The sequence below is a fragment of the Aotus nancymaae genome, unplaced genomic scaffold (genome assembly GCF_030222135.1).
Source record: "Aotus nancymaae isolate 86718 unplaced genomic scaffold, 86718_ANA_hifiasm-v0.15.2.pri h1tg000028l, whole genome shotgun sequence".
Lineage (NCBI taxonomy): Eukaryota > Metazoa > Chordata > Mammalia > Primates > Aotidae > Aotus > Aotus nancymaae.
In genome coordinates this window covers 11,122,679-11,234,952 of record NW_026988441.1, presented here as the reverse complement: position 1 = coordinate 11,234,952, position 112,274 = coordinate 11,122,679, and the positions used below count along the sequence as shown (strand labels likewise).

Here is a 112,274-nt window from a genome sequence, read left to right as displayed (position 1 = left end):
GCATGCGCGTCCTCCGAGATTGCCAGGAATTGACATCTCTGGGGCCAATGAGGTGCCTCGTTCCTCCAGGCTCATCCAATGAACTTACCCAATGCTTTTGCATCCACCAATGGAGTTTCGAGTGCTGTGTGGCCAGGCTGGCCCCGCCTTCCGTGGTAAGAGAAGGCCAGGCCCGGGGAGAAGGCGTTCCAGGCCGCACCTTCGGCGTCGTGAGACTCTTGTGAGGCGTCGTTTGGAAGCCGGTGGGAATTTTGCTTCTTTAAAAAGAAAAAGAAGGCTGGGAACTCAGATTCGTGGATTCTGAGGAAAGAGAAGGCTGGGGACCGAGATTCTGGCTCTGAGGGGAAAGAGGGTTAGGGGCCTGGGCTCCAGGGACTGAGAGGGGAGCGGCCCAGAATGGCGTGTCCCGCGGGAAGAGGTGGTTGGAACCCAAACTCCTTGATCCCTACCTAGGACGGGGCTGGGCTCTGAGAATCCTGGGTTCTGACGGGGCTGGAGCTGGGGGCTGAGATCCTGGGTCCCTGAGAGAGCGTGAGGGTGAACCTGGACCCCCGAGGCTGAGGGAGAAGCGGCCTTCGGGCCGCACTCCTGACCTTGAAGTTGGAGGGCACTGGGTGGCCGGGCCTGAGAATTAAAACCATGAAAACGTGATAAACCTGTGAACTCACTCCAGCTCACAAGCTGGTTAGGGACAGATCGACTTCAGAAGTCATGGTCATGTACACCATAAACCCCACTGGGAGGCCGGGCACAGTGACTCAGGCCTGGAATCCCAGCACTTTGGGGGGGGGCCGAGGCAGGCGGATGACCTAAGGTCAAGAGTTCAAGACCAGCCTGGCCAACATGGTGAAACCCCGTCTCTACTAAAAATACAAAAGATAAGCCTGGTGTGATGGTGGGCACCTGTTATCCTGGGTACTCGGGAAGCTGAGGCAGGAGAATCTCTTGAACCTGGGAGGCAGAGGCAGTGAGCCAAGATTGAGCTACTACACTCCAGCCTGGGCAACAGAATGAGACTCCGTCTAAAAAAAAAAAAAAAAATGTAGATGAAAACACACCACCCTGAATTCAGTACTTGCCAGGACCTAGATTTATTTGCTCTCACACGCTTTGGCTGTTAAATTGCCTTCTCTCCATCAAATTCACAGATCCCGACCAGCTCCTCCCAAACCTCTCCAGAAGTAGCCATGGGAACCCCTCGTATCCAGCATTTGCTGATCTTCCTGGTCCTAGGAACCTCCTTCCTGACCTGTGAGTATGGGGGACATAGGGGAGAGCAGTCATGTCACAGAAGGTGGATTGATGATGAAAAAGGAGCTGCCTTGGCCCATGGAGAAGTGCTTATCTTCTCGTTTTCTCCCCAGCGGACCTAGAGCTGCGTTGTCAAAAGGGTCTGTCTATGACTCTGGAAGCGGATCCAAGCAATATGTTTAACTGGACCAGAGAGGAAGTTGAGACTTGTGACAGAGAGACACTTTGCCAGGAAACCGTACTAATGATTAAAGCAGGTGAAATGAGATAGGACAGCTGGGCGAGGTCAGAGGGAGGGTGATTATGTCCATGCCAATACTTGTCCCCTTTCCCCAGGCCAATGGTGAGGGCCACCATCCAGTTCCTGTCCCTCCTGTCTCCTAACAGGGACTGAGACGGCCATTTTGGCCACGAAGGGCTGCATCCTGGAAGGGGCGGAGGCCAAAACAGTTGTCCAGCACTCTCCACCTCCCGGCCTGACCGTGATCTCCTACAGTAACTACTGTGAGGATTCCTTCTGTAATGACGAAGATAGCCTGTCTCAGTTTTGGGACTTCAATGGGACCACAGGTACCCTGGAAGTGAGGGAGATAGGTGCTAAGAGAAACTCCATAAGGAGCTTGTGTATGGCCTCTCTTTAAATTCTGACTTGGCTTAGTCTAAGTGGCCCCTATCCCAAAGTACCTCACAGTTCAAGTAATTTTCTTTTTTTTGAATTGTTTTTTGGGATCTAAACACTTCTCAGAACAGAGAGACACCAGCGAAGGCTGGAGTATAAATTGGGTTTTGTGTTTATTAAGCAATAAGACAGTCTGGGTGCGGTGGCTTAGACCTGTAATACTAGCACTTCGGGAGGCCGAGGTGGGTGGATTATTTGAGAGCAGGAGTTCCAAACCAGCCTGGCCAACATGGTGAAACCCCATCTCTACTGAAAGTACAAAAATTAGCATAGTGGCGCACGCCTGTAATCCCAGCTACCGGGGAGGCTGAGGCAGGAGAATTGCTTGAACCCAGGAGGTGGAGGTTGCAGTGAGCCGATATCACACCACTGCACTTGAGCTTGGGAGACAGAACAAGACTCTGTCTTAAATAAATAAATAAAATAAAAAAGCAGTAAGACGTCAGTGTAGGTTTCTGAGTAGGGTGGTATTATCAGTCTAATAAGTATTGATTTCCCATTGCTGCATGAGAACAGCCCAGTTCCCCAAATTTACAAGGCCTGTAGTAACTTGGCCCTGCCTGTCTTTTCAGCTTCATTTCCCTCTCTTCCCTCTCTCATTTACTGTGTGCTAACTGGGGCTGATACTCAAATGCTTAACAATGTAGATGGCAGTAGCCAATCAAAATGGATGCCGGCCCTAAAAAACAAACAAATAAAAACAGCACAAGGAAACAGCTGTCCCTATAAGCTGAATATCAGCCCTGCAACTTCTCACATTTCCCCAGATCCACCAAACTGGCTCACACCACCTGACCTTTGTCCTTGCTGTCTCCTTTACTACTCCTCCAGACCCCATTTTCACATAGCTAACCCCTGTTCATCCTCCATGTCAACTCAGGTATCAGCTCTTTGAAAATATTTACCAAATTCTTTTAGGTAGTTCAGTATTCCTCATTCCTTTGTCATTATACCTTGAACACTGCAGCTACTGAGTTAATTACTTACATGTCTTTCTCTTAGAGATGCTAGATGACAGGAACTATGTTGTTTTCATCTCTGTATCTTCACACCTCAGCACAGAGTTTGGAAGTCCGATTGATGGAGATTTCACAGCAGAGAACACCAGCTGGGGAAGGATGGGGAGGCTGCAGTAATGGGCCTTGATTAGAGTGGCATCTGCAGGAAAAACCTGGGGAAGAGAAGGCAGCAAGGAACGACATCTCTGGATACAGGACCTGCCCTTAACCATCTCTCTTGTTTCCCTCCAGCTTCCACTGTGTCAGCAACACTCCATTGCCCAACCTGTGTGGCTTTGGGGACTTGTTTCAGTGCTCCTTCTCTTCCCTGTCCCAATGGTACAACTCGATGCTATCAAGGAAAACTTGAGATCACTGGAGGTAAACTGAAATGAACATCTGATAGTTTCAGAGGCTGGAAAACCAGACATTTGAGTAGCTCCCAAGAGATTCTGACACTGAGCTTTCCAGGGATGAGGGAGGACTGGATTCTCCTCTGATTTCCTAAAACATCTCTGTCTCTCCCCATCCTTCCTTGTTCCATAGGTGGCATCGAGTCATCTGTGGAGGTCAGAGGCTGTACCGCCGTGATTGGCTGTAGGCTGATGTCCGGAATCTTAGCATTAGGGCCCATGTTTGTGAGGGAAGTGTGCCCACCTCAACTTCTTACTCAATCTCGAAAGACTGAAAATGGAGCCACCTGTCTTCCCATTCCTGTTTGGGGGTTACAGCTACTGCTGCCATTGCTGCTGCCATCATTTATTCACTTTTCCTAAGAAGGCACTTTGGACCTGGCTCTGAGGACATCTTTTTTGACTGGGAGCCTTCTTACTGTTGGGGTTCAACAAGTTGACATGTAGGTGGGAATTTAAGGGAGAACAGAGATACTATGAATGTATTTGACATTTTTAATATAATTTCTGCTGTGATTTTTGTATGCAGTAGGCATTACTAATAAACATTTCTGCTGTGATTTTGTGTGTTTCAACAACAGAAGTGGAATTTTAGTGCTGAAAGAGCCTTTACAATTCATCTTCTCCAAACCACCCATTCTCCAGAAAATCTGAAATCTGGAAAACTTCAGTGAGTTTCCTACATTTAGCTATGGCCAGGGCCAAGGCAAGAACTTAGATATTTTGACCTGAAGTCTGATTTTCCTTTCACTCTAATATGCTAACTCCTCCTGCTAGCTGGAGAAGTAACTAGCATTAGCCTCCTCCAGAGCACTCCCAGCCCAATCTTAAGGCTGCTGTTTTGGGGTCCTAGGATGTAGGGAACCAGCCCTACATCATCCATGAGTGCCTCGAGTTCAGTGGTGACAAAAGAATGAGAAAAAGATTAAGAGAGAAAGTGGGACAAAGGGGCCATCACTCATTACTGGAGGAGACAGTGAAGGCCCCAAGCTCTGATCATCCACAGTATTTATTGATTACAATTACTTTGATCTATAGGGTAGGGGTGGAGTGATGGTGGATGAATCAGTGAGTCGAAACTGGTATGTCATCCTCAGGACTGATAACAGTGGTAGTTAGGAGTTTCACAAAACAAGAACATGTGGTTATCTTTAGCTTATTATCTATGTACAGCTGATGGGACATGGACCTTACAAGGAGCCTACGAGTCTGGCTATGTCATAGTGCTACAGAGGGGTTTTATGTCCTTGAGCACAGTGTTTATGGTAACAGAGCCTACGTCACCCTGCACCGGAACATGCGGCATGGAGAGGCCTTCCTCAGAGGCCTCCTGCGGCCTTCCAGTTTGTTGTGCCTTATGTGTTACTCATAACCAATTTACGTAGGCACTCTGTAAGTCCTTTCTCCTTTGCTGCTTTTCTCAACACTAGGAGGTATGGCCAAATGAGAAAAATCAGACTCCAAATTCTCCAATTATGGGCCTGCTGCAGTGGCTCATACCTGTAATCCCAGGACTTTGAAAAGCAGAGGCGAGAGAATTCCATGGGCCCAGGAGTTTGAGACCAGCCTGAAAATATGTGCCTAACATGGTCAGGGCACAATCTAGTTTTAGACATTTTAGGAAGACATGATGCAATCAAATACATGTAAGATGTACATTGTTTCAGTCCAGAAAGCAAGACAATTTAAAATAGAGGAAACTTCCAGGTTATAGGTAGATTCAAAGATTTTCTGATCAGCAATTGGTTAAAAGAGTTATCATCTAAAGACCTGGAATCAATAGAAAGAAATGTCTGGGTTAGGATGATAAGGGATTGTGGAAACAAAAGTTTTATCACACAAATGAAGCCATCAAGTAGCAGACTTCAGAGAGAATACATTGTAAATGTTTCTCAGACTTATGATCTGTGTTGATGTTAATGCTGGTCAGCTTTTCCCAAAATCCAAAAGGGAGGAGGGTATAATGAGGCATGGTCAACCCTTCCTTCCTGGCATGGTCTCTACCAGTTTTTCATGTTAACTTTCAAAAGCCCTGACTGAGGGGAGGGGTCTATTCAGATGGTTGGTGGGAGGGGGCCGTGGCTTAGAATTGTATTTTTTGTTTAAAACAAGGCGCTCAGGAGGCTGAGGCTGCAGTGAGCCATGATCATGCTTCTGCACTTCAGACTGGATGTGAGTCTGCATCAAAAAAAGACAGATTCTCTCATTACAGTGGGCCCCATTACTCTGTGTCCTGTCTGTCCCTTTCCCGCTCTACATCATTCCTTCCCTTCCCTGGGGCTGACTTAATGACTCTGCAGTGGACTTGGGAGGGAGGGAGAGAGGGAGGAAGGACTCATTAGGGTATGGTGAATGGAGACCTGTGACTACTGGGGGGGAAATATTTTTTGGAAAATTCGTATGCTTATTTACTTATTACTCAAAAACACATAAGCTCTATCTTATCTTATTGTAAAAGACTCGAATGATACAGAGGTGTATAGAGCAAAGTAAAAGATGGTGAGGGTAAGGGGGAGACAGATATTTTCTTCTTTTAAAAAAAAAGAACTTTACTAAGGCTTGATTGACACACAGTAAATGGCACCGGAGGTGGGAGGAGAGATTTTATTGCAAACCTTTGTTCCCCTCCCAAAAGACTGGGGAGTTTGGCCACAGTATATATATGCCAACCAAGTTCTTTCTAGAAAGTTCTCTAGTTCTACCCACTGAGAAAGGAAAAAAAAAATCTTGGGACACCAAACTCACTATGCTAAAGGGAAAAGCCAGGGTTGAGCATGGATTTACACCAAACTGCCTCCGATTTTGTTCCTAAATACATAGCTGCAAAGAGAGAAGGCTACACACCTCCCCAGCAGGCCTTGCTCATAACTTGGCCACAGGGAAATTCCTTGTGGGCCCCAAGATCTTTACCCTAAAACAGTTCTGTTGAGTGTCACCCTGACAATGTAATTAACAGCTTGTCCTCACAGGTACTGGACGAAGACAGGACCAGAAGTCATCTCTCTGCTCACCTGAGATAAATGGCTATTTGACTGCTTCCTCTACCAGATGTCTAGTTTATTTTATGTAAAAATGCAAATCTGGCCTGGCACAGTGGTGCACACCTGTAATCCCAGCACTTTGGGAGGCCAAGGCAGGTGCATCACCTGAGGTCAGGAATTTGAGACCAGCCTGGCCAACATGGTGAAACCCCATCTCTACTAAAAATACAAAAATTACCTGGGCATGGTGACAGGTCCCTGTAATCCCAGCTATTCAGGAGGCTGAGGCAGAGAATCACTTGAACCTGGGAGGCAGAGGTTGCAGTGAGCCAAGATCATGCCATTGCATTCCAACCTGGGCAACCACAGCGAAACTCCGCCTCAAAAAACAAAAAAAATGCAAATTCACTGAGGGCAAGATGACTGCACAATTGACTGTTCCTCTACCCTCTCCTTTCACATGTAAAATGTGGATTCGGTGAAGGCTGATCAAAGCCTCAAAAGAATGCAACTGCTTCTCCTTCTTTTTATCTACTCACCTTTTTTTCTTTCCTCTTTCCCCTATTGCCCACTCCTTTCCCCTCTTTAAATACCGAAGTCCCCAAATCCTCTTTGGAAAAAGCACAGATCACAGATGTTCCTGTGGTTTTGTGTTTCTTTTTCCTCGACATGTCCTAAACCTTGGCAAAAATAAAAAATAAAAATAATTAAGACTCACCTTAGTCATTTTCTTTGATTTATACCACTCTCTTGCAGTTTAAGTGCTACTCTAGCTAATTCCCTGTCTTTGTCCTTAGGCAGCCAGTCCCCATTGTGTCAGTTTGCTAAATCTCCCTAAAGAGGAAGAAGCAGCACACCAAAATCAAATTTTAACTTACGTCTGGGTGCAATGGCTCACACCTGTAGTCCCAGCACTTTGGGAGGCCAAGGCAGGTAGATTACTTGAGCTCAGGAGTTTGAGACCAGCCTGGGCAACATAGTGAACATAGTGTAACCCTGTCTTTACAAAAAATACAAAAATTAACTGGGCGTGGTGGCATGTGCCTGTAGTCCCAGCTACTTGGGAGGCTGAGACAGGAGGATGCTTTGAACTGGGGAGGCAGACAGTTTGCTGAGGTCACACCACTGCACTCCTCCCTAGATGATAGAGCATAAGCCTGTCGAGAGAGAGAGAGAGAGAGAGAGAGAGAAGAAGAAGAAGAAGGAGGAGGAGGAGGAGGAGGAGGAGGAGGAGGAGGGAGGGGAGAGGGGGGAGGGAGAAATAGAAAAAGAAAAAGTTTATGTCAGGGCATGATAACAAGATGTTTTGACTTCTCTTGCCCACGGGAGCCCCCTAGCTGCTACGTGGAGAACAGGCTGGAGGAAGACAAAACTGGCAGTGGGAGACGCTCTAAATTGTCGTTTGCCAGGTATTTAAAAGCTGAATAGCTTAGATCACTAATTCTAAGGTAGGCAATTGACAAGACTTGTTCTCTGGTCACAGCCCCGCTGACTAAAACAGGATCTAGTCCAGACAGAATAAAGTGAAGAAACCGAACAAAAACAGAAAACGGCAGCAAAAGGGATCCTAGCTGCCCTTATTGCTCGTTAGCTCAAGACACTCCCACGGGCACCATGACAGCTTACAAATGCCATGGCAATGACCCAGAAGTTACCACGCCTTTCCATGGCAAGGATCTGGAAGTTTTTACTGAGTGAGGTGGAGAGTCATTGTAGGGTTTTGATAGAGGAAGTGTCCATTTTATTTTTTTTTTTTTCATTTCTTCATTATTTTGTTTTTGAGACGGGGTTTTGCTGTGTTGCCCAGGCTGGAGTGCAGTGGTGCAGTCATAGTAATGCAGGAAAGGGGAGAAGAAATTAAATTTTTCTTCCTTTCTATAAGCAAATTTCCCTGAGTCCTTCTCCTGCCCGTGGGATTGTATGCTGCTTTGCAAGTTTTGTAAGTGTATAAATTCTTGTATTCTTGTTCTCGATAGCTGATAACTAAGTTTCTGTAACACAGTGAAGGTCATGAGCAATGCCTAAGCAGGCTGAACTCCGGCCATCTAGGCGCTGTAGCAAAAGGCAACAGATAAGGCCCGTGCTAGAATCCTCGAGCTCTACAGATATCAAGCATCTGTGCTGCATAGCAAGAGTCATTTGTAAGCCCGAGTTGGGTGCTGGTCATTGCTTAACAAATTGCCATTGTTCTACAGCTGCAAACTTGTTTTTGTGCCACTGTGTACTTCATGTATAAAAAGTCAAGCCCGGCCGGGCGTGGTGGCTCACATCTGTAATCACAATACTTTGGGAGGCCGAGGTGGGCAGATAACCTGAGGTTGGGAGTTCGAGACCAGCCTGACCAACATGGAGAAACCCTGTCTCTACTAAGATTACAGGCATGCATGACCATGCCCAGCTAATTTTGTATTTTTAGTCAAGACGGGGTTTCTCAATGTTGGCCAAGCTGGTCTCAAAGTCCCAACCTCAGGTGATCCGCCCACCTCGGCTTCTCACAGTGCTAGGATTACAGGCATGAGCCACTGTGCCCAGCCAACATGTTTATTTTTTAAAGAAGTGGCTCAGCCAGGTTCAGCGGCTCATGCCTGTAATCCCAGCACTTTGGGAGGCCGAGGCGGGTGGATCACTTGAGGTCAGGAGTTCAAGACCACCCTGGCCAACATGGAGAATCGCTTGAACCTGGGAGGTGGAGGTTGTGGTGAGCCAAGATCAAGCCACTGCACTCCAGCCTGGGCAACAGGAGTGAAACTCTGTCTTAAAAAAAAAAAAAGGAAGTGGACACCAAAAGAAAAGAAAGAAGCTAGACATAATTGTATAATTACTTTTATATAAGCATTAGGAACAGGCAAACCTAACTTATGGTGGCAGAAATGAGAAGTGGTTACCTCTGGGTGCTATTGAGTGGGACAATGGACAAAGGAACCTTCTAATATGACAGGAATGTTCTATATCCTGACCTTGATGGTGGTTACAAAGATGTGTACATAAATTCATTGAGCTTTACTCTTCAATTTTGTGCTGTAAGTTACTCCCATTTTAAATGTTAAATTTTTAAGTTGTGAAATAAAACAGAATAAACAACTAGTGTAATCAGTACTAAGATGCACAAAGGATCAGAATGCAGGACTCGCCTGGTGGAGAATACACTGGGAGGGGAGAACGGGGCCCAGGTGCTCACATTCCCTCTCCAGCCACAAGGGGGCTCTCCCCACCTCCGCTTGCTACAGCCGAGTCCTCTGGGAAATGGGAGAGGTGGCTCACCCCTCTAATCCCAGCACTTTGGGAGGCCGAGGTGGGAGGCTCACTTGGGTCCAGGAGTTCAAGACAGCCTGGGTAACAGTGAAACCCCCATCTCTACAAAAATAAAAAGAGAAATACAATCTCATGGTTCAAAACTCAGTGAATACATACAACCATCGTGGGAAACAGTCAGTATTTAGCATAAACAGATGCTTACTTTATGACCTTGTCCTTCAGGTCCTGGCCTACATACCCAACAGAAATGCACATATAAGTTCTCTACATGACCTGTACAGGAATGTTCCCAGTAGCACTACTTGTAATTGCCAAAGATTGGCAGCAACCCAAATACCCTCAACAGTTAGAATGAATAAATAAATCACAGTGGAATACTATACGTCAATGAGAATGAATGGCAGGCGACAACATGGATAACTCTCTTAAGGCCAGGCACAGTGACTAGAACCTATAGTCCCAGCACTTTGGGAGGCCAAGGTGGGAGAACCACCACTTGATCCCAGGAGTTCAAAACCAGGCTGGGCAACAAAGTGGCAACCTCATCTCTATAAAAAATAAAACAATTAGCCAGGTGTGGTGGTGCGTGCCTGCAGTCCCAGCTACTTGGAAGGCTGAGGTAGGGGAATCACTTGAGCGTGGGAGGTTGAGGCTGCAGTGAGCTACGACTGCCACTGCACTCCAGGCTGGGAAACAGAGCGACACCCTAAAAAAACAAAAAAATAAGATCGCATAAAAGAAGTCAGACACACAGAGAGCGTAATTCCATTCACATGAAGCTGAACATGTACAAAATTGTCTCGGCGTGCTGGCTCACCCCTGTAATCCCAACACTTTGCGAGACTGAGGCAGGCAGATCACTTGAGACCAGGAGTTCGAGACCAGCCTGGCCAACATGGTGAAACCTCATCTCTACTAAAAACACAAAATTTAGCCAGATGTGGTGGCAGGCACCTGTAATCCCAGCTACTCAGGAGGCTGAGGTGGGAGAATCACTTGAACCTGGGAGGTGGAGGTTGCCGTGATCCGAGATCACACCACTGCACTCCAGCCTGGGTGAGAGCGCGAGACTTCAACTCAAAAAAAAAGTACAAAATTAACTTCTGCTGTTAAGAGTCAGGACAGTCCCCCTTGCGGGGAGGGAAGGGGGCACAGGGAGGATTTGGGGATATTGTAGATTATGATCTCCTTATGAATGTGGGTACTAGGTACCTAGATGCACTCAGTTTGTGAAAATTCATCCAGCTATAGATTTATGATACATACCCCTTTTTATACATATGTTTCACTTAAAAGTTTTTAAAAGTCTGCCAACAGATAGGCCATGAAAACTCTCCTCCCCTACCCTTTGGAAATTCCCTTTCCAAGAGGCAACCAGGCTACCAATGGCTTTTAGAATCCATTCAGAAATAGTTGGTGCCTATACAAATACACATATACCTAACACACAGACATACACAAATATACAACCACACACAAGAAATATACATATGCACACATACACATCACACACTACAAATACACATGCACACAACACACACATACACATAAACAGACCTATGTTGGCCAGGCTGGTCTCAAACTCCTGACCACAGGTGATTCACCTGCCTCAGCCTCCCAAACTGCTGGGATTACAGGCATGAGCCACTGCGCACAGCAAATAAAGCTAATTAAAAAAAAATTATTACGGTCTCCCTTTTGAGAAACACTTCATGGGGGAGCATGAGAAATGATTCAACTGGGGTGCAGCCAGCAAAATCCCAGATGTTGGAAACTCTTTGAGACAAAGGATCCTATTTATTCACCAAATGTGCTGTAAGAGAAGGGAGAGAGAGGGAGAATCCAAAAATTAAGAGAGGATTAAGAAACTGATCCATGAATACAACGTGTACATCTTTGTTTTTCTCATCAGTTGAATAAACCAACTGTGCAAGAAACGTTTTATGGCTGGGTGCGGTGGCTCACACCTGTAATCCTAACACTTTGGGAGGTCGAGGAGGGAGCATCACTTGGGAGGGAGTTTGAGACCAGCCTGGGCAGCACATCAAGACTCCTGTCTGTAAAAAGAGAAAGAAAGAAAGAAAAATAAATAAGCCAGGCATGGTGGTGTACCTGTAGTCCCAGCTACTTGTCAGGCTGAGGCAAGAGGATTGCTTGAGCCCAGGACAAGAGGCTGCAGTGAGCCAGGATCACGCCACTGCATTCCAGCCTGGATAAGAGTGAGACGCTGTCTCAGAAAAATAAAAAAAGTACTTATGCGAGCCCAGTCAAATTTAAGACGCTGACCGGATAGTTGATTATATTAACAAGGTATTGATTACTTTTAGATCTGGTAATGATATTACGGTTATTTCTTTTAAGAGTTCTTATGAATACTAAAGTTTTGTCTCTTCAGAATTTATCAGTGAAATGGTATGCTTAGGGTTGATTTCAAATTAATTGGAAACATAGATGAAATAAGAACAGCTTCGTGGTTAGTACATTGGGGGTTGTACTTTTTATATCTGTGAAGTTTGAAATTTTTCATAATAAAAAGAGAAGCAGCACTTTGGGAGGCTGAGGAGGGAGGATCACTTGAGCTCAGGAGTTCAAGGCTGTAGTGAGCTATGATTGCACCACTGCACACTAGCATGGGCAACAGAGCAAGATGAAGGGAAGGAAGCGGAGGGGAGGGGAGGGAGGGGAGGGGAGAGGAGGGGAAAAAGGGAAGGAAGAAAGGAAGGGAGGGGAGGGAGGGGAAGAAAGAGGCTGGGCTTGGTGGCTCATGCCTATAATCCCAGCACTTTGGGAGGCCCAGGCAGACAAATCACAAGGTCAAGAGATCAGACCAGCCTGGCCAGCATGGTGAAACCCCACCTCTACTAAAAATACAAAAATTAGCTGGACGTGGTGTCACATGCCTGTAGTCCCAGCTACTTGGGAGGCTGAGGCAGGAAAATTGCTTGAACATGGGAGGTGGAGGTTGTAGTGAGCCAAGATCACGCCACTGCACTCCAGCCTGGCAATAGAATGAGACGAGAGAGAGAGAGAGAGAGAGAAAGAGAGAGACAAGAGAGAGATGAGAGAGAGAGAGAGATGAGAGAGAGAGAGACGAGAGAGAGATGAATGATGAGAGAGAAAGAGAGAGAGAGAGAGAGATGGGGGAGGGGAAGGAGGAGGACAATGAAGGGAGGGAGGGAGGGAGGGCAGGCGGGTTGAGTGCTGTGGCTCACTTGGGAGACTGAGACAGGTGGATCACTTGCAGTCAGGAGTTCAAGATCAGCCAAGCCAACATGAGAAACCCAGTCTCTCCTAAAAATGCAAAAATTAGCCGCGTGCGGTGGACACACCTGTAATCCCAGCTACTCAGAGGCTGAGGCACGAGAATCACTTGAACCCAGGACAAGGAGGTTGCAGTAAGCCGAGATCCTGCCACTGCACTCCAGCCTAGGTGACAGAGTGAGACTCTGTCTCATAAATAAATAAATCTAAAAAAGAAGAAGAGAGAAGAAACAAACACTGCTCTGACTCTCCTCCCTCTCTTCTCCCTCCACACACACCCCTGCCTCGAGGTTGGTGGGGCTCTGTACGGTCTCTTTCTAGGGGTGAGCAGGGGGCAATTTGAGAACCGAGATGCTTCAAGTTACTTCCCAAGCAGGGTTCGGGTTCCCCCAGAAGGATGTTGACCTGAAAATTTAAACAGACATGGCACCAGTCAGGGATTCCCGGGGTTTTGACCCCAATGGGGACACACGACGCCCTGGGAGGGCCCCATCTCCCCCCTTCACAGAGTCCTGGAAACATATCTTAGCTTTCTGGAACATTCTTTAGATACTCTGGAAAGTCCCTCCAGGAAATCTGGGGAGATTTGTCCTCATCGAGGCCGTGCTTTTGTCGTGTGTAGGTGTCAGCCACTTTGGTGGGTCTGGACTCTCTTGAGTCAACTAAACAGGAAGTTTTCCCAGATTTCCCTTCCCTGCGTGATTCTCAGTTAGTGTGAGCCACGAGGCACTTGGTGTGAGAGTTGGAAGGTGGAAGTGAAAGAGCACGCAACTTTTAAATTTTTTTTAGATGGAGTTTCACTCTTGTCGCCCAGGCTGGAGTGCAACGGCGCAATCTTGACTCAATGCAACCTCCATCTCCCAGGTTCAAGCAATTCTCCTGCCTCAGCCTCCCAAGTAGCTGGCACCCACCACCATGCCCAGCTAATTTTTGTATTTTTAGTACAGATAGAGTTTCACCATGTCGGCCAAGCTGGTCTTGAACTCCTGACCTCAGGTGATCCACCTGCCTCAGCCTCCCAAAGTGCTGAGATTACAGGCCTGAGCCCCATGCCCGGCCAAGCATGCATCTTCTTTATGCAGCCAGGAGATTCCAGCAGTTTTGCAGCTCACACGCATGAGCACTCATCTGCTGGCCACTTTGTTGGTATGGGGCCAGGGCCTGGACCATAGTCACCCCAGCTTTATTCGGATCTTCTGCTTCAATTTCTCTGACTCCTGGGCAACATGCCTGTTTCACTCTGTGACTAACAGTAGCTTCTCCTTCAAGACCTCCTGCCTGTGAAGTTGGAGAATGCAGGTGATGAGAGACCGTGCAGGTTCCCATCCACCCTCTGGGCTCCACTCATCCTCACAGGTCCAGCGTGTCCTTGCGTCTCACCTCACATCCACCTTTCCTTCCTGAATGCCTGCCCTTCTGACTTCAGTTTCCAGCACCAAACCAGAAACGACAGCCTGGCAGACAGTGGAACCAGCTCTCACAACTGCATCAGGTCAAATTCCCATAATGAATCCCTTCTTTTTTTTTTTTTTTTTTAGATGGAGTTTTGCTCTTGTTGCCCAGGCTAGAGTGCAACAGCATGATCTCGGCTTACTGCAACCTCTGCCTCCTGGGTTCAAGAGATTCTCCTGCCTCAGCCTCCCAAGTAGCTGGAATTGCAGGTATCCACCACCACATCCAGCTAATTTTTTTAATTTTTAGTAGAGATGGGGTTTCACCATGTTGGCCAGGCTGGTCTCCTGATCTCAAGGGATCCACCCGCCTAGGCCTCCCAGAGTGCTGGGATTACAGGCGTGAGCCACCACGCCTGGCCGAATCCCTTCCTTTATATTGTGGCAGCTAGCTCCAAGATGGCACCAGTGAATCTCACCTCCTAGTGGTGCCCTCCCATAGTGAATAAGGGCTGACCTATACAACCAGTTTTGTACTGCAGAAGTGACTCTGTGTGACTTCATGAGGGACATTGCCGCTGCCCCCTTGGTCTCCTGCATTGATTGCTGCAGGGGAAGCCAGCTCGTGTGTCAGCAGGATATTCAGGCAGCCTTCAGAAAGGCCAATGGGGCTGAGGAACTGAAGCCTCCTGCCAACAGCAGGCAGTTTGCCAGTCATGCGAAGGAGCCTATCATGTCAGGGTTACCACCTGCCGGGGTCTGACCCACGGGCTTGCGTGATGGATGAATAATGTGCACTGACATAAATCTCTTGCCTGTCAGTCTGATGAGGAGGCTCTGCTGCCTCGGTCTGCACTGTCATCAGCCTGCCAAGATCGCATTTATTTAGTAGATTAAATGACAAAGGTTGCGAGTAAACACCACCAGAAGGTAAGTAACATTGCCGACCCCCGAGAGAGCCATCCTGGCTGTGAGTGATTAAAGGTTACTTTTAGGACCACAGGAGTAAAATTTAGATAAACTCTCTACATTCCCTTGTTACTTACGTTTCTGCTATTAACCCAAAGTAAGGAGGAATTGGCTGCCTTCAACCAGAACTCTTACTGAAACTATGTAACCCCCACCCCTTGACATCAATAAATAAATCAACAAATGCTTATTAGGGCTGGGCATGGTGGCTCATGCCTGTAATCCCAGCACTTTGGGAGGCTGAGGCAGGAGGATTGCTTGAGCCCAAGATTTCAAGACCAACCAGGGCAACATAGTGAGACCCCCAACTCTAGAAAAATTTTAAAAATTAACTAGGCATGGTGGCTCACACCTGTAATCCCAACACTTTGGGAGGCCAAGACAGGAGGACTGCTTGAGCCTAGGAGTTTGAGACCAGCCTGGGCAACACAGTGAGACCCCATTCTATTTTTTTTTTTTTTTTTTTTTTTTTTTTTGAGACGGAGTTTCGCTCTTGTTACCCAGGCTGGAGTACAATGGCGCGATCTCGGCTCACCGCAACCTCCGCCTCCTGGGTTCAGGCAATTCTCCTGCCTCAGCCTCCTGAGTAGCTGGGATTACAGGCACGCGCCACCATGCCCAGCTAATTTTTTTGTATTTTAGTAGAGACGGGGTTTCACCATGTTGACCAGGATGGTCTTGATCTCTCGACCTCGTGATCCACCCGCCTCGGCCTCCCAAAGTGCTGGGATTACAGGCTTGAGCCACCGCGCCCGGCCTATTTTTTTTTAATAAGATAAAAATTTTTAAAATTAGCCAGGCATGGTGGTACACGCCTGTAGTCCCAGCTACTTAGTAGGCTAAGGCAGGGGGATCATTTGAGCCCAGCGGTTAAACACTGCATTGAGGTGAGATCATACCAGTGCACTCCAGCCTGGGCAATAAAGTTCGACCCTGTCTCAATCAATCAATGGTTATTTAACACTTAAATAATAAATAATTATTAAAAAGTCAATAATCAATAAAGATTGCTTCAAGCCACTAAGTTTTGGGGTGATTAGTTATGCAACATTAGATAACTGATGCATACTCATATCTCGTATTGGTTTTTCTCTGATCAAACTCGAACTGATAAGCTCATCGTTTCATTTCATATGCAGCCACCTCAGACCCTGAGTTTCAGTGCTCACCATGGGGAGGAGTGAGCAGCAGTGTGCTTGGATTAAGATGACCTCTTTTGTAAACAATTATAACAGTTGGCTGGGTGTGGTGGCTCACACCTGTAATCTCAACACTTTGGAAGGCTGAGGCAGGTGGATCACTTGAGGTCAGAAGTTCGAGACCAGCCTGGCCAACATGGTGAAACCCCATCTCTACTAAAAATACAAAAAAGTAGCTGGGATGGTGGCACATGCCTGTCATCCCAGCTACTCAGGAGGCTGAGGCAGGAGAATCGCTGAATCTGGAAAGTGGAGGTTGCAGTGAGCCAAGGTCACACCACTGCACTCCAGCCTAGGCAACAGAGTGAGACTTCATCTCAAAAAAAAAAAAATAGTGATAGCCAGTATTTACTGAGTGCTTACACATGTCAACTCATCTCATCCTCACAATAACACTGTGAGGTCAAAGCTTTTATAGCCTTCATTTTAAAGATGGGGAAACTGAGGCACAGAAAGTTTGCATGATACACCAAGGCATGCTACTGGTGCAGAGAGAGTATTTGCACCCAAGCAGTCTGGCTCCACTCCAAGAGTGGGAGATCATCACTGCAGAAAACTAGGCATGGAGCTGGGTGCAGTAGCTCAGGCCTGTAATCATAGCACTTGGAAAGGCTGAGATGGGAGGATGGCTTGAGGCCAGGAGTTTGAGACCAGCCTAGTTAACATAGTGAGACCTCCGTGTCTACTTTTTTTTTTTGAGATGGAGCTTCACTCTTGTTGCCCAGGCTGGGGTGCAGTGGAACGATCTTGGCTCACAACAACCTCCACCTCCTGGGTTCAAGCGATTCTCCTGCCTCAGCCTCCTGAGTAGCTGGGATGACAGGCATGTGCCACCACACCTGGCTAATTTTGTATTTTTAGTAGAGATAGGGTTTCTCCATGTTGGTCAGGCTGGTCTCGAACTCCTGACCTCAGGTGAGCCAACTGCCTTGGCCTCCCAAAGTGCTGGGATTACAGGCATGAGCCACTATGTCTGGCCTTCTATTTTTTTTTTTTTAATGAATAAAAAAAAGAAAACCAGACATGGGGTATAGCCTGAGAGAGCTCCCCTCTGGGCTGGGAAATATGTGACCCTCAGGACCCAAGCTTCAAGAGGCCAGGTGCCCCAACGCTCTTTCTGAAAGACAGGGGAATTGCAATAGAGAAAGAGTAATTCACACATAGCCAGCCCTGGGGAAGACTGGAGTTTTATTATTACTCAAATCAGTGTCCCCAGGCATTCAGGAAGCAGAGTTTTTATGAATAACTTGGTGGGGAGATGGGGGACAGAGCCAGTGAGCCAGGAATGCTGATTGGTCAGGGGTGAAATGGAGGGGGAGTTGAAGTTGTCTTCTTGTGCTCAGTGGTCAGTTCCTGACAGGGGCACAGGCACAAGATCAGATGAGCCAGTTTATTGATCTGAGTGGTGCCAGCTGATCCATCAAGTACAGGGTCTGCAAAATATCTCCAGCACTGATATCTCGGGAGCTGTTTGGGAAGGGCCAGAATCTTGTAGCCTCCAGCTGCATGACTCCTAAACCATAATTTCTACTCTTGTGGCTACTGTTGGTCTAGTCCCCAGACAAGGAGAAGGTCTGCTTTGGAAAGGGCTGTTACCATCTCTGCTTAAACTACAAGCTATAAACTAAGTTTCTCCCAAAGTTAGTTCAGCATACACCCAGGAATGAACAATTCAGTTAGATCTCTTTCACTGTCTCAGTCATAATTTTGTAAAGGTAGTTTCAAGACCAAGGACCAGAAAAATTGAGCACTGAGAAGCAAAAGCTAAGGCGTTAGGAATTAATTTGGAATCAACATTCCAAATCCATCATCAGGGACAATAAATCTCTCAAATGTTGCCTCTACGCGGGGAAAACCCCAAAGGTCCTTAATGACTCAGAGGGAAGGTTGAAAGATACTTGTCAGACAGCTGGAGTTATTTTATTTATTTATCTATTTATTTGAGACAGAGTCTCACTCTGTCACCAGGCGCTAGGCTGGAGTGCAATGGCACAATGTCGGCTCACCGCAACCTCCGCCTCCTGGGTTCAAGCAATTCTCCTGCCTCAGCCTCCCAAGTAGCTGGGACTACAGGCGCGCGCCACTACGCACAGCTAATTTTTGTATTTTTGGTAGAGACAGGGTTTCACCATGTTGGCCAGGATGGTCTCGATCTCTTGACCTCGTGATCCACCCGCCTCGGCCTCCCAAGGTGCTGGGATTACAGGCTTGAGCAACCGCGCCCAGTGACAGCTTGAGTTATATATCCATCTGTCTATATATTGGGATTCACCAACTGTAAAAGCATCATTGCTATTACAGATATGAGGCACTCCAAGCCTGAGAGCCCTGAGGGTAGGGAGGTTACTCCAGGAGACCAGGAACCAGGAAAAACCCACACTCACAGTTACGGTAAAAATGACAGCTGCAGACCAGCCCAGCCCTCTGCTGTACATCCTGTGATGCTGGAGAGAGGAGACGCTGCCAGGATCCCTGGCTCAGGTCCCCATCCCAAGACAGCTGTCTCTAATCTGCTGATGACAGCCCAGCCAGCCCATTCTACTCAGGGAAATTCTGGAATCATCTGGCTCTGATTATTCTTACAAGCAGCCAAAGTCCTGGGAAACTGACTCGTGAAAACCACTAAATTTCCCTGGCTTATAAAATGGCGATAATCACAGTCCTGCTTCACAAGGCTGTCGTGACAATTAAGTGGCTTCTGCAAATCAGATACATGGAACCAGGAGGGAATCCAGGTCTATGAGGCATGCAGCCTACATAAGAATGATGAGAAAAGAGTTTGAAATGAGCTCAAAGGTCTTGGGATGCATGAAACCCTCATCGTCTGCACCTTTTTTTTTTTTTTTTAACAAACCAATGCTTAACTGAGTTAAAGGCAAATCTTAAGATTAAAATTTAAAAAAACAGATAAAGATACATACACATATACAAAAAACACAAAACTGATAATGCAGTGACTAACAGCAAATAATGCAACGACTAACAGCAAACAGCGTCAAAACATTCCCTCTTCATCAATCAGCAAATGTGAATGCCTTCAAAGCTTCCTGCCAGCTTCCTCTAGACAACCACACCCAGATGACAAATGCAGACACAACAGCTTCTTTGCTCGGCTACTCTCTCCTACTTCATTTCCGTTCCCTTTTTCTCCCGACGTCCGCCCCGCCACCGCCACCACCCTGTGCATCCTGAACCTAGGAGTGTCTTTTAAAGAAGCCATACAAACCCGGGAGGCAGAAGTTGCAGTAAGCCGAGATTACGCCACTGCACTCCAGCCTGGGCAAGAGTGAGACTCCTCAAACAAAAAAACGAAAAAAAAAAAAAAAAAAAGAAGCCATGCAAGGGAACTCCTTGAGGTCCTCCCCTAAACGGCCTCTGACTCTCCTACCTGGAAGCAGAGCCCAAGAACACTGAGGTGATGAGACGACTCTGGGTTTCGCCGTGTATGGGAAAGCAGCCTGTTGCATGGCAAGAGTGATGCCATCTTAAAGCAAAACCACCATGATGATCAGTATTTGACCCCCACATACCAAGATGCTCTTTCTTTTTTCTTTCTTTCTTCCTTTCTTTCTCTCCCTCCCTCCCTTCCTTTATTCTTTCTCTTTTGTTTTTGTTTTGCATGCAAAGTGTAAGCAAAGGGGCAGACTTGACCCCAAGGTGGACAGTCAGGGGTGCACAAAGCCATTGCAGAACACACACAGAAAACAGGAGTATGAACGGTGCAGGTTTTTGGAAAAGAGACAATTTTAATTGAAGACAAGAAAAGTAGAGGAAACCCCAGACACCGTATTCCTCTTAATCGGAGGAATGCCTAGAGCGGACACAGTGCAGAGCATGATTTAAGGGAAAAACAGTTATACCAGGACAAGAATCCACAGCCCAGGTGGCAGCGTTCAGTATCGTAAAGATACCCGCTGTATGGCAGGCTTGGGGCAAGAGCCACTCCTCCTGATAAAGGAGTTGTAGGACCTTGCTCCAGTTCTTGTGGAAGGCTGCCCTCAGACCGGCAATCCACCTTGGTGACTGTGAACTTTATCAGCTCTTGCTCCTGTGCTGCTTGAAAAGCGTCTTCCCATAGAACCCATTGGAAGCTGCCAGAAGGTGGCGGTAACCTTGACAGCTCTGTCACTGCTATGTGACTTAAAGCATCCTCCTATAAATCTTCTTAGAAGTAGTCTGCCCATAGATAGAAGTATTGCACACTGCACCCTCTCCACTGCACACGGCCCACCTTCAAGCCTCGGTGACCTAATGGGGGTGGACCCCTTACTGCACACGGCCCTTGCCTTCATGGGAACGGGCCCCTTGCTGCGCACTGTCCACCTCCTGGCCTAGGTGACCTAATGGGGGTGGACCTCATGTTTTATTGCTCACGACCCTATCACTATCCTTAAAGATGATTTCACTCACTGCCCTGCCCCCTAACCTATACACAATAAATACTCATGCTTCTGGACATTCGGGCCTCACCCGACTCTGCTTATAGGTGGCGTGGCCCCCCGAGCCCAGCTGCGATTTATTTATACTTCTGTGTCCTGTCTCTATTTCTCGGATCCTGCGCCTCAGCACAGCATAAGGCTCACCACGACCCTGTGGGGCCCTCAGCCCTACATCGGGCTCCCAGCGTGCCCTACAATATTTTTCTGTGTAAGGTTGCAATGGTCTTTGTGTGATGTTGTGTTTTTTGCAGGTGTTTTTTGTGATTAAGCATACAAGAATGAGAACCCTCTCTCCATGGCTTTCCCTCCGTTAGTCAGAGCTTTTTTTTCTTTTTAGAAGAAGTCTTATTCCCCAGGCTGGAGTGCAATGGTGCGATCTCGGCTCACTGCAACCTCCACCTCCCGGGTTCAAGCAATTCTCCTGCCTCAGCCTCCCGAGTAGCTGGGACTACAGGTGCCTGCCACCACACGCAGCTAATTTTTGTATTTTTAGTAAAGATAGGGTTTCACCATGTTGGCCAGGCTGGTCTCAAACTCCTGACCTCAAGTGATCCTCCTGCCTCGGCCCCCCTCGGCCTCCCAAAGTGCTGGGATTATAGGCGTGAGCCACCTCACCCAGGCTTTTTCTTTTTTTAACATTAGTGACTCCATTTTGATTCTGTTAACCTTCACGTAGTTCATGTGTGCCAGGGTCATGGGGACTGCTCAGTAAATGCTAGCTTTCACTTTACTCTTGGAATTTTTACCTACAAAATGCAGTGTCTCCCCATTCCAGGGTCCTAAGAGGAAAAATCCCCATAGAATGGAAGAGGAGGCCCCGGGGAATCTTGACAAGGGAAATTTTCATGGTTGACTCTACATTTGAATTTCTACATCAGGATTGAGTCTCTGTATTATTATTATTTTGAGACGGAGTCTCACACTGTTGCCCAGGCTGTAGTGCAGTGGTGCGATTCGGCTTACTGAAATCTCCGCCTCCTGGGTTTAATCAATTCTCCTGCCTCAGCCTCCCGAGTAGCAGAGACTACAGGCGTGTGCCACCATGCCCAGCTAATTTTTTTTTTTTTTAGAAGGAGTCTTGCTCTGTAGCCCAGGCAAGAGTACAGTGGCGCGATCTTGGCTCACTGCAACCTCCACCTCCTGGGTTCCTGTTTAAGCAATTCTCTTACCTCAGCCTCCCAAGTAGCTGGGGATTACAGGCACAAGCCATCATGTCTGGCTAATTTTTGTATTTTGTTTTTTTAGCAGAGATGGGGTTTCACCACGTTGGACAGTCTGGTCTTGAACTCCTGACCTCGTGATCCGCCCGCCTTGGCCTCCCAAAGTGCTGGGATTACAGGCGTGAGCCACCGCGCCTGGCCGTTTTTGTATTTTTAGTAGAGATGGGGTTTCACCATGTTGGCCACGCTGGTTTCGAACTCCTGACCTCAGCAATCTGCTCTCCCAAAGTGCTTGGATTACAGGCATGAGCCACCACACCTGGCCTTTTAAAATCACATAAATAATACGCCTGTAATTCCAGCACTTTGGGAGGCCGAGGGGGGCGGATCACCTGAGGTCAGGAGTTTGAGACCAGCCTGGCCAACATATAGTGAAACCCGTCACTACCAAAAATACAAAAATTAGCCGGGCATGGTGGTGCACACCTGTAATCCCAGCTACTTGGGAGGCTGAGGCAAGAGAATTGCTTGAACCTGGGTGTTGAGGTTGCGGTGAGCCAAGATTGCACCATTGCACTCCAGCCTGGGCAACAAGAGTGAAACTCCATCTCAAAAAAAAAAAAAAAGGGGGGGGCCAGGTATAGTGGCTCACACCTGTAATCCCAGCACTTTGGGAGGCCAAGGCAAGCGTATCACAAGGTCAGGAGTTTGAGACCAGCCTGGCCAATATGGTGAAACCCCGTCTCTACTAAAAATACAACGAAAAAAAGCCAGGTGTGGTGGTACATGCCTGTAATCCCAGCTACTCAGGGAGGCTGAGGCAGGAGAATTGTTTGAACCCAGGAGGCAGAGGTTGCAGTGAGTCAAGATCGTACCACTGCACTCTAGCCTGGGCGACAGAACGAGATACGGTCTCAAAAAAAAAAAACCACACACATGCAACCCATTCCAAATACGCATCACTAATTAATGGATAAACAGAACGTGGTATATATCCATGGAGTGAAATATAACAATAAAAAGATAATAAAGAAAACAATTATAATGTTTTTAAAAGATAATAAACAAGGTAAAGTTAATTGGGAGGCCAAGGAGGGAGGACCATTTGAGCCTGGGAGTTTGAGACCAGCCTGGGCAATATAGTGAGACTCCTGTCTCTACAAAAAATCTAAAAATTAGCCAGGCATGGTGTACACACCTGTGGTCCCAGCTACTTGGGAAGCTGAGTCAGGAAGATTGCTTAAGCCTGAGAGGTCAAGGCTGCCGCGAGCTGTGATCACACCACTGCAGCTGTGTGAGAGTGAGATCTTGTCTCACAAAAACAAAGAAAAAAAGATAATGTTAAATCTATGTTAGCAGATAAATGTTCACAAAAATCAAGTGAGGGGTCATCATTAGTGTTGAAGGAAGTGAGGAAGCGGTTAATGGGTGTATCAGTCTATTCTCACACTGCTATAAAGATACTACCTGGCAGGGCACGGTGGCTCACACCTGTAATCACTGCACTTTGGGAGGCCGAGGCAAGTGGATCACCTGAGGTCAGGAGTTCAAGAGCAGCCTGGCCAACATGATGAAACCCCATTTCTACTAAAAATACAAAAAAGTAGCCGGGCGTGGTGGCAGGCGCCTGTAATCCCAGCTACTCAGAAGGCTGAGGCAGGAGAATCGCTTGAACCAGGGAGGCAGAGGGAGGAAGAGGTTGCAGTGAGCCGAGATTGTGCCACTGTACTCCAGCCTGGGCAACAAGAGCAAAACTCCACCTCAAAAAAAAGAAAGATACTACCTGAGACTGGGTAATTTATAGGTAATTTATAAACAAAAGAAGTTTAATTGACTCACAGTTCCACATTGCTAGGGAAGCCTCGGGAAACTTCAATTTACAACCACGGCAGGAGACTGAAGGGGAAGCAAGCACCTACTTCACAAGGTGGCGAGAGAGCGCGCCGGGGAGGGCGCGCCGGGGAGGGCGTGCCGGGGAGACAGCCACTTATAAACCAGCAGACCTCGTGAGACCGCCCTCACAATCACAAGAACCACCCCCATGATCTAATCACCTCCACCGGGTCCCTCCATCCGCACGTGGGGATTATAAGTCATGAGGTTTGGGGAAACACAGGCAAACACAGCAGTGGGGTTAATATTACTAAATTGCTCTGTAAACCAAAATGGAGTCACTCGTGCTAACTTCCACATCACCAAGCCAAAACTGAGTTGTTTATCTGACCTGCCAAGAAATCAGGAGAGGGAAAGATACCAGCCAAGTCTCCAAGCCGGCCAGTTTTAGCCTGCGTGGCAAGGAGATCCCCTGCGCTTTAACCTTTACAAGGAAAGTAATTTTGAAATGGCCAATCCACTTTTACTTCTCTGTCTATAAAACCAACCTTCTCTGCTTGACTCATCAGAACATTCATTCTATCTTTTGTAAAATTGGTGTTGCCCAATTTTAACATCACAAAAACCAGTTAAGATCTTTAAGCAGGCTGGGCTCAGTGGCTCACACCTGTAATCCCAGCATTTCAGGAGACTGAGACAGGTGGATCACTTGAGGTCAGGAGTTTGAGACCAGCCTGGCCAACATGGTGAAACCCCATCTCTACTAAAAATACAAAAACTAGCCGAGCATGATGGTGCATGCTTGTAATCCCAGCTACTTGGGAGGCTGAGGCAGGAGGAAATCTATACGAAAATTAGTTGTGATTTTGTCTTTTGACAGTTCAAGGACTGAACACTTTCTTTTTTTCTTTTCTTTTTTTTTTTCCAAGACAGAATCTTGCTCTTTTTTCACCCAGGCTGGAATGCAGTGGGATGATGTCAGCTACTACAACCTTCACCTCCTGGGTTCAAGGAATTCTGAACCCTGCCTCAGCCTCCCGACTAGCTGGAATTACAGGCGCCTACCACTGCACCTGGCTAATTTTTGTATTTTTAGTAGAGACAGGTTTTCACCACGTTGGCCAGGCTGGTCTCGAAATCCTGACCTCGTGATCCGCTGCCTCAGCCTCCCAAAGTGCTGGGATTACAGACGTGAGCCACCGCGCATGGCCGGACTGAACACTTTCACCTTCATTTGTTTCTGTCTCCAAATTCACCCACAATCTCACCCACCTCGAACTCTCCCCCAGCAGCTCATCCCTGCCCTGACCCTGCTTTAGCAATGATCTTTCCTTTCACTCATCCCTTCTTTTGGAGGCTTTCCATGACTCTGGACCCAGAAGGTAAGACAGTGAGCAAGGAAGACTCAGATCCTGCCCAGAACATCCCCTAACACACAGTAGGTATTCATTAAAAGCTTTCGGGCTGGGCATGGTGGCTCATGCCTATAATCCCAGCACTTTGGGAGGCTGAGGCAGGTGGATCACCTGAGGTCGGGAGTTTGAGACCAGGGTGACCAACATGGAGAAACCCTGTCTCTACTAATAATACAAAAATTAGCCGGGCGTGGCGGTGCATGCCTGTAATCCCAGCTACTTGGGAGGCTGAGGAACGAGAATCACTTGAACCTGGGAGGCAGAGGTTGCGGTAAGCCAAGATGGCGCCACTGCACTCCAGCCTGGGCAACAAGAGTGAAACTCGGTCTCAAAAAAAAAAAAAAATCTTTTAGAATGAAGAAGAATAGTTGGTTTTTCAGTGCCTACTAACAAAAGAAAAAGTTGACATCCTTAATGCTTGACCCTCCAGTTTTGTCTTTGAAACTTGCTGGTTCACAGTCTCCAAACTGGCTGACAGGACAAAGTCCCAATACCAAGGTTCTTTTCTAAATAGGCCTGACCTGATTCCCCAACCTCTTCTTCCTACTCCTCCCCGGGAAGCTGCACCTCGTCCCTACACACGGCATGTTCGCTCAGGCCTCTGCACGTGCTCCTTGTTATTGAAGACCCTGCTCCTGGTCTTATCCGTCACAACCTCTGAGAAGATGTCCTGCCAGACAGAGCTTTGTTACTGTCTCTGCTGCAGATTTAGCTGAACGTTGGTGCAAGTGCATTCGCCCAATAGCAGTAGTACTTTCCGAGGGTCCAGACAGGGCTGGAGGCTGATGTTTAGCTGACAATGCTGGCCCAAACCGCCAGAGGGCGCATGGAAAACACCAATCTGACTTCTAGGGTGAAAACCCTATGGGAGCTCCCAGATGCTCTTACAATTAAGTTAAGGTGCCACTGTTTTTGTGTTTGTTTTGAGGTAGGGTATCGCTTTGTCACCCAGGCTGGAATGCAGTGACGCAATCTCAGCTCTCTGCAGCCTCGTCATCCTGGGCTCAAGTGATCTTCTCACCTCAGCCTCCCCAGTAGCTGAGACCACAGGTACGCACCACTCAGCTAATTTTTGTATTTTTAGCAGATGGGGTGTCGCTATGTTGCCCAGGCTGGGCAAACCCATGAGCTCAAGTGATCCTCCCACCTTGGCCTCTCAAAGTGCTGGGATTACAGGCATGAGCCACTGCGCCCCACCAAGATGCAACTGTTTTTCATTTGTTCATTTTTACGGGGTTTGGGGGTTTTGTTTTTGTTTTTGAGACAGAGTGTCACTCTTGCCCAGGGAGGAGTGCAGCAGTGCAATCTCGGCTCACTACAACCTCTGCCTCCCAGGTTCAAGCAATTTTCCCGCCTCAGCCTCCCGAGTAGCTGGGATTACAGGCACCTGCCATCAAGCCCAGCTAATTTTTGTATTTTTAGTAAAGACAGAGTTTCACCATGTTAGCCAGGCTGGTCTCGAACTCCTGACCTCAAGTGATCTGCCTGCCTTGGCCTCCCAAAGTACTGGGATTGCAGGCATGAGCCACTGCACCTGGCCAGTGCCACTGTTTTTGAGGTAGGAGGCCAGACTCAACTCCAAAGGCAGGACTCGGATATGGAACCAAACTGTGGACTAGCTAAGCAGTTTCCTATAATGTACACCCACCAGTGTGCTGTGTCAGTTTACTGTTGCCATGGCAACACCTGGGCGTTACTTCCCCTTTCCATGCCAATAATCCCACAACCCAAAAGTCATTACTCCTTCCCTAGAAATTTCTGCAGAAACCGCCCCTTAATCTACATGGAATTAAAAGTAAGCATCAGGCTGGGCATGCTGGCTCATGCCTGTAATCCCAGCACTTTGGGAGGCCGAAACAGGTGAATCACCTGAGGTTAGGAGTTTGAGACTAGCCTGGCCAGCATAGTGAAACCCCCTCTCTACTAATAATCCAAAAATTAGCCAAGCTTGGCGGCACATGCCTGTAATCCCAGCTACTCAGGAGGCTGAATAGGTGAATTACTTGAACACAGGAGGTGGAAGTTGCAGTGAGCCAGGATTGTGCCACTGCACTCCAGCCTGGGTAACAGAGCAAGACTCCATCTCCAAAAAAAAAAAAAAAAAGCAGGGCCGGGTGTGGTGGCTCATGCCTGTAATCCCAGCACTTTGGGAGGCTGAGGCAGGCAATCACAAAGTCAGGAGATCGAGACCATCCTGGCTAACGTGGTGAAACCTCATCTCTACTAAAAATACAAAAAATTAGCCGGGCATGGTGGCGGGTGTCTGTAGTCTCAGCTACTCAGGAGGCTGAGGCAGGAGAATCACTTGAACCCAGGAGGCAGAGGTTGCAGTGAGCTGAAATCATGCCACTGCACGCCAGCCTGGACACAGCGAGACTCCACCTCAAAAAAAAATAAGTGAGTATAGTGAATATATAGATGACCGTAGAACTGCCCTGAGCTGCTGCTCTCAGCACACCGCCTGTGGGGTAGCCCTGCTCTGCAGGAGCAGTCACCAAGATGTAACACCTCTTCAATAAAGCTGCTTTCTTCTACCATTGGCTTGCCCTTGAATTCTTTCCTGGGCAAAGCCAAGAACCCTCATGGGCTAAGCCCCACTTTGGGGCTTGCCTATCCTCCATCAGTTTCAAATCCTGGGTCAGCCACTTGTTCATTCTGAAATGTTGAGCTAGTGCCACAAACTCTCCAGGCCTCTGTATCTACATAGGGTTGTCAGGTCAATTAAACAGATTGTTCCTACAAAGTGTTTGGAACACCAGTCAGACACAGGAAGTTCTCAGTACCTGTTAGCTGCTACAACACTCAGGATCCAAGCAGGAAGCAAACAGCAAATTCAAACTGAGTAATCGGAGAGGGTTTAATAAAGAGTCCAGCTGGGCGTGGTGGCTCATTCCTGTAATTCCAACACTTTGGGAGGCCAAGATGGGTGGATCACCTGAGGTCAGGAGTTTGAGACCAGTCTGATCAACAGAGTGAAACCCTGTCTCTACTATAATACAAAAATTAGCCAGGCATGGTGACACATGCATGCCTGTAATCCCAGCTACTCAAGAGACTAAGGCAGGAGAATAACTTGAACTCAGGAGGCGGATGTTGCAGTGAGCCAAAATTGTGCCATTGCACTACAGTCTGGGCAAAACTCCATCTAAAATAAAATAAAAAGGAATCTATTTAGGCCAGGCATGGTGGCTCACACCTGTAATCCCAGCACTTTGGGAGGCTGAGATGGGCAGATCATTTGAGGTCAGGAGTTCGAGACCAGCCTGACCAACATGATGAAACCCTGTCTCTACGAAATATACAAAGACGTTAGCCAGGCATGGTGGTGCATGCCTGTAGTCCCAGTTACTCAGGAGGCTGAGGCAAGAGGATTGCTTAAACTCGGGAGGCAAAGGTTGCAGTGAGCCAAGATGGCGCCACTGCACTCCAGCCTGGACAACAGAGCAAGACTCTGTCTCAAAAAAAAAAAAAAAAAAAAAAAACAGAGCCAGGAGTGGTGGTACATGCTTGTAATCCCAGCTACTCAGGAGGCTGAGGCATGAGAATTGCTTGAACCTGGGAGGCAGAGTGCAGTGAGCTGAGATTGTGCCATTGCACTCCAGCCTGGGTGACAGAGCAAGACTCTTGTCTTAAAAAAAAAAAAAAAAAAAAAAAACCTATTTACAAAGGTGGAGGTAGTGGGTGGGGAGACCACAAAGGGTGGTGCAGCACTTCAGGGGAGCTTTTACCACCTACAGGCCTGAGGTCAGTCATTGCCAGAACCTGGATGTGAGTGGAGAAGACCCCTGCAGGGAGCAGTGGCTTTGGGTAGAAAGATACAGGAGCCCCAGGCAACCCCACATCAGGAAGGGAGCTGGGGAAATAAATACCCATCCTCCAGTTTCTTGCCAGTGTCTCCCACTGGGCAAACTGATGTAGAAAACTAGAGGTTCGGGAAGCCCACTGTGGTCCGTGCTGATCCCAAGGTATGGTCAAACTCCCAGGAGTATGGTGGGGAGAGGCGGAGAGTGGACCTGAAGAGGCAAACAAAAACTGTCCAGCATAGACAGGGCACAGCAGCTCATGCCTGTAATTCCAGCACTTTGGGAGGCTGAGGCGTGAAGATTGCTTGAGGCCGGGAGTTCGAGAACAGCCTGGACAACATAAGATCCATCTCTACCAAAAAAAAATTTTTTTTTTTTTTTAGATGGAGTCTCACTTTGTCACCCAGGCTGGAGTGCAGTGGAGTGATCTTGGCTCACTGCAGCCTCCACCTCCTGGGTTCAAGCAATTCTGCTGTCTCAGCCTCCTGAGTAGCTGGACCACACATGGCTAATTTTTGTATTTTTAGTAGAGATGGGGTTTTACCATGTTGGCCAGAGTGGTCTTGATCTCCTGACCTCATGATCCACCTGCCTCAGCCTCCAAAACTGCTGGGATTATAGGCGTGAGCCACCCCGCCCAGCCAAAAAAGTTTTTTTAAATTTATTTATTTATTTTTTTTTCTGTAGCCTTCTCTGCACTAAAAAGTTTTTTTTTAAGTTAGCCTGGTATGGTGGCATGCAACTGTAATTCCAGTTATTCCTGAGGCTGAGATGGGAGGATCGCTTGAGTCTGGGAGTTCGAGGCTGCAGTGAGCTACAATTGTACCACTGCACTACAGCCTGGGCAACACAGTAAGATCTGTCTCTAAACAAGAAAAAAAGAAAAAAAGGAAGAAAAAGAAAGAAAAAAGAAAAATATCCAGAATAATGTTATATTTGTATTGTTATTGTATTTCTTTTCTTTTCTTTTCTTTTCTTTCTTTCTTTCTTTCTTTTTTTGAGACAGAGTTTCACCCTTGTTGCTCAGGCTGGAGTGCAATGGCATGATCTCGGCTCACTGCAACTTCGCCTCCCGGATTCAAGCGATTCTCCTACCTCAGCCTCCTGAGTAGCTGGATTTGCAGGCATGTGCCACCATGCCTGGCTAATTTTTGTATTTTTAGTAGAGACGGGGCTTCACCATGTTGGTCAGGCTGGTCTCGAACTCCTGACCTCATGATCCACCCGCCTCAGCCTCCCAAAATGCTGCGATTACAGAAGTGAGCCACCGCACCCGGTCTCTTATTGCATTTCTTACTGTGGTCTATGAGGCCCTTCAAGGTCTAGGCCTAACCTCTGCCCTCTCTTCTCACCCCACCCACTACACTCCTCTCTGAAACCCAGGGATTGACTGGAAAGGGATGGGAGAGAAACTTCTGGAGTGATGGTGATGCTCTGATTCAAGATGAGGATTTGGGCGGCTCAGGTCTGCACATTTGTCAGAACCCCTCTAACAATGTGCTTAAGTTTAGGGCATTTCACCATATGCAAATTTTACCCGAAAAGGAAAAACTAAATAAATACGAGCTATAAGAAAATTTTGAACTCTTGTTAATTTTATGCACCTGGAAATGTTAAGGAGGAAGTGTGCCGATAACAGCAACTTACTTTGAGATGCATCCGAAAGGTAAGAAGGAGTGATGCATAGATGGATGGAAAGGTGGGTAAATACCTGATAAAGCAACTTGAGCAAGATGTTAATTTAGAATCTAGGTGATGGGCCCAGGTGCGGTGGCTCATGCCTATAATTTCAGCATTTTGGGAGGCCAAGGCAGGCAGATGACTTGAGTACAGGAGTTGAGACCAGCCTGGGCAACAGGACGAAACCCCATCTCTACAAATATATATATATATATATAGTATTTTTATATATATTGTGTGTATATATATAGTATATGTATATAGTATTTGTATATATACATATGTATATATATATTTGCACAAAAAAAAATTAGCCAGGAATGGTGGCACATGCCCCTAGTCCCAGATACTCAGTAGGCTGAGGTGGGAGGATCACCTAAGCCAGAGAAGCCGAGGCTGAAGTGAGCCAAGATCTCACCACTGCACTCCAGCCTGGGCGATGGAAATGAGACCCTGTGTCAAGGGATAAAATAAAAATAGAGCTGGTTGGCTTGCCTCTGTAATCCCAGCACTTTGGGAGGCCAAGGCAGGTGGATCACTTGAGGCCAGGAGTTCAAAACCAGCCTGGCCAACATGGTGAAACCCCATCTCTACTAAAAATACAAAAATTAGCTGGGCGTGGTGGTGGGCACCTGTAATCCCAGCTACCCAGGAAGCTGAGGCAGGAGAATCGCTTGAACCCAGGAGGTGAAGGTTGCAGTGAGCCCAGATCTCATCACTATACTCCAGCCTGGGTAACAGAATGAGACTGTGTCTCAAAAAAAAAAAAATAGAATCTAGGTGATGGGTCTATATGAGTGCTCACTGTAAAATTATTTTAACTTCTCTATGCTTTAAATTATTCATTTAAAATGTTTGTGCAAAAGTAAAAATAAAAATGTGGGAAAGTGTTGAGTCAGCAAAGGAATTTGGATTGGATTGATTGGTTGCAGGAATCAAGAAGAGATGAATTGCTCTGGGACTTTCCACAGAAACCACAACCACTTCCCTGCAGCATAGAGCTGACCTCCAGGAACGAACTGTGCCAGCTGTGAAGTCTCAGTTCCCCAGAAAGCCTGTCAGGAGGGAAGCACAGAGAAGAGAAAGAGACAGCACCCTCACTTCCCAGAAATCCCGTGCGGAACAGATCTGCCTAACATCTGAAGTCATGCATCATTCATTCAACAAACTGTAATTGAAACCCTCCTCTGTGCCCAGCCCTGAGCTGTGTGTGCAGCAGACAACACAGCCCCAGCCGTGCCCTCGGGAGACTCAAAGTGCAGGGCGGAGACAGACGCGTCCTCCAGTGTTATGGCTGGCTGTATCCTCACCCGAATCTCATCTCTGATTGTAACCCCCACCTGTGAGGGAATGACCTGCTGGGAGGTGATTGGATCATGGGGGCAGTTTCCCCCATGCTGCTCTTGTGATAATGAGGGAATTTTCACTAGATCTAGTGGTCTAAAGGTGGCAATTTCCCCTGCTCTCTCTCTCTCACACACACACTCACTCTCTCTGCTGTCACCATGTAAGAAATACTTCCCCTTGACCTTCTGCCATGACTGTAAGTTTCCTGAGGCCTCCCCAGCCATGCGGAATTGTGAGTCAATTAAACCTCTTTTCTGTCCAGGCATGGTGGCTCACACCTAGAATCCCAGCACGTCGGGAGGCCAAGGTGGGTGGATCAACTGAAGTCAGGAGTTCAAGATCAGCCTGGCCAACATGGTGAACTCCCATCTCTACTCAGAATGCAAAAATTAGCCAGGCATGGTGGCAGACACCTGTAACCCCAGCTACTCAGGAGGCTGAGGCAGGAGAATTGCCTGAACCCAGGAGGTGAAGGTTGCGGTGAGCCGAGATCGTGCCACTGCACTCCAGCCTGGGTAACGAGCGAAACTCTGTCTCAAAAAAAAAAAAAGAAGAATAAGAAGTAAGAAAAGGGAAGGGAGGGGTTAAAGACAAGCATGCAGCAGTCCCAGGTCCGGTGTGGCCTTGTAAGCCATGGTGGGACATTGGAATCTAACTCTGAGAGTACTGGGGAGTCACGACCGGGTTATAGTCAGTGGGAGGACTTCACCAGTTTGCAAATGATTCCAAATGCAGAACAAGGGAAGGAGATGAGGGAATGTATTGGTCAGGATTGGCTAAGCTACGCTGCAGTGACAAACAGCTCCAGAATTCGGTGACGCAAAACAACAAAATTGGCTGGGTGCAGTGGCTCACACCTGCAATCCCAGCACTTTCAGAGGCCAAGGAGGGAGAACTGCTTGAGGTCAGTTCAAGATCAGCCTGGGCAACACAGTGAGATTCCATCTCTACAAAAACAATTTTTTAAATTACCTGGGCATGGTGGTACATACCTGTAGTCCCCTCAGGAGCCTGAAACAGGAGGATCTCTTGAGCCCAGGAGTTCAAGGTTACCATGAGCCATGATCGCACCACTGCACTCCAGCCTGGGTGACAGAGCAAGACCCCATCTCCAAAGAAGAATAAATAAATTTTAAAAATATATTTTCTGGCCAGGCATAGTGGTGCATGTTTGTAATCCCAGCACTGAGAGGCTGAGGTTGGGACAATCACTTGAACTCAGAAGTTTGAGACCTGCCTGGGCACTTAGTAAAACCCCATCTGTACAAAAAAAAAAAAAAAAAATAGCCAGGTGTCATGAAACATGCCTGTAGTCTCAGCTACTCAGGAGGCTGGGTTGGGAGGATTGCCTGAGCCCAGGAGGTGGAGGCTCAGGTAAACTATGATTGTAACAGTGTATTCCAGCCTGGGCAACAGAAGGAGACCCTGTCTCAAAAAAATATTTTTTTCTAGGAGCCACATTTTATTTATTTATTTATTGAGATGGAGTTTTGCTCTTGTTGCCCAGGCTGGAGTTCAATGGCACGATCTCGGCTCACTGCAACCCCCACCTCCCAGGTTCAAGCAATTCTCCTGCCTCAGGCTCCCCAGTAGCTGTGACTACAGGTACCCACCACCACACCAGGCTAATTTTTGTATATTTAGTAGAGACAAGGTTTCGCCATATTGGCCAGGGTGGTCTTGAACTCCTGACCTCAGGTGATCCCCCTGCCTCGGCCTCCCAGAGTGATGGGATTACTGGTGTGAGACACTGTGCCTGGCCACAACCACATTTTAAAAAGCAAAAGGATACAGGTGAGGTTCATTTAACCATTTTAATGCAATATGTCCTAAATAGTCTCACTTCAATATGTGACCGATATAAAAAATATTAATAAAACATTTGACATTGTTTTATTGGCGTACGAAATCTTTGAAATGCAGTCACTTTTATTTTATTTTGTGTTTTCTTATGTTCCCCTGCAAATGGAACAGTGTCTGTGTTGAGTCCCTAGCATGTCTCAATTCAGACCAGCCACATTTCAAGTACTCAACGGCCAGATGTGTCTCATGGCCACCATATTGGACGGTGCAGGTATAGACATATTAACTACTTTAAATGTCCTCACAACAATCTTGGGAAGTAAGGGCTAGTCCTGTTGCTTTTTTTTTGTCTAGACGGAGTCTGGCTTTGTGACCCAGGCTGGAGTGCAATGGTGCGATCTCAGCTCACTGCAACCTCCGCCTCCCCGGATCAAGCTATTCTCCTGCCTCAGTCTCCCGAGTAGCTGGGATTACAGGCACCTGCCACCACGCCCGGCTAATTTTTGTATTTTAGTAGAGACAGGGTTTCACCATGTTGGCTAGGCTGGTCTCGAACTCCTAACCTCAGGTGATCCGCCTGCCTCAGCCTCCCAAAGTGCTGGGATTGCAGGAGTGAGTCACCACGCCCGGCCGTTGCCATTTCATAGATGAGAAAACAGGCACAGAAAGATGACGGGGCTTGTCCAAAGCCACAAGCTAGTGCAGGAGCAGGGATTTGAACCCAGGCCATCAGGCTCCTTGCAAGGAGAGCATAGATGGGTTTCTACATGGTCATTCATTAGGCTGGGTGAGTGTGAGTCCTTGGGGGTCCACCCCTACTCCCACCAGAAGTCAGTGGAGAGTGAATGCTAGTGATTCCTGAGAATATTGAAGGGAAAGCCCACAGTTGATTTCAAGAAAGACTGTGTGGGCGGGAGTGAAGAGATGTGAGAGAAAAGATTTTCCTCTTTCTTGCCACAGATTGCCAGGGAGTTTGAAAAATCCCCTTCTTCTTTCTTGCCAAAATTGCCAGGGAGTTGGAAAAATTCCCTTCCTCTTTCTTTCCACGGAGTGCCAGGGAGTTGGAAAAATCCCCTTCCTCTTTCTTTCCACGGAGTGCCAGGGAATTGGAAAAATCCCCTTGCTCTTTCTTGCCACAGAGCGCGAGGGAGTTGGGAAAATCCCCTTGCACCATGGGCTCTAGGCTGGTGGTTGCCACTGCTACTGGCTTCTTCATCACTGGGAAAGCAGACAGCTGGAGCGAGTTCCCTGTGAAGTTCCAGACCAAGAGGACGGATGTAGGAGGAGGACCTCTGTTTGTTCTGGGTTTTTTTGTTTGTTTGTTTGCTTTGGTTTTTGTGGGAGTTTTTGTTTTGTTTTTGAGACAAGGTCTTGCTCTGTCACCCAGGCTGGAGTGCAATGGCGTGATCACAGTCCATTGCAGCCTCCCTGGGGATCAAGCAATCCTCCCACCCCAGCCTCCTGAGTACTGGGACTACAAGTGCGTGCCACCACATGCCCAGCTAACTTTTGTATTTTTTGTAGAGACAAGGTTTCACCATATTGCCCAGACTGGTCTAGAACTCCTGGGCTCAAGTGATCCTCCCACCTTGGCCTCCCAAAGTGCTAGGATTACAGGTGTGAGCCACCACACCCGGCCGGGAGAGCCTCTCCTCAACAAGCATCTCCAGTGTGCCAGGCTCTGGAAGGAGAACTCTAGTCTCTCATTTTATGACCCTCCCTTTCCAAATGGGGAAACTGAGGCTCAGAGGAGACGTGTGACTCATCCAATATCACACAGAGGGGACGGGTGGAAAGATTTCCTCCCACCCCATCCCATGGCCACCCAATTCCCTTTCCAGAGGCAATGGTATTTATTGCCTTGTGGGTATTTCTCGACATATTCTAGGCATATACAAGCATTTACACACAGAATTTTTTTTTTTTACACAATGGTGGTACACTGTTCTGTATCTTATCTTTTATTTTACTTAACATTATTTTCAAGATTTTTCCAGATTAATATAAATAGATGTGCCTCCTTTTATTATTTTTATTTTTTTTCTCTCTTCCCTCCCTCCCTCCCTCCCTCCCTTCCTTCCTTCCTTCCTTTCCTTTCTTTCTTGAGACAGATTCTTACTCTGTCACTCAGGCTGGAGTGCAGTGGCCTGATCTTGGCTCACTGCAACCTCTGCTTCCCAGATTCAAGCGATTCTCCTGCCTCAGCCTCCTGAGTAGCTGGGATTATAGTCACTCGCTACCGCATCTGGCTAATTTTTGTATTTTTAGTAGAGACGGGGTTTCACCAAGTTGGCCAGGCTGGTCTGGAACTCCCGACCTCAGGTGATCCACCCACCTTGGCCTCCCAATGTGCTGGGATTACAGGTGTGAGCCACTGCACCCAGCTGATTTTATTTGTATAATGCCCATAAAGCATCAAACTGTGTGAGCACACCATCATAAGCGTAACCAGTTTCCTCCTGATAAACATTTAGGTTATTCCTAATGTTTCGCTGTTCCAAACACTACTGCAATTAACATCCTTGGGTAGACCTGACAACGGCCACAGGCGTCCACGTGTGTGAGATAAATTCCTGACAGAAAAACTCACCAAGTCGGAAGCGATTTGTCATTTAGAGAGACTTTCCAAATTGCACCCCAATTTCCTTCCCCTGCAACTGATCGACCAACCATTTCTCAAAAGGACTTTTTGAGCTTGAGCTCTCTCTCTCACTGTCTCTGTATTTTTTGAATGTTTGACAGTGAGAAGATAATCATGTCTGGCTTATGTAATTAAAATTAAATAAGCACTTCATTAAAAACACACAAACCCAAGAAGAAGAGAAACCAGCAAGGCCAGTTCAGGCAGATCCAGTCTGCCCCTTGTCACGCCTGCCTTGCCCCCAGCAAGCCCCACCTGAGGCTGAAGTCAGTTTCTCACACACGGACTTCAGACATCAAACCCTGGAAAAAATACAGGGAAGAGATTTTGTGACTTTTCCCCTCTGTGACTTTTCACATGGCCAGATCCTCTCACTCTCAGTTTTCCCTTTCTTTCTCCTTCTCCTCCCTTTTCTTCTTCCTCTAACTTCTGCTTTGGTGAGCTCTGTCATGAAAAAACACTTTAAGCCATGTCCAGTCTAATAAGTTATATAGAATCTGGCTTTGTGTGTGTGTGTGTGAGACACAGTCTCACTCTGTCACCCAGGCTGGAGTGCGGTGGCACAATCACAGCTCACTGCAGCCTCTGCCTCCCAGGTTCAAGTGATCCTCCTGCCTCAGCCTCCCAAGTAGCTAGTATTACAGGCATGCCACACCTGGCTGACTTTTTGTACTTTTAGTGAACGGGGTTTCCCCATGTTGGTCAGGCTGGTCTCAAACTCCTGACCTCAGGTGATCTGCCCGCCTCAGCCTCCCAAAGTGCTGGGATTACAGGCAGGAGCCACCGTGCTCAGCCGAATCTGGCATTTTTAACAGCAATTAGAGCTAGGAGCTTAGAAGTAGAAACTAGATGAGCAGAACAATAATGGATTATATTTTAAATACGTTAAGCTCTGTCTTTCTCTTCTCTTCGTGAACACAAGAAAGTAGCCATCTGGAGGGAGGTTGGAGGGGTTGTGGTGGGGAAGCGGGACTCTCAGGGCCCATAATAGGGTTTCAGAGCCCAAAAGGGGTAAGGAAGGTATCCCCTCAAGAAGATGGGAAGGGTGAACAGTGACAGCTGCAAAAGATTGGTTACTTTTAGGGGGATAGATCCACTAAGTAAATATATTACCAGCCTGGCCAACATGGCGAATCCCCGCCTCTACTAAAAATGCAAAAATTGGCCGGACATGATGGTGTGCACCTGTAGTTCCAGCTACTTGAGAGGCTGAGGCAGGAGAATCACTTGAACCAGGGAGGCAGAGGTTGCAGTGAGCCAAGATCGCGCCACTGCACTCCAGCCTGGGTGACAGAGTGAGACTCTGTCTCAAAACAAAAAAAAAAAATTAAAAAAAAGAACATTGGAAGCCAGATTTATTTATTTATTTATTTCCTTCTTTCTTTCCTTCTCTCTCTCTCTCTCTCTTTCTTTCTTTCTGAGACAGGGTCTTGCTCTAGCACCCAGGCTGGAGTGCAGGGGCACGATCATGGGTCACTGCAACCTCAGCCTCCATGGCTCAAGCAATCCTCCCACCTCAGCAGCCCCAAGTAGCTGAGACTACAGGCACTCACCACCATGCCTGGCTATTTTTTTTTTTTTTTTTTTTTGTATTTTTCGTAGAGATGAGGTTGCCCAGGATGATCTCGAATGCCTGGATTCAAGAGATCTATCCGCTTCAGCCTCCCAAGTGCTGGGATTACAGGCATGGGCCACCGCGCCCAGCCAAGTGGTAGGGTTCTTAAGAGCTGGGGTGAATGGGAGATTGTAGGTCATTTGTGGTTTGTTTGTTTGTTTTTTCTATCTCTAGTAATGGGTATAAGCAAGTCATTCGTGTTTTTTAATCAGCTTCACCCAGAGGAGAAGGCAACTTTCTTCTGTCTTCATGACAGGAGGTACTTTTACAACCTACCAAAGTTAGGCTCTCACCCTCCTGGGGGAGATGGGAGTGCTATCCCCTTTTATGTTTACATTTCAAAGAGATAGTTCCCTGTGGCCTGGTCACTCACACCTGTAATCCCAGAATTTTGCGAGGCCAAGGCTGGATGATTGCTTGTGCCCAGGAGTTCAAGACCAGCCTGGGCAACATAGTGAGACCCCATTTACTGGGCTATAAACTAGCAAGAGACTTTTAAAGAGGTTTATATATATCTCAAAGGGACAAAGGAATAATTTACAATGGGTGGGGCATACTGGCTCACACCTGGAATCCCAGCACTTTGGGAGGCCAAGGCAGGCTGATCATGAGGTCAGGAGTTTGAGACCAATCTGACCAACATGGTGAAACTCTGTCTCCACTAAAAATTGGCCGTGTGTAGTGGCACGCACCTGTAGTCCCAGCTACTCAGGAGGCTGAGGCAGGAGAATCTCTTGAACCTGGGAGTCGGAGGTTGCAGTGATCACGCCACTGCACTCCAATGTGGGCGACAGAGTGAGACTCCATCTCAAAAAAAAAAAAAAGGAAATAATTATTTACAGTGTAAAGTTTTCTTAAGCAAATGCTCTAAGAAGAGGGAGGTAAGGGGCCTCTGTGGTTAGACCCTCTGGATTCTGAGGGCCTTAGAGACAGGAGGAAGCCTGTCTAAAGCTTAGTTAAGCTGAGGGAGATGTTATGGCAGCGTTGGAACACTCTGTAAAGTTGACCTGCCCGCCTTCAAATCTGAGCTCCACTGCTTAATAGCTGGGTGACCTGGGGCAAGTTTCTCAACCTCTCTAGGCCTGATTTCCCCATCTTGTAAAATGCAGATGATTCACACTAACCTCACAGGATGGTTGTGTAGATTAAATATATTAATCCAAGTACGACGCTGAAAACAGTACCTGGCACATAATAAATGTATTATTTGCTGTGTGTTAATTACTTCACCATTCTGAACATTGTTAAAACATGTGCGATGAAAGAAGAGACCCCCCAAACAGGCATTGTGTGAGCAACATGGCTGTCTATTCACTTGGGTGCAGACGGGCTGAGGCCGAAAAGGTCATCAGCGGAGGGCAGTGGGAATAGGGGTTGGTTTTATAGGTTGGGGCAAGTGGTCAGTTAAAGGTGGTAATCTATTTTAGGGAGGGGAAGGGCGACGGGGGATGTATGGTCACAAGGGTGGGGGTCATCTGTTACACACAGGCATGATCATAAGGGTGGGGGGGTATCGGTTGCAAGCAGAGGGGAGGATGAGGTAAATTACATAGTTGTAACTATGTGATTTAGGTGGTGGGGGTCCTGAGAAACCTAATGTCTGGGGGGAAATTCTGCAAGGCTGAGCAGGAACAATGGTTGCAGGTTGCAGGGGGAGAGCAATTAGTTGAGGCAGGAACAAGTTGTTTCACTTCTTTCTGTGGCCACCTGGTTACTTGTGGTTACCTCAGACTTTCTGCCTTCTAGGGACCATACAGAGGTGTACGTGCAGGTCACCAAGGCTATAATGACCAGGCTGGGACTCAGAGGCCTAACAATCATCCCGTCTGAAAATATGTAGAAAAGTCAAGGAGATGATGGCTGCAAACCGACAGCATAGACCTGGCATCTGGTAAGACTGTCTTTACTCATTAACACAGCTGGGCACAGTGGTGGCTCACATCCGTAATCCCAGCACTTGGGAGGCAGAGCCAGGAGGATCACCTGAGACCCGGAGTTCGAGACCAGTCTGGGTAATATAATGAGACGCCAATCTCTACAACAAAAATAGTTAAATTAAAATTTAAAAAATCACTAACACTCCCAACACTGTATTTACCATCACTGACTTTCCATCCATGCATGTATTACAGTATATGTGTTTCAGAATAAGAGCTCATGCTCTTATTAATGTTCTATTCTCTTGCTATTATCATTATTTGCTATTGTTTTGTTGTTACCTCACACTGTAAGGTCTTTTAGGCTGACGACTGTGCCATGGACTGCATGGTAACCTCTGTGACCTGCACATACACCTCCAGATGAGTTCCTGGAACTAGAAAGCCTGAAGCAGCTGGAAAACCCCAAAAGGAAAAGAATGACCAAGCCCTGTGGCGCCTAATTAACTCTGAGATATTCTTCTGTTGTTCCTTATTCCCACTTCAACTGATAAGGCAACTGGACTTTGTAACTGACTTTGCTTAACTGATAGGTCAGCCTCATGACTCCAGGCCCTATGACCCCCTCGCAGCTTGCAAAACCTACCCTGAACTGTAACCTGTAACTTTCCACTGCCCTACCCCAAACCTATAAAACCAACTCCTATCCCACCACCCTCCACTCTCTTTTCAGACTCACTCCACCTGCACCCAGGTGAATAAATAGCCATGTTGCTCAGCAAAGCCTGTTTGGGGGGGTCTCTTCATTCAGAGTGTGTTTTAACACACATGACTCCCCATTATTGATAGTCATATTGGCAATATACTGTTAGGATCTCACTATTCCCCATATCTGATCATCTTCCCATCAAGCAGTCACAAAGCCGACCAGGAATTCTCATTCCCAAGCCAGGCTTGTCCCCTCCAGGACCTCTAGGGCCAGACCTTCACCTGATTGGGAGGAGACAAAGGTGGGGCTCAAGCCCTAGATCCCCAACACCAAGCAAAGATGGACAGCAGCACCCTCAGGACCTATGGACAAGGGGGATACAGGAGGTGAACCCACTTAATGACTCTTAGTAACCCAGATGAGGCCGGGTGCAGTGGCTCCTGCCTGTAATCCCAACACTTTGGGAGGGCAAGGCAGGAAGACTGGACAACATAGCAAGACCTCATCTCTACAAAAAATAAAATCAGCCAAGTATGATGGGGGTGAGCCTGTCATTCCAGCTACTTGGGAACCTGAGGCAGTACTTGGAGGTTGCAGTGAGCTATAATTGGGCCACTGTACTCCAGCATGGGTGACAGAGACCCTGTCTCTAAAAAAATCCAGATGGCTAGCTGGATGGCAAGGCAGGTGGAGCCTAGGGAGCATGCACAAACTCATTAAACAAAGACAAAGCTCTCTGCTCCCTGGCATTGCTAAAAGCCCCATTCACCCCTCTATGCCACTTAATGGTTTCACCCGGTCTCCCACTCCCCAGTGGGACCACCCACATGTGGGCTAGACCATGTGGGTCAACCATGGCCTGGTACAGTGACTCACGCCTGTAATCCCAGCACTTTGGGAGGCCAAGGTGGGCAGATCACGAGGTCTGGAGATAGAGACCATCCTGGCTAACACAGTGAAACCCCATCTCTACTAAAAACACAAAAATTAGCTGGGCATGTTGGCACGCGCCTGTAGTCCCAGCTACTTGGGAGGCTGAGGCAGGAGAATCGCTTGAACCCAGGAGGTGGAAGTTGCAGTGAGCCGAAATTGTGCCATTGCACTCCAGCCTGGGCGACAGAGCGAGACTCCTCAAAAAAAAAAAAAAAAAAAAAAAGTCCAGCAGTGACTGTCCCCAGGGCTGTTGCGCTAGCCTGATAGCTCTCCCTTTAAAGCTCTGAGATGTCCACCCTAGCTCAGCTAAAGAGACTATTGTGAGAAAGAAGTGGAACTGACTCCCTTAAAGCACTATACAAAGTAATTAAATCTTTATTGAGGCCTTTATGTGCCAGAAACTGATCACACACAGGCGTAAGGTATGGTCCCTGCCCTGAGGAGCTCATAGTCCAATAAGGAAGAGAGATGGGGATCCGATTCCTCGAAGATGGGGGCAGGAGGGGAGGCAGTGCTTGGGGGGGAGCCACTGTCCCACCCACCCCACCCTCCATAGTCCAGGCCGAAGAGAGTAGGAAGCTCAGCATCGTCTCCCACCTTCCCTGTGACAGCTGACTTCTCTCACTCTGTCATAGCATCACAAGAGGACAAGTGGAGACATAAGGATGAGACAGATACAGGTGCCGTCCTCAGAAAGCTAGAACACCCCTGGCAGGATATATACAACAGTAATTTTATTTCCAGAAGCCGCAAACCAGTGCAGCAGAAGCTGGGGATACTGAGGCATGTTGGAAGAACAGGGGCTGGGCCAGCCCAGTCCAGTGGTGAAAACAGGAAGTGATGGGAAGAGGGATACCCAGAGCCAGAGAAGTAGGTGAGAGGGAAATTTCCAGGTGGGAAAGCTCACAGCAGGGCACCCGCAGCCACGGTCAACAGAAGGGCCGCCAATCCAGTCGTGGGAACCACACAGCCTTTACTATGGGGCTTCTGGGGCTCCCCTTTTGCAGGATACTGCCCCGAATTACTGCGGTCCTGGTGGCCAGCAGCACCGCCGGTCAACCTGGGCTCCTCATCCCTAGAGGCCTCTTCTACTCCCTGTCTCGGAGTCTGGCTGGTTGGGGCTGGCATGGGTTTGGTGGTGGATGTGGGTCTCACTGGGGCCGAGGTAGACGTGGTGACCGGTGTGGTTGAAGCCACAGATATGGGTGAGGCCACAGTCGTGGCCCCTGGAGGGGGGATCCGGACAAGGGGTGGGATTCGAGGGGCAAAGTAGGTCTTGTTGCGGAGGTCAGAGTTACAGCGAGACCCCTGGCAGCAGGAGCCACTGAGCGTGAACCCTGGGCCTGTTACTCCATCCCGAGTGCAGAACTCATCCCGGACACAGCCCCGGACTGGCAAGGACACGGTCACATTAGCTGCAGGAGGGAGACACAGATAGGTCAGTGGCTGGAGGGAGAGAGGTTGGCACAGCCAGAACAAAACTTGGAGGCATCAGACAAGAAAGAGAACCTGACCAGGCACAGTGGCTCACGCTTGTAATCCCAGCACTTTGGGAAGCCGAGGCAGGTGGATCACCTAAGGTCAAGAGTTTGAGACCAGCCTGGCCCAAACGGTAAAACCCCGTCTCTACTAAAAATACAAAAAGTAGCTGGGCATGGTGGTGGCACGCCTATAATCCCAGCTACTTGTGGTGGGGAGAGGGGCTGAGGCAAAAGAATCACTGGAACCTGGGAGGCAGAGGTTGCAGTGAGCCGAGATCATGCCACTGCACTCTAGCCTCAGAGACAGAATGAGACTCTGTCTCAAAAAAATAAATAAATAAAAACAACAGAGAACTCCCAATATGAGACAGAAGGGGTCGCATCCATTTATGCCAAAATCTCAACTTAGGTCCTACTATGAGAAACAGACAGATTCACTGTCTTTGGCACACGGTGTATTAACATTTCCCATTGTGCTTTGAATGGAAATGTGTGTAGGCTGAACTAAAAGTAAGGCTTAAAACAAAGGTTTGGACTGAGATGCACGACCCTTTACAAGACCACAGGGCAGAACAAACTTCTTCTACAACCCTCTCACCATTTTCCTTCTAGCCTTCACCCCTGCTTTTACTTCTCCACCAGAATTTAGTCTTAGAGTCAGAGCTACATCTTCCCACCGGGCACAGTGGTTCACGCCTGTAATCCCAGCCCTCCTGGAGACCTAGGCAGGGGGAATGCTTTAGTCCAGCAGTTTAATATCAGCCTGTGCAACAAGGCAAGACCCCACTGTTACCAAAAATAAAAGTAAGCAGTCGTGCAGGTGCACCCCTGCAGTCCCAGCTACTTGGGAGGCTGTGGCAGGAGGTAGAGGTAGAGGCTGCAGTGAGCTATAATCGCACCACTGCACTCCAGGCTAGGTGACAGAGCAAGACCCTGTCTTTAAAAAACAATACTGCCGGGCGCGGTGGCTCACGCCTGTAATCCCAGCACTTTGGGAGGCCGAGGTGGGTGGATCACGAGGTCAAGAGATCGAGACCATCCTGGTCAACATGGTGAAACCCCGTCTCTACTAAAAATACAAAAAATTAGCTGGGCATGGTGGCGCGTGCCTGTAATCCCAGCTACTCAGGAGGCTGAGGTAAGAGAATTGCCTGAACCCAGGAGGCGGAGGTTGCGGTGAGCCGAGATCGCGCCATTGCACTCCAGCCTGGGTAACAAGAGCGAAACTCCGTCTCAAAAAAAAAAAAAAAAATACTAATAATAAATAAAAAAGAATTACATCTCCCATAGTATACCTCGCTAGTGATGGAGTTTAAAGAATTTCATTTTCCATGGTTACATCTCTCAGTACTCAGGTGGGATCCCTTGAGTTTTAATGGCTAAGAACTAGAGATTCCCCACAGTGCCTGGGCAGAAGCTAAGAGGCTTAAATACATTTCTCACTGTATGTACCCCCATTCTGTACCTGGCAGCCCTCTATGGAAATGTATTTTCCCCCAAAACACTCTGGGCCAAAGCATCCCTATCCCCACGCTAATAATATGTTGGGGGAAGGGACTGCATTTTTCATGATGCCTTACGATACAAGCACTTAGGCCCCACGGTTCCCAAAATGTGTTGCAGGTGAAGGAAACCCTTTGCGTAAAGGGCTCCCTGCCGCCCAGGATGCTTCAGAAAGGCCACCACAACTCCTACAGGTCCCGTGCTCCGGGGCTCGCTCACCTGCCGTCAAGGTGACGTTGCCGTCGAAGCAGCCCTTGTAGACATGATCGCTGGCGTTGTAGCAGCTCACGACCGGCGGCGCCGTATCCTGGCACTTCTCGCGGCTCAGCCCCACGCAGCTGTAGCACTCCACGCCGTTGGGCGCGTATGCACTCTCATTACCTGCGAAGGGGGCCGAGAGGAAGGAAAGGCGTCGAGAGGGATCCGGAAACGCAGCTTGGCCTCTAGCTCCGCCCCTAAAGCGTGGCCCCCGCACTATCAATGACCCCGCCTACTCATAGCCCCGCCCCAGCGTGCAACTTCCCGATACCTACAGCCAGGAAGTCCCACCTGCTGCCTCTTGGCCCCGCATTCGAGTGTGACCCCACCCCCAGCACCCAGGCCGAGTACTCCTGTCTCCGCCCCGGCTCCGCCTCCATATGGGCGTGCCCGAATATAGCTCCGCCCCCGCGGCTACAGCCCCGCCCCCACGGACCTGCCGGGTCGAGCGCCTGCGAGGTGAGGTTGAGTTTGGCGTTGCAGCGGTCCTGGGAGCATTGCTGCAGCTGGATGAACGCCAGAAGCCCGTGAAGATCCAGGCCGCGGTCATTCTTACCGGGGAGTCCCGAACCGCAACCCCGCACTGCCACCGAGAATTGTCCATGGACTGGGGAGAGGCACGGGGGCGGGATTAGCTGTGGGCACGGTCTCAGATGGGGCGTGGCCCAGAGTTGGGTAAGGTCTGGGAGGGGCGGGGCCTCAAATAGGCCAACGCCAGAGGATGGACAAGCCGGGTCGGGTGGACGGGCGCCCCCAAAGAGCAGCTCAGAGGGGAAAGAACGACCGAAGGAGGAAGGGGCGGGGTCTTGGAACAGGGGCTGAACCTCAAAGAGCTGAGTCCAAGGAGAGAGCTCGGTTGACAGGCAGGGATGGGGAGGTCTCAGTGGTGGAGCAGAAAAGGTGCATAGGACGTGGCCTAGTCCCAAACCCGAGCTCTCCCAATCCGCCCCACCCAGTTCTCAACTCTCTGCCCCTCGCCCTAGTAATCGTTAATAGAGAAGGCCTGGCCTGAGAGGAGGGGCGAGGCTGTGTTGTAGGGCCCCGGCAAGGCTGCAAGGGAGGGATAGGGCCGCGTTAAAGGAGCGTGGCCAGATACAGAAAGGACTATAAGAAGGCGGGGCTGGGCCGGAGGAGCCTGCAGGGGAGCGCGTGGCCCGGGGTCCCCACTCACTGGTCTCCACCGCCCCCACGGCCTCGGTGCAGACGTCCACGCCCGGCGCGCACTTAACCGTCTTCATCTTATGCGGGGAGCATCCGTCATCTGCTTTCTGCACGCAGCTGTAGCACTCCAGGGCCTGCGCTCCTGGGGTCGGGGGGCCAAGTAGACCTGAGTCCTCCTTGCGAAAGCCTCCACCCCCAAGGGTGAAATAGTCCTTCCCATGCCCTCTGTCCCGGGATGAGACAGCCTTACTTCACACACTCTTCCAGAGCAGGAGTAAGGAAAAGCTTTCCACAAATCTGGAAACACGGGAATCACTGACCTTTTTTTCCTTCACACCCCCTATGCCCACCGTGGGCGCATCCTTCCTACAGCCCCGTATGCCCACCGCAGGCGATCCCTGCCATGGAGCCCCTCATCCCAGGGTAGGAGGGATAGCTCCTCAGAGCTTTCTGCTCAGAATGAGAGAACTTTTCCCACAGCACACTGCTCAGTGAGGGATCCCTTTCCACAGCCCCCTTCTGCTCAAATGAGAGAACTCTGCCCACAGCTTCTCTGCCGAGGACAGGAGACTTCTTTCCACAGCTTCAGGATGGGAGAATTTTGCCCACAGTCCCCCCAGTCCGTGGTGGGGAACCTTTCCTACTGCCAATGGTGGGGGACCCTTCCCACTGCCTCCTCTGCTCAGGATGGGGGAACTTTGCCCACAGTGCCCTCTGCTCATATGGGGGAGCCTCCTCTCTAGGAGCCCCCACTCTACTCCCTCCACCTCTCTGGGCAGCAGACCCACCTCCGTGAAGCAGCAGTAGCAGCAGCAGCCTGCCTGCAGTCCAGATCACAGCCTGGGCACCTGCCTTCCTAGCGGGGTCCATGGCTCCGTCCTGCTCCCTTGGCGTCCCCCCTGGGTGTGCCGCCTCCCAGCCTGGGCCCTCTTACCTGAGCCCAGGATGAGTAACCTAGCCCCAGGCAACCCTGGCCTTGCCCAACCGGGCCAACTCAGCGTCCGGGCTGTGGGATGGGACCCGCCCCTAGGCGCGTCATCCACTGGGAGAGCGGTCCCTGCCCTGTGCAGTTGCCAAGAAGGGAAAGGGTGGGAGCTGAGGCTCTCTGACAGCTCGCGGGAGAAAGTCTGTGTGTCTGGAGTGGGAGAGTCGTGGGGCTTAAAGAGAGGCTGGGGCTACTCTACTCGACATTCAGCGTTCTGTAACTGTTAAATGAGCATCTATGGTGTGCCTGGCTTTGGTCTGGATGATGCTGGAGATGAAGACAGAACGAGCGCCTGTCCTGGCAGAGCTCACAGTCTGATGGGGGAAGACAGATCCTAACCAAATAATCATAGGGATTGTTTACCGTGGAGACTAAGACAATGAAGGAGGAAGTGCAATGATACAAGGAGATGTGGAGTCTAGAAGTGGGGGCTGGTGGGTGAGGGCTTCCTCAAGGTTATCTGAGATGTAGCCTCAGGAGCATGCAGGATTTAGCCAGCTAGAGCAGGTCAAGAGAGGGGCACAGCCCTTTACAAGCAGAGGGAACAGCACGTGGGCACACCTGGAGGTGGGAGGTAGCATGGACCATTCAAACACGGAAAGGAGAGTAGTGCTCCTGAGCTCAGAAGGCCGCGGGGAGAAGGGCAGGAACTGAGATGAAAGAGTCAGGCAGAGGCCAAGATCGTTCAGGGCATCAGAGGTCCCGACAAGAGATTTGGATTAATTCTGAGAATAGTGGAGTATCTTTAGGAGGGTCTAAATGAGCTGGAGAACATGATCACATTTGCTTATTAATATGATCAAACTGAGAAATAGTGCAGCTAGCCATCAAAAAGTAAATGGAGGCCAGGCACGGTGGCTCACGCCTGTAATCCCAGCACTTTGGGATGCCAAGGCGGGTGGATCACTTGAGATCAGGAGTTTGAGACCAGCCTGGACAACATAGTGAGACCTCATCTCATTTTATTTAAAAAAAAACAAAAAACACTTTGTGTTGAGTTTAGAAAGCCTTAAAACAAAATATACTGTGTAACTCCATTTATATGAAGTTCCAAAACAGATAAAACTAACCAGTGGTGATAGAAATCAGAACAGGTGTTACCTCTGGGAGGGTATTTCCCCAGAAGGAGCAACAGGGAGGAGCCCCCACAATCTTCATCTAGGTGGCAGCTGCACGTGTGTAAAGATACGTAGAGAATCACTGACTTATGCATGTCACTGGACATATGTTATTCTTCAATAAAAACAAGGTAAGAGGCCGGGCACAGTGGCTCACACCTATAATCCCAGCACTTTGAGAGCCCAAGGCAGGCAGATCACCTGAGGTTGGGAGTTCTAGACCAGTCTGACCAACATTGAGAAACCTGATCTCTACTAAAAATACAAAATTAGCTGGGCCTGGTGGTGTGCACCTGTAATCCCAGCTACTCGGGAGGCTGAGGGCAGGAGAATCGCTTGAACTCGAGGCGGACGTTGCATTGAGCCGAGATTGCATCATTGCACTCCAGCTTGGGCAATAAGAGCAAAACTCCCTCTCGAAAAAACAAAACAAAAAACAAAAACGTAAGATAAGAATGTCATTGTGGCCTCTGTGTAAAAAAGGAAAATGATTCAGCTGGACGCGGTGGATCCCGCCTGTAATCCCAGCACTTTGGAAGGCCGAGATGGGCGAATCACCTGAGGTCAGGAGTTTGAAACCAACTCGGCCAACACGGCAAAACCCAGTCTCTACTAAAAGTACAAAGATTAGTGGGGCACAGTGGTGGGTGCCTATAATCCCAGCTACTTGGGAGACTGAGGCAGGAGAATTGCTTGAACTGGGGAGGCGAAGGTTGCAGTGAGCCAAGATCACGCCATTGCACTCCAGCCTGGGCGACAGAGCAAGATTCCATCTTTAAAAAAAAAAAACACAAACAAACAAACAAAAACAGAAAATTACTCTAGAAGGGGTGAGAGAGAAGGCTAGGAAACCAACAAGGGGCCAGGTAGTTTTCCAGGGAAGAAAGAGAAAGGCAGCCCCTGACAGCTGGGAGTTGCCCTGGCACACACAGTGAAGCCATGGAGCTCAGCTGCACTTAGATAATCTCACAGAGCACCAGCCTTGGACAAGCCACACTGTGACAGTAAAGGATCAAGAAAAAAAAAATCAATAGCCTGGGCAACACTTCGAAACTTCATCTCTACTAAAAACACAAAAAGTTAGCTGGGCGTGGGGGCGTGCTCCTATAATGCCAGCTACTGGGGAGGCTGAGCTGGGAGAATCACCTGAGCCCGGGAGGTTGAGGCTGCAGTGAGCTGAGATTGTACCACTGAACTCCAGCCTGGGCAACCAGAGTGAGACCCTGTCTCAAAAAAAAAAAATCAAGACCAATCCATAACCATGTCTGAACACAGAAACAAGCTCACTGTATGAACCGCAGAATGACTAAGCAGCCTCATATCCTGGCTAATATAAATGACTGCTTATATTATATTTTATTGTATTAAAGTTACAACTTTAGCCTCACTTTGTTTCTCCGGCCTCATAAATGAGATTTATGCAAATGCTCAACACAGCATTACTCCTTCTCTGTAACAGTATCCAAGCCGGAACCAGGCTCCACTTCCTTGCGCTATTCCCAAGACCACCACACAGAAGCCAAAACCTTAAAATCAATCCTTTCTGGCCAGGTACTCATGCCTGTAATCCCAGCACTTTGGGAGGCTGAGGTGGGTGGGTCATCTGAGCTCAAGAGTTAGAGACCAGACTGGCCAACACGGTGAAACTCCGTCTCTACTAAAAATACAAAAAATTAGCTAGGTGTGGTGGCACACACCTGTAAACCCAGCAACTCAGGAGGCTGAGACAGGAGAATCTCTTGAACATGGGAGGTGGAGTTTGCAGTGAGCTAAGATCATGCCACTGCACTCCAGCCTGGGTGACAGAGCAAGACTCTGTCTCAAAAAAAAAAAAAAAAAAAATTCCAGCCGGGCGCAGTGGCTGACACCTGTAATCCCAGCACTTTTCGAGGCCAAAGCGGGTGGATCACCTGAGGTCAGGAGTTAGAGACCAGCCTGGCAAACATGGTGAAACTCTAACTCTACTAAAAATACAAAAATTAGCCAGACATGGTGACGGGTGCCTGTAATCCCAGCTATTTGGGAGGCTGAGGCAGGAGAATCGCTTGAACTGGGAGGTGGAGGTTGCAGTGAGCTGATATCATGCCACTGCACTCCAGCCTGGGCAACAAAGAGTGAAACTCTATTTAAAAAAAAATCAGTCCTATCTAATACCCTTTTACTTAGACACCTCAGTTACCTCATGGAGTGCTTTCTCCCTCATTGCAAGAGGCAATAAACCCAACTTGTTCAACCACAGGTGTGTCCGTGGTGGAGAACACAGACACAGGCGAGAGCTGATGTACTTGACTGAGAGTGTCCCAAAGGAAAGATCTAAAATATTTCAGGAGGAAGAACAGGTAGGAATTGCTGATGGAGCCAACGTGAGGGAAGAGGAAGTGGGAGGTTTCCAAGCTGATTCCAGAGAGTTCTCCCCATAAACCATGTCGTGACATTAATAACAATGGTAACAAAAGTAATAATAACAACGGTGACTGAGTATCGAGTGTTTGTTTCCCAGAAACTGTTTTGAAAGGAGCATGCATTACCTCATTTCATCCTCACCTGTACGTGTGGTTATTATCATTTATCAACCACCTGCTCCGTGCTTAGCACCTTCTGTGAATCCTCTCTGAATGTCATCACAGCTCTGCAGAGAGAACTCAGTCTTATTTCACAGCTGGGGAGACTGAGGCTGGGAGAGACTTGGAAGTGGCAGAACTGGGATTTGAATCCAGGGCTGTCTCCAAAGGTCCTCATGCCACTTCCCAAAGTCAGAGCCTCACTTTGAGCCTGAGACTGTATTTTGCAATGACCCTTAGTTTTGGAGACGGAGAGGCATGGATTTGAATACGAACTCTGCTCCTAATCTGCTGTGTGTCTTGATCAAGTGGCTCCAATTCTTTGATATTCAGAGGCCTCCTGTCTAAACAAAGACGGTAACAAAAGCACATGTATTCATGCTTCCTCTGTGCCAAGCTGCATTCCACACCCTTTCCACACAATCCTATGAGAGATTTCTATGATGGTCAATTTACAAATGGGGAAATCAAGGCAGAGATGGGGGTGCTTAACCACTTGCTCAGGGTCACACAGCCAGGAAGTGGTGGAGAGGTTATTTGAGCTCAGGCAGTCTGGTTTAACTAACTATACCTACAGTTAGGTACATGGGTCCATTGGGTAGCAGCTGTGAAGCTTTGACAATGACTTGGCCTCTGTGTGCCTCAGTGTCCTCATCCTCATCCATAAAATGAGGATCTTAATAGTATCTACCCCACAGAGCTGTTATGGGCATCAATGTTAAATATATGTAAAATGATTAAAATGGGGTCCAGTTCTAGGAGCTATGAAAGTATTAGCTTTGCCAGGCACGGGGGCTCACACGTGGAATCCCAGCACTTTGGGAGGCCAAGGCAGGAGGATCACAAGGTCAGGAGTTTAAGACCAGCCTGGCCAATATGGCAAAACCCAGTATCTACTAAAAATACAAAAAAATTGCCAGGTGTGATGACCTGTGCCTGTAATCCCAGTTACTTGGGAGCTGAGGCAGGAGAATCGCTTGAGTCGGAGGTTGCAGTGAGCTGAGATCACGCCACTACACTCCAGCCTGGTGAGAGAGAAAGACTCAGTCTCAAAAAAAATATTAGCTTTTATTACTACTAATAATAGGTTAAGGGCTGAGCACAGCGGTTGGTGCCTATAATCCCAGAACTTTGTGGGGGCTAAGGCGGGCAGATCACTTGAGCCCAAGAGTTTGAGACCAACCTGGGCAACATGGTGAAACTTCATCTCTACAAAAAATACTAAAATTAGCCAGGTGTGATGGTGCGCACCTGTAGACCCGACTACTCAGGAGGCTGAGGTGGGAGGATCACATTGAGCCTGGGAGGTCGAGGCTGTAGTAAGCTGTGACTATGTCACTGCACTCCAGCCTGGGTGACAGAGAGAGACCCTGTCTCAACAATAATAATTTAAATAGATTGTTAGTATTACTATTAATAGCCCCCACACAGGGTAGTCAGCTCTTATACAAGCAATCTCGCCTTGAATTCCTAACGAGGGGGTAGAGAAGAGCGTCTGTTTCATAGAGGAACAAACTGAGAGCCAGAGAGAGGACGGTATCTGTTCAAGCTCACACAGCAAAGGAAGCGGCAGAGTCAGAAGTCAGACCCGGCTGCATGGGGCTGGCTCACTGTCTGATGAGACAAGCAGTGGTCGTGTCCATAAAGATATTATCTGTTCCCCAGACCCTGTGAGGCACCCTGGTTCCCAACAATGACGAGCATGTCAGTCACCTAGGTGAGGTCGCTTGGCATCGTGCTGAAGCTGAGAGAGAGAAAGTGAATGACTTCCTGTGAACTCATTCAGCACTGGCCCCTGCCTCCCTGCCTCCCAGCCTTGGAATCTCAGCCCCGATTCTTGCTTTGCTGTGTGATGCTGCATGAATGCTTTCACATCTCTGAGCCTCCAAGGTGTCTTTTAAATTAAATTTAATTATTATTTTTTGAGACAGAGTCCCGCTCTGCCTCCCAGATTGGGGTGCAGTGGTGCGCTCTCAGCTCACTGCAACCTCCGCCTCCCCGGTTCAAGCGATTATTCTGCCTCAGCTTCCCAAGTCGCTGGGACTATAGACTACAGGTATGCACCACCATGCCAGCTAATTTTTTTTTTTTTTTTTCAGTAGAGACAGGGTTTCACCATGTTAGCCAGGATGGTCTCCGTCTCCTGATCTCGTGATCCACGAGGCCTCCCAAAGTGCTGCTGGGATTACAGGCGTGAGCCACTGCGACCGACTGAGGGGTCTTTTTTATAATAACAGAAGGAGTGTCTTTCATGGTAGAGTGAGACAGTGGGCAAAATATCGAGTCTGGAAGTGGACAGACACGTTTTAATCCTACTTCTGCCACCCTCTTGCTGTGCAACCTCAAGCAACTCGATCTTCTTCTCTGAACTTCAGCTGAAAACCCCTACCTCCTGAGGTGACAGAGCGAGGACCCAGCAAGTGACAGGCAGGGTGAGACTAGCATTATTATTGTGTGCTGCTCTGAAGCAGGAGGCCCTGCAGGTCCCAGTTGTGTGGGAGAGTTTCAGGGAGGAACCCCAACTGGCCAGACCAGAAGAACTAGCGTCGCAGGAGGGAGTGGGACCCAGGGTGGAGAGGTACCTCTTGCTCAGGCCTGCCCGGATTCTGGGCGCTGACCCCCGCCTGGCCTGTGACCAGGGAACAGAAAGAGGTTTGAATGCAGGGCACCACTTAAGCCCACTGTGTGGTAGGTGGCTGGCTTTTCGAGATTCTTTGCAGACTTCATGGCAAAGAATCTAGAATCTGGTTCAGGGGCTGGTGCAGAGGTGGCCCCCAGCACCAGAGATCACTCCCTGGCCTCAGACAAGCCCAGGACCACATTCACTCTGGGTTTCTTGTCTCCCTGTGGCAGAGCAGGCTCTGAGCCCTGTGAGGTTCCCAGCCTGACTCTGGCCCACTTCCTCTGCACATACCATCTGGGACAAGTTAGGGAAGGAGTGGAGTCGGGGACAGGGCTGACTATATAATTTTCGGGGTCCAGTGCAAAATGAAATGTAGAGACCTGGTTCAAAAGGCAGGAAAGAGTGCTGTTGAAGGTACTAAAATAGAAATACTTTTTCCTTTCTTCTGCCTCAATCTTTTTTTTCTTTTTTGAGATGGAGTCTCACTCTTGTTGCCCAGGCTGGCGTGCAATGGCACGATCTCAGCTCACTGCAACCTCTGCCTCTTGGGTTCAAGCCATTCTCCTGCCTCAGCCTCCCAAATAGCTGGGATTACAGGCATGCTCCACTACATCCGGCTAATTTTGTATTCTTGATAGAGACAGGGTTTCTCCATGTTGGTCAGGCTAGTCTTGAACTTCCAACCTCAGGTCATCCGCCTGCCTTGGCCTCCCAAAGTGCTGGGATTACAGGTGTGAGCAACCACGCCTGGCCTTTTTTTTTTTTTTGAGACAGTCGCCCTCTGTCACCCATGCTGGAGTGCAGTGGCACAATCACAGCTCACTGCAGCCTCTATCCCCCAGGCTCAATCAATCCTCCCACCTCAGCCTCCCAAGTAGCTGGGACTACAGGTGTGTGTCACCATGCTCAGCTAATTTTAATTTTTTTTTTTAGAAACGGGGTCTTGCTATGTTGCCCAGGCAGGTCTCAAACTCCTTGGCTCAAGTGATCTTCCTGACTCAGCCTCCCAAAGTGCTAGGATTACAGACATGAGCCACTGCGCCCGGCCCTCAGTCTAACCCTTCATGGTGTTTCATGTTACATTCTCTTGGGCACAGAGATACTCGTAGGACCAACACAGATAGATATTCAGTGGTGGCTAGAGACCCTGCCCCACAACGTGAGCAGCCTGACTGGGATCCCCTTCCCACCAGTTGCCCACTGCCATGTTCCACCCCAACATACCATGAGGCACAAGTACCCAACCCTGATCTTCTTGTGGCATGCCTCCAACAGGGGTGGAGGGTGCCAGTGATCACGAGGCAGAGTTAAGAAGGGGACAGGCCAGGCGTGGTGACTCATGCCTATAATCCCATCACTCTGGGAGGCCAAGATGGATGGATCATTTGAGATCAGAAGTTCAAAACCAGCCTGACCAACATGGTGAAACCCCATCCCTACCAAAACTACAAAAATTAGCCGGGTGTAGTGGCCAGCGCCTAAAACCCCAGCTACTCCCGAGGCTGAGGGTCAAGAATCACTTGAACCTGGGAGGCAGAGGTTGTAGTGAATGGAGATCGTGCCACTGCACTCCAGCCTAGGTGACTGAGTGAGAGTTCATCTCAAGAAAAAAAAAAAAGTGGGGGACAGGAGTGGGAACTTGTCCCAGAGAGGTGGGGCTGCCTATGAAGTGAGGCTCTAATCCACATGCTTTCATTGTCCCATCGTCTAAGCTTACCCAGCAGAAATTCAGGCTGGGCGTGGTGGCTCACGCCTGTAATCCCTGCACTTTAGGAGGCTGAGGCGGGTGGATCACGAGATCAGGAGTTCAAGACCAGCCTGACCAACATGGTGAAACCCGTCTATACTAAAAACAAAAATTAGCTAGGCGTGATAGCAGGCGCTTGTAATCCCAGCTACTCAGGAGGCTGAGATTGCAGTGAACCTGGGAGGCAGAGATTGCAGTGAACCAGGATTGAGCCATTGCACTCCAGTCTGGGTGACAGAGTGAGACTCCGTCTCAAAAAAACAAAAAAACCCCGGAAATTCAAAGATAAATTTAAGAATTTCTACACAGTGACCACAGAGCATTAAACCCAAGAACAGGACTCTTCTGAACACAGAGAGCTGTCGTCTACAGTGGTCAGATGTCCATGAAGTGGGATTCGGTATTGCAGACGGGCTGGGGGATGAACTGATCCGAGAATCCAGATGTCTCACACTGGAAGGTGGAGGCCAGGGGACACCTAGAGTCCCAGAGGACCTAGGAATTCAGGTGTCTGCACTCCCGGGACTCAGAGCACTATACCTGGGTCCTCGAGGGAACTTTTTGAGGCAGGAAAGAGCTGTCTCCAGAGTGACAGGTGGGGGACCCTGGGGGACTGTGGAGAATAGGCACCAGACCCATCCTAGGGGTCAGGGAGAGCTTCTTGAAGGAAGGGACACGTTAGATGAGACCTAAAGGATGAAGTCAGCCAAAGAGCTCTGCCTGCCTTGTTCATGACAGTCCCCAGGCCTTAGCATCACTTTCCCATCAGTTTATTCCACCAGATGTTCCCTCCATACCTAGTGCGCACCAGGCCCTGTGCTGTACCAAGAGCTCAGCAGTGACTAAGACAGCTGTCACTCACAGAGCAGGGCGGGAGACAGACTCAACAGCAGGATGATCCTGGGTACTCAAGGCCATGAGAGAAGCACAGGACAGAACGATCAGGGTTGGGAATGGGGAGGCACAGGTGGATCGGTCAGGGCTGTAATGAAAAGCCCAGAGCCGGGAGTGGCGGCTTAGGTCTGTAATCCCAACAGTTTAGAGGCCGAGACAGGCAGATTGCTTGAGCCCAGGAGTTGGAGACCAGCCTGACCAACATGGTGAAACTCCATCTCTACTGAAAATACAAAAAAATTACCCAGGCATAACATGGTGGCCGGTGCCTGTTATCCCAGCTACTCAGGAGGCTGAGGCAGGAGAATCATTTGAACCTGAGAGCTGGAGGATGCAGTGAGCCAAGATTGCACCACTGTACTCCAGCCTGGGTGACAGAGTCTCTCTCTGTCTCAAAGAAAAGAAAATCTCAGAAAAAGCATCTGACCTGCCAGGACAATCAAGGAGGTCCTCCTGGAGAGACTTAACACAGGAACCGAAAGCTAAACGATGAGTAGGGCTTTTGTGGAATGGGAAGGGGTGCCTAAGCAAAGGGAACAGAATGTACAAAGGCCCAGAGGAGAAAGGAAAGCAGGGTTTTTCTCCCCTCTTTCATGAAATGAGACTTTTTTTTTTTTTTTTTTAGAGACGCGGTCTCACTCTTGTCACCCAGCCTGGAGTGCAGTGCACTCTTGACTCGCTGCAACCTCCGCCTCCCAAGTTCAAGCAATTCTCCTGCCTCAGCCTCCTGAGTAGCTGGGATTACAGGCACATGCCACCAGGCTGAGACATGCTCTACGGTGCTGGGAACACAGTGATGACCAGGACAATGCTGGCTCTGCCTCATGGAGCTCCCAGTGCATAAACAACACAGATCCATCGCCCATAATGACCCAGGGCCTTCAGGGATGGGATAATAGAGCTCAAAAGAGGGTGCCTGACCCAGCCAGAAGAGTCAGTGAGGGCTTCCTGAAGCAGGTGCCAACTGAACTAAGGCCCTTAGAAGAATGAGGTGCAGCTGGTTAAGAGAAGAAGGGAGGCGGGGGTCGTGGCTCTCACCTGTAATCCCAGCACCTTGGGAGGCTGAGGTGGGTGGGTTGCTTGAGTCCAGGAGTTGGAGACCAGCCTGGGCAACATAGTAAGAACCCATCTCTATAAAAATAGATAGATAAAAGAAAAACAGGGAAGAAAAAGGCAGAGGAAGCAACGACGTAGGCAAAGGCCTAAAAGGAGGAAGCCTAGGAGTTCCTAGAAATTTCCAGCAGCTGGTCAAGCCAAAAAGGTTAGAAACAGAAGGCCCTACAAACTAAAAAAACACAACTGCGAACACTAAGGACTCGCGCCTCTCACCGTCTTGTCCCAGCCGTGACCTTAGAGTGGAAGGCCTCCATTCCTAAAGAGAACGGGCTGTGGGGCGCGTGGCTCCCAGAGGTACCCATAACTCAGACGTCCTGCCCAGGGGCCAAGGGGTCCAGGACTCCTGGGCTGGAAACCACAGCAGCAATTACTGTTCTTCCTCCGTATTTAATTCGGTATCACAGGAGAACCAATAAATAGTTCCTTCCCGCCCCTGCAATCTTCCTCCTGCCCCAGGCAGGGCCTCAGGGGCTGGCGATCCCGTCGGGGGCAGGGCACCTGCAACCCAGAACGTAGCAGCTCGGACCAGCCGAGCTGCAGCGCCCGCGGAACTCCCAGGAGAGTTCCAAAGGGGCGGGCCCAAGTTTATCGGCAGTGGACGAGGCCTGGGAACGCCCCCGCGCGTGTGGCGGGGGTGGAGCCTCGAAGGGACTTCCCCCAAATAGGGTGGGGCCACTCAGGGGGCGTGGTTTTCATCAGCGGCTGTCACAATGACGTCCATCCAAATGCGCATGGCTTCGGGGCTAGGAGCCACCATGTAGAAAAGGCGTTCGTAGGTTTTGACGCAGAATGTCAGGCGGGGGCTGGGGCTCTGGAATAAGCAGAAAGTGAGGATAATTAAGGCAAAAGACACTGGCCACAGTCTGGGTGCGAAACCAGCCTTGCTAATTACAGTCTGTGTGGCACTGGACAAGGTACTTAAGAATCTGAATGTCAGTTTCCCTGTCTTCCCAAATGATGACACCTACCTCACTGGGTTATAAGGATTAAATGAATTGACACGGGAAAGTGCTTAAAATTAACATGTGTAGAGCGCTATTGGTAAATTAGGAGCAAGAGAAATTTAAAAGTGGGACTTACTGCACCTTCTCTCAGTCTAACTTCTCCTATATTAGAAATATAGGCATTCAAATTCCACCTCCCCAAAATCTAGGTCCGCTTGTACCTGGGGAAAATTAGTGTCTCGAACCCGTTATTGAAAACCCACTTGCCAATCACAAATTGAGTAAATCCCTTATGTCCATTATCTGTTTTTAGCCCTGATGGAATGAGTTTATGTGTGCCCATTCTACACATGAGAAAACTAAGGCTGGTCAGGCTGGGTGGCTCATGCCTGCAATCCCAGCACTTTGGGAGGTTAAAGCGGATGGATTGCTTGAGCTCAGGAGTTCGAGATCATCTTGGGCAACATAGGGAGACTCCATCTCTACAAAAAAATACTAAAAAAAAAAATTATCTAGGTATGGTGGCACGCACATATTGTCCTAGCTACTCTGGAGGCTGAGGCAGGAGGACTGCTTGAGCCTGAGAGATAGAGACTGCAGTGAGCTATGATTGTGCCACTGTACTCCAGCCTGGGCAACAGAGTGAGACCCTCTCTCCAAAAAAAAAAAAAAGAAAAGAAAACGAAGGCTAAAGTCACTTTCCTGATGTCACATAGCTGAGATTCCAACCTAATTGCTAAAAAGCCAGTTTAGTTACTCTCCATAGAGCTTTCTAAATATTGTATCGGGCCAGGCACGGTGGATCAAGCCTGTAATCCCAGCACTTTGGGAGGCCGAGGCAGGTGGATCACGAGGTCAAGAGATCGAGACCATCCTGGTCAACATGGTGAAACCCCGTCTCTACTAATACAAAAAAAAAAAAAAAAAAAAATTAGCTGGGCATGGTGGCGCGTGCTTGTAATCCCAGCCACTCAGGAGGCTGAGGCAGGAGAATTGCCTGAACCCAGGAGGCGGAGGTTGCGGTGAGCCGAGATCGCGCCATTGCACTCCAGCCTGGGTAACAAGAGCGAAACTCCGTCTCAAAAAAAAAAAAAAAAAAAAAAAAAAAATATTGTATCGGTTGCCAACATTTAAATTTTTGGCACTGTGCTTTTATACAAAGTTTCAGTTCCTGAATTCTCTAGGGGAAAATAAATACAAGACATGATGGGGGCCGCTCCTATTTGGCAACCGTTGGCAGAAGCCAAGTAACAACCATCTCCTTTATCTATTTAAAAAAAAAAAAAAATTATTTTTGAAACAGAGTTTAACTCTGCTGCCCACACTGGAGTGAGGTGATGTGATCTCAGCTAACTGCAACTTCCACTTCCCAGGTTCAAGCAATTCTCCTGCCTCAGCCTCCCGAATAGCTAGGATTTCAGGCGTGTACCACCACGCCCAGCCAATTTTTGTATTTTCAGTAGAGATGGGGTTTCCCTGTGTTGGCCAGGCTGGTCTCAAACTCCTGACCTCAGAGTTTGAGGTCAGCCTCCCAAAGTGCTGGGATTACAGGTATGAGTCACCATGCCCAGTTAAAAACTTTTTTAAAAAACCGAGATGGGGTCTTGCTATGTTGACCAGGCTGGTCTCAAACTCCTGGCCTCAAGTGATCCTCCCGTCTTGGTCTCCCAAAATGTTGGGATTACAGGGATGAGCCCCTGTGCCAGGTCTAAAGGAGACCATCTCCTTTAGATGCTCCCAGGCTGCCCTACCCTTGCTCTGACCTCTTCATTCATTTATTCCCAGCTTGACATCATAGTTTGCCACATTTTGGCTCTAATACTTTTGCTCCAAGAAAATTAACAGTGACAGGCAGGTGTGGTGGCTCACACCTGTAATCCCAGCACTTTGGGAGGCTGAGGCAGGTGGATCATGAGGTCAGGAGTTCGAGACCAGCCTAGCCAACATAGTGAAATGCCGTCTCTACTAAAAATACAAAAATTAGCCAGGTGTGATGGCGTGCCTGTAATCCTAGCTACTCGGGAGGCTGAGTCAGGAGAATTGCTTGAACCCAGGAGGCGGAGGTTGCAGTGAGCCGAGATGATGCCACTTCACTCCAGCCTGGGCAACAGAGTGAGACTCCGTCTTAAAAAAAAAAAAAAAACAAGCCAGTAACAGTGGGTGAAAGCCAGAGTCTAGGCTCTTAATTTTTGGTCCCTGCAGTCGGGTGACCTGTTTGTCTTTTCTGCGACAAACAGGTACTCCTGGGAGTACCCTGACAGGAGAAGCTGCGAGTGGCTTTCCCCAGGACGAGCCAGGGATGAGATAAGGCTTGATTCCAGCTGGATCTCCAGCTGGGAGGGCAGGGGGACACCGAAGGGCTTCACCTTGAAGGCACAGCGTAAGTGGTCGTAATAGACTTCCTCAATGGCCTGGAAGTAGATGACACCTTTGAGCTTGGTCTCTCCTTTGTCTGGTAGCGGAGGCAAGAGAAAGAGAGAGCCAGTGAGAAAGGTGTGTCTGTGTGTGTCAAGGTGAGGGTCATTGGCCCTAAGTCCTGAAACTGGGCTTGGGGTAAGGAACACGGTGTCAGGAGTCTGAAGGTCCCTAAAGGTTGGGAGGTGAGTGAATATTAATGCTGAATGGGAGATTGGGTGCAGAAACTGGACACCACTGGGGGGTGGGGTCTGCGGAGCTGGAATCCTAGGCCCTGAATGCCTCGCTCTCTGAGAAGGGAAGGAACTCAAGTACTTTCTAGGCATAATCTCTGCCCCCCTCAAACTCTCCTGGAGGGATAAGTACATTGATCTTCATTTCACAAATGCGGAAACCAAGACTCAGAGAGGTTAAGTCACTGGGTACAAGTCACACAGCCAGAGCCGACAGAGCCAGGAGTCACCCGGGAGAGGTGGTCACCTCAGATGGTCATATAGGTTAGGGGAGAAGGATTTAGCCAGAGCTGACAGAGCCAGGAGTCACCCGGGAGAGGTGGTCACCTCAGATGGTCATATAGGTTAGGGGAGAAGGATTTCAGGCAATACAAGTGTCCAAGGAGAGGTTTAGAATAATTGATTCTCCTAGAGAAGGAGAACAAGGACCCAGGACTTCTGACCTTTGGGGGGTTGAGGGCAGCTGACAGTGCAGGTTCAGACTCATGGGTGTCTTAGGAACATGGGGCCTGGGAAGCTTGAATTGTACTAAACTGTTATCTGCATCCCTGGGGTAGACTGGAGGTTTGAATTCTGGGTAGCTTAAAGAGAGACTGGGGATCCGGACCCCAGGGTCTGGAGGAAAGAGGGAGCTGGGAGCCAGGACTCCTAGGTTGTAGGGAAAGTAGGAGCTAGGGACCTGAACTTCTGGTGTCTGTAGGGAAGGGGCTTCCAGAGTGGAACTCCAGTGTCCCGGGGCCCGTGGTGGCCAGGCTGGGCTTACCTGCATAGTAGGCCAAGCGGCGGGCTTGGCGGTCAAAGCAGAACCATCGCTTCCTCCAGGTCTTGATGCGGCCACCCATCTTCACCAGGGGTCCGCGGCAGCAGCCCCCAGACACCTGCACATGTGGGCAGTTTTCCGGGTTGTGGCCCCATCCCTCCAGATGCTGCCGGAGATCCAAGATGCGAGGGCCTGGAGGGTGTGGTGGGGTAGGCGGGGCCTGGGAAGCAAAGAGAAGGGGCAGCTGATGTAAGGGGTAGGGGATTCTACAGCCTGGAGCCCCTCGAGGGGAGCGAGTCATGGCAGCTTACATGTAAGGCCCGCTGCAGCCTTTAGAGGGTAATATTAACAATGACCATCTGATGAATGCAGCGGTTACATTGATTGACTATGACACTCTGCCCAGGGCTTTATAGGCATCAGCTCCTTGACACTTCATGGCAGAGAGCCCCATTTTACACATGAGCAAACTGAGGTACAGAGAGATGATGTAATGCACCCGAGGTCACACAGAGCTTCTAGACAGCAGAACTGGGACACAAGCCCAGGTATTTCTGACCCTTGAGCTCACCCTGAAACATCAGAGGCCTATCAAAAGAAATTAAGAGGTCGGGCGCGGTGGCTCATGCCTGTAATCCCAGCTCTTTGGGAGGCTGAGGTGGATGGATCATGAGGTCAGGAGATCGAGACCATCCTGTGTCACACAGTGAAACGCTGTCTCTACTAAAAATACAAAAAAATCAGCCAGGCATGGTGGTGCGCACCTGTAATCCCAGCTACTCAGGAGGCTGAGGCGGGAGAATCGCTTGAACCTGGGAGGCGGAGGTTACAGTGAGCCGAGATCGCGCCACTGCACTCCAGCCTGGGCTATAAAGCGAGATTCCATCTCAAAAAAGAAAAAAAAATGTTAAAATGCAGACTCTGATTCAGTCATTTCAGGGTGGGGTCTGGGGTGGGGGTGAGGTTCTGCATGTGTGACAAGCTCCCAGGTGGGCCCTGTTGCTGCTGCTCCACCAGCCACACTTTGAGCATCAAGGAATTAGAAAACTGAAGCAGGATGGGCGTGGTGGCTCACGCCTGTAATCCCAGCACATTGGGAGGCCAAGGCAGGAGGATGCTTAAGCCCAGAAGTTTGAGACCAGCCTGGGGCAACATGGTGAAACTCCATCTCCACAAAAAATACAAAAATTAGCCGGGCATGGTGGTATGTGCCTAAGGATCCCAGGTAACTGGGAGGCTGAGGTGGGAGGATCGCTTGAGCCCAGGAGGTGGAGGCTGCAGTGAGCCCAGATCACACCACTGCACTCCAGCCTGGGTGACAAAGGGAGACCGTGTCTCAAAAAAAAAGGAAGAAAGAAAGAAAACTGAAGCAAGGCCAGAGCAAGAAGGGATGAGAAACAGAGATGAGATTGACTGGTTGGAGGCAAGAGAGTGAGGTGGGGAAATGAGGAGTAGGGAGGAGGACTGCAGGGAGGGAAAGGCCGGGTTTCAAGAGCACCCTCTGGGCCTGTGATCTCATCAAACCCATGCAGGAAGACCAAGGATCAGCGCCGTGTGGGGAAGCTCCCTCTCTGTATCAGGCAGTGTGCCAAACCGTCACTGTGATGACCTCGTTTCCTCTCCAAAACAAGCCATTAATGTCCCCACTAGACAGATCAAGAAACTGAGGCTTTAAGAAGAGGTGACTCTCCAAGGTCACCAAACTAGGATGTAGGGGAGCTGGGCCCCAATCTAGGAGGAGAGGAGGATGGCCTTGTCCACTGCTTCCCGGCTGTGTCACCTCCACAGAACTCCTGCCCCTAGGGGAGCCTCAGTTCCCTGCGCTAAAACACCAGGGTTATCACAGCACCCTCCTCTGGGGATGTTTCACGGATGAGCTGGCTGCCCTCAGGGTCTTCTGCCCAGAGATTCCTCTTCTAGGTGTGAAGCCCAGAGATACACCTGCTCGTGTGCACAAAAGAAGCAGGTGTATAGGGCAGGGGACACAGCACACAGCAGGGGACTGTTTAATACATGATGACGTGGCCAGGCACAGTGTCTCATGCCTGTAATCCCAGCACTTTGGGAGGCCGAGGTGGGTGGATCACGAGGTCAGGAGTTCAAGACCAGCCTGGCCGAGATGGTGAAATCCTGTCTCTACTAAAAAAATAAATAAAAAATTAGCCAGGCATGGTGGCAGGTGCCTGTAATCCTAGCTACTCGAGAGGCTGAAGCAGAGAATGATTTGAACCTGGGAGGCGGAGGTTGCAGTGAGCTGAGATCATGCCACTGCACTCCAGCCTAGGCAACAGAGCAAGACTCTGTCACAAAAATAAATAAATAAATAAATAAAAATAAATGAGGATGCTACAAGGCAGGCGGAACACCAGAGCAGGAGCAATTCATTTTGTGTGTGTGTGTGTGACAGAGTCTCACTCTGTTGTCCAGGCTGGGGTGCACTGGTAGGATCTTGGCTCATTGTAACCTCTGCCTCCAGGTTCAAGCAATTCTCCCACCTCAGCTTCTCGGGTAGCTGGGATTACAGGCACATGCCACCACGCTTGGCTAATTTTTGTGTTTTTAGTAGAGACAGGGTTTCACCATGTTGGCCAGGCTGGTCTCGATCTCCTGGCTTCAAGTGATCCGCCTGCCTCGGCCTCCCAAAGTGCTGAGATTACAGGCATGAGCCATGGCACCCAACCCAGTGCTTCTTTTGTTTTGAGACAACAAAGTTTTGCTCTTGTTGCCCAGAGTGCAATGGTATGATGTTGGCTCACCGCAACCTCCGCCTCCCGGGTTCAAGCAATTCTCTTGCCTCAGCCTCCCAAGTAGCTGGGATTACAGGCATGCACCACCACACCCAGCTAATTTTGTATTTTTAGTAGAGACGAGGTTCCTCCATGTTGGTCGGGCTGGTCTCAAACTCCCAACCTCAAGTGATCTATCCACATAGAGATGACCATCATCAGCTCACGGGACCAGGAACTGGCCCTCTGTCATTCCCTTTCCCTTGCCACACTCAGGACACTTTTCTGTGGCATCGGAGGAGAGGAAAGGGTAAGATGTGAGAAAAGGGGGAGAAACAGAGCAGGAGGGGTGGTCGTGAGGGCAGACTGGGACTGACCGTGATGGCAGGAACAGCAGGGCCTGAGGAACCTTCTGTGCCCCTTCTTGTTCCTTCCTGTAGATTCAGGATGAAGCACTGAATGAAGATTCCAGCCCATAAGATGATGGGCAGGGCAGAGAATGTCCTAGGTTCCCTGTTATGAGGGTGGAAGGGCTGGAGGCCTGGACTCCTGGGTCTGAGGGAGGAGGGGCTGGGGAACTGGACTCCTGAGTCTCAGGGAGGAGGGTTGAGGGCCTGGACTCCTGGGTCTGAGGGAGGAGGGGCTGGGGGTCTCCTGGGTCTGAGGGAGGAGGGGCTGGGGGTCTCGAGGGGCTGGGGGTCTCCTGGGTCTGAGGAAGGAGGGGCTGGGGCAGTCTCCTGTTCCTAAGAGGCTGGCCTGAGCTCTCACCCGGGCCTTAAGCAGCCGCTCTCTCTCCGCCACGGCCTGCCGCAGGAGCCGCTCCATGTGGGCAATGTCCGGGTGGATGGCCCCACAGCTAGGAGGAGGGAACACAGATGGGGTGGGTTACAGTGGCTGCACCTCTTCCCCCATGTCCCCTGCTTCTCTCTGACAACTCACCTATTCCCACGGCCACAGTTCAGCAGCTGGTAGAGGGGGTATCTGCCGGAGTCCCCCACTGCTGGTGGGAGAGCTGAGGCCTCCAGGGATTCTAGGGTAGAGGGGACTAGGTTAGGAGGCTGGATACACCCTGGCCTGAACCCCTCCACTTCTCCCCCTGCAGGCACAGGTGCAGCTTTCCTCCATCCTCTGCCGCAGGATGGGTGCTGACGCGGGGGAAATGGGGAACAGGGTGATCCTCACCAGTACAATGGAAGGACAGGGGTCGGGGGGATCCTCTCTGGTTCGCCCTCTCTCCCCTTCTTCGGGGCAGGCTACCGGTCCTCTGGAGGCCAATGGAGCCCTGAAAACACAAAAGGTCCATGCGCTTAGGAAAAATGCTTGATCTCCACCATAAGTCAGAGCACTGCCCAGTGAAACCACCACCCAATCAGCACAAACCAAAAAGCTGCCATCAACATGTGCTGAGTGAAAGGACCTCACGGGGGTATGATCCCATTTAGAAGAAACATCCAGAACAGGCAAATGAACATAGAGATGGGAGGTAGAATCGAGGTTGCCAGGAATGGAGTTGATGGGGGATGGAGAGGCTACGGGATGCAGGGTTTCTTTTTCTTTTATTTTTTTTAGATGGAGTTTCACTCTTGTTGCCCAGGCTGGAGTGCAATGGCGTGATCTCAGCTCATCGCAACCTCTGTCTCTCAGGTTCAAGCGATTCTCCTGCCTCAGCCTCCCAAGTAGCTGGGATTACAGGCATGTGCCACCATGCCTGACTAATTTTGTATTTTTAGTAGAGACAGGGTTTCTCCATGCTGATCAGTTTGGTCCCAAACTCCCGACCTCAGGTGATCCACCTGCCTCAGCCTCCCAACGTGCTGGGATTACGGGTAGGAGCCACCACACCAGCAGGGATGCAGGGTTTTTTTTGGGGGTTAATGAAAATGTTCTAAAATTGATTGCAGTAATGTTTGCACAACTTTGAATATACTAAAAGACTAGAATTGCACATTTTAAAGGAATGAATTATATGGGACGTGAATTATGCCTCAATAAAACTCTTTTTAAAAATCCCACCATGGGTTGGGCATGGTGGCTCATGTCTGTAATCTCAGCACTTTGGGAGGCCAAGGTGGGTGTATAACTTGAGGTCAGGTGTTCGAGACCAGCCAAGCCAATATGGTGAAACCCCATCTCTACTAAAAATACAAAAGTTAGCCAGGTGTGGTGGCATGTGCCTATAATCCCAGCTACTCAGGAGGCTGAAGCAGGAGAATTGCTTGAACCCGGGAGGCAGAGCGAGCAATGCAGGCTGGGTGACAGAGCAAGCCAGACTCTGTCTAAAAAAAAAAAACCCACTGTGGCCAGGCACAGTGGCTCACACCCATAACACCAGCACTTTGAGAGGCCGAGGCAGGCAAATTGCTGGAGCCCAGGAGTTGAAGACCCGCCTGAGCATCATGGTGAAATTCCGTCTCTACAAAAAATACAAAAATTAGCCGGGCATGGTGGCGTGTGCCTGTAGTCCCAGCTACTGTGGAGGCTGACCTGGGAGGATCACTTGAACCCAGGAGGTCAAGGTTGCAGTGAGCTGAGATTGTGCCACTGCACTCCAGTCTGGGTGACAGAGCGAGAACCTGTTTCAAAAATAAATAAATAAATAAGTAAAATAAAAAAACCCACTGTGCTGGTGGCTATGTAGGAAACCCAGACGCCTTCACACGACACTGGGGGTATTCTACTGGAACAAGCTTTACAGAAAACAACTTGGCTTTTTAAAAGAAAATCAGAATGACAAATGCATAAACCATGGAACCCCAATTCTACTTCTAGGAATTCAGCTGATGGATACACTCATACACATGCAAAGTGATCTGAGTTCAAGGTCATTCCCTGCAGTGCCATTTGTGCTAGCAAAAGCCTGGAGGCCACCTCAGTGCCCATCAGAAGGGGACAAGATAAATGAACCATGGCTTATGCACTCCACAGACAACTTTTTTTGGAGATGGAGTCTTGCTCTGTCCCCAGGCTGGAATGCAATAGCACCATCTTGGCTCACTGCAACCTGTGCCTCCTGGGTTCAAGCGATTCTCCTGCCTCAGCCTCCTGAGTAGCTGGGATTGAAAGCACATGCCACCACACCAGGCTAATTTTTGTATTTTTAGTAGAGATGGGGTTTCACCATATTGGCCAGGCTGGTTTCGAAATCCTGACCTCAATGATCCACCTGCCTCAGGCTCCCAAAGTGCTGGAATTACAGGCATGAGTCACCATGCCCAGCCAACTCCATGGACAATTCTGCAGCGTAGAACGAGAGGAAGATGCATCCTACATCCAGATGGACCATAATATCCAAAAAAGAAAAAACGGAACATAATATCCAAGAGAATAGCAAGGCAAGGTGTGGTGGTGTGCACCTGTGGTCCCAGCTACTCAGGAAGCTGAGGTGGGAGGATCACTTGAGCCTAGGAGGTTGAGGCTGCAGTGAGCCATGATCATACCACTCACTGCACTCCAGCCTGGACAACAGTGAGATCCTGTCTCTTAAAGTTTTTTTTAAAAAAGCAAGTACAGGAGGTCAGGAGTTCGAGACCAGCTGGCCAACACAGTGAAACCCTGTCTCTCTCTACTAAAATACAAAAAAAAAAAAAAAATTAGCCAGGCATGGTGGTGCATGCCTGTAGTCCCAGCTACTCAGGAGACTGAGGCAGGGGAATCACTTGAACCCGGGAGGTGGAGATTTCAGTGAGCGGCACTGCACTCCAGCCTGGCGACAGAGTGAGACTCCATCTCAAAAAAGCAAATGCAGAGCAGTACAGTAGGTATGCATAAAAAGAGGGGGAAAGCATGTACAGGACTAGCTGTGTCAGCACAGAATATCTCCAGAGAACACATGGGAAATTGGTAGCCCGGGTGGCCCTCAGGAAGTGAACAGCGGAGGAGGGTAACAAGAGCCACAGAGTCTTCTCTGAATATCCTCCCACACCGTGTGAATTTTCAACGAGGAGAATGTTAACTTTTTAAAAGCAAATAAACATGACAACTAAATGCAAACAGTTTTCCTGGACCAGAAGAAAAAAAGGTGGAGGGGGAGGTTTTTGTGAATTTTTTGCTAGAAAAAAACACTGGTGGGGCTGGAAACAGTGGCTCACGCCTGTAATCCCAGCACTTTGGGAGGCCAAGGCGGGTGGATCACGAGGTCAAGAGATCGAGACCATCCTGGTCAACATGGTGAAACCCCGTCTCTACTAAAAATACAAAAATTAGCTGGGCATGGTGGCGCGTGCCTGTAATCCCAGCTACTCAGGAGGCTGAGGCAGGAGAATTGCCTGAACCCAGGAGGCGGAGGTTGTGGTGAGCCGAGATCGTGCCATTGCACTCCAGCCTAGGTAACAAGAGCGAAACTCCGTCTCAAAAAAAAAAAAAAAAAGAAATTTTATATATTAGGTTGAGACGGGAAATTGCCAGTATACGACTGTTTCTTGCCACCAAATAATAGCAATTCCATAAGGTTCAAAGTGATAAAATGGTTTAGAACAGATCCTGACCTATATTAAGTGCTTTAAAATTAGTATTAACATTGATTAGTAAATAGCAAGGTTTTTTGTTTTTTTTTTCTGAGATGGAGTCTCACACTGTCACCCAGGCTGGCATGCAGTGGTGTGATCTTGGCTCACTGCAACCTTCACATCCTGAGTTCAAGCTATTCTCCTGCCTCAGCCTCCCAAGTAACTGGGATTACAGGCATGCACCACCACGCCCAGCTAATTTTTTGTATTTTTAGTAGAGAGGGGGTTTCACCAAGTTGGCCAGGCTAGTCTTAAACTCCTGACCTCCTTGATCCACCCGCCTCAGCAGCCTCCCAAAGTGCTGGATTGCAAGCATGAGCTGTCACACAGTTATTCTTTTATTTTTTTTTGAGACAGAGTCACACTCTGTGTGAACTGTGAGGCCCAGAGTGATTAAGAACATAGGCTCTAGGAGGCCGGGCACGGTGGCTCACACCTGTAATCCCAGCACTTTGGGTGGCCAAGGCGGGAAGATCACCTGAGGTCAGGAGTTCAAAACCAACCTGGCTAACATGACAAAACCCCATCTCTACTAAAAATACAAAAATTAGCCAGGTGTGGTGGCACACATCTGAAATCCCAGCTACTTGGGGGGCAGAGGCTGGAAAATCGCTTGAACCCAGGAGGTAGAGATTGCAGTGAGCCGAGATCGTGGCATTGCACTCCAGCCTGGGCAACAAAAGTGAAACTCTGTCTCAAAAAAATAAACAAAAGCCAGTGAGACCCTATCTCTACAAATAATTAAGAAATTGGGCCCACGTGTGGTGACTTATGCCTGTAATCCCAGCAATTTGGGAGGCTAAGGCGAGGGGACCAGTTGAGCCCAGGGGTTCAAGACCAGCCTGGGCAACATAAGGAGACCCCCATCTCTATAAAAGTAACTTCAAAAATCAGCTGTGTGTGGTGGTGCATGCCTGTCGTCCCAGCTACTCAGGGAGGATCACCTGAGCCTGGGAGGTTGAGGCTGCAGTGAGCTGTGATTGCACCATTGCACTCCAGCCTGTGCAACAGAGTGAGACTATATGAAAAAAAAAAAGCTAGAAGAGGACTTGAAATGTTCTCAACACATAGAAATGATCAATACTTGAGGTGATGGATACTCCAAATACTATGACTTGATTATTACGCATTCTATGTATGTAATATCACATGTACTCCATAAATATGTTCAAAATATATCTTTTTTTTTTTTTTTTTGAGATGGAGTCTCGCTCTGTCGCCCAGCCTGGAGTGCAATGGTGCAATCTTGGGTCACTGCAACTTCCAACTCCCCGGTTCAAGCAATACTCCTGCCTCAGCCTCCCAAGTAGCTGGGATTACAGGTGCCCACTACCACACCTGGCTAGTTTTTGTATTTTAGTAGAGACAGGGTTTCATCATGTTGGCCAGGCAGGTCTTGAACTCCAGACCTCAGGTCATCTGCCCATCTTGGCCTCCTAAACTCCTGGGATTACAGGCATGAACCACTGCACCCAGCATCTGTTGTAACTGTTAAAGAACTGGGCCTCCCAGTTTTAAGGAAGTCTAGAAGGATTCTCAAAACACAAATAGATGCATTACTTCTGAGACAGGGAGACCTTCTTATTAATATATGCTGTTTGGTTGCTTTTAAATATCTACTCCTGGGTGCGCATGTTTCTAGTTCGCCAGGGCAGGGGTGGGTGTTACACAGAAAAAAACAATAATAAAGCTGGAGTCATAGGAATACCCCTTGGCCAACCTTCCCTATGCCCCACCCCCGTACAGAAAATCAGAGTGGAAGTTCTGGAGGCCCTAGTTCAGGGACTGTGCTCTCGACCAATAAGACACACAGGGAAACAGAGGCAGTGGGGGAGGCACCTGCAGGGAGCTGTGGACAGAGAAGAGGCAGGAAGAGGTAGAGGTGGCAGCGGTGTGGGCCACGGGGTCCTGGAGCACCAGCAGCTGGTGATCTGTCTTCTGGGTGAACAGCAGCTGTAGGAGAGGGGGTGAAGTTTCATGTGAACAGAAGGGACCCCACAGCAACCACCAGTTCCCACACGCTCTGGCCCACACCTCTAGTGCCACCCATTACTCAGAAAGAAAACCTAAGGAGAGCTGGAATGTGGTCCTCAGTGTCCAGTCTCCCAGCATAGGGCTGTGGGCAGAGACTGCTGGTTCCCTGAAGAGGGGCTGGGGGCCTGGACTCCTGGGTCTGAGGGAGGAGGGGCTGGGGCCTGACTCCTCGGTCTGAGGGAGGAGGGGCTGGGGCCTGACTCCTGGGTCTGAGGGAGGAGGGACTGGGGCCTGACTCCTGGGTCTGAGGGAGGAGGGACTGGGGCCTGACTCCTGGGTCTGAGGGAGGAGGGACTGGGGCCTGACTCCTGGGTCTGAGGGAGGAGGGGCTGGGGCCTGACTCCTAGGTCTGAGAGAGGAAGGAGCTGGGGCCTGGACTCCTGGGTCTGAGGGAAGAGGGGCTGGGGGCTGGACTCCTGGGTCTGAGGGAGGAGGGGCTGGGGCCTGGACTCCTGGGCCTGAGAGAGGAAGGAGCTGGTGTCCTGCACTGTCAAGTCTGAGGGAGGAGGGGCCAACAGGCATATAAAAATCCCCATACCTTAGTGAGGGCCGGGTTGGGCTCAGAGAAGTCCCCACCAGGTGTTCCCTGAAGGCAACTGAGCTCGAGCAGCCGGCTCCGTTCCTAGCGGAAGATACAGACGGCTACTGTCAAAGTCAGAATGGGCTGTCCCAGCTGCTTTTCCGAATGTCAGGAGACATCTGGGGTGCAGGGAGGTGGTGGGATGCCCCGGGGCAAGTGGGGACGGTGGGACAGGTGCCAGGGAGCTCACCTGTGACAGGGCCTGAAGGGCTTCCTCCTTCTTCTGGCTCAGCCCCCGGCTCTCGGCTGCCATCTGCTCCCCCAGTGACTTGAGCTGCTCTTCTAGGACCCGGATCCGGCGCTGCAGAGCACCCCTGTCCCGGTTACTCAGCTGCCAAGGCCCCACCCTCCCACAGAAGCGCATCTGCCTGGAGGGCTGGAGTTTGCGCCAGCCCCTCCCAGAGACCACGGGATCCGAGTGTTCAGGGCTGGGGACCGAGCATTCAGCTCCCTGGACCCTCCTCCCTTTTGAGGGTCCAGAAGAGATCTGGGGAGGACTGGGGAGGATGAAGAGACAGGGATGGACAGAAAGAACACCGACCAAGACAGGCCCCAAAAGACAGAGAGGTAGACAAAGACTCAGGGAAAAGGAAAGACAGAAATAGAACGGAGACAAATAGAGACAACCCGAGACAAAGGAAGCCAGCGGGACAGGAAAAAGATCCAGAAGCCGGTGGGAAAAGGAGACCCACAGAAGAGTTTTCTAATCCACAACTTTGGGAAACTCTGTGAATGTGAAGCTCCCAGGAAGGATCTGGTGGAGTGTCTTTTTGGAATAGAGGCAAAGAATGTGGTGGTGAAAACCAAGTTTGTTCAAATCCTGGCTGTGGCGAGGCACAGTGGCTCATGCCTGTAATCCCAGCTCCTTGAGAGGCCGAGGTGGGAGGACTGCTTGAGCCCGAGAGTTTGAGAGCAGGTGAAACCCTGTCTCTACTAAAACTACAAACAGCATCCAAGTGTGGGGACTGGCACCTGCGGTCCTAGCTACTCAAGAGGCTGAGGTGGGAGGATCGCTTAAGCACAGGAGGTCGAGGCTGCAGTGAGCTGTAAGCATGTCATGGTACTCCAGCCTGGATGACAGAATGAGACCCTATCTCAAAAGAAAAAAAAAAAAATCTTAAGCCGGGCGCGGTGGCTCACACCTGTAATCCCAGCACTTGGGGAGGCTGAGGTGGGCGGATCACCTGAGGTCAGGAGTCCGAGACCAGCCTGACCAATATGGTGAAACCCCATCTTTAAAAAAAAAAAAAAAAGAAGAAAAGAAAAAAAAGATCCTGGCTCTATCCCTTTACCAACTAAGGAAGCTTGGAAAAGATTACTTAAGCACCTTGACCTTCAGTTTCTTCATTTATAACATGGAAAAAAATGTAATAGGACTTGCCTCATTGGTTTGTTGTAAGGATTCAATGAGGAAATACTCATGAAACATTCAGGACCATGTCTGGCATTAGTAAATGTTTCATCAGTATCAGCTCTTGTTGTTACTATTCAGAAGAACATGACAGGCAGGAAACAAGGACAGAGTAAAGGGCAGACAGAGCAGGGGAGACAAGAGCAGCAAGGGAGGCAGGGCTGCTGGGCATGACTCACTCTGTGCTGCGCCATGCTGGCCTGAAGTTCCCGGACCTTGGGGTCTGGCGCCTGGGGCCCAGGGCTGTCCCGATCCTCCTCCTCCTCCTCCTCCTCCTGCCGGCTCTCCCGCTCCAGTTGCTGGAACTCTAGGTCCTCATAGGCACGTTGGGCCACATCCAGCTGTTCCCTCATCTATAGATCAGAACGCAAAAAGGCTGGAGACCTGGGTCCCTAGGACCCCAGAGAGTAGTGGGCTGGGGCTGGGAATCCTGGTCTGAGGAAGAAGGTGACTGAGGACCTGGACTCCTGGGTCCTGGAGGAGGAAGGGGCTAAGAACCAAAGGGCCAGCTGGGCGCTGTGGCTCACGCCTATAATCCCAGCACTTTGGGAAGCCGAGGTGGATGGATCACCTGTCAGGAGTTTGAGACCAGCCTAGCCAACACAGTGACACCTGTCTCTACTCAAATTCCAAAAATTAGCCGGGTGTGGTGGTGCGCACCTGTAGTCCCAGCTACTCAGGAGGCTAAGGTGGGAGAATCACTTGAACCTGGGAGGTGAAGGTTGCAGTGAGCCAAGATTATATCACTACACTCCAGCCTGGGCAATGGAGCAGGACTCTATCTCAAACAAACAAACAAAAAAAAAAAAAAAACCCAGAGGGTCATTACCTCCTGCACACCCTGCAGAAGCCGCTCGCGCTGGTCCTCCGGCTGTGAGTCGAGCTGTCCCTGGGCCTCATGGAGTCTCTGGCGAAGACCTTCTAGGCGATCCCGTTCCTGGCTCAGCCGCCTCTGTTCCTGAAAGAACAATCAGGTTCTCAGCCTCAGCTTGAGCGTAGAGAGGGAAACAGAGGCCAGCCACATCTCAGAGCCTGCCTGGGGTGTCAGCTCTACAAAGGCAGGGACTTCATCTATCTGATTCACTCCTGTGCAGGCCTCCCTCCCAGTCAGCACCAAGATTTTAAAGGAATGAATGAGGCCAGGTGTGGTGGCTCACACCTAACATCCCAGCACTTTGGGAGGCCAAGGTGGGAGGATCTCTTGAGCCCAGGAGTTTGAGATCAGCCTGGGCAACATAGGGAGAGCCCATCTCTACAAAAAATTTAAAAAATTAGGACTGGCAAGGCGCAGTGGCTCAAGCCTGTAATCACAGCACTTTGTGAGGCTGAGGTGGGCAGATCACGAGATCAGGAGTTCGAGACCACCTTGACCAACATGGTGAAACCGTGTCTCTACTAAAAATACAAAGATTAGCCAGGCATGGTGGCAGGCACCTGTAATCCCAGCTACTCAGAAGGCTGAAGCAGAAGAATTGCTTAAACCCGGGAGGCGGAGGTTGCAGTGAGCTGAGATTGCACAACTGTACTCCAGCCTGGGTGACAGAGCGAAATTCTGTCTCCAAAAAAAAAAAAAAATTCATGAGGTGTGTTAGTGCATGCATGTAGTTCCAGCTACTTGGGAGGCTGGATTGCTTGAGCCAGGGAGGTCGAGGCTGCAGTGAGCTGTGTTTCCATCACTGCCCCAGTCCAGGTGACAGAGGGAGACCCTGACTTGAAAGAAAAGAAAAGAGAGAAAGAAAGGAGAAAGAGAAGAAAGAAGAAAGAAAGGAAGGAAGGAGGGAAGGGAGAGAGAGAAGGAAGGACGGAAGGAAGGGAGGGAGGGAGGAAGGAGGAAGGGAGGGAGAGAGGGAGAGAAGGAAGGAAGGGGAAAGAAAGAGAGAAAGAGAGAAAGAGAAAGGAAAGAAGGAGAAAGAAAAAGAAAAAGAAAAGAAAGAAAGAGAAGAGAAGGAATGAATGCAAAACCTATTCATGCTCTGTGATATGGGGATGCAGAAGTGGACTGTATCTGGGCCCTGCCCTCCAGGTGGGAACGCAGCCAATTGGAAAGATCAGGGCAGTAAAACCCAGAGACTGTGGGAACCTGGAATGAAGAACAAGGTCTGACAGAGGTTGAGGCTGCAGTGATCGCACTACTGCACTCCAGCCTGGGCGACAGAGCAAGACCCTGTCTAAAAAGGAAAAAAAATCAGGGAGCATTTAGATCTGGGAAAATAAAAGGAGCCAGAAGGGCATTTTGGGCAGAGGAAACGGCATGGCACAAATACATGAAGGTTGAAAAGTAAAGGCAGTCTGGGGGACAAACTCCAGCCAGAGTGGAAGAGGATGTGGTGGTGGGAAGGCCAGCTCGGCCAGCTCATGGTGGGCTTGGTCAGCCTGGGGATATGGGAGCCACAGAAGGACCGAAAGGAGGGAGTAGGACCTAGGAATCATCCCTCTGGGAGATGGGTTAGAGGGGTGGAGAGCAGCTCCCTCTGGAGTCCTCCAAGCGGTGAGGATGAGACCTAAGCTGGAGCCTGGGCAGTGGAGCTGGAAGAGAGATGGCCTAGACAGGGAGGATTAGGAAGCAGAAATGACAGGACATGGTGGTGGAGGGCTTGGAGGCGAGAGGCAGGGATCTGTCCAGTGCGAAGTCCAGGACTCTGGCCTGGTGATCAAAGGGACAGCAAGACAAACAGTGTGGAGAAGGCAGTTGCTGAGGTCAGCTTTGGATATGGTGAAGGAGAAGCAGCCAGACTCCTGGGTCAGAGGGAGGAGGGGCTGGGGCCCTGGACTTCTGGGTCTGAGGGAGGAGGGGCTGGGGACCTGGACTCCTGGGTCTGAGGGAGGAGGGGTTGGGGCCTGGACTCCTGGGTTTGAGGGTGGAGGGGCTGGGGCCTGGACTCCTGGGTTTGAGGGTGGAGGGACTGAGGGCCTGGACTCCTGGGTCTAATGAAGGAGGGGCTAAGGGCCTGGATTCTTGGTTATGAGGAAGGAGGGGCTATGACTGGGATTTCTGGATCTGGGTGAAAAAGGAGTACTTAGTAGCCAGTACCCTAGGAAGAAGGGCACATTTCTCTCTTAGAAGAGAAGGCCTGGGAGAAATAGGTGATCTTTGAGGATAAATGAGGGCCCAGGACCCAGCCCCAGGAAATGCCAACAAACAAGACATTTGCAAAGAAAAAAACTGACAAAATCACAAGTCACCATTTTCTAACCTATAAAGATAACTGACCTAAGCAATGACCACTGATATGGACGTTAGAATATTCAGATAAAATAGTCTTTTTTTGTGAGAGAGAGTTTTGCTCTTGTTGCCCAGGCTCGGTGCAGTGGCACGATCTCGACTCACTGCAACCTCCGCCTCCTGGGTTCAAGCAATTCTCCTGCTTCAATCTCCTGAGTAGCTGGGATTACAGGTGCCCACCACCACACCAGGCTAATTTTTTGTGTTTTTAGTAGAGACAGGGTTTCATCATGTTGACCAGGCTGGCCTTGATCAAACTCCTGACCTCAGGTGATCCACCCGCTTTGACCTTCCAAAGTGCTGAGATTACAGGCGTGAGCCACCATGGCTGCCGAAAGATTCTTAAGAAGAGACCAGGGTGACCTCATGAAGTCTGGACAACCACCAGAGATGAGTTTCCTGACACTGGCTCAGGAAGCACTTCTGAATACAATCCAACCTCTCCCTCTAACCAACACCTGCTTGCAGAAACAGGGGCATGTTCGGGGCGCCACAGGTATGCAATCAGCCATGCTCTGCCTGTGAGACAGAAGACTGGGTTTTTCCAATAAACGTTACGGGGAAGACACAGGGGGTGGGAACCACCAGAGATGAAACAATAGGCCAGACATAAGAACCAGCCACACTGGCCTTTGGGGACTTCATTCAAACAAGCCACCTGTTTTTTTGTTTGATTGTTTGTTTGTTTTTTCTTTCTTTCTTTCTTTCTTTTTTAAGACAGGGTTTCAGCATGTTGGTCAGACTGGTCTTGAACTCCCGACCTCAGGTGATCCACCCTCCTTGGCCTCCAAAGTGCTTGGATTACAGACGTGAGCCACCATGCCCAGCCACAAGCCACCTGTTAACTGGTGTTTTAAGACTATGTGGGAGACATAAAAACTAACCAGAAATAAGACGATACTAAGAACTTGTTATTATTATTATTATTACTTTTGAGACAGGGTCTTGCGCTGTCACCTAGGTTGAAGTGCAGTGTCATGATCACAGCTCACTGCAGCCTCTACTTCTGGGTGCAACTGATCCTCCCACCTCACTCTTCTGAGTACTGGGACCACAAGCGCACGCCACCACGCCTGGTGTCTCATCATGTTGCCAGGCTGGTCTCACACTCTTGGCTCAAGAGATCCTCCCACCTTGGCCCCCACCAAAGTGCTGGGATTACAGGTGTGAGCCACCTCGCCCAGCCAAAAAGGTTTTTTTATCTGTCAATGATACACTCTAAAGATATGTACAGGCCATATGATGTCTGGGATTGGCTTTTAAAACTAGGGATGGGAATAAATGGAGATATGAAACAAGAATGGAAAAATATTGGCAGGGTGCAGTGGCTCATGCCTGTAATCCCAGCACTTTGGGAGGCCCAGGAGGGTGGCTCACCTGAGGTCAGGAGTTGGAGACCAGCCTGCCCAACATAGCAAAACCCCATCTCTACTAAAGATACAAAAAATTAGCCAGGCATGTTGGCAGGCCCCTGTAAGTCCAGCTATTTGGGAGGCTGAGGCAGAAGAATTGCTTGAACCTGGGAGGCGGAGGTTGCAATGAGCCAACATCGCGCCACTGCACTCCAGCGTGGGTGACAAGAGTGAAGCTCTGTCTCAAGAAAAAAGAATGGAAGAATATTAATCATTGTTGAAGCTGGTGGGCACAGGACATGGGAGCTGCCTGACTATTGTAGGTTTGGAATTTTTTTCTTTCTTGTTTTTTTTGAGACTGAGTCTCACTCTTATCACCCAGGCTGGAGTGCAATGGTGTGATTGATCTTGGCTCACTGTAACCTCCACCTCCCCAGTACAAGTGATTCTTCTGCCTCAGCCTCCTAAGTAGCTGGGATTAGGAGCCCACCACCACACCGGCTAATTTTTGTATTTTTAGCAGAGACAGGGTTTTGCCATGTTGGCCAGGCTGGTCTCGAACTATTCAGTTCAGGCAATCCACCTGCCTCAGCCTCCAAAACTGCCACGAGGACAGGCATGAGCCACCGCGCCCGACCGGTTTGGAAGTTTTCACAAACCCACATTTAAATAGCAAACGGACAGGGACAAAGGAAGAGCCCCCAAAATCACGTCCAGTGAGGGCGGAGGAAAAACAGGAGGGGCATCAGCCCCTCACACTCTCGGGAGCCCAAAAGACTCCTTTGGGGAATAGGGACAACCCCGGGACGCAGGTGGCTAGGAGCACACCATCAACATCCATGGACCAGGAATGAGACTGCAGATGAAGACCCAGTGAGCCAAACACACCTGTTCCCGCTGCTGGCAGCCACCCCGCTCCGAGGCCGCCTGCTGCCCCAGCAGCTCCCGCAGCTGCTCCTCCTCCCGGCGAGCGGCCACTCGCTCCCCAGCCAGCTCGCCCCGCAACAGGGCCACCTCCACCTCCATCTGCAGAGAGAATGCAAGGGCTGGGGGCTCCGGCGCCTGGGTCCAAGGAGGAAGCCCAGGGCCTGAACTACTGAATTTGAAGGGAGGACGAACTCCAGGGACCTGGATTTGTAGGGAGGCTCGGAGCGGGTGGGCCTAGAATCTGATCCCACCGGAGGGAAAGGCTGGGAGTCCGGCCTTGTGGGTTCCCTTTGAGTTGGGGCCAGGCTTCCCAAGGGGTCCGCAGCCTCACCTCGATCTTCAGCTCCTTCCTTTGGCGCTGTAGCTCCTTCACTCGCTGCTCCATCAGGGCCACGCGAGTCAATGCCTCCAGTTGCTGTCCTCGCAAACGCCGCGCCGCCCCTCGCACCCCTTCCCCCAAAGAGGTGGATGCGGGGGGTGTGGCCACCTTCGCTATCGGAGGCGTAGCCTCGGGCTGAAGTTGAGGGGGCGTGGTAAGTGGAGATGCCTCGCCCCTTGCAATCTCAAAGTAGGTCTGGTCCCCACCCACATCCCCCTCAGCAGGTCTCAGTCCACCTAACACAAACACCACTCCCATAATCTGTCACAGGCTCTTTTCTTTTCTTTTTCTTTTTGTCCTGACATAGGGTCTCACTGGATGGAGTGCAGTGGTGTGATTACGGCTCACTGCAGCATCGACCTCCCGGGCTCAAGCGATCCTCCTGCTTCAGCTTCCTGAGCAGCTGTGACTGCAGGCGCTCACCACCACGCCAACCTCTTTATTTATTTATTTTAGTAGAGAGGGGGTCATGCTATGTTGCCCAGGCTGGTCTCAAACTCCTAGACTCAGGCGATTCTCCCACCTCGGCTTCCCAAAGTGCTGGGATTACAGGCGTGAGTCCCGGCGCCCAGCTTCAGCCTCTTGTATTTAAGATCGGAGTGGGGGAGGGTGCAAGTCCAGTGACCACCCGACCACACCGACCACAGAGGCTTGCAGTACCGTATGGGAGGTGGGGGGATACAAAGCCGACTTATGAAAGGTGTTTCTTTTTCTCTATCCAGGTCCTATTGTCTTGGCGTCACTTTCGCCTAGTGCCTGGATCTGTCTCTCTGTCTCTCTCTCCACCCCTCCCCATCTCACAGACTCAGTATCTGTCCGCTGACTCTGAGTCACTAGATCTTTCTCCCTCGGAGTATCTCCCTCTCTCGAGGTTTGTCTCTATTTGTTTCTCTGAGCATCTCTGCCATTTATTTCTAGGTTTCCCTCTGACTCGATTCCCCTTTCTGACTCTCTTCTCCAGTCTCACTGTGTCTCTATCTCTTTTGGGTCTTTGTCTCTTAGTTTCCATGTCTCCGGGTCTCTGTCTGGTTTCTTGATCTCTCTGCAACTCTTACTCGTTTGGTTCTCTCTGTTCAGTAGTCTCTCCTGTCTCTGGGTCCCTCTGTCTCTGAGTTTCTATCTAGTCTCTCTCTCTCATTTTTAGAGATAGGTTTTGCTCTGTCCCAGGCTATGATGCAGTGGTGCCATCATAGCACACTGCAGCCTTCAACTCCTGGGCTCAAGCATCCTTCTGCCTCAGCCTCCCAAGTAACTAGGATTACAGGCACGCGGCGCTGTGCTTGGACAATTTTTGTATTTTTTGTAGAGACGGGGATTTGCTATGTTGCCCAGACTTGTCTCGAACTCCTGGGCGGCTCAAGAGATCCTCCCCTCGGCCTCCCCAAGTGCTGGGGTTACAGGCCTGAGCCACCTATCTGGGTCCTCTAGACCCCTCTCTCTGTCTCTGTCGCCCGTTTGGGTCCCTCTCCGTTCTTGGGGCCTCTCCGTGGCTCTGTCTATCTGGTTTCTGTCTCTCTGCGTCTCTGCCTCTCTGGCTCCGTGTCCCGGTGTCGTGTCTCAGTACTCTCCGCTGTCACTGGGTCTCTCGCCCTGTCTCCGGCGCTCTGCCTTTCCGGTTTCCCTCTACCTGTGTACCTGCCCGGCCACCTATTTGGGTCCCCGTCGGTCCAGGCCCCCCGCGCGGTCGCCCTCGGGCCCCTCACCGCGTCGCGGCTGCTCTCGGTGCTGCTGCCTTCTCCCACTTCTTCTTCCTCCGCCTCCCGCTCAGCTCCTCCGCAGCTCGAAGCCTCCACCAGGACGTCGGGCTTCTCCTGTTCCCGGGACTCCTCGGGATGGCCCTGGTGCTGGACCTCCACATCGCGTTCCGGGACTGGCAGCGGCGGGATCCCCTCTTCGGGGCTACTCCGCGTCCCCATGGCCGCCCGGGCTCCTGCGAGGTGGGCGGGACCAGGCGCTATGGGGGCGGGGCCTGGGGGCGGGGCGGGGCCGGGGCCTAGGAGGCCCGAGCGCCGAGCGCGTCTGCTGCGGGGTGCGGAGAACCCCCCCGCCAGGAGGCGGGGCCTAAGAGTTCAAAGGATGGAACTGAGGGCTGCGGAGGCAAGTCCTGAAGTTTCCAGAGGCGGGGCTTGATGGCTCCAAGGCGACAGGAATTTGAGTCCGGGGTCGTAGCGCGCCCCCTACTGGCCACTTCGACCCCGCCTCCCCTCCCTCCTCTCCAGGTGTCAGGCCTTGTACCTTCCCAGCAGCCCCCCACAATCTCATGGACTCTCTTAGAGCGACCCATCTTCTCCCTCCCGGACTCAGCAGTTCGGCTCCCGCCGCGTCCTCCCCGGAGCCCCGTAGGCTTAGTCCCGACCCCACTGTGCAGGGGAACAGCGCCCATGCCGCCTCGCCCAGGAATCCAGGAGTCGAGGCTCCCAGCCTCCCCTCCTCTGGACGAGCCAGGAGTCGGAGTCCTTGAGATTCCGAAGTCCAGCCCCCACCTCCCGCAGCCTCAGCCCCCTCACCAGCTCAGCCTTCGGCGCGCTCCTCTCTGCGCGCTCCTCTCTGCGCGCTGGGCACGGCCGCTTCTGCCTATGAGACAGGTGGCAGGGGAAGAGGGAGGAGAGAGAGGCCACCCCGTCCCCCTCCCCAGCAGCCCGGAAGTGGAGGGGGGACAACAGGTCCAACAGCTCCCGAGGGAGGAGGGAGCGACGGGCTTGCCCCACCCGCGGCCTAGGCATCCGACCATCCCGGCCCCACCGGTCCCACCCTCGTGGAACTCAGCACCACGACCTCCCAGTCTCACTCCAGCCCCTCATTCCTGCCCCCTGGAGGGCCAAGAGTCTTGGCCACCTCTGTATGGGCCCCTCTCTAGTGTTCAGTCCCTGGGAGTTCAGAAAGGAAGGCAGGAATGGAGATGGGGACCCCTCCCCTCTAATGAGCCCTTTAGAAGAGCCCTGACCGGTTTGGGGAGCTGGACAAGGGGAAGGGGTGCCCTGAATTGAGTCAGAGACCTGCCCAGACTGAGGGAAGTGTACCGCCACCCACCCATCCAATTTTGCTATGGGGTGGAGGGCAGAGGTTAAAGGTCTCAGCCAGACCCTTTCCTCTCTGGGCGAAAACAGGAAAATAACTAGTATATGAAAAGGGATGATTAGAAGTCAAGAGCTGTGCTGAACACTGTGTACCCGGTCATTTAATTTCACCCTCAAAGCTGCCCAGCAAGAAAGTGATTACTACCTCCATTTCTTTTTTTTTTTTTTTTAATAGAGACTGGGTTTCTTCATGTTGCCCAGGGTGGTCTTCAACTCCTGGGCTCAAGCAATCTGCCTGCCTCGGCCTCTCAAAGTGTTGACATTACAGGCATGAGCCACCCTGCCTGGCCTACTATCTCTATTTTATACTTGGGGATACAAGCCGAGGAGGACAAATGCACCCAAGATTGGCTGGGCACAGAGGCTCATGCCTGTAATCCCAGCACTTTGGGAGGCTGAGGCAGGTGAATTGCTTGAGGACAGGAGTTCAAGATCAGCCTAGGCAACATGGAGAAACCCCATCTCTACCAAAAATACAAAAATTAGGCTGGGTGCCGTGACTTGTGCCTGTAATCCCAGCACTTTGGGAGGCCAAAGCGGGTGGATCACAAGGACAGGAGATAGAGACAATCCTGGCCAACACGGTGAAACCCTGTCTCTACTAAAAATGCAAAAATTAGCTGGGTGTGTTGGCAGACACCTGTAATCCCAGCTATTTGGGAGGCTGAGGCAGAAGAATCACTTGAACCCAAGAGGCAGAGGTTGCAGTGAGCCGAGATTGCGCCACTGCACTCCAGCCTGGCAACAGTGAGACTCTCAAAAAACAAACAAACAAACAACAACAACAACAAAAACAAAAATTAGCCAGGCGTGGTGGTGCCCACCTATAATCTCAGCTTCTCCAGAGGCTGAAGTAGGAGGATCTCTTGAGCCCAGGAGGTTGAGTCTGCAGTGAGCCTTGAATGCGCCACTGCACTCCAGCCAGGACAACAGAGTTAAGACTCTGTCTCAAAAAAATATATAGCCAAGGTCTACACATGTTATAAATGGTAAAATGCAGGCTTCATTCTCTGAAAGTCCATGTTCTTTTTTTTTTTTTTAATTAAAAATTTAAAACTTGGATCGCTGGATTCAAAGTCCATGTTCTTAACCATTGTGTCTACTGTCACTCCAAGCCAGGAAGTACCCAAAAGATCCTTCCAAATGATAATAACTTCAATGGTGAACACTGATAGGCAAAATGCCAAGCACTCACACATGTATGACTCATCAGAGCACCACAACACCCTGTTATGATTACTTCCGTTCTACAGATAAGAAAACTGAGGCCTAGGGAAGTGAAGAACCTTACTCCAGAGCTAAGTGGGAAGTGGCTCAAAAGCAAGCCAGTGTTCTAATCCAAGGTGATGAGAAGACCTGCCCCAGATATCCGTGTTTGTTTTTGATCTTGTGAGTTACACCTGTAATCCCAGTACTTTGGGAGGCCAAGCTGGGAGGATCAGGAGGTCAGAAGTTCGAGACCAGCCTGACCAACATGGTGAAATCCTGTCTCTACTAAAAATACAAAAATTAGCCGGGCATGGTGGCATGCACCTGTAATCCCAGCTATTCAGGAGGCTGAGGGCGGAGGTTGCAGTGAGCTGAGATCGTACCATGATACTCCAGCCTGGGCGCTGGAGCAAGACTCTGCCTCAAAAAAAAAAAAAAAGAAAGAAAGAAAGAAATCTCCTTGCAGGCTTCTTGGACCTCCCAGCCTCTCCACAGGACCAGAACTCCATCCCGTTTGGCCCAGAAACCCCAGAAAACAGGCTGAAGTCAGACTCATGGCAAAAAAAAAGTTTTATTTAGAAAGCTCCAGGGGTTGGGGTTAGAGTTGGGGTGGAAAGGAGAGGTGCTGTGTCAACGCCACCCCCTTCTCCATCAAGTGCATTAACACTAGGTAGGAGCATCCGACAGAGGTGAGATCAGGAAGTGGGTGTCTGCACCCCACAGCGCATGTTGGCAGGAACAGCAAAGTCTGAAAGGAATAAATCAAGGTTGAAACTGAGGGGCCTAGGCAGAACCCCAGGCCCCACTGAAGACCCAGAAATCCTAGGAAACTTTCCTCTTCAGGGAACTAGAGTTTTGGTCCTGAGCCCACTCCTCTCAGACCCAGGAGTCCAGGCCCCCAGCCCCTCCTCCCTCAGACCCAGAAGTCTAGGCCCCCAGACCCTCCTCCTTCAGACCCAGGAGCCCAGGTCCCCAGCTCCTCCTCCCTCAGACCCAGAAGTCCAGGTCCCTAGCAGCTCACCTATCTGCTGAGGTTTAGGCAAGTTCAGGTTGTCCATGAGTTTGACAAACTCCTCACAGCTGAGGGTGAGCCGAGGGTTCAGAGTCCTCTCCTCCTCCACGGTGGACACTGTGAACCCTGGTGGCCAAGGGAGGGGAAGGAAAGTCAAGGAGTCCAGTGCCTTGGGCCTCTCAGAACTACATTTCCCAGGAAGCCTTGGGTGCCTCTTTGGCCGGGGACTAACAGGCTCTTCCCCAGAATATTCCTAAAATAGCTTTCCCTCCTCCATGGGCACTATGGGAAATGTAGTTTTCCCCACAGTTCCCTAAGCTCCACAAGGAAGGCTCAGGAAAACCCATACCCTGCAGAATTCTAGATGTCTGGCAATCACATAGTTTCTATATCCACACACAGCACTTTATCTCTATTTTTTTTTTTTTTTTTGAGACAGGGTCTTGCTCTGTCACCCAGGCTGGAGTATAGGGGTAGGATCATAGCTCACTGCAGCCTCAACCTCCTGGGCTCAAGTAATCCTATCACAGCCTCCCAAGTAGCTGGGACCATGCCACCATGCCTGGCTAATTATTTGTATTTGTAGAGGCAGGGTTTTGCCATGTTACTCAGGCTGGTCTCAAACTCACTCCTGGGCTCAAATGAGCCTCCTGACTTAGCCTCCCAAAATGCTAGGATTATGGGTGTGAACCACCATGCCTAGCCTCAAGCATTTAATTTTTTTGGCCAGAGAAGTTTCTGAGACTGGTAGGCTTCATGCCCTACAAGGATTACAGAGATTTACACTCCCCTTTCAAAGTTATGTACGCCCCCCACCTCCTCCAGGAAGCCCTCACCATGGTAATCATGAGCAGGGTAGACCAGACAGTCGCCTGGAAGTGTGAAGATCTTTTCATGGACCGAGTGGTACAAGGTCTTGGCACAGCCTGGGGAAGGAACGATCAGAGGTCAGTGGATCAACAAGACAGAAGACTCTAATCCCTTCCTTCAGGAAAAGGGTGGGAGGATAAAATCACTATAGCTAAACCCTCTCCTTCTGTCAATATCCCTTTGTCTAAGTAGAGGACAGGGAAAGGGATTCTAGGCAGATAAAACAGCATACACAAAGAACTGAGGAACCATGAGAAATTCAGCATACACAGGCCGGGCGCGGTGGCTCACGCCTATAATCCCAGCACTTTGGGAGGCCGAGGTGGGTGGATCATGAGGTCAAGAGATCGAGACCATCCTGGTCAACATGGTGAAATCCCGTCTCTACTAAAAATACAAAAATTAGCTGGGCATGGTGGCGCACGCCTGTAGTCCCAGCTACTCGGGAGGCTGAGGCAGGAGAATTGCTTGAACCTGGGAGGTGGAGGTTGCGGTGAGCCGAGATAGTGCCATTGCACTCTAGCCTGGGTAACAAGAGCAAAACTCCGTATCAAAAAAAAAAAACAAAAAACAGCATACACAAAGAACTGAGGAACCATGAGAAAGTCAGCATGGCTGTAAACAAGGTTGGAATGACGGGGGAAGCACCAGAGAGTGTCATTTGTGACCTTGACTCTCACCCAGGGGATGCCAAGAAAGGGTTCTGAACAAACGAGGTGGACTAGAAGGTAAGAAACCGAAGACAAAGCCAGGCACGGTGGCTCATGCCTGTGATCAGCACTTTGGGAGGCTGAGGCAGGGGAATCACTTGAGGTCAGGAGTTAGAGACCAGCCTGGCCAACATGGTGAAACCCTGTCTCTACTAAAAATATAAAAATTAGCCAGGTGTAGTGGCCCATGCCTGTAATCACAGCTACTCTGGAGGCTGAGGCAGGAGAATTGCTTGAACAAAGGAGGTGGAGGTTGCAGTGAGCCAAGATCACACCACTGCACTCTAGCCTGGGCGACAGAGCAAAACTCCATCTCAAAAAAAAAAAAAAAGGAAGAAGAAGAAAGAAACAGAAGACATGAGGCCAGGAGGAGAATGAAGCCATGGTCCCCACAAGCAGTTCTGAGTCCTAAGAAGGGGCAAACCTCTCTTCCACCTTGCATTCAGCCTAAATCCTTCAGCTTCCTGACTGTACTGGAAATGAATAAATGGGAGATGGGGAGCCTTGGAGAGAAAAAGACAGAGACTGAGATGCAGAGATAAAGAGAGAGGGAAGAGGGAGGAAGAGGCCTGGGGATGTGGCCTCCCACGGCCATCTCATTGTGGTTTCTCTTTTACCCTCTCATCCAGCCTCACCTCTGCCTGCAAGGCAGCTAAATCCCAGACCTAGTGTTAACCCAACATTCTCACACATGCTCAAAGGATAGTCCAACCCTGAGACTCTGAAACCATACTCCCTTTCCACAGAAAAACTCCTAAATCTAACTGCCCCTAGCAGATAGACTCCAAATGGATTATTGCTCTCTGGCAATTAAACTGCTGGCTCTAACAACTGTTTTTTTTTAAGCTACATTTGTTTCTTTTCTTTCTTTTTTCTTTTTTTGACAGAGTTTCCCTTCTGGTGCCCCGGGCTGCAGTGCAGTGGCGTGATCTCGGCTCACGGCAACCTCCACCTCCCCAGTTCAAGTGATTCTCCTGCCTCAGCCTCCCAAGTAGCTTGGATTACAGGCACCCGCCACCACACCTGGCTAACTTTTTGTATTTTTAGTAGAGATGGGGTTTCACCATGTTGGCCAGGCTAGTCCTGAACTCCTGACCTCAGGTGATCCGCCCGCCTTGGCCTCCCAAAGTGCTGGGATTACAGACATGAGCCACTGTGCCTGGCAGCTATATTTGTTTCTTAGAGAGGCAGTCTCACTATGTTGCCCAAGCTGGCCTCACATAGGTAAATAACATACCCCTGAATCTAACTGTCCCCCAGCAGCTAAGCCCCTGAATCTAACTCTTCCCACACTCTAGCATGGGGGTCCCTAACCCTGGGTACCCGTCTGTGGCCTGTTAGGAACTATCTGTGTGCAGAAGGTGGTGAGTGGCAGGTGAGCGAGTGAAGCTTCACTGCGTTTGCAGCCACTCCCCACTGCTCCCATTACCACCTGAGCTCTGCCTCCTGTCAGATCAGTGGCAGCATTAGATTCTCATAGGACCCCAACCCTATTGTGAACTGCATGTGCAAGGGATCTAGGTTATGTTCTCCTTATGAGAATCTAATGCCTGAGGATCTGTCACTATCTTCCATCTCTCCCAGATGGAACCATCTAGTTGCAGGAAAACAAGTTCAGGGCTCCCACTGATTCTACCTTGTGGTGAGTTACATAATTATTTCATTATATATTAGAATGTAAAAATAATAGAAATAAAGTACACCATAAATGTAATGCAATTGAATCCCCAAAACTATACCCTGCCATGGTCCATGGAAAAATTCTCTTCCGTGAAAGCAGTCCCTGGTGCCGAAAAGGTTGGGGACCACTGCTCTAGCAGGTAAACCCCTTGAATTTAATACTGCAGCCCCCTAAAAGTTTAAAGTCCATTCATTCTTGTAACAGATACTTCAACACTTGGCACACACATAACTATATGAAGATCTTGGGCGGGATAAAGGAGCCAGTCACCTTGCTGGAAGTCTGTCCGTCCACACCCACGGATCAACAGGGCATCTCCAGTGAAGGCCATGCTTTGGTCATTCAGGACGAAGGTGACACAGCCTGGGGTGTGGCCAGGGCTGGCCCTGGTCTCCAAGGCCTGGCAAAGTTGGAAGAGTACAGAGACAGTCACCGAGAAACCTTCAAGATGAAACTGGCCCTCAAAGCCCCACCCTACCCCAGGGTCACATCTAGATAAACGTTTTGGTAAAAAATTTAGATTCCTAGGCTCTAATCCTGTATTACCAGAGTAAACTCTAAGTGGATACATGACAATAAAACTACAAAACTGTGACACACAACAACAAAAATACAAATAATATCTGACCTCTGGTTAGGAAGGTGATATAGCTTGGCTGTGTCTCCACCCAAGTCTCACTTTGATTTATACTCCCATAATCCCCATGTGTCTTGGGAGGGACCCAGTAGGAGGTAACTGAATAATGGGGGCAGGTTTTTCCCATGCTGTTCTCGTGATATTGAGTAAGTCTCATGAGATCTGATGGGTTTATAAAGGCAGTTCCCCTGCACATGCTCTCTTGCCTGATGCCATGTAAGACATGGCTGTGCTCCTCCTTCACCTTCCACCATGATTGTGAGGCCTCCCCAATCGTGGAACTGTGAGCCCATTAAACCTCCTTTTTTTTTTTTTTTTTGAGACGGAGTTTCACTCTTGTTACCCAGGCTGGAGTGCAATGGCGCGATCTCGGCTCACTGCAACCTCCACCTCCTGGGTTCAGGCAATTCTCCTGCCTCAGCCTCCTGAATAGCTGGGACTACAGGCAAGCACCACCATGCCCAGCTAATTTTTTGTATTTTTAGTAGAGACGGGGTTTCACCATGTTGACCAGGATGGTCTCGATCTCTCGACCTCGTGATCCACCCGCCTCGGCCTCCCAAAGTGCTGGGATTACAGGCGTGAGCCACCGCGCCTGGCCTTAAACCTCTTTTTCTTTATAAATTACCCAGTCTCAAGAATGCCTTTATTAGCAGCATGAGAATAGACTAATACAGTAAATTGTGGGGTGCTGCTTTAAGGAGACGTGAAAATGTGACTTTGCAACTGGGTAACAGGCAGAGGTTTGAACAGTTTGGAAGGCTCAGAAGAAGACAGAAAAATGCAGGGAAGTTTGGAACTTCCTAGAGACTTAGAGGGCTCAGAAGAGAGAAGATAGGAAGATGTGGGAAAGTTTGGAACATCCTAGAGACTTGTTGAATGACTTTGACCAACATGCAGCTGATAGTGACATGGACAATGAAGTCCAGGCTGACGTGGTCTCAGATGGAGATGAGGAACTTTTTGGGAACTGGAGTAAAGGTCACTTTTGTTATGTGTTAGCAAAGAGACTGGCAGCATTTTGCCCCTGCCCTAGAGATCTGCAGAACTTTGAACTTGAGAGAGATGATTTAGGGTATCTGGCAGAAGAAATTTCTCAGCAGGAAAGCATTCAAGAGGTGACTTGGGTGCTGTTAAAAGCATTCATTTCAGTTTTATGTATACAGAAAGATATGCTTTGGAATTGAAACTTATGTTTAAAAGAGAAACAGCATAAAAGTTATGAAAATTTGCAGCCAGGCAATGCAATAGAAAAGAAAAACCCACTTTCTGAGGAGAAATTCAAGCCTGATACAGAAATGTGCATAACAAGGAGCCAAGTGTTAATTGCCAAGACGATGGGAAAAATGTCTCCAGGGCGTGTCAGAGGTCTTCACAGCAGCCCCTCCCATCACAGGCTCAGAGGCCTAGGAGGACAAATGGTTTCATGGGCGGGGCCCACAGCCTTGCTGCTTTGTGCAGTCTCGGGACTTGGTGCTCTGCATCCCAGCCATGGCTAAAAGGGGCCAAGTACAGCTCAGGCTATTGTTTCAGAGGGGGAAAGCCCCAAGCCTTGGTGGCTTATGCGTGGTGTTTAACCTGATGGTGAACAGAAGTCAAAAACAGAGATTTGGGAACCTCCACCTATATTTGGGAGGCTGTATGGAAATGCCTGGATGCTCAGGCAGAGGTGTGCTGCAGGGATGAAGCCTTGATGGAGAGCCTCTGCTAGGACAATGCAGAAGGGAAATGTGGCGTGGGAGCCCCGAGAGAGTCCCCACTGGGACACTGCCTAGTGGAGCTATGAGAAGAGGGCCCTTGCCCTCCAGATCCCAGAATAGTAGATCCACTGACAGCTTGCACCATGTGCCTGGAAAAGCTGGAGAAACTCAACACCAGCCCATGAAAGCAGCCAGGAGGGAGTCTGTACCCTGCAAAACCACAGAAGCAGAGCTGCCCAAGACCATGGGAACCCACCTCTTGCATCAGCATGACCTGGGTGTGAGACACAAAGTCAAAGAAGATCATTTTGGAGCTTTAAGATTTTACTGCTCCACTGGATTTAGGATTTCCATGGACCTGTCTCCCCTTCATTTTGGCCAATTTCTTCTATTTGGAATGTATGTATTTACCCAATGCCGGTACCCCATTGTATTTAGGAAGTAACTAAACTTGCTTTTGATTTTACAGGCTCACAGATGGAAGGGACTTGCCTTGTCTCAGATGAGACTTTGTTTTGTTGGTTTTTTTTTTTTTTTTTGGTTTTTTTTTGTTGTTGTTTCAAGACAGAATCTCACTCTGTCACCCAGGCTGGAATGCAGTGGAATGATCTCAGCTCATTGCAATCTCCGCCTCCCTGGTTCAAGCGATTCTCCTGCCTCAGCCTCCTAAGTAGTTGGAACTACAGGCATGTTCCACCATGCCTGGCTAATTTTTGTATTTTTATTACAGACAGGGTTTCAATATTTTGGCCAGGTTGGTCTCGAACTCCTGACCTCAGGGGATCTGCCTGCCTTGGCCTCCCAAAGTGCTGGGATTACAGGTGTGAGCCACCGTGCCTGGCCTCAGATGAGACTTTGGATTGTGGACTTTTGAGTTAATGCTGAAATGAGTTGAGACTTTGGGGGACTGTTGGGAAGGCACGATTGGTTTTGAAATGTGAGAACAGGAGATTTGGGAGGGACCAAGGGTGGAATTATACAGTTTGGCTGTGTCCCCACCCATATCTCATCTTGAATTGTAGCTCCCATTACTGGGTATATACCCAAAGGATTATAAAGCATTCTATTATAAAGGCAATGCACATGTATGTTCACTGCGGCACTGTTCACAATAGCAAAGACCTGGAACCAACCCAAATGCCCGTCAATGATAGACTGGACAAAGAAAATGTGGCACATATACACCATGGAATACTATGCAGCCATAAAAAAACAACAAGTTTGTGTCCTTTGTAGAGATATGGATGAATCTAGAAACCATCATTCTCAGCAAACTGACACAAGAACAGAAAACCAAACACCTCATGTTTTCACTCATAGGCAGGTGACAAACAATGAGAACATATGGACACAGGGAAGGGAACAACAATCACTGGGGTAGGTGGGGGGGTGGGGGGAGGGGAGGGAGAGTGGGGAGTGGGGGGGTGGGGAGGTGGGGAGGGATAACACAGGGAGAAAGGCCTAATGTAGGTGATGGGGGGATGGAGACAGCAAACCACCATGGCATGTATGCACCTATGCAACAATCCTGCACCTATGCAGGATGTGCACATGTGCCCCAGAGCCCAAAGTACAATTAAAAAAAAGAAAAGAAAAGAAACAATTAAATTAAAAAAAGAACCAATATGCTCAAAAAATATATTTGTAACATATACATACCACACAGTGATCAATATACTTAATATACAAGCAGATCTTGCAAATCAATTTGAAAAAGATAAACACACTAATATAAAAATGGAATACTCAACAGTCATTAAAAGCAATACTGTTGAAATAAAATTCAATAATGTTTTACACTTTTAAAAATAAAAAATAGGTGAGGCCGGGCGCGGTGGCTCACACCTGTAATCCCAGCACTTTGGGAGGCTGAGGCGGGTGGATCACAATATCAAGAGATCAAGACCATCCTGGCCAACATGGTGAAACCCCGTCTCTACAAAAAATACAAAAATTAGCCGCGTATGGTGACGTGTGCCTGTAGACCCAGCTACTCGGGAGGCTGAGGCAGGAGAATTGCTTGAACCCAGGAGGTAGAGGCTGCAGTGAGCCAAGATCTCGCCACTGCACTCTAGCCTGGCAACAGAGTGAGACTCTGTTCCAAAATAAATAAATAAAAACAAAAATAATTTTTAAAAATAGGCAGTGGCGGCCAGCACAGTGGCTCACGCCTGTAATCCCAGCACTTTGGGAGGCCGAGGCAGGCAGATCACCTGAGGTCAGCAGTTTGAGACCAGCCTGGCCAAGAGGGTGAAACCCTGTCTCTACTAAAAATATAAAAATTAGTCAGATGTAGTGGTGCATGTCTGTAATCCCAGTTACTAGGGAGGCTGAAGCAGAAGAATTGCTGGAACCCAGGAGGCAGAGGTTGTAGTGAGCCAACATCGTGCCACTGCACTCCAGCCTGGGTGACAGAGTGAGACTCCATCTCAAAAAAAAAAAAAAAAAAAAAGTCAATATCCTGGGGCAAAAGGATATGAAACTGTTCTAGCTCCAAAAAGATTTTTTTTTTTTTTGAGATGGAGTTTTGCTCTTGTTGCCCAGGCTCGAGTGCAATGGAGTGACCTCGGCTTACCACAACCTCCGCCTCCCAGGTTCAAGCGATTCTCCTGCCTTAGCCTCCCAAGTAGCTGGGATTACAGGCGCCTGCCACAACACCCAGCTAATTTTGTATTTTTAGTAGAGACAGGGTTTCTCCATGTTGGTCAGGCTGGTCTTGAATTCCCGACCTCAGGTGATCCGCCTGCCTCAGCCTCCCAAAGTGCTGGGATTACAGACAGGCATGAGCCACCACATCCGACCACTAGATCCAAAACGATTTTTAAGAATAAATAAAAAATATTGTAGCTTATCTTCTGTGTTGTCTTTGGATCTGTTTTAGTAAACCCGTTTTTCATTTTATTAAAATAAAAACATAAAAGCGAAGCAAAAACAAAAGAAGGAAAAGGAAAACATACACACAGAAGAGATGAAATAGACACAATGGTCAAACAAAAAGCATGAAGCTCAGTTGCATCCTGGTTCCAAAAAACAGCTGTAGGCTGGGCACCGCGGCTCACACCTGTAATCACAGCACTTTGAGTCACCAAGAGGAGAGGATCATTTGAGCCCAGGAAATTGAAACCAGCCTGGACAACAGGTGAGAAGAGAGGAGGGAAAGATAGAGGAGGAGGGAGAGGGAGAAGTAAGAAGGGAAAGAAGGAGGGAGGGAGGGAGGAAGAAAGAGAGAAAGAAAGCTGTAAAGATTCTTCTTAGGGTAATTGAAGACATCTGAACACAGGCTGAATATTTAATGATGATATAAAGTTGCTGCATATTTTGTTAGATGTGACAAAGATTTTGTAAAAGAGTAAGTCTCAAAGTGTAGCCTCGGGAACTCTAGTCGGTGAAATCAAAACTGTTTTTGGTCTTTTTGCCCATTTTTCATTCTCATTCCCCCAAAAGCTTGGGGGGGGGGGCAGTTTCTAGAAGTTTCATGACCTGCAATGACATAATTGAGGGGGGTGGTTCTACAAGTTTCATGAACTGTAATGAAATCTGTGCTTGGTTTTTTTTTTGAGACAGAGTCTCACTCTGTTGCCCAGGCTGGAGGGCAGTGGAATGATCTCAGTTCACTGCAAGCTCTACCTACTGGGTTCAAGTGATTCTCATGCCTCAGCCTCCTGAGTAGCGAGGATTTCAGGAACACATCACCACGCCTGGTCAATTTTTGTATTTTTAGCAGAGACAGGGTTTCACCATGTTGGCCAGGCTGGTCTCAAACTCGTGACCTCAGCTTCCCAAAGTGCCAGGATTACAAGAGTGAGCCACCGTGTCCACCCTGTGCTTGTGTATTCTTATGTTCTGTACCATTATATCAATGTAGATTTGAAAAAATTCAAAATAAGAAATTGTGGGTGGGTAACACATAACATCTTGACCTAAAACAAGCCTCAACTGTCCCTGAAACTTGTCGAGTGATTTCCCCAACTGCCCAGCCTGCCTAACCCTAAATTCTTTCAACAAATTCATTCTTCCTTTCCATGATGCATCATTTCCCATGACACATCCCCAAAGCTTTTTTTTCACCTGTTTCCTGCGGCAGCTAAACCTGAAACTACTCCCATCAAAGAAACAGAACCCAGAAGGGATCCTGCAAAGCACTCAGCTCGCTGGCCTTGGCGTTCCCGTGCCCTACACTGCCCCCTGGTGGCAAGCAAGCTCTCTGCCTCTTGCATTTGGTTCCTAAACTCTTTCCCTCCATTATTCAAATGTATAGTAAACCCTTCTTAACTGCCTGGGATACATTTCAAGATCCGCAGTGGATGCCTAAAACCGAGATAGTACAGAACCCTACACACTATTCTTTTCCCTATACATACACACCTATTATAAAGTTTAATTTATGGCCGGGCGTGGTGGCTCACGCCTGTAATACCAGCACTTTGGGAAGCTGAGTCAGGTGGATCAAGAGGTCAAGAGATCAAGACCACCTTGGCCAACATGGTGAAACCCTGTCTCTACCAAAAATGCAAAAATTAGCTGGGTATGGTGGCAGGCGTCTGTATTCCTTACCACTCGGGAGGCTGAGGCAGGAGAATCACTTGAACCTCAGAGGCGGAGGTTGCAGTGAGCCGAGATTGCGCCACTGCACTCCAACGTGGCGACAGAGTGAGACTCCATCTCAAAAATAAATAAATACATAAATAAAAATAAATAAAGTTTAATTTATAAATTAGGCACAGTAATAAATCAACTATAACTAAAAATAAAGTAGAACCACTACAGTAAGGCATGATGGTGCATACCTGTAGGTCCAGCTACTTGGGAGGCTGAGATGGGAGGATTGCTTGAGCCAGCGTTCAATAGCAGCCTAGACAACATAGCGAGACCCCATCCAAAAAAAAATGAAAATAATAGGTCAGATGCAGTGGCTCACACCTGCAATCCGAGCCCTTTAAAAGAATAGGCCAGGCCGGGCGCGGTGGCTCACGCCTGTAATCCGAGCCCTTTAAAAGAATAGGCCAGACGCAGTGGCTCACACCTGTAATCCTAGCCCTTTAAAAGAATAGGCCAGATGCAGTGGCTCACACCTGTAATCCTAGCCCTTTAAAAGAATAGGCCAGGCCGGGCGCGGTGGCTCACGCCTGTAATCCCAGCACTTTGGGAGGCCGAGGCGGGCGGATCACGAGGTCAAGAGATCGAGACCCTCCTGCTCAACATGGTGAAACCCCGTCTCTACTAAAAATACAAAAAATTAGCTGGGCATGGTGGCGCGTGCCTGTAATCCCAGCTACTCAGGAGGCTGAGGCAGGAGAATTGCCTGAACCCGAGAGGCGGAGGTTGCAGTGAACCGAGATCACGCCATTGCACTCCAGCCTGGGTAATAAGAGCAAAACTCCGTCTCAAAAAAAATAAAAATAAAAAATAAAAATAAAAGAATAGGCCAGACACAGTGGCTCACACCTGTAATCCGAGCCCTTTAAAAGAATAGGCCAGACGCAGTGGCTCACACCTGTAATCCGAGCCCTTTAAAAGAATAGGCCAGACGCAGTGGCTCACACCTGTAATCCGAGCCCTTTAAAAGAATAGGCCAGATGCAGTGGCTCACACCTGTAATCCGAGCCCTTTAAAAGAATAGGCCAGATGCAGTGGCTCACACCTGTAATCCGAGCCCTTTGGAAGGTCGAGGTAGGTGGATCACTTAAGGTCAGGAGTTGGAGACCAGCCTGACCAACATGGTGAAACCCCATCTCTACTAAAAATAAAATAATAATTCAAAAAAAATTAGCCAGGCATGGTGGCACATGCCTGTAAACCCAGCTATTCGGGAGGCTGAGGCAGGAGAATCTCTAGAACCCAGGAGGCAGAGGTTGCAGTAAGCTGAGATCGTACCACTGCACTCCAGCCTGGGCAACAGAAGGAGACTGTCTCAAAAACAAAAATTAAAAAAAAAGAAAACTCAGGCCGGGTGCAGTGGCTCACGCCTGTAATCCCAACACTTTAAGAGTCTGAGGCAGTTGGATCACTTGAGGCCAGGAGTTCACAACCAGCCTGGCAATGTGGCAAAACTCTGTCTCTACTAAAAATACAAAAGTGCCTGTAATCCCACCTACTCGGGAGGCTGAGGTGGGAGGATCACTTGAACCTGGAAGGTGGAGGTTGCAGTGAGCCAAGATTGCACCACTGCAGTCCAGCCTGGGTGACACAGCAAGGCTCCATCTCAGAAAAAATGAATACATTGCTTCTGTTTTGGCGTTCTGCTGCCTTGTAGCATCATCATGTATTAAACAGTCCCCTGCTGTGTGCTGTGTCCCCTGCCCTATACCCCTACTGTCTTTCATGCACATGAGCAAGTATGTCCCTGCGCTTCACACCTAGAAGGGGAACTTCTGGGTTGGAGACCCTGAGGGCACCAGCTCATCCTTGAAACAGCCTCAAGAGGAAGGTGTCGTGATAACCCCTGTGCTTAGTGCAGGGAACTGAGACTCCCAGAGGGAGGCAGAGGTTACAGTGAGCCGAGATTGTGCCATACTGCACTCCAGCCTGGGTAACAAGAGCGAAACTCTGTCTCAAAAAAAAAAAAAAAAAAAAAGGAAAACCGTGTCTATAATGAAACCTCTTTAATTTTTCCTATCTTTTGTGTAAGATGAACAATCAGTTCAAGAAACTAGCAATTTATTTTTATTTTTATTTTTTTGAGATGGAGTCTTGCCCTGTCACCCAGGCTGGAGTGCAGTGGTGTGATTTTGGCTCACTGCAACCTCCACCTCCCAGGTTCAAGCGGTTCTCCTGTCTCAGCCTCCCAAGTAGCTGGGATTACAGGCGCACGCTGCCATGCCCGCCTAATTTTGTGTATTTTTAGTAGAGACAGAGTTTCACCATGTTCCTCAGGCTGGTCTTGAACTCCTGAGCTCAGGCAACACACCTGCCTTAGCCTCCCAAAGTGCCAGGATTACAGGCATGAGCCACCATGCCCGGGCAAAACTGGCAGTTTCTTTTTTTTTTTTTTTAAACTGGCAGTTTCTATGAAAGTAAAAAATTTGTCGACTCAGTGACCTAGAAAGTCCAATCCTTGAAATTCAGGACAATGTCCCCCAAGATATTTGCACAAGAATCTTCATAGCAGCATTATTCATGGGAGCCCAAAACCGAGTAATCAGAAGGAAAATGGAGCATGGTGGTTCATGCCTGTCATTCACTTTGTACTTTGGGATACTGAGGTAGGAGGATTGCTTGAGGCTAAGAGTCACCACGACCTGCCCATTGTGTAGGGCAAAAATTATGGCCAGTGGACCAAATGTGGCCTGCTATCCATTTTTGTAAGGCCTGTAAGCTAAGAATCATTTTAACTTTTTTTTTTCACGTTGAAAACTATCAAAGTAGCATGTAAAAATTAGATGAGGCTGGGAGCAGTATAATCACAAAGCTTTGGAAGGCCGAGGCAGGAGGGTTGCTTGAGGCCAGGAGTTTGAGACCAACCTGAGCAACAGAGCAAGACTCAGTCTCTACAAAAAAAATTTTTTTTAATTAGCTGGGCATGCTGGTGCATGCCCATAGTCCCAGCTACTCAGGAAGCTGCGGTGGGAGGATCACTTGACCCCAGGAATTGGAGGCTGCAGTGAACTATGCTCACACCAGTGCACGCCAGCTTGGGCAGCAGAGCAAGACCCTGTCTCGGTTGGGCACAGTGGCTCACGCCTATAATCCCAGCACTTTGGGAGGCCGAGACGGGTGGATCACGAGGTCAAGAGATCGAGACCATCCTGGTCAACAAGGTGAAACCCCGTCTCTACTAAAAAATACAAAAATTAGCTGGGCACGGTGGCGCGTGCCTGTAGTCCCAGCTACTCGGGAGGCTGAGGCAGGCAAATTGCCTGAACCTAGGAGGCGGAGGTTGCGGTGAGCCGAGATCTCGCCATTGCACTCAGCCTGGGTAACAAGAGCAAAACTCCGTCTCAAACAAACAAACAAAGACCCTGTCTCAAAAAAAAAAAACCAAAAACTATATGAAATACAAATTGTATTTATGTATGTATGTGTGTATGTATTTATTTATTTTTGAGATGAAGTTTCACTCTTGTCACCCAGGCTGGAGTGCAATGGTACAATCTGGTCTCACTCAACCTCCGCCCCCTGGGTTCAAGCGATTTCCCTGCCTCAGCCTCCCAAGTAGCTGGGACTACGGGCATGTACCACCACATCTGGCTCATTTTTTATTTTTGGTAGAGACGAGGTTTCACCATGTTGGTAAGACTGGTCTCGAACTCCTGACCTGAGGTGATCCACCTGCCTTGGCCTCCCAAAGTGCTGTAATTACAGGCATGAGCCACCATGCCCAGCCTGAAATCCAAATTTTACTGACCATAAATAAAGTCTTCTTGGAACACACCCATGCCTATTCATTTATGCACTGTCTGTGGCTGCTTTCACACAACAACAGGAGAGTTGAGTAGCTGACACAGAGACCCTACTACCTATAAAAAATGAAAATATTTGCTATCTGGTCCTTCACAGAAAAAGCTGGCCAACTGCTGCTATACAGCAATAAGAAAGAAGGAGCTCCAACCGTAACCAACGTCATGTAGAGTGAAAAAAAGCCAGACACAAAAGAGTACACTGTATAAATCCTGTGTATAAGGTCAGAACAGGCAAAACTAATCTGTGGTTAAATACGTCAGAAGAATGGTGCCTTGGCAGGATGGTGACTGGCCAGGAAGTGAGGCAAGGAAGGCTTCTGGGGTGATGAGCACGTTCTGTATTTGGATCTGGGTGGTAAGCACTCATGCACATGTAGAATACATGGACTCACTTCATCACTTCATTCTATGGATGTTAACAACTCTTTTTTTTTTGAGACCGAGTCTCGCACTGTCACCCAGGCTGGAGTGCAGTGGCACGATCTCGGCTCACTCCAACTTCCACTTCCTGGGTTCAAGTGATTCTCCTGCCTCAGTCTCCCCAGTAGCTGCGGTTACAGGTGCCCACTACCACACTGACCAATTTTTATATTTTTAGTAGAGATAGGGTTTCACCATGTTGGCCAGGCGGGTCTCGAACTCCTGACCTCAAGTGATCCACCTGCCTTGGCCTCCTAAAGTGCTGGGATTACAGACATGAGCCACCACGCCCAGACTTCTTTTTTTTCTTTTTTCTTTTTTTTTGAGATAGGGTCTCGCTCTGTCACCCAGGCGCGTGATCGCGTCTCACTGCAACCTCCACCTTCTGGGCTAAAGCAACGCTCCCACCTTAGCCACCTGATTGGCTCAGACTGCAGGTATGTGCCACCATGCCCTGCTAACTCTTGTATTGTTTTATAGAGATAGGGTCTCGCCATGTTGCCCAGGCTGGTCTTGAACTCCTATGCTCAAGCAATCTACCCACCTCGGCCTCCCAAAGTGCTGGGATTACAGGTGTGAGCCACCATACCCAGCCTAATAACTCATTTTTTAAAAGTAGGAGAAGGAAAAATAAAGGAGAGGAAAGTGGACTCCCATCTCCAAAAATTTATAAAGAACTCAGACTGGCCAGACATGATGGCTCACGCCTGTAATCCCAGAACTATGGGAGGCCGAGGCGGGTAGATCACCTGAGGTTAGGAGTTTGAGACCAGCCTGGCCAATATGGTGAAACCCTGTCTCTACTAAAAATACAAAAATTGCCCAAGCATGGCGGCAAGCGCCTGTAATCCCAGCAGAATCGCTTATGCTCAGGAGGCAGAGGCTGCAGTGAACTGAGCTTGCCACTGCACTTCAGCCTGGGTGACAGAGCAAGACTCCAATTCAAAAAAATAAAAATATGGCCAGGCGCAGTGGCTCACGCCTATAATCCCAGCACTTTGGGAGGCCGAGGCAGACGGATCACTTGAGATTGGGAGTTTGAGACCAGCCTGACCAACATGAAGAAAAGAACCCCATCTCTACTAAAAATACAAAATTGGCTGGGTGTGGTGGTCCATGCCTGTAATCCCAGCTACTCAGGAGGCTGAGGCAGGAGAATTTCTTGAACCTGGGAGATGGGGGGTTGCATTGAGCCAAGATTGCACCATTGCACTCCAGCCTGGGCAACAAGAGAGAAACTCCATCTCAAAATAATAATAAAAACAAAAAAATAAACAAATAAATTAAAAAAATTTTTTTTTAATTAGCTGGGCTTGGTGGCTCATGCCTGTAATCCCAGCTACTTGGTAGGCTGAAACAAGAGAATCACTTGAACCTGAGAGGTGGTGAGCCAAGATCGCACCCCTGCACTCGAGCTTGGGCAACAGAGTAAGATCCTGCCTCATATAAAAGAAAAAGAAAAAGTTGCCTAAGGCTGAGGGGGAAAAGGGGAGGATAAGGGTGATGGTAAAGGGGTACAAGGTCTTTTTAGAGTAATAGAAACATTCTCTAATGAATGGTAGTAATGGATGCACAACTCCGAATATACTAAAAGTCACCGATTGTGTCCTTGCAATAGATAAATCGTATGGTATGTGGGTTATATCAATAAAGCTATTAAACCTGGGCAACATAGTGAGACCCCAGCTCTACAAAAAATTTAAAAATTAACCAGGTATGGCCGGGTGCGGTGGCTCACGCCTATAATCCCAGCACTTTGAGAGGCCGAGGCGGGTGGATCACTAGGTCAAGAGATCGAGACCATCCTGGTCAACATGGTGAAATCCCGTCTCTACTAAAACTACAAAAAATTAGCTGGGCATGGTGGCGCATGCCTGTAATCCCAGCTACTCAGGAGGCTGAGGCAGGAGAATTGCCTGAACCCAGGAGACGGAGGTTGCGGTTAGCCGAGATCACACCATTGCACTCCAGCCTGGGTAACAAGAGCGAAACTCCGTCTCAAAAAAAAAAAAAATTAGCCAGGTATGGTAGTCCGTCCCAGCTACTTGGGAGGCTGAGGCAGGAGGATCACCTGAGCCCAGAAGGTCAAGGCTGCAGTAAGCTATGATCCCACCACTGCACTCCAGCCTGGGTGACAGAGCAAGACCCTTTCTCAAAAACTAACAAACAACAACAAAAAAGGGCGGGCGCAGTGTCTCATGCCTGTAATCCCAGCACTTTCAGGGGCCCTGTAATCCCAACTCTTTAGGAGGCCAAGGTAAGAGGATCACTTGAGCCCAGTAGTTCAAGACCAGCCTAGGCAACATAGCAAAACCCTATCTCTACAAGAACATACATAAATTAGCCAGGTGTGTGGTGCATGCTTGTGGTCCCAGCTACCAGGGAGGCTAAGGTGGGAGGATCACCTGAGCCCGGGAGGTTGAGGCTGACTGCACTCCAGGCTGGGTGACAGAGACCCAGTCTCAAAAAAAAAAAAAAAAGCTATTAAAGAAAAAAAAACAATACTGAAGCTAAACCTAGCTAAACCCTTCAAAATTCATTCCAAGAAATGCTCGTTAACACCTGACTATTATGTCCAATGTTCATACATGTACAATGCATTTTTGCCTGCTTCCAGAAAAAGGCTTGAAATAAAGCTTCTGTAACCATTGTAGCTAAACCCTCTTCCCTCACACAGCTTTCATTTCCTCTAAACACTCTGACCCAAATGAACCGTCCCTATTTAGCAAAACCCTCTAACCTGGAAGCTGTCCTGACATTCTGTCCCCAGAGTCAGCCAAGCTCTATTATACATCTTTAGCAACTGATCAGAAAAACGCCCTGCCAGCTGTTTCCCTCCCTCTGAGGGCAACTCCCCAGACCCTTCCCCCCATGCCCTGGGTTGCAATTCTGGCCGGAAACCTGCCCGTGCCTGTGGCAAAGAAAGTGAGGGTGGCAGGAACCTTCAGACCTTTCCAATGTGAGGCAACCGCATCGCTAGGACTAGGGTGAGGCTGTTAGTGCAAGATTTAAGAAGGCGCTTACTTGTGGGTATGGACCCTGCACTTACAGGACCCTGAGAGAGAGTGCCTCCTTAAATATTGCACTCCAGGGTCCTCACAGCCTTTATCCCAGTCCTGGGCTCTGGGTTCTAAGCATCTAGATGCTCCTTTCTCAAACGGAGGTTTCTGCAAGACAGGACTGGATCTCTTTCCTTCTCAGCCCTGCCCTCAGAATTCCAGCCCCTAATCAACTTTTACGGAAATGCCTACCAGGCCAAAGAGCCGCCCCTGAGCAGCTGTTGACTTAGGAGTTTCGCCAGGGACACACCTGCCCAGAGCCTTTTGCCCCAGAGCCCCACCTGGGTTTATGGTGCCTCCCCCTCCCAGAAAACATGAGCTCAGGGGTCAGGAACCCAGGTCCTGAGGTCCCTCCTCCCCCAGGACTCAGGATCCCAGGCCCCCAGTACCCTCTTCCCTTAAGTTTAAGGAGTCCAGGCCACCACCCTCTTGGGGACCCAGCACCCAACTCACGAAGCGCCCGAAGCGGATGGAGTCTCCATCCTCAATGTGCAAGTCAGCCTGGGCCCCACTAAGGCGGGAGATGACAGACTGGCAGCCAGGGATGAGGGAACGGAGCAGCCCCGAGCCTGTAATGTGGTCCGCGTGGCAGTGGGTATTCACTGGGAGAGAGAGGAGGGACAGGTCCAGGAGGGCATACAGAGAGGACCTGGGAGTCCCAGCCCAGATCTTTCTCCCTCAGACTCAGGAGTTCCGGCCCACTCCACTGACTGCAGCCCAGCCCGGCTGGGACCCGAGAGTTTGGACCCTGGACTGACCAGCATACAGCAGCCGCAGCCCCAGTTCCTTGATCAACTGGGCATCCCGAGAAGCTGTCTCCAGGACCGGGTCGATCAGAACGGCCTCCCGGGACTCTCTGTCACCCAGCAGGTACGTGTAGGTGCAACTCACTGACTCGAACATCTGGGAGCGGGGGACCCAAGTGAGAGCGCAGACCCGGACTCCCACCCATTAAGGGCCCAGTAGTCCAGACTGGCTCTATCCTCTTCCTAAGATCCAGAAGCAGAAACCCCAGCCCCCTCTTTCCCCTGGAGTCAGGGGCCCCACCACCTTCCTCCAACAGAACGAAAGAGTTCCAACTTTGTAACACCCCAAAATCAGGTTCCCCAGCACGTTCTTTCATAAAGGACCCAGGGGTCCCGCCCCAAGCCCAGGAGCCCCCAGACCATTCTCACCTTTAAAGGACCCAAGAGTCCCGCCCTAAACCTCCACCCCGCTTTCCGCAAGATCCAGGCGTGGGTCACCCGGATCTCTCCCCGTTAAGAGACCCCGAAGTTCCGCCCTTGCTGCCGCCTAACGCCCAGTAGTGCCCCCCTGGGTCCAGCCACCCGCACCTGCCGCAGAAGGATGGGGGCTTCAGACCTGCCGCGCTGGCTCAGCTGCCGCTGGGTGACCCTCAATACAGCCCCCGCCATCGCGCCCACAGCAGAGTCAGGACTGAGCCGAGGCCGAGCGCCGGCAGCAGGCAGAGGCTCCCGCACTGACCCGGGGAGGGGCGGGGCACGCCTTAAAGGGGCCGCGGACGCCTGGGATAGAGGGCGGGGCGCCGCCGAGAGGGGCAGGGGCGAAAGCAAGGGCAAAGGCGAGGGCGGGGGCGAGGGCGAGGGCGAGGAAACCAGAATGCAACTCAGGGACTCTCTGAGACACAGAGAACAGGGAGACACTCAAAGTGCAAGGGACAGACGCTCGGAGACACACGGGCATGCTCATGTAGGAACATAGATAGGGAGAGAAGTAGGAACCCCAGGAGAGGCCCCAGTACACTCATAGCCTTGGGGCCGTTTTTTTTTTTTCTTTTTCTTTTTTTTATATTTTGAGACAGACTCTCGCTCTGTCACCCAGGCTGGAGTGCAGTGGAGCGATCTCGGCTCACTGCAGCCTTAAACTCCAGGGTTCAAGCGATCCTTCCACCTCAGCCTTCCGAGTAGCTGGGACTATGGCACGATGCCACCACACCCGGCTAATTTTTTTTTTTTTCTTTTTTCTTTTTTTTTTTTTAGACGGAGGTCTCCCTGTGTTGCCCAGGCTGATTTCAAACTCCTGAGCTCAAGCATTCCTCCCACCTTGTCCTCCCAAAGTGCTGGGATTACGGACGTGAGTCACCGCGTCCCGTGGGGCCGTTTTCTAGCGGGTGGTTGGACAGTCATTGTTAGAAAAAGATGTTCGGTTCCGGGAGGCAGAGGTTGCAGTAAGCCGGAATGGCGCCACTGCACTCCAGCCTGAGACAGAGGGAAACTCCGTCTCAAAAAAAAAAAAAAAAAAAAAAAGTTAGGTTCTAGGTCATTAATTGAGGGACTTTTGAGTGGGTGTCTGGTTACCAGAACAACACTTGATCCCATTAAAGTTCATCCAGAAATTGCATAAACATTTTATCAGGGATGTTTCTCTCTTTCGAGGAAGAAATCTAAACACACACACACACACACACACACACACACACACACACACAAAGGTCAGGCACGGTGGCTCACGCCTGTAATACCAGCACTTTGGGAGGCCGAGGTGGGCGGATCACGAGGTCAAGAGATCGATGCCATCCTGGCCAACATGGTGAAATGTCATCTCTACTAAAAATACAAAAAATTAGCTGGGCATGGTGTAGCGCACCTGTAGTCCCAGCTACTCAGGGGGCTGAGGCAGGAGAATCATTAGAACCCAGAAGTCAGAGGTTGCAGTGAGCTGAGATCATGCCACTGCACTCCAGCCAGGCGACAGAGCGAGACTCAGTCTCAAAAAAAAAAAAGGAAAGAAAAAGAAAACATAATTTTGCATCATCTCTTGAATAATCAGATTGGGGATTATTCATTTTCTGTTGGGGTGTTAACCTCTGAAAACAAATTTTGTTCATTTACACCAAGGACCTGGGGCTGAGAAACTGTGGTCTCAAGTTATGAGCTGTCAGAAAGTTTGCTCTTTGGAATCGTAGCAGTAGTGAGAATAGGACATCCCAGTCTCATCTGGACGATCTATGTCATTTTGTGAAATCAGAGCAGCCTTGATTTCCAGCTTAGGGGGAGAGCTTTTTTTTTTTTTAATTTTTAAAATTTTTGGTAGAAACAGGGGTTTGCTATGTTGCCCAGGCTGGTCTCCAGCTCCTGGCCTCAAATAATCCTCCCACCTGGGCCTCTCACAGTGCTGGGATTACAGGTATGAGCCACTGTGTTATCCTGTCCCCTGCAGAGCTTCTGAGGAGGGGTTTCCTGCAACAACATCTTAATTCTGGAGTTTCCAGGGAATGGTCCCTGGAGCTATTATCAGAGCAGGCCCTGTGTTAATCCCTTTACACAGAGAAGGCCTGCTTTGCCTTGAGCCTATCAAATTGCTTCATTAAAATTTTACGTGGCTGAGCTCACACCTGTAATCTCAGCACTTTGGGAGGCTGAGGAGGGCAGATTACTTGATGTCAAGAGTTTGAGACCAGCCTGGCCAATATGAAACCCCATCTCTACTAAAAATAAAAACAAATACAAAAAATTAGCCAGGTGTTGTGGGGCATGCCTGTAGACCCAGCTACTTGGGAAGCTGAGGCATGAGAATCACTTGAACTCAGAAGGCAGAGGTTGCAGTGAGCCAAGATTGTGCCATTGCACTCCAGCCTTGGCAACAGAGCTAGAGTGTCTCAAAAAAAAAAAAGGGAAGAGAAGACACCCAGTTAGTTTTGAAACAGGGAGAAAAAAGCTCAGAGCCAAGAGAACTTTTCTCATTTGTTCCAGGCAAGAGTCCTTGTGTATACCTGGCTCAAGCTAGATGTCGCTGAGGACCCAGAGGTGACTCAGTCTAGCTGGTAGGGGAGAGAGGTAGGGACAGCAGGGCTGAGATACAGGGAGGTGTAGGGATTAGGGGAGCTCAGTGGAGGGAGGAACCAGGGAAAGGAAGACCCTCAGACATTCCTTACTGAGAGGGTCCCCCAAATAAGACCTTCTCACCCCTGGCTCTGTTTCCTGTTGTTTTTGTGGGATTTCTAGGCCATTTACCTGTCCCTTGAAGACACACGGGTGGAGGGAGAGGGGAAGGGTCGGGTGGTGTTATAGGCTCAGCTGTGAGATGTTCTAAGAGTTAGAAACCCTGGCTTCACCCTTCTCAGCTGTAGGACCTTGGGCTGAAAACTTATCTTCTTCTGGGTTCCAGTTTTCTTATCTGCAAAATGAGGTTGAAAATAGTTGAATAGCCTGCCATAGCACAGGCTCTCAATGGTACTTGGCATTGTTATTTTGTCATTATCCTTGACTTCTCTTGACTTCTTCCCACCCTTTCCACCTCCTTTTTTTTTTTTTTTTTTTTTTTTTTTGAGATAGAGTCTCACTCTGTCACCCAGGCTGGAGTGCAGTGTGTGCAATCTCTGCTCACTGCAACCTCCGCCTACTGAGTTTGAGTGATTCTCCTGTCTCAGTCTCCCAAGTAGCTAGGATTACAGGTGCACACCACCATACCCAGCTAATTTTTTTTTTCTTTTTTTTTTTAGACGGAGTTTCACTCTTATTGCCCAGGCTGGAGTACAATGGTATGATCTCAGCTTACCACAACCCCTGCCTCCTAGGTTCAAGGTGTCTTGCCTTAGCCTCCCAAGTAGCTGGGATTACAAAATACAAAATTAGGCCGGGCATGGTGGCTCACGCTTGTAATCCCAGCACTTTGGGAGGCCGAGGCAGGCGGATAACCAGGTCAGGAGATCAAGACCATCCTGGCTAACATGATGAAACCCTGTCTTTATTTAAAAAAAAAGAAAAGGAAAGAAAAATTATTTGGGTGTGGTAGCCCACGCCTGTAATTCCAGCTACTAGGGAGGCAGAGGCAGGAGAATTGCTTGAACCCAGGGGGCAGAGGTTGCAGTGAGCCACGATCATGCCACTGCACTCCAGGCTGGGCAACAGAGCACAGCTCCATCTGAAAAATAAAAAATAAAAAGGGAGAGAGACCGAAGAGTCATTGCAAACGAATACAATGTGTGGAGCTCATTTAGATCTTGAGTCAAGCAAATCAAGTGTAATAAAAGGATATTATTTATGAGATATGATATTTGACATTTAGCTTCAGAATCATTTGGGAAGAGTGGATGGTGGGTAAATGAAACAACACTGGTCATGAGTGAATAATTTTTTTTTTTTAATTTTTTTAAAATGTAAGGTATGGCTCCGTTGCGCAGGCTGGAGTGCAGTAGCACAATCATAGCTCATTGCAGACTTCAACTCCTGCGTCAGTCCTCCCTCCCTACCCCTGAGAAATAGCTGGGACTACAGGCTGCCACTAAGCCAAGCTAATTTTTTTTGGGCGGGGGAGGGGGGGTGTCTCACTATGTTGCCCAAGCTGGGTTTTTTTGTTTGGTTGGGTTTTGTTTGTTTTTTTGTTTTGAGACGGAGTCTCGCTGTGTTGCCCAGGCTGGAGTGCAGTGGCTTGATCTCGGCTCACTGCAACCTCCGCCTTTCGGGTTCAAGCAATCCTCCCATCTCAGCCTCTAGAGTAGCTGAGATTACAAGCGTGCGCCATCACGCCTGACTAATTTTTGTATTTTTAGTAGTGACGGGGATTTCACCGAGTTGGCCAGGCTGGTCTCGAATTCCTGACCTCAAGTGATCCTTCCGCCTCCGTCTCCCAAAGTGTTGGGATTACAGGCTTGAGCTACCCCTGGACCCAGTCTGGTTTGGAACTCCTGGGATCAAGCGGTCCGCCCACCTCTGCCTCCCAGAGTGCTGGGATTACAGGCGTGAGACAGGGAGCCCGGCCTAGGCACTTTCTATTCTAAACACTTTCCATTGATTATCACATTTAATCCCAACAACCCTCCATTTTATAGATAAGGAAACAGGCCTAGAAAGAGATCTAAAAAGGGTCACACGGCTAGAAAGTGGCACAACCGATTCCAAGCCAGTTACCCAGGCAATCTGGCTCCAGAGTCCAAATAACCCCACCAAACAAACTCCCAGGAATCGCCAGACCTGTGGGTTATCGGACTGGAGACTCACCCATGTAGAGGACTTTTATGAGCATTTCCCGGTCCTTCCTGCACCAGGCAGAAAAATGCACCGCCACTGCTCGGGAAGAATGCCAAGCCGCACGCCACCCGGGGCCTAGCACCAGGAGCAAAGGCCAGGGCACCTCAGGACCACCCAGGCGTCCCGGCGGGGGGGAAGGTCGATGGGGGCGTGGCTGAGAATCTTGAATCACCCAATAACGAGGTGTGCCGGGGCGCTATGCAAATAATGTGTGTTTTATTGGGCACTGGCTCTCCGGAGTCCCGCCCCGCCCTCTCCTGAGGAAATGGATAGACTTTTTGCAAACGCCTTGAAGGGTGGAATTAGCAGCAAGCTCTTGAAACTGCCTCTGGAGATGGAATCCAGAGGAGTTCTCGAAAAGAAGAGGGGCGCATGCACTGATCTCCAAGGGCAGTTTGTCCATGTTAGTCTTGCACGTGCTTGACTCCAGTCAGCCACCATAGGCCCTGCCACTGGCCGTGCACTTTTCTTCGATCCTTTGGCCAGTAGCTTCGCGCTTGCTCACGAACTTGCCTGCCTGCGTGGCCCACCCAGTCCCTCCTTCCAGTCCGTCTTCTCCGTCCGCAGCCTCTGCCAGCCGCCACTGCGCATGCTTTCTGACGCCCCCTCTGGTCCAGCGTGGGAGGAGGGGATGGAAATGAGGTTGGGCCGAGCAGCTCGAGCGCGCTCCCTTCCCTGCCCTCCCCCGTCGCCGGACGCGCGCCGGGCTGTGCAGCTCCGTGGGGCCGAGGGCAGTGCAGCAGCGGCGACGGCGGCTGCGGCCCTGGCCGCAGCGGGAGGATCCCGAAGCCCCGCCCCCGGGGAGGGGCCGTCCTGCAGGTGAGGGGGCAGGGGTTCGGGTGCGGATATTGGCTTGCAGGCTGAATGCCTGAATCACTCTGAGGGAGATCGGTGGTGGTCCGAACGCCTAGATTCTGGAGGGACTGTACATTACTGCCTGAGCCTTGGGAGGGTGCATCGGTGCCTGAATGCCTGATTCCGAGGGGAGCATTGAATTCTTTACGCTTGGGACTCTGAGGGAAAAGTCCATTAGAAGCCTCTGAAGCGGGCCATATGCCACGTTCCTTCTGTATCTTCCTCCAGGTCCCCCCTCCATCCTCTACGGCCCCATCCAAGCCAAGGATGAAATTTAACAGCAAGAAGGACGCAGTTGACGCGGCGTCAACGAACTAAGTCAAAACCCGGGTAAAGTTAGCTCTTCGACGTAAAGCCCCGCCCACTGTACTCATAGACCCCTCCCCTGGGACGCTGATGAAAGACCTGTCCACTCCGCTCGAAGGTCCCCGTCCCCTTGGTCTAGTTTCTGAACAACAGACTTTGGTCTTATTTGCATAGCTCCACCCATTCCAGGGCGGCAGGGTCAGGTGGGGAAGGTCCCGCCCACTCTGGGCATATGCCCCGCCTGCTCCGAGCTCTGGACTGCAGCAGAGTTAAGAGTTCTGGAGACCCCGCCAACTCTGCTCAAAGACTCCAACCCTGGGTTTAGGTAGCGAAGGGACTATCTCTGAATTAAATTTGCATAGCCCCGCTCATTGTGCTTAGGCTCCGCCTCCCCGCTAAGCCCGCCCTTGCCTTAACATCCCATACTAACAGACCTCGCTCCTAAACAGTCTGACCCCTCATTTTAGGCCCTCCAACCCTACCCCCATCAGCCTGGTAATCACTGACTCACCCCCGACCCACGCCCTGCCCCTAGGTTCCTGTGCCAGCAAAATGCTGGAGCGAGGCGCGGAGTCCACGGTCGGGGCCAAGGATCCTAGTCCCACTGGCAAGGAATCAGTGACTGAAGAAGGTGAGAGTGGCGCCGCCTGTGAGTAGGGAGCATTCTCCAGGAATGCAGACTAAGATAATCACATTCTGGTGGAATCTCAGGGTGAAAGTTTGAGGCCCAGGGTGATGACTATTTGGGATCCCCAAAAATGCCACGTTCTGGGAAATCCTCCCATTTGGCTCAGAGAGAGCCTCAGTGACCATTTGCTAGGGCTCAGAAAATTACAGAAGGGATGCGGCAGGGATGACATGCAGGATTTCAGGGTGATCACTGGGAAGATAATAGAAACGGATACCCTTTGATGAAGCCTTGGTAGCTTTGGGGATCCAGGAAAGTAACTCTTTGGAGTCCCTCAGGATCCCCAGGGGGAGAGGGGAGCAGAAACATGCCATTTGGGGAGTCTCAATGTGATGCTTGAGGTGCCCAGATACACTTGGAGGAGCGCCTCGAATATCCAAGTCGTGGCAGAGCCTGGTCTAGGCCCAGGGCGTTGGCTGCTTCCTGGAGCCCACCAGCCCTCCTGTCCCCCAGCTCCCCACCAGGGCCCACCGCAGAAGCCCAGCCAGTCGTCTGCGGGCGCGCCTCCCCGGCCCCGCCGGCGGCCCCAACCCCAGCGCCTGCACCGGTGCCCCGACTGTGACAAGGCCTTCTCGTACCCGTCCAAGCTGGCCACGCACCGCTTAGCACACGGCGGCGCCCGACCCCACCCATGCCCAGACTGCTCCAAGGCCTTCTCCTACCCCTCCAAGCTAGCAGCCCACCGCCTCACGCACAGCGGCGCCCGCCCACACAGGTGCCCACACTGCCCGAAGGCCTTTGGCCACCGCTCCAAGCTGGCGGCTCACCTCTGGACCCACGCGCCCACCCGCCCCTATCCGTGTTCCGACTGCTCCAAGTCTTTCTGCTACCCTTCCAAGCTGGCGGCCCACCGCCACACCCACCACGCCACCGACGCCCGCCCCTATCCTTGCCCGCATTGCCCCAAGGCTTTCTCATTTCCCTCCAAGCTGGCTGCCCATCGCCTATGTCACGATCCCCCTACTGTGCCCGGCAGCCAGGCCACAGCCCGGCACCGATGCTCCAGCTGTGGCCAGGCCTTTGGCCAGAGACGCCTCCTGCTCCTTCATCAACTCAGCCACCACCAGGCAGAGCACAAGGGGGAGAGAGACTAAGCCCTCCCTTGGGCTCACTGTCCCTCTCTGCCCCTAGCCTTCGCCAGTAAGAGGTGGGATTTCAAAGCCCAGCTGTATGAGCTCGCCTCTTCCAGACAGCTGGCAGGGCAAGGGACTGGCCATTTATACTGGGCTCAAACTCAAAAGCCCGAGGAACTGTTTGCTCCCCTGCTTTCGGGAGAATAAAGCATCAACCACAGTTTAGCACTGGGTCTCAAACCATAGACATGAAGCTATGGTTTGACAGCGCCGGCTCTGCTTCTCCCCACACACCTACATGGCTAGGGTAAAAAAGCCTGCTACTATTGTAGGCTGAGGAGGATTGTGGGCAAACAGACTCTCTTGTTGTTACAAGTTTAAACTGGTGTCTCTCCTTTGGCCATATGACTGTATCTAAGAAATTGAAAATACATACATGTTTGTTTCAACTCTTCCACTTGTAGGAATTTATTCTATAAACTCATGCATGTGGAAAAAAAACATGTATAAGGGTGTTCACCACAGTGTGACTGTTGTGGCCAAAGACTGGAAGCCACTCAAGTGCCCAAAAACAGGTGACCAACTATTGAATTACAGCCATGGAATGGAATAGGTAGCCATAGGAAAAAAGGAAGCACTATATGTACTGATATGGAAAGATCTCCAAGATACACTAGGTGATAAAAGCAAGAACAAAGGCTATACCACTGATCTTTTAAAGACATTGAAACGCGCAAGCTTCAGGCTGGGTATGGTGGCTCACACCTGTAATCCCAGCACTTTGGGAGGCTGAGGTGGGAGGACAGCTTGAGGCTAGAAGCTCAATAACAGCCTGAGCAACACAGCAAGATCCCATCTCTACCAAAAAAAAAAACAACAAAAAAAAAAACTTAGGTGTGGGTGTGGTGGCATGCGCCTGTAGTCCCAGCTACTTGGGAGGCTGAGGTGGGTGGATCACTTGACCTGGCAGGTAAAGGCTGCAGTAAGCTGTGATCATGCCACTGCCTTCTAGTCTAGGTGACAGAGCAAGAGCCCATCTGTAAAAGAGAAAAAAAGCCCAAGCTTCAGAGCCATCCCTGACCCATTTCTTAGAAGTTGCCAGGCCTTTGACAAGCTTTGTCACTCCTGTGGACTCAGATGCCTTTACTGTAAAATGGGTGAGTTATAAGGCATTTGTAAGGGGCAAGCATCACTTCAGGCAAAGTCAGTTCCCCTGTTGGAGCCTGTTTCTCCCATTATAAAATAAGGATGAGCAAGCTTAACACTGGATTGTTCTACATCCATTCTACAAATGTTAAGCACCTCCTGTGTGCTGCATGGGGTGTTGGGGGCACAGTATTGAAGACAGACCTGGTCTAGTGAGGAAAGTGGATACTAATTTTAAAAAGCAGCAGGCCAGGCACAGTGGCTTAGGCCTATAATCCCAGCACCTTGGGAAGCCAAGGCAGGTGGACCACTTGTGGTCAGGAGTTCGAGACCAGCCTGGCCAACATGGCAAAACCCCGTCTCTACTGAAAATACAAAAACTGTATGGGCATGGTGGTGCAGACCCATAATCCTAGCTACTTGGGATGGGGAGCCTGAGGCACAAGAATCGCTTGAACCCAGAAGGCGGAGGTTGCAGTGAGCCAAGATTGTGCCACTGCACTCCAACATAGGTAACAGAGACTCTACCTCAAAAAAAAAAAAAAAAAAAAAGCAGCAGCAGCCAAGTCATTCATTCATTTATGTATGTATGTATGCATGTATGTATGTAGAGGCAGGGTCTCTCTATGTTGCCCAGGCTAGTCTGAACTCCTGGAGTTAAGCAGTCCTCCCACTTTGGCCTCCCAAAGTGCCCCAAGTCCATTTAGAAGAACAAGTAGGAGAGCCTTGGTTCCCCACCCCCTCAACCCAGATACAAGAATTATCAGAAACCTCTGCAGTAATGAAATTGGTGGTGTTGGCTTGAAAACAGGCCAGATGAAGGTAACTGCGAGCTCAGAAACAGACCTGTGCTT

The 112,274-nt window shown here is 49.7% G+C and overlaps 5 protein-coding genes across 11 annotated transcripts; 2 read left to right on the top strand and 3 right to left on the bottom strand.

Moving 5' to 3' along the window:
- Positions 1 to 1,151: 1,151 nt before the first annotated feature.
- On the top strand, positions 1,152 to 3,704 carry TEX101 (testis expressed 101). Its single transcript, XM_012437965.3, has 5 exons — positions 1,152 to 1,251; positions 1,365 to 1,508; positions 1,639 to 1,821; positions 3,181 to 3,309; positions 3,475 to 3,704. Exons 1-5 carry the CDS (start codon positions 1,188 to 1,190, stop codon positions 3,702 to 3,704), a joined length of 750 nt encoding a protein of 249 aa, XP_012293388.1. The 5' UTR covers positions 1,152 to 1,187.
- A 38,660-nt stretch (positions 3,705 to 42,364) lies between these two features.
- LYPD3 (LY6/PLAUR domain containing 3) lies at positions 42,365 to 47,032 on the bottom strand. Its single transcript, XM_012437989.3, has 5 exons — positions 46,844 to 47,032; positions 46,066 to 46,197; positions 45,331 to 45,501; positions 44,856 to 45,017; positions 42,365 to 43,067 (listed from the first exon to the last, which is right to left on the bottom strand). Exons 1-5 carry the CDS (start codon positions 46,923 to 46,925, stop codon positions 42,556 to 42,558), a joined length of 1,059 nt encoding a protein of 352 aa, XP_012293412.1. The 5' UTR covers positions 46,926 to 47,032; the 3' UTR covers positions 42,365 to 42,555.
- A 2,328-nt stretch (positions 47,033 to 49,360) lies between these two features.
- PHLDB3 (pleckstrin homology like domain family B member 3) lies at positions 49,361 to 80,504 on the bottom strand. Of its 3 annotated transcripts, XR_010344256.1 has the most exons (17): positions 80,292 to 80,504; positions 78,541 to 78,723; positions 78,171 to 78,308; positions 73,537 to 73,665; positions 72,887 to 73,060; positions 71,487 to 71,597; positions 71,255 to 71,338; positions 70,522 to 70,635; positions 65,360 to 65,459; positions 65,117 to 65,207; positions 64,946 to 65,033; positions 64,555 to 64,611; positions 61,455 to 61,671; positions 60,410 to 60,495; positions 57,022 to 57,910; positions 50,703 to 51,063; positions 49,361 to 49,381 (listed from the first exon to the last, which is right to left on the bottom strand). XR_010344256.1 is itself a non-coding variant. In XM_064381227.1 (15 exons), the coding sequence occupies exons 1-15, from the start codon at positions 80,502 to 80,504 to the stop codon at positions 57,776 to 57,778; spliced, it is 1,920 nt and encodes a 639-aa protein (XP_064237297.1). In that variant the 3' UTR covers positions 56,858 to 57,775. The 3 variants fall into 3 exon arrangements, 1 of the variants encoding a protein (XP_064237297.1); XR_010344255.1 differs by lacking the exon at positions 49,361 to 49,381 and having other exon boundaries at positions 49,950 to 51,063; XM_064381227.1 differs by lacking the exons at positions 49,361 to 49,381; positions 50,703 to 51,063 and having other exon boundaries at positions 56,858 to 57,910.
- Positions 80,505 to 83,426: 2,922 nt separating this feature from the next.
- Positions 83,427 to 107,595, bottom strand: ETHE1 (ETHE1 persulfide dioxygenase). Of its 5 annotated transcripts, XM_012437969.3 has the most exons (8): positions 107,323 to 107,595; positions 105,337 to 105,499; positions 102,121 to 102,265; positions 101,816 to 101,964; positions 87,418 to 87,547; positions 84,723 to 84,812; positions 83,896 to 84,012; positions 83,427 to 83,622 (listed from the first exon to the last, which is right to left on the bottom strand). In XM_012437969.3, the coding sequence occupies exons 3-8, from the start codon at positions 102,263 to 102,265 to the stop codon at positions 83,570 to 83,572; spliced, it is 684 nt and encodes a 227-aa protein (XP_012293392.2). In that variant the 5' UTR covers positions 105,337 to 105,499; positions 107,323 to 107,595; the 3' UTR covers positions 83,427 to 83,569. The 5 variants fall into 5 exon arrangements, with proteins under 5 accessions (XP_012293392.2, XP_012293390.2, XP_012293391.2 ...); XM_012437967.2 differs by lacking the exons at positions 105,337 to 105,499; positions 107,323 to 107,595 and adding an exon at positions 102,697 to 102,835; XM_012437968.2 differs by lacking the exons at positions 105,337 to 105,499; positions 107,323 to 107,595 and adding an exon at positions 102,725 to 102,802.
- Positions 107,596 to 108,217: 622 nt separating this feature from the next.
- ZNF575 (zinc finger protein 575) lies at positions 108,218 to 110,729 on the top strand. Its single transcript, XM_012437970.3, has 3 exons — positions 108,218 to 108,537; positions 109,049 to 109,144; positions 109,655 to 110,729. The coding sequence occupies exons 2-3, from the start codon at positions 109,066 to 109,068 to the stop codon at positions 110,293 to 110,295; spliced, it is 720 nt and encodes a 239-aa protein (XP_012293393.2). The 5' UTR covers positions 108,218 to 108,537; positions 109,049 to 109,065; the 3' UTR covers positions 110,296 to 110,729.
- The last annotated feature ends 1,545 nt before the right edge of the window (positions 110,730 to 112,274 follow it).

What these genes read in the sequence shown, in the direction of transcription:
- TEX101 (XM_012437965.3), top strand. Translation starts at nt 1,188, where the DNA reads ATGGGAACCCCTCGTATCCAGCATTTGCTGATCTTCCTGGTCCTAGGA. An exon ending in GGACTTCAATGGGACCACAG is followed by an intron (nt 1,822 to 3,180) that starts GTACCCTGGAAG and finishes GTTTCCCTCCAG; the next exon opens with CTTCCACTGTGTCAGCAACA. An exon ending in AAAACTTGAGATCACTGGAG is followed by an intron (nt 3,310 to 3,474) that starts GTAAACTGAAAT and finishes CTTGTTCCATAG; the next exon opens with GTGGCATCGAGTCATCTGTG.
- LYPD3 (XM_012437989.3), bottom strand. Translation starts at nt 46,925, where the DNA reads ATGGACCCCGCTAGGAAGGCAGGTGCCCAGGCTGTGATCTGGACTGCA. An exon ending in CGTGGGGGCGGTGGAGACCA is followed by an intron (nt 45,502 to 46,065) that starts GTGAGTGGGGAC and finishes GCCTCTCCCCAG; the next exon opens with TCCATGGACAATTCTCGGTG. An exon ending in GCAGGCGCTCGACCCGGCAG is followed by an intron (nt 45,018 to 45,330) that starts GTCCGTGGGGGC and finishes CCCCCTTCGCAG; the next exon opens with GTAATGAGAGTGCATACGCG.
- PHLDB3 (XM_064381227.1), bottom strand. Translation starts at nt 80,504, where the DNA reads ATGGGGACGCGGAGTAGCCCCGAAGAGGGGATCCCGCCGCTGCCAGTC. An exon ending in AACTGTGGCCGTGGGAATAG is followed by an intron (nt 65,034 to 65,116) that starts GTGAGTTGTCAG and finishes CCCTCCTCCTAG; the next exon opens with CTGTGGGGCCATCCACCCGG. An exon ending in ACTTACGCTGTGCCTTCAAG is followed by an intron (nt 57,911 to 60,409) that starts GTGAAGCCCTTC and finishes TGCTTATTCCAG; the next exon opens with AGCCCCAGCCCCCGCCTGAC.
- ETHE1 (XM_012437967.2), bottom strand. Translation starts at nt 102,777, where the DNA reads ATGGCGGGGGCTGTATTGAGGGTCACCCAGCGGCAGCTGAGCCAGCGC. An exon ending in CCCTGCTCATGATTACCATG is followed by an intron (nt 84,013 to 84,722) that starts GTGAGGGCTTCC and finishes CTTGGCCACCAG; the next exon opens with GGTTCACAGTGTCCACCGTG. An exon ending in GCCTAAACCTCAGCAGATAG is followed by an intron (nt 83,623 to 83,895) that starts GTGAGCTGCTAG and finishes TATTCCTTTCAG; the next exon opens with ACTTTGCTGTTCCTGCCAAC.
- ZNF575 (XM_012437970.3), top strand. Translation starts at nt 109,066, where the DNA reads ATGCTGGAGCGAGGCGCGGAGTCCACGGTCGGGGCCAAGGATCCTAGT. An exon ending in GGAATCAGTGACTGAAGAAG is followed by an intron (nt 109,145 to 109,654) that starts GTGAGAGTGGCG and finishes CCTGTCCCCCAG; the next exon opens with CTCCCCACCAGGGCCCACCG.